This window comes from Ochotona curzoniae, unplaced genomic scaffold, assembly GCF_017591425.1.
Source record: "Ochotona curzoniae isolate NIBS_2020 unplaced genomic scaffold, NIBS_Ocur_1.0 contig_2688, whole genome shotgun sequence".
Lineage (NCBI taxonomy): Eukaryota > Metazoa > Chordata > Mammalia > Lagomorpha > Ochotonidae > Ochotona > Ochotona curzoniae.
In genome coordinates, this window is record NW_024465553.1 from 2877717 (window position 1) to 3017779 (window position 140063).

The window sequence follows — 140063 nt, forward strand, 5'->3', positions numbered from 1 at the left end:
AGTCTGACAGGCAATTTCACGTCCTCTGGGGCCGCCGGGCGGGGAGTGGGGAGCGACTTCCAGGTTGCAGGGGCCTCAGGGCGTCCCCCCTCAGCTCCCCGCCGCAGCCGCCAGAGGAGCGGCGATCTGGCCACACCTACGCCTGGGCGGGCAAGCCCAGGTCCCTATCCCACGTGGAGCGCCCCTGCCTCCTCGGCCCCAGCTGCGCGCAGACCTCGGCGTTAGGGGAGGTGCCGCCTTTGACCTCTGGGAGTGCACGGAGGAAGGGTCAAGAAGGGGGAAGGGGGGAAGATCTCTTCCTCAAAGTGAGGTCGCAGGGACCCCCTTGATTTACTTGCTGTCCAGTTGTCCACTTGGTCTTCCTGCTGTGCCAGTCCGAGGAACTCCAAGCAGGAGGAGGCACTCTGGGAAACTTAACTCCAGGCCTGCTCTCCCCTCACCCGGGACCCCCAAAGAAAGAAAAGTAAAAGTAAAGCAATCTAGCTACTTTTCTGGGATGGGGGCCTTGAGTAGACGACCACCCGTCTTCCTGGAGACCCCAGCCGTTCCCATATTGGCCCCCAGTACCCCCCCCCCCGCCATTCCCCAAGGAGTGTTTGGGTGGGTGGGATCAACCTTCATTCACGTTACTGTGCGCCTCACCCCGCCCCCCTTCTCAGGGGGTCCTGCTCCCGGGAGAGGAGGAGGGGCGCGGGGTTTCCTTACAAAAGAAACGCATCCTGCCCCTCCTCCCCCCCCCCCGCCCCCCCAGTCCACGCCGCCGGTGCTGGGGAGAGGAGCGCACGCCAGAGCGGGCTGCACGTGTGGCCGGCCGGGCCGGGGGTGCGCACGGCGGGCGCGCGCGTGTCTGCTTTCTTGTTCTCTTGCAGGGTACAATGTTAAAAAGCCACCGCTAGTCGCCCCCAGTGCTCCGACTCTCTGGGTCTTTTTGTCTCTAGTGCAGATTAAACGTCACGTCCGCACTTGAACTTGAATTTTATCCCATTGTACAGAGGCAGCCCCAGCCATAGAGAGACCGAGAGCTCCCGGAGAACCCGGACTCCGCCATCTTCACGTTTGCAGTCTATAGCTCCCAGTCCGCGCCCGCATCGACCCAGGCGCACTGGGCGAGCCGCCCTCGGCCCCGCTCCCCCTGGGCCCGCGGCGCCGGGGGAGCGCTGGGCAGCGCTCGCAGGGACTGGGCAGCCCCTCCGGCCGGCGCCCGCCTGCCAGGTGGAACTGGGAGGAGCCGCTCTCGGAGTCCCCCAGAGCCTCGGAAGGGTCAGTCTCCGAGCAAAAAAAGCAGGCGGCCCCGCAGAAAGCCCAGTAACAGCCGGACCGGGCCGGTCCCACATTGCATTGGGTTTTTTGAGGGGGCGGGGTGAGAGGGCTGCGAGACAAGTCCCCAAGTTTTCTTTGCTTTTTTTTTCTTTGCCTTTCCCCCCCCCTTCTTTTATTTATTTTTTTTATTTGTTTGCACCCCCCCTCCCCTCTCCTGGTAGAAGTGCGCTTTCCACCTACCAGGTCCCGAAAGAGTGTCAGCAGCCGGTGCGAAAACCCGGCTTAAGTTCAAGAAGACACTGGAAGTCCACGGAGCCAAGCAGTTTGAAGGAGTGTAAGAGATTTTTTTTTTCCTTCAAAAGAACATATTTTTAAAAGAAACCAGCCAGTACGCGGTCAGCAGCAGCAGTGGCAGCGGCTTTTTTGTTTTTTTCCTTTTCTCAGTTTCTAAATTGGAAGATTTTTTGGTGTTTTTCTTCTGCTCTTTTTCTTTTTGCAAACAAAACAAAAAACAGCAAAGAAAGAAGAGCAAAATAAAGAAGAAGAAGAGGAGGAGGAAGAGAGGGCAGGAGAGGAAGGGGAAAAAAACAGCAACCCGGGCAGAGGAGGAGGCGCGGCGGCAGCGGCGGCGGCGGCGGCGGCTCGGACCCCTCCCCCGGCCCCCATCGGTGCAGCTCTCCGGGCGATGCCAGAATAGATGCCGGGGCAATGTCCCGCCGCAAACAGGGCAACCCGCAGCACTTGTCCCAGAGGGAGCTCATCACGCGTAAGTGTTTGCGGCGTGCGCGCCAGGGGCCGGAGGATGGGGCTCCGGGCGCCTGGGGCTGGGGACACTGAGCCGGGCCAGGCCGTGCCGTGCCGGGCCGCGTGCGGGGGCCGCTGCGGGCTTGGCTGGGGCGGCCTGGAGCGTGGTAGGGGCCGGGGGGCCATAGGAAAGTTTCTTTGCAGCCAGACGCGCCTCCGGCCGGAGGGGCCTGCAGACCCGGCTGCGGGCCGGGGAGGGGGCGCGCGGGCTGGAGGAGGGGTGTGTGTGTGTGTGTGTGTGTGTGCGTGCGCGCGCGCCGAGCCCGGCCGGACGCTCGCTCCTCCGCGCGGCGTGTGTGGCGGCAGCGGCGCTGGTGGCGGGGATTGGAGAGGAGGAGGAGGGGGCTGGGGGAGCCGAGGGGGAGGGGGGAGCCGGGAAGTGGGGAAAAGTTGGCGAGCGCGTGGGTCCGCGCTGACGGCGCGGGCGGAGGAGTGCGGGGTGCGCCGCGGGCCCGGGGATCCGCAGGCGTGGGGTGGCCGCAGGCTCCGGGTTCCCGGTTGCGGCGCTCGGCCTGGAGGGCGCTGGCCCCGCCGGTCGGAGGACTCGGCAGCCGCCTTTCTGTCCCTGGTTCTTGCTATTTGCACAAGAATCCAGCTGCGCGGCAGCTAAGCGCGCTCTCGCGCCCCCTCCTCATCTCCGCCGGTCTCCTGGGATGATCTTGCCTTCTTCCCCACCCCCCCATGTTCCTACTCCGAGAAGAAGGTGGGGGGAACGGGGTTGAAAAAAATGCGCGCTGCAAGGTGTGTGTTGGGGGAAAAAAAGGGTTGTCAGGAGTGGGAAGAGACGGATGCGCTCTTAAAAAAAAAAAAAAGGACCCCCCCCCCTACGCTTCAGCCGGCAGGCTTCTTTGCATCTTCGAGTCGCCGTATCTCTCCTCTTCCCCGGCCGAACGAGCGAGGCAGGGCGCGGCGGGCATCCCTGGGCTCAGGCCGGGTGGATTTCCTGAGAGGCGAAGCGCGCAAAGTCCGGCAGCCGGGCAGCACGCGGCCGCTTCTCCCTGCCAAGTTGGGTCTGTTTAGGAATGGGGAGAGCTAGCGCCGGCCACCCAGGTGCGGGGTTAGCAGGGGAGCCCGCCAGCCCCCGCTGGGCAGCCCCGGGAAGATCGGCTGGCTGCTGCTTCGCCCTGCTGATCCTCCGGGAGCCTTTCTCCGCCGTCCTCTCGCGCGCGGGGCGCCTGAGTCGCCGTGGCTATTTTTTTTTTTTTTTAAATTGCAATAGAAATAAAATATCCTCTGGGTGCCATCCAGGTGGTGTTCCTGCAAAAGCTCCGGGCTCCGCTCTGGGCTGGGGCCGGGCTACCCGCGACAAGCTGGAGACTGCTGCGCGCAGCCCCGGCCGAGGACTGGCTGCCTGGCGGTCGAGGGCCGAATATTTATGTTATATTTTAAAAAATTTAAATAAATAAATAAATATATAATGGGGTTCTCCCCTCCTCCGAAATCCAAGCATTGGGAGCCATCTGTTTGGAGCAATTGCTGTGGCCGTGGTCGCTCCTTTGTTGCACCAGACACATTAGTAAGAATTTGTGAATTTATTATTCCTTATGTTTTGGGGAAGAGGAAGACATAGGAAAATGGGTTTGCTTCCTAGAAGGATGCTGTTTCTCAAGGAGGGGAGAGGGCTTCGCTTTCCTTTTCTTTCCTTTCTTTCTTTTCTTTTTTTTTTTTTAATTGTAACATCACAGACTTGCTGGTTGCATTTGAGAGGAAATTTTTTTGCATCCTGATTTGAGGCTTCTTGGATTCAGAAGGTCCCCAGCTGACAGTCTGATGCCTCGGCCGGCCTGGTACTTACTCCAAACTCCCTCCCCTCTGGCAAGGGGTGGCTGCTAAGAAGACTGTGTGTGTAGATACTGATTTCTGCAGGAGACAGTTTTGCCCCCGGAGCCTCTGTCTATTACAGAGGTGGTTTTTGAGGAGGGGGAAGCGTGGGGGAGCCGGGGAAGGGGAGCCGCCGGCTGCGGCAGAGCAGGGTGCCCTCGTGCAGCACAGGGACAGGCAGGTAGGTTCGCCTCGGTTTGCTTTCCAGTTTCCTGGCACTGCTGGGCCAGCCGGAGGGAGCCCTGGGCAGAAGGCACCCGTGGCAGCTGGGACTGGGGGCGAGGGGTGCCTGGTGTTGCATAGCCCACCTGTATTGGTTCTGTTTCTCTCAGACTCCTTAATCAGGGGAAAGCCATGTCAGGGAGGGAAAAGCAAGGCGTAGAGAAGAGCGGGCATAGGGGGACACACAGGCCAGAGCGCTGGCTTGGGGCAGGGCTGAGGCAGGGAGCTGGGCCCAGGCAGTTTTCAGATGAGGCCATTTGTGAACCAAAGCAAGCAGGTAGGAGACAAAGCAGCCACAAGTCTACAGGGCCGTCCTACGTGTGAAGGAGGCAGAGTGGTGGAGTTAGCATGTCCTGGAGCCCTGGCGGCCCCCAGTCAGGCATCTCTCAGGAGATCTGTGATGGAGCCCACTCAGAGCCCTGGGTGGCTGGCAGCTGGGTGGCGGCGGGCCTTGGGGCTGTCGCTTCAGCTTCTCAGGGATGATGCAACCCAGAGCCAGGCCCGGCACTCAAGGGCAGCCAACAGCACTGGCGACTTTGCCCCTGGAGGATGGGGGCTCCGGGGAGGGCCGCGGTGTTCCTGGGAGGTGCAGGTGGGGGAGAAGGGCTCCCCGAAGGGCTGACCGTATCTGCAGCGACAGTGATGGTGGGGTGACGAAGCGGCAGCAGAGGGAGTGTGGGGACAGCTGCAGACGAAGCTGTGGGGTCTGGTTTGTTTCAGAACGCTTGACCCAGATGGAGATAGCTTTGAAAGTCAGGACAGACACAGCTATTAAAAACAAACAACATGGCACAGGGACAACAGGGGAGTGGGGAGGCAAGGGGCTGGTGGCTGACCAGGCATAGGGTGAAGGCCATGGTCTGCCAGGCAGCCAGGCAGCCAGGCAGCCAGGCAGCCAGGCCTGGGGTGTGGGGAGGGGAGTAAGGCAGAGTGCAAGTCCAGGGTGGAGGGGTGGGTAGCCCGAGGCTTCTGGGAGCAGCTGCACACAGGTGGTGTCCGTGGTCACTCCCTAACCCCCAGCAGAGCAGCCGTCCTTCCGAAGTGAGGGCTGCGTGGTATGAATCCACGACGGTGCAAAACAGCCAGGGGCTCCAGCTCCGGCGCAGAAGTTAGGCGAGTTGTGTGCCTCACGGCTGTCTTGCTCTAGCTGTACCTTCCGAAGGCGGCCGTGCCTGCCTTGATCCCGGCTCGCTCTGGGGAGCGGGGAGCATGGAGCGTGGACAGTGCGTCTCTGAGCGTCCACTGGGCCTTCCACACTGGGCCGGATCAGCTTCCCGAGGTGCTGGGCCCTTTAGTTCCTGTTGGCGGTGGCTGCTGGGGAGGCAGGCTTTGAGTGTGCCATGCGGCACAGAAGGGAACCCCATATCATTAGAAGTGTGATGCAAGCCAGCTGCTCCAATTCCACGGGAGAATACAAATGTGTGCATCCAAGGTGTTAGGCCAGGCGGGTTTTATTCATTTGTAATTCACACCTGAGAGAAAACAGCCATGAGCATAATTTAACAAGCCCTAATATTTTTAAAGGGTACTTCCCCTCCCCCCCAGTACATTATGCCCAGAGGCATCTCTCTTGTTTGGCAGGGGGTGGGGAGGCTGCTGGCTGCCTGAGCCTCGTGGGTCTCCAGTGGTTTCTGTCTGGCCCTCCACATATTTTTGTGTCAGAAGAACCAGTCTTGGAGCGAATGCAGCGGTGTGCAGCATATGCCGTGACCACACAGAGGGAGGTGGGCTTAGATGGTGGGGTACGGTGCTGTGCCACCCTCTGAGCGGGGCTCCCTCCACCGAAGGGAAGGTGCACTGGGCAGTGATTAGGACTCTGTGCCAGGTGAGCCCGGTGGGAGTACGGAAGGAAGCCAGCAGGCCTGGCGATTTGCAGGTTCTGAGGGTGCCCTGCTCCAGCTCCTAGCACCTTATCGGACTCAGCTCCGGGCGCTTTCTCAGCCTGAAGCACGGCTCGCGCCCGCCGCCACTTATCCCCCTTTCATCTCCTATCTTGCTTGCTTTGCCTTCTATGTTGCTTGTGATAAAATACTTTCCAAAATAAACTTTGAGTCGGGTGTCTGGGAGCCTGGGCCGGCGCTCGGCGGCTAGGGGGCGCTCGGTGCCCGTGTCTTGAGGATGGCCGGGCCGGGCTTGCAGCAGCAGCCGCAGCTTGCCTAGGAACGCCTGGGCTGCCAAGTTGCAATGCCGATTTTCCTGCCGAGGTTCGTGCCGGGCGAAACGGGAAGCAACTCTGAGAGATCTCTTTTTCTTCTGTAAGCTTCCCTCGGTAGATGAGACCTTTTCTTTCATCGCCTTTTTTTTTTTTTAAATCACTAAAATTGTTTTCCTGGGTCAGTCTGTGGTCCCCTGACGTGGGGGCTCACTGGGAGAAGGGGTGCACGCTTTGTGTATAAGGCAGCGATGCTGTGTGTGTGCTGTCTTCCCTGACTTGTCCCTGGCTTGTCCTAGACCTGAAAGCAGCTTTGGGGAATTGTGTTAGCTCCAAATGGACAACCTTGGAATCTCAATTCCATTGATTAGGTGTCCTGCCTGTGGTCCTGTTCCCTAAAGACAGAAAACGCCAGAGCAAAGAACCCATGGAGTTGGTTTGGAAGGGGTGCCAGCTTGCCACAGCCAACGCTGATCCGTGCCTTTCACCCCACACGGCGGCGGCTGTCCTCCTGGCTTCGGAGGAGGTTGTTTCTCCCTGTGCGTGGGGTAACTCAGTGTCTAGGGACCTTGGATGGCTGGATCCCTTGTAGCTTCTCTCCCTAGGGTTCGCATCGCAGCCGCCCCGAGCCTTCCCATCTGAGCTCAGGAGCCCTAGCCCGCGATAGAAAAGCTGTTTTTTCTAACCTGAAAGAGAAATAAATTCAGTCAGACAAAAGCCGAACGCCGTCACCAGCCGGGGAAAGAGCCTTTGCTCTCTGTCCTGAGCCCCGCAATTTATCTCATCATCTCTCCAGTTCGCTGAGGGTTTGCACCCAGCTGGCTGTGAGCGTGCAAGCCGCTGTGGCCGGACACCTCGGGCACCTGGGCGGCTTGGGGCTCGGTGGTGGCTTCGAGGCTGTAGCAAATTTTCCTCTTTTTTTTTTTTTTAAATCAGAAATGCCCAGCCCTTGGCCTTGGAACTTGGTGGGGGACTGGCCGCGGGGGGAGTTCTCGCTGGCTATAGAGAGCCATGGATCTAACGCTGCATAAGCACAGAGTGTGGGAACGGGCAGGGTGGGGGCGGCTGCGCCGCCTCTGGGGGCTCTGGCATTGCAGGGCAGCAGAGGGCTACGTTTTGGCCCACAGTCTCCAAGGACCCTGGCCTGCAGGTTGCTGCCGGTCACATCTGGGGTGGCTGTGCAGGGCAGCACGCGGCCCGTTTCCTGGGGCCGGCTGTGCAGCCTTCTCTGAAGGCTCTGCGGTGAACGCACGTTGGTGCCTGCAGAGGGGTGGGCGCGGGCCCAGGAGGATGCTGGGAGTGAATGCTGTGTCTTCCCGCTGCCGAGAGTGGCTTTGTCACTTCTGAGCAGTCGCTTCCTCACTCCCATGAGCCTGTCCTTGCCCGGCTTGCAGGCCCTGGGAGAGCTGTCCCAGTCTCCCCTGCTGTCTGTCCAGGATCCTGCCTCGCAGACTATTGGGGAACACTTGGAGGCAGGGACACCCTGTGTCTGCCACGTGTGTGTGTGTGTGTGTGTGTGTGTGTGTGTGTAGAACATGGCAAAAGTGCCGTGAAGCGTGGCTCGGTGAATCGGGCCTGGTCTCGGGGACTTGGCCTGTCTTCTTGACACAAGGGCACGTTCTTTGTATAGTTGCTGAAATGGAAAGAAATTCATGCCCTGTTACAGCGGAGCGTGAGCTTCGGTGATGACTTAGCTGGCTTGTGCTCTGGTGCCTGAGGTGAGGTCCCAGACAGTTCAAAATGAAGTCACTTCAAAGTAAAAGAAAAAAAAAAGAACTAGAAAAGGGGAGAGATCCTCTGCTTTATGTAGCTTTATATGACCCCCTTCCACTGAAAAGGTAGGTGTGTGATGGCTACTGGAGCGTTCTCTGCTAGAACGGGCACGAACTGACTCAAGCCATGGAGCATCCGTGTGACTGACATGTGCCTGGGACAAGCATGCCTGGCTAGGAGCTTAAAAACCAAGAGGGGCGGGAGGAGGTCCTGCTTCAATTCCCACCTCGGAAACGAGGTGAGTTTGTTGCCTGTCGGTGAGAATCTGAGCTGGAGTCGGCTGGTCTTTCTTGTCTTCCCCTTAGCACCTTGGGAAAAGCCTGGCGCTCGCTCAGAGCTCTCCTCTGGGCCTCCCAGCCGGCTTCCGGGCCACAGCCTTCCCAGCCCGGTGCGGCGTCCACAGGTCGCAGGGAGCTGGTCGTGTTCAGAAGGACTTCTGGGTGACGACAAGGCTTGTCCGCTAAAGCCACTCTTTTATTTCTCACGACATAGGTCACACCATTTTCCGCACTTAGCTTTTCGCGTGTCGCCTTTTGGCCAGGGTCTGCAGGTGCCCCTGGGTGTTCCTTTCTTGATTCATTTGTTCTTTCTCCTGCTCTGAGTTTGGTGAGAGCCTGACACCAGGCTGGAGTTCTGCAGGGGCACATCACCCGAGCAAGTCCTTGCCCACCACAGCCTCCTCCATCTAGGGCTTCCTGGAGCTCAGGCCAGGCTCAAAGTGACTGGGCCTGCCGCCTGGTCAGCTGGGCCCTTGTCCGCTTTTTGGGAAAGACCCGTACCCAGATGTCAGAAATGGCGATGGTTACATTTTGTGATGTGTGCTCTGTGCTGGGCACCGAGCAGACGGGGTCTGGTGGTGCGGCGGCGGCGACATGCAGGCATCTCTGGGGAGGGTTCAGTCTGTGACACCTGGGACAGGCTGGGCTCCTCCCTCCAGGTGGGCAGTGGCGAGAGGGATCCTGGGTGCCATGCTGCCTGCTTGGGGTCCTGCCTGGCTGTGTCCTTCCCCGCCGGCACGTGGCCCATCCCGCCAGGGCCGTGTGGACCTCCTCCCAACACGTGCCGCCTCGGATGCTCGGCGGCTTCATTATCCCCTCCGTTAGGAGAACTTCATAAAACGTCTCTCCCTCCTCTCAGCGTCACGTGGCCGTAGATTATTTTCTTCACCAAGAATTGATTCCTGCTCTCTCCCATCCTCCCCTCCTCTTCCCCCCTCCCCACGGTTGTTATTTTCCCTGGGATCCAATAAATTAAAAATTGATGGCAGCTCGGAAGAGTGCTGGGCTCTGCCGAGTGTGTGTGTGTGTGTGTGTGTGTGTGTGTGTGTGTGTGTGTTGGTGGCTCCCATGTCACCAGCCTCGCCCCTCCCTGAGTGCGGACTGGCAGAGTGGGGAGCGGATGACTGGGGAGCTCGGCCTCGCAGGCAAACTCGTTCGTAGGAAGCAGGTGTCAGGTCTGCAGTCGGATGCGGGGCTGTGGCGGGTGGCTGCAGAGCACTTCTTGTAAACACAGGGGCCGTGACGTTGGTGGCACACGATTTTAAGCATGGCACTCCTTTTCCACATCCTTGCCCTGTCCTCCCACCCCTGTTATCCACCCGAAGCAAGGACTCTTTGCTTTTCCTAAAACATCGTGGCTTAGACATGAGAGAAATGGACTTGAATCGGTGGAGGGTGGAGGGGTGGCTGAGCTCGTGTGCAGCAGAACACGGGTGTACGTGTGTGGCGATGACACTGATGTAGCAGTGCACACGCGTGTGGCCATGCACACGTACGCTGTGTGTGGCACGCACACACCACACTGAGCTCTGGGCACAGCAGGTGGCTGGCTTCTTGACTGCAGGACAGGTGCAAGGGCATTTATTAGAGTAGGACGTGGACAGGGGGAGCTCCTGGGGCCCTGCATGTGGGAGCAGCTCCCCCAGGTCAGGCCACGCGGAGCCTCTGCAACTGCCGGGAACTGCTCGGCCGAGCCGGCACGAAGGGTGTTTCCCCGTTTCCGCCTTCTCCCACTTCCTTCCCAGCCAAGCTGAGACATGGGAAGTTTGTCTAAGGATCAAGGGTTTCCCCTCCAGTTAACAACGATGTCCATATTATTTGTAGAGCCTGATTTCATTGCTTCCAAATGCACTTACCAGCTGAGGGGGCTGAACCTTGTAAATAAAATGTGGTTTTGTTGTAAAAGAAATTCTAGCTCGTGTGTGCACGCACGTGCGTGTGTAAATGTGTGTCTGTTCACACATGCATTTTAGGGTTGAACATTTCAGAACTCGGCCCGGTCCTCTGATATCTGACGTTTGAACATGTTGCCTGCCGCATCCGTTGCTTTTTCCTTGTCACACACTTTAGCAATCGCTTGGCTCTGTTCGGCGTGGAGTGTACCGACATCAGCAGTGTTTAGCGGGGCTGCCTGACTCTTGGTTTGCTTTTCACAGAAGCAAAACCCCCATCCTCACCTTGACTCTGCGAGGCCCGAGTTGGCCAGACTGGACTGCAGGAGGGGCCGGAGAGGCGGGATTTGTCTTGTCTCTGGGTGGCAGCTTGGGCTAGTCTGCCCAGGAGAGCAGGGGCCTGGTGCGCAGGGCTCTGGAGGCCGCGGGAAGGCGGCTGGCCGAACACCTTGCCTGTTCGGGGCTTGGCCCAGGCACTCTATCTGCTTGGATTTCTTGATTGTTGATACAGTTCTAGGAAGGGGCGTGCATGCGTGCGCGCACACACACACACACACACACACACCCTCCACCCAGGTTGGTTGCCGCCTGCCAGCGGAAATGAAACCGCATTCTCTGGGGTGTCTCTGAAGGCCCGTGTGGGCACTTTCAGATCAACGCAGCTGCTGGGGCCCACTCACTCTGACCCCCAAGTTGGCTGGATTTGGTGTCCAGGTTGGCTGTGTTGCATGAGGATGGGGGGGGGTGCCACTGCCATTTCCCTCGGCAGCATGGCATGCAGGAGGTCAAAGCCCCAAAGCCCCGCTCCCAGCCCAGGCAGCAGGAACAGAAAGCCTTCACTGGGAGCTGGGTGAAGAGGCTCTTGCCTGTCGTTCCAGGGGGAGGGACGTTTTTGTTTTGTTTTTGCTTTTGTTTTCATGTCTTACCCTCTGAGACTCAGCTCCCTGCGCTGGGAGGCGGCGGCTTTGAGAGCCCAGCATGCAGCCGTGGTGGAGCTGGGCAGCAGAGGCTGTGGGGTGGGAGCCTGGCTCCCCAGTTTGGCGGGTGACATAGCTGTAGAAATGCGAATCACTGTAGCGTCAAAGCCAGTGGAGACCTTCTCACTTGGTTCCTGGTGCTAGCAGACAGAGGCTGTGGGAAGAAAGAAAAGATTTCACCAAAGGGGGAAAAAAAAAATGTTGGTGTAGCACCTTGGCCAAAGAGGAGTGGGGGCTGCTCGGGGAGAAGTGGCGACTGTGATCTTTGCAAATCTTAGCACTGGGCTGTCTCTCCTTGGGATTAGAAAGCGAATTTGCAAGGATGTGGCGCGAACCCTCAGAGCAGGCAGCAGCTCCTCCCGTGTTCTGGGATTCCCAGCCGGGAGGGCAGATGTGGCTGAGAAAGTTAACGAGAGGCAATAAAAAGTACACCAAAGATCAAACCAGAAAACAAAGCCCCTGTCAGTCCCCGGAGAGGGAGGGGAGACCGGGTCGGGAGCGGGGCTGTGTTGATGTTTGGCTTTTCTGGAAGGCTCTGTGGATGTGACCGTGGCCTTGAGCATGCGGTGCCAGGGCTGGAGCCTCGCCCTAGTCCCCGTGTGAACTGTCGATTTCGTTTTTGTCCCTTTTCTCAGCTCATTTCCTTTGTGCCTCTGTTTTTAATTCTTGGACAAAACAATATTTTGACACCCCCTCCCGTTTATTAGTGGCCCTTCTTTGCAAACGGTGGTGTACAATGCATCCTTATATTTCTAAACAACCGTTCTAACCCTCTCCTCTGTCTTCGGAAACGTATATGTAATTGGTAATTAAAGGTGCGAGCTTTTCAATATCAACAGTATTGCTCAATGCTAGATCATTAAAGGGAAAGGAGGCATGGAATAATTGCCTTTTGCATTCTGACAACCGTCCCCGGGACCTGGGCACCCCCTCGAACCACCGTGGCTGTGCGTCGGCAAGGCTGTGATTATGTTTTAACCAGAGCAAAGCATCTTTTCATAAAATAAATTGGTAAATTAATTACGTAGCATTGTCTTCCAACTCCTTTTTAAGTAAACTCGGGTTTCTTGTTCAAGTGTAATTAATGGTTTCTGAGACCGGCTTTGTGCGGGCTGCCTCTACCTTGTCGGTTCTTTCTTGTTGTTGTTGTTGGAGAAGGGTGTGAGGGTGCCCTGGGCTGCGGGGTGCTCCTCGGAGTTCCCTGAGGGCCCCCTCTGCTCTGTGGGAGCCACAGGCACGCTCTCCCTTCCCGGCCAGAGCCACGCTGCTCCCTGGCCACACAGACACGTTTTGTACTGGGGGTACTCTTGTGGGCCCTGCAGGAGCTCACGCTCAGAAAATCTGGAGCGTGGAGGATGTCACAGCATTTTTTTCCTTAAATTATCTGTTTTTTGGCTCTGGCCCATCCCTAACTCCATGGCCACGGAATATATTTTTTCTCCTTGCCATCCTTCTGGGGCATCCAGTGTCTCTTCCTGTGCCTGATCTGGCTTAGGTTCTGTCCACCCGCTCCCATGGCCTGTGCCCAGGTCTCTGAAGATCCTGCCTTTTGTGCCTTTTGCCTGATGGCTACTACCTTGACTTTGGAAAAATTGTAGCCTCAATGTGTTCAAGCCCCTTGTAGGGAGGAGGGGGTTCCCTGTGTATCCTCGCCCCTTTATTTAGGCTACTTCTGGCTGACGCAAGGGGTTGTTGCCTTGAGAGACATTTATGAGTTTCAAAATATTTTGTGCTCCCTACAATTAAAAAAAAAGAAAGAGGAAGGGGTGGGGAGGAAGAAATAGTTTGACTGCTAAAGAAACAAGAAAGCATAAAGCCCATCACAAGAAGCAGAGCTGCAGTTGGAAAACAAGTGCTTTTTGCCGGAAGTAAAAATTCCACTAGCCCAGGCCAGAAGGGATGAGTGCGAGGAACCGGTGAGAAGTGGGTGTGTGGCCGGGATGGGGGCTTGGCGGCTCAGCTGATACGGTCCTGGGTCTCTGGCTCTGTGTGTTCTGTTTCTGGGTATTCTGGGGCCCCCGGGCTCACTTGTCGCTTTCCCAGTGTGTGAGCCACCAGCCGCTGTGCCGCCCGGCTGAGTTTCCGGTGTGCGGCCACAGGTGGAGGAATGTGGGTAGGGACTGTGTACACGGGGCGGACGTAAGCATGAATGGAAGTGTTTGGCCGGTGTCGGGAGGAGGCTGGTTCAGCCTCCCTGCCCTCCCCAGGCACGTGGGCAGTCTTCAACGAAATGCTGGTGTTTGGGTCCCAGTGTGCTTGGTTGAGGGTGCCCCAGGGTGCCCGGGACAGTTTGAAAGGTGTGTCTGCTGCTGATGGTGGCAGCAGCCAGGATGTGGGCATGTATGCTGTTAGGGTACAGTGAGGAACAATGTGCACAAGGCAAGCCGGAAAGAGGTGAGCCAGCTTCCGGGACCACAGTGGCACGTGCTGAGCCTCAGTTTGTCCATCTTGTCCAGGGTGGGGAGGGGAAGCCGCTGGCAGCCCTGGCAGCCACGGGGGCGGGGTTGGGCCTGGGGGCCGGGTGCTGGCGGCCGCCTAAGTCCATCTCTGTCTTCTCTGCCCCTCCCCTGTCTCCCCGTCTCCAGCAGAGGCCGATCACGCAGAGGTCGCCATCCTCGACGAAGATGAAGGTCTGGAGATAGAGGAGCCCGGCAGCCTGGGGCTGATGCTCGCTGGCCCCGACCCTGACCTGCTCACCTGTGGCCAGTGTCAGATGAACTTCCCCCTGGGGGACATCCTGGTTTTCATAGAGCACAAGAAGAAGCAGTGTGGCGGTAGCCTGGCCGGCTGCTACGACAAGGGCCTGGACAAGGCCAGCCCGCCGCCCTCCTCACGCTCTGAGCTCAGGAAAGTGGCCGAGCCGGTGGAGGTCGGGATTCAGGTGACCCCCGACGAAGATGAGCACCTGCTCTCGCCCACGAAAGGCATCTGTCCCAAGCAGGAGAACATTGCAGGTATGAAACTTACGCTTGCCGGGTCACCCTGCGACCCCTCCCGCAGGGTCCCATGGCCTTACGTGCTTCTGTGTGTGTGTGTAGAGGGTGACTCCTGGGCTGACTGCCTGCCTGCTGGGGCCTACCCTTCCCGAGGACCCACCCTCCAGGCCGCCCTCCCCCCAGGGGACTGGCCTGGGCCTCCTGGATACTTTGCATCTGGGCCAGGAGACTTAGCCTTTGGAACCCTTAACCCAAAGGCGCCCTGGAGCACAGAACAGCAATGGGGGAACAGTGTTTGGTCGGCCCTCTCTTTGCTGGTGGTCTTGGCTGCGTCCCTGGCTTTGGTATCTCTCGGGTCATAATCTGTCCTTCAGTACTTGACTGCCCCAGTTTCCCCAACTGTGAAGTGAAACTGTAAGTGTGTGTGTGTGTGTTGGTATCTGGTAGGCACGGCTGAGTGAGAGCGCTCACCCCTATTCCCTCTCTGGATTCAACTTCCCAGCTGCAAAAGGAGGCCTCAGGGGCTGCTTCTGACCTTGCCTGGTGACCTTGAGGACAGACCTGGGAAGGGGGCTATGGGAACTTGCTGGCCATCTACCTGGGCAGCTGTCCTCACTGGAGAAGCAGGTGTGAGGCTCCTGTGCCCCAGGCCCGGGCTCCCTTCTCCACCCAGGCTTCTCAGCCGCAGCTTTGCCCCGGGTCCTGCCCTCCTGGCACCCAGGCAGTGCTGCAAACCAGAGTGTCAGCTTCTGGGCTCAGGAGGCCTGGGGAGACCAGGCTGGGGGTCCCCTAGTCAGCCTGTGCTGCCCACAGGCAGCCAGAAAGCAGGGTTCTTGTGGCAGGGGAGTCCGGTCCTGCTGCCCAGTGACCTCGGCTGTGTTGTAGGTCTGAGCTTCAGTTTCTCCATCTGTCAGCAGGTCTCGGCGTGAGGGGTCAGCGCTCCTCATGGGTTGCTGCGGGGTGTGCAGTGCACAGGCAGGTGGCTGGCAGGGAGAACGTGTGCATTGGTCCCCATGGAAACTCGGGAGGGCTGTGTACACAAGGCCAGGGCAGGGACCCTCCCACCAGGAGGCAGGCAGGATGATGCAATCTAGGTGTGATTTTTGGGCCTCACTTTGCCCACCTACATAATGGGATCAGTGTGATTCCTACAGGTGTGTGCCAGGAGAGTGTTCTGGTGGGAAATTTGTCCTTCCAAGATGCAGAGGGCGATGAGAGCAATGGCTGAGGGGTAGGGCTGGGCCCTGGGCAGTGAAGGGGCTCGGTCCCCTGTGCCAGGAGGGCCGGTGACACTGCTGGGGGGGTGTTTGGGACTGGGGCACACAGACCTTACAGGGGCTGACCGGAGGAGACCTGAACCCCCTGTATGTCTTGGTGCCGCTTTTTGCGGGTCATTGGAGGAATTTCCAGAGTAGAGGCTACAGGCCCCCGTGGGTAGGTTTGTTTAGGAAAGCGGCTAAATATGATTTCACAAAAGGCAGAGTTAATCTCCCAGGCAGCTCTGTCCTCACTCCATCCCAACCCCCTATCTTTTTATTTGTTTTCTTCTTGCCCAGGATGTAACAGTGCAGCCACTTATTTCATGTGTGACGAAAGGTATTGTCGGCCTTTTCCGTTCGGCTGCAGGACGAGTGGATTTTTTTATACTGGAAGAAATATGTAAAATAATCCCTTAGAAGTCTAAACAGATATGTTTGTTCAAAGCATTTAAAATGTTATTTTAATCAAAGGCACAAAGCAGTCTGCATGCTGTGTCAGCGGAGGGCGACCGCTCTGCTTTACTGTGCGCCGTGGCCATGCCTTTCTAGTCCACGACTCCCCATTCCCCTCCCTACTTTGGCACTAACTTTTCTTCCTTTTTTTCCTTTATTTAATAAAAAGGCAAGATTAAAGAATAAAACTTCAGTGGCTCAAATGTGTAAAGTCATTTAATAGGGTAGGAGCATTAATTATTTTAGCTTAATTGAATTCTGAGGACTGCAGTCGTTGCATTTTGCTAGACAAGCCCTGTTTATTATTTCTCTGTGTAGATTAACAGTAAAGGAAACACAGATAAGTTTCAGTTATTTATTGTAAAATAAATGTGTCAATTCATGTGTAAAGCAAGCTGCTCAAAGATAATTGAGTCTTTATATTTTAAGAGGGAAACTAGCAATCTCCAGGTTTTCTCCATCCTGGCTTCTGGAAAGTCGCTCAGTTGCCGCCCAGGGCTTGGTGGCTTTGCTTGGGCCCTGGCCGTGGCTCCGTAGGATTCTCTAAGTGCTTGCATGGCCCACTGCTGCCACCAGGTCTTGCAGGCCCCAGTCAGTCCCTGGCAAGCAGGTGGATGCTCCTTCCTGGGTCTGTGCCTCTCACTTAGGCCACCCAGGCTTGCCAAGTCCAAGTCTGGGTGACTGAAGGGGCTTCATGTGGCCTGGCACCAGCATGGCTCGCCGTGGTCCTGGTCTTTCCCTGACTATGCAGAGATGGGCAGGTCGGGCCAGGAGGTCTCCCAGGGCAACCTTGGAACACTGCCCCTCGTCGTCCCAGGGCATGGCCGCACAGCGGCTTTTTCTGCACTATGGTCGCTCTGGGGAAGGGACTGGAAGCAGCTGCCCTTGTTCGTTTAAATAATAGAGATTCTGGAGAGTGGAGGAATGAAGTTTCAGAGGACATCGGTTCTTCGGTTTCTTCATTCATTCATTCAGCTCCTGCCTGCCCTTCCCGACCCCAGCTCAAGAGGTTTGGGGTCCCCTGAGATGGCAGGATGTGCTGCATAGGGGCTGCCAGGAGTGCAAGCTGGCGGCAACCTTGCCCTGTGTGCCTCTGCTGTGGGCAGGGAGGTCTCTGCTTATTTGCTGCCCAGAGGTCTGCCTGGATAGGAGGACTCTTCTCTTCCCTTCTTGTCCTGTTCCTCCCTTACCCGTCAGATTTCTTTTATTCATTTGAACTAAATACAAAGAAAGAGACAGTGAGATCTTCTACCTGCTGGTTCACTTCCCAAATGGATGCGATAACCAGGGCCTGGACCAGGCTAAAACCAGGAACCTGGGACTCCATCCGTCCAGGAGTCCTAGGTGGATGCAGAAGCCCAAGCATGTGGGCCATCCTCTGCTGCTTTCCCTGGGCACCTTAGCAGGGAGCTGGATAGGAAGTGGAGCAGCCGGGATTCAAACTGGCACTCATGTAGGATGCTGGCATTGCAGGCTTAACGCATAGTGTCACAGTTCCAGCACCGAGTTCTTTATATTTCTGAAACAGCTTCCCGTGGCATTATTCCTGCTTTTCTGAAGGGCTGGGGCCCATCTGCTGAGGGGAGTCGGGAGCCCACCTGACCCTGGGAAGGGAGGAGTGGCGACCAGGGCTCTCTGTTCTCTGGGAGGGGAAAGAGACTGAAGGGTGTTTGTGTTTGAAGGCCACGCACAGCCATGTGGGCAAGGCCCCAGCCCACGTGACTGCTCCCTGCCAGCCGTCGGTGTATGGCAAGGCCTTCCCAGCCTCACCTCCTTCTGTGTGTCCACTCTCCAGGGTGTGACGCCCCTGGGGCAGCGTCGCGGTGCCATAGCTGTTCGCTCTTGCCTTGTTGATGTTTTGCTTTCTCTGGTTCTGTGGCAAGGAGCTGGGCTGCATCTCCTGGCCTTGGGCTCCCTTCATCACAGGGGGACAGGCTGTGCTTCCTGTCACCTCCTGCTGTTTGTCACGTGGTGGCTGCGTCTCCTTGCTGAGGAGGGCCGGGAGGCCTGGCCTCCACCCAGCTTGAGCTTTAGCCTCCTGGGCAAATCCTGCCGGCCCTGCAGTCACCTTGCTTTTCTGGGCCTCGGTTTCCTAGCATGCACCTGCTCTTCTGTGTTATGAGATGAAGCAGGCAAAGCTCCCACGTGACACAGGGTCAGGCTTGAGGTAGAGGATTAGGCCAGAAGATTCTAGAAAGCCAGTCTGGTGTGCTTGCTGTTCTCAGTCAAAGCTCGGAGCTCTTACAGGATCCTCTTCCCAGCCGTTCCCTCCGGCTCCTGCCTCTGCCCATTGGGCAGCCGGGGCAGCGAGGTGCTGGGTCCGGCTGGTTCTGTCATGCCTGTTCCCACCCCTTCCATCACCACAGGAAGCCGTGCTGGGAGAAGCTGACAACGGGCTGTCACTCACTGGTTTGCCTCCTCAGCCCCAAAGCCGGAGTGTCAGCTTCCTGCTGTGGCACAGTGACTGGCAGAGGTGCCCATGACCCAGGCTTGGAGTGCAGGTGGGCTGCGTGTGCCTGTGCTCCAGCTGTCTGCCTGGGGGATCCATGAAGAGTCGAGCTGAGCCTGGGGGAGTCCTGCGGACCCTCACCAATCACAGCGTGCTGGGGAGAAGGGCTCTACTGAGCCCTGGTTGTGCATGTGGCTTTGCCCATCCTTGTTTGTGACTTCATTAGTTTTTTAAAGATCATGTTTTTCAGAAACGTATAGTTACAGAGATCTTGAATCCTCTGGTTCACTCCTAGATGGCCACAGCAGCCAGGCTTGGCCGGGAGCCTCTTCCCTGTCTCCCAGGCAGGTAACGGGCTCCAAGCTTTTAGGTCATCCTTTACTGCTTTCCCAGGTGCACTAGCAGAGAGCTGGATCAGAAGATGAGCAAGCAGGATGTGAACTGACGCCCATGTGCGACACTGCACTTACAGGTGGCGGCTTACCCACTACACCACAATGCCAGCCTCTGCTTTGGACTTTTAAAAATAAATAAAATAAATACTGAAAAAGTACATGGGTTGACCAGTGAGAGAAACTAAACAATTTGCTTTTACTGGAACTTGGAGATAAACCCTACTCACAGGTTGTCTGTAAAAACTTGCATTTGAGAGACTTAAGTTGTGATTTTTCCTGCAAATTAAGATGAGTTAAATTCACGTGCTTTGTGGCATGGATGATCTGTCTTGCTGGTATTCGGTTGTGTCTGCTAATCAGTAGCTCTGTGTGTACCAAGTGTGCTGCGGTGCTGTGGTGTTCTGGGCCTGGGCCGGGGCAAGGCTGACCCCAGAGCTCGGGCCTGGCTAGGGGCCAGTGGGGACCAGGGCTGGTACCTGTACCCTTCCCCGTGCCAAGTAGCCGTGCTGAGCTCCTTACTTCATTCTTCAGCCTCGAAGTAGACAATTCTGACCCACTTTGAGTTGGAGCTCTGAGAGGGCAAAGGACCAGCTCTGGTCACACAGCATAGTGGAGTCAGCCCTAGCTTCCTTGGGGCTTGGGGGCCTCTTGGCAGAGGTGTTCTTCACCCTGCCTGGCTGAAGGGGGTTCAGGTGGCTGGCATTGGGGGCACCCCAGACATAACCCTTGTGACCCAGGGCTGGAGACGCCCCGCTTTGATGCCAGTGTGGGGTGTGGGCAGGTGGTGGCAGCAAGCACAGCAGTTGAACCTGAACTCGTGTGGCACCGTCTCCCGTGCCTGTGGTTGTTCTGTTCAGGTCATTGGCTGTCTTCCACAGGACCTGGATTTTGCCAGTGATGGGCTGCATGGCCGTTACCTTCTTGATCTGTGGCTCCTGCAGGCTCCGGGTAGGACTGGCTCGGGCTTCACGTCCAGCAGCGAGCACCCACAGGGAAGGTCATGTTGATTTGGACGCTGCTTTAGAAATGTGTGCGTTGGTCTTGTTCTTTGTGGCCTTTCACAAACTCGGCCTCAGTGTCACGGGACCTGCTGAGTTGAGAACTGCTCCGAGGCATGAGAAGGCCTTGCTGGGGACCACTGGCTGGTTCCCACAGGTCCCGGCCACCTGGATCCTTCTGCCGGGCCCCCCATGCCTGCCTACTCAGTCCTGGGCCCTGGTATTCTGGAGCTGGGCAGCAGGTCAGGTGGCTTTCGACCTGCCCTGTGCCTTCAGGAGGAGCTGGTTGCCCTTCTTCTGCAATCCCAACCCCCTCAGCTGTCCAGTGTCCAGGTGGAGCGGAGTCCTGCCCAGCCGGCCTTCCAGGGAGGCAGGGCAGTGAGCCACTGTGTTGTCACCCTGGAGTGGGGTGTCGGCAGCTGACGCCATGTGGAACCCTGCGAGCTCTGGTCATTGTGTTTAGCATGATCAAGAAGCCACTGATGAGTGGAACGGAGCATTTTTCTTTTTCTCTTGGTGGGGTCAGGGCTTTCTGGCAGTGCTGCGGGCCGGAGCCAGGAGTTGGTGATTATTATGGTCTGGCTTTTTTATTTGACAGTAAATCGTTAGCAGTTGACTTAAGTTTTTTATTAGGCATTTGACAGGTTTTTTTTTTTTTTTTTGGTGTTGTTATTGTTGCTGCTAATTTTCATGCCTGACTAATGAATAACCAGCAGCTCTAGGATCTGTTAGGAGTGGCTCTGTCGCTCACCTGCCTGAGCCACGCAGCTCAGCTGTCACCCCTGGGTGCTGGCCCACCTTTTCTGTCAGAAAACAAACAGATGGTGTGGTTTCGGGTTTGGACTTTTAGCACATCTGTATCAGATCTCGTGTATGTGCTGGCCACTGTTCCAGTGAAGTTCTCTGGGACAGAGGTGGGCGCAGCAGATGCCCCTGCTTTGCAGAGGAGGAAGGTGAAGCTCAGAGCTGTCGGGTTCTTTGCCCAAGTCACTGCAGTAAGCAGGGCTCGGGGTGTCTGTCCACCCTGGTGACGGCACTTGTGCGGCTCGGGGTGTCTGTCCACCCTGGTGACGGCACTTGCATGGTCGTATTTCATCCCTTGCTTTCATCCACCGGCTCCTATCTATGAAACCCACACACCAGATACTGTTTTCATTTGGGGTGGGAAGGTTTCGTAATCTTGCACAGTCACCCCAAGATCTACAGTGGGACTGTACCCCAACTTCTCATGGAGGCACAGGGTCAACCCCCTGGGAACCCAGGCTCTGTGGAATAAGAAGGGCTCTTTTCTTCTTTGTTAGAGTGTACGCACAGAGAGCTCTCATCTGCTGGTTCACTTTCCAAATGCGTGCCAGATCAGGAACTCCAGCCAGGCTCTCACGTGAATGGCAGGGACCCAAGTACTTGGCCTGTCACCCACTGCCTCCCAGGGGGCACAATAATAGGAAGCAGGGGTCAGGGTCAGCTCCAGGAATTGAACAAGGTGCTCCCGCAGGGGACACAGGTGTCTTCAAGGCAAGGCCAGGCACCTGTCAGCGAGGTTGCTGGTGGTGTCCACCCCGAGCAGCTGGTGGACCTGGCGTCTGGAGTAAAGTGAAGGCATGGGGATTGGTCTGCACCTGTCCCCCACACCTGTGGCTTGGGCAGTGACCACCGCTGTCAGCTGTATGACCCCTGCCTGCTTGGGGATGGTGACGGGTAGGTGGCTGTGGCCTGGGATGGACTTGCTGTATTATGTAGGGTAGCCCTCCCACCTCGGCCTGAGCTGGGGTTGACCAAGAGCCACCACTGGTTTCCTGCCGCTGCAGAAGCTGGTCAGTGCACGTGGGGATGGCCAGGGCAGCCCAGAACCTGTAGCTCCTTACGCATTGGATTTAGGAAGTGAGTTTTTGCTGAAGAAGTGGGCAAATTTGTGGCTGACAATGAAGATAGCCCCATTGAAACATACAGGGTCTTTCTGCTCTCAGCTGTGGGAACATTTTAGTTTTAATAAAAATTATTATTAAATGCATTTTTTCTTGTTTATTTGAAAGCCAGAATTGGGAGAGAGAGCAAGGGCTTCCATCTGCTGGTTTACTCTTCAAATGACCACAAGGGCTGGGACTGGACCAGGTCCAAGCCAAGAATTAGGAACTTGTGCCTCTTCCACGTGGGTGCAGGAACCCAAGCACCTGGGCCAGCCTCTGCCACTTTTCCTGGCACACTAGCAGGGAGCAGCTGGATCAGAAGTGGAGTGTCTGAGTCTCAAACCAGTGTCCATTTGGGATGCTGATGTCACAGTGTGGTTTAACCTGATGTGCCATAGCCTGTTGTCCACCCACTGTGAGGTTAACAGAGTTGGGTGGTTGGTGAATGGTGATAGCCTGTTGTCCACCCACTGTGAGGTTAACAGAGTTGGGTGGTTGGTGAATGGTGACTCTTCTATTTATTTATTTTTTTCCACTGAGGAGTTCTCCAAATAGTACGTACCTGAGCCTCACCCAGCCTGGCCCAGTCACCACAGTCTGTGCCCTGTGGGAGCCCAGGGAGCCTGTAGGGGAGCCTGCAGGGGCAGGCAAAGCTTTCTGGGATCCGTTGGCTTTGTTTTCAGGTGGGTTTCCATCTGGAGTGGCCCAGGGAGGAGTCAGTGCTGAGGGCCTGGGAGCATGCGGTGGGGTAGGCTGGCTGGAGGAGCGAGTCAGGCCCCTGCTCACTGGGGAAGCTGCTGCTCCTGCTGCAGGGAGCCTGGGAGCTTGTGGGTGGAAGAAGAGCAGCAGGTGAAAGGTCAGTGACCCTCCCATTGCTAGGGCACAGCCCCCTCAAGGGTGCTGCCCCAGCCCAGGACCACACTGCATTTCTGAAGATGTCTGGGGGTGGAGGTGGAGTGCTTCAAACCTGAGGGAGAAACAGGGCCCGTGCCCACCCAGGGTGACCTTCCAGTGTATGGTCACTGCAGGGGGACCCTGCCAAGATGCTGGCATCTGTCCAAGCCAGTGCAGTGCCTGAAAACATTGAATTCACTCCTAAATTCAGGTGCCAACGGCATGCTTGAAAGTAGTAGGTGCGGCTGAAGCCTTAAAGTCAGGTGGTCCCTTCTGGGCTGGGGTGGGGCTGGGCGACCAGAGGGGCCAAGCTCTCTTCGGGGGTCCAGGGCCTCTCTTCCCCTCTCAGCGCGAGTTCAAAGCCAGCCAATTAAGAAACCCAAACAGTGCGGTCGTCTCCCCGTATCATTGGCTTGTAAAACTTTCCCTGCAAACACGGCGGCTTTATTTGCTGGTGAGAACAAGGATGGCATTGTCCAGACTTGGCCCTTGCCTGGGGAACACGGGCAGATGGAGGGACAAGTGGGAGATTTCCAGAAGCGCACAGGCCACGAGGTAGCACACGGGTGGGAGTGGGGTTGGTGCCGCTCTCGCTCCGGATCGGGCAGTGGCAACCGAGAGCCTTGTGGCGCAGGTTGGAGCTTCCGGCCCCAGAGCGCTCGGGCAGGTCGGTGTCTGGGCAGCGGATGTCCGAATGGCTCCACTTCTGCGACCCGGCCTTCGGGGCCAGTCGCCCCTGCCTTCCCACCACTGCCATGCCAGCCGGCCCTGTCCCCTCCCCACACCCAGCTCCCTCCGCGCAGCTGGCGGGGAGGGGAGGGCTTCCGAGGTTGGGCACCAGTAATACCCCTGAGTTGCCTCCCTCGAGGGTGGCACCCCACCGGCCCCGGCTGAGCCTCCACATGCACCCCGCATGGGCCTGGTCCATTGCCTCCATGCCTGCAGCCTACGCTCGGAGCGTGCGGCTAGACGCCCACCGGCCACTGCTTTTGCCGCTCTCAGGGACCACAGCCCGCCGCCCTCGCTGATTGTGCCTTCCCAGGGCGGGAGGGCAGAGGGGGCGCCCATGCATAATTCGGGGGCTTAATGGGCCAGCTGCCCAGAGGGGCAGCGAGGGGCGGGCGGAGGCGCAGCTGACCCTGCCCGCGTCTGGCCTCGGCCGCAAGGCGCGCTTTTTTCTTCCTCCTCCGCCAGCTCCCCTCCCCCTCTGGGCCGGGGTCCGGGGAGGGTGGGGGTTGGGGGAAGAGGGCGGCCTCTGCGCAACTTTTGCTTTGGGGGCGGGGACGTGGGGGCGTAGGGAGCAGCCCGGGACCAGGCTCCCCACCGAGCTGGAATGCTGCCGGCCCAGAGCAGTCTGCACACTCTGGAGTCTTTCTCTGAGCCCTCCCCCCGCCCCCTGGCGGCCCCCAGCCTGGCAGCAGACCCGTGTGCACGCCCCTGGCCCGGGGCCAGCCCCCTTCCCTGGCAGGCGGCGGAAGATGGATGGAGGCGGAGACCCAGGGTCAAGGGCAGGGAGCCCACCGGGGCCCCTTTGTGCGCCCGGGCCGGGCTGCCCCTCCCCCCCAGCATCCCCTTACCACCCCCTCCTCCGCCCGTCCTGCCGGGCGCCCGGGCCCTTGACCTTGCAGGGCTCAGGAGGTTGCATTTCAGGACCCCTGAAACCCCTGCGGCCCGGGCCTCCTCTCCCAGCCGTCGGGATCCCGGGGACATCCGCCGCCATTGCCGTGGAGGCCCGCCGAGGCGCACAGGCCACCTCGGGGCCAGGACTCAGGTACTGAAACGGAAGCGTCCCTCGAGTTGGTGTGGGAATGAGGCCGACCACCAGAGCTGGCCAGGAAGCGCCATAGAACTGCAGAGAATGCCTGTCCGTCCTAAATACACCCCATCCCGCTGTCACGGAGGGTGGGCACCTCCTTCCGACCCTCTTGGCTTTTGCTTCCTGTAAATCGGCCGGTGTTGCTTAAAGCACCCAACTGCGTGTCTTCCTCGGCAGAGCCAGAACCTCCCAGCTGGGCACTCTAAATCAGTTCGCTGTCCTGGGGACAGAACCATCTCTCTTGTGCCCATGCTTCAGAAGAGCTGTGCAAACTGCAGGTAGCTATGGAGAGTGCTGTACACGTGTGTGGTACAGGCTCTGATGTGCGTCGGAGCACCTTGCACTAAGGTATCAGGCCAACAACGCCTCCATGGGCCTTTGGGTTGTTCTTCAGAAAAGTCTGGGATTGAGCAATCGTTATTGTTTTTTTGAGAAGCCCCAAGGAAAGGTAACAGATTCGGTCCTTGGGAACTCACAGTGCCTGCCAGTCTTGGGCAGGGAGGGCTGCGTATGTGCCCAGACTTGCTGGAGGAGTTCTCAGATGTCCATTTGTAACAGTTCTAACAAGATAGAATCTGCCTGGGAATATCTGTAAATACGGGTAAAGATCTCGATTCGGCGGATTCTGGCATTTGATTAATATTTATGTTGTCGAATTCCTTTGCAGAGACAGAGACGAAACACTAATTATGTGAGTGTGTGTGTGCAGCTCCCCCCGTGGTCTCGCAGTTCATGGACAGGGGTGTGCTTCCTGGAGATCTTTGGAGATTGTGTGTGTGTGTGTGTTACAGCAACTGCTCAGGTTTTGCTTGCAACGCAGGAGCCTGTAGTTGGTGGAATTGCTGGCTGTGACACTGAGGGCCAGGTCGGGTTCTTATCTTTGTTTTAGATCTTGACAACCCATCGGTGAGAGTTAACCCCATAGGTTTGGTTAGGGCCTGTTTGGGGCCGAGTGATGGAAGGTTTTCTGAAATCTTTCTGGAGGGGGACAACAGGAAGGGGACCCCCAGGCTCCTGGCCAGGCGTTGTGTCCTCAGCCCTGAGAAGCGTGAGCAGGACCGAGTCCAGGAGTGCTGCTTGGGGATGCACCTTGCGTGGCTGGGGAGCGGAGGTCCTGCCTGCTGAAGTGCAGGGCCCAGTAGGAGCACCAGGGCCCCTGCATTTTCTTGCTTTGACAGGTCCCCGCTTCCTACAGGACTTTCTGCAAGTCCGGTGTCCAGCATGGCGCCTGAGACCTGGTCAGACGCTCTTAAATGTCTGTTGTTGTTGGAGCGGCCGGGGCCTGATGCTGCTGCACCCGCAGACGTTGGCCTGCCAGGCTGTCGGCCTGGAATGAATTTGCTTTCTGAACAGCTCAGGGTGAGGCAGTTCATCTGTTAGCTTCTTGGTCTGGCAGGCAGGCCTGTCCAGCGGCCGACTTTCCTGGCGTCGTGCAGATCGGAGTCCAGAGTGGTGGGCAGCAGGAAGCAGCGGCTGGTTTCAAGTGGAGGCTAGCATTGCTCCTGGCACTGGGGGGAGAGGGGAGAGGCGAGATGTCTGATTGGCAGGAGGAAGAATGAAGGGCTGTGGGGAGGGGCTAAGGGGGAGGACCTGGGCTTTCCATTGGAAACCCTCCTTTGCTATGCCCATTCATCCTAGAGGCCTCCCCACCTTGGTGTTGAGGACTGCCATGTGACTCAAGGTCGGGGCAGTGTTGTTGCCCTTAATCTGAAGGTACCAGAAAGGGTGTTTTCCTGAAACCGGGCCTGGCCTGGGTGGTTGCCTGCAGCAGGTGTCCCCCAGTGCACGCGCGGTTGGGCCGAGTGCGTCTCCTGCTTGCCCCTTGCTGCCAGCTCTGGAAGCTCACGGAAGCGGGCAGCTGTGCCCCTGGCGCTCACAGCTGGCTGCTGAGGCAGGGCACCCAGGCCCGGGCAGCCTGCCAGGCTCCTTGTTTACTTTGCCGTGGAGGTGTTTTCTTCCAGGAGGCTTGGTTGCTGTTTTCTCGCGAGTGCTGGGTGAGCTGTGTTAGGACCCCAGGCAGGGCTGGTGAAGTGCAGGTGTTGGCTCGATGCCGTGGGTTTGTTCCCCACCGTGGGCAGGGCCAAACCCTTAGGGTGAGGGAGTGTGTGTTCTCCCTGCTCCACGGGGGTCTTGCTGCCTGGCATTGGCACTGCGGTGAGGATGGCAGAGACCCTGGGCCTGGGCTGGAGAAGGCTTGTAGCCAGAAGCCGTCTGGTGCTGCTTAATTGAATGCAGATCTGGGTATATTCCTTGTGGACATGCAAGGATGGGCAGCGAAGGCACTGACATTCACCCCTCTCTCCACCTGAAGGCTTCACTGTCCCTCCAGCCAGCCACCCCCCCAAAAATGGGGAGCACAGGCCCAGATCTCGGGAGCCCGTGAGAATAGCGTTGGTATGAGCAGGGTGCTGCACCGTCTGTTAGTGGCAGCTCGTTAATTAACCGGCAGATCAGCGTTGCCCTCTTCTGACACATGTGCCCACTGCTGGTGTGGTGGCAGATTTTCAGGTCTCTTACAACTTCCAAACCGTTTCAGAGCCTCCTTTCTGGCTGCCCCCCCAGCCCCCCACCTTCTCCTGTCCCCTCCCACCCACCCTTCCCTGGGGCCCGAGTGGGCTTGAAGTTGAGTGGAGGACAGCCATGTTAAACACGGCTAAGTAAATCATGTTTACGCTTGGTGTTCTTGGGAGTGAAAAAAAAATCTGTTGGCTCCTTCCACTTCCTTATTTCTCGGCGTTTGCTTCCTACCTGTTTTTGAGCACATGCCCAGAAGTAGTAGTTTTGTCAAATGAGGGGAGAATGCCAGCCAGCCGAGCTTGCTGCCAAGGAAGCTGCTGGATTTTGCAAAACAGAGTGACGTTTTTTAGTGACATTGATTTTTTTTTTTTTCAGAGAAATTAGGATGTAGAAGCAGGGTTTTAACGTGCGCTTAGGGGAGGTGAAAGTAAAGCTACCCAGGCACTCTCAGGGCACCGGGGCTGTGCAGCGGGCTGGCCAGCGAGACCCAGGCACTCTCAGGGCACCGGGGCTGTGCGGCGGGCTGGCCAGGGAGACCCAGGCACTCTCAGGGCACCGGGGCTGTGCGGCAGGCTGGCCAGCGAGGCAAGAGAAGAAAGGACTCGGCTTTCTTTGCCCCTGGCTGCTCTAAGGGCAGGGGGTGGTGGCTGGTGGAGGCAGACACAGTCCTGGGCTCCCAGAGCGAAGTCAGGTGCCCCAGGCCGTGCTCCTCTGCCACCGAGGTGCTGTGCTGTGAAGGTTTTTCTTTCTGGTTTCCCAGCCTCTGGAGCAGTGCTGGCGCCACTCCTTGGAGCTTGCAGCACAGGCTCCTGCCCGGACTGGGTTTACAGCTGGCAGGGCCTGAGCTGCTGTGCATCCCTTGGTGTTCCTACAAAGAACAGGGCATGGGCGGCGGTGCCAGCCAGGGGCCCCTTCCTGAATGTGCTGCTAGTTTCCCACAAGGTTTGGGGGGGTCTCTGAAAAGTCACCTCCATAATGGAGTGCTTTTGCTGGACAAACTTCTTGCTTAATCACAGGCAAATACAGGCTGCAGATTAGAAAATTAAAAAAAAAATTAACAGTTACAAAACCCAGTGAGTGGCTGATAAACATGGGGTGTTCCTGGAAGGGACCAGAGCCTGTGTGGCCATAGCATCTTTTTGGGGTTTCTCCCGCGACATCTCTCCCTGTCTCAGAGATGGCTGAGCCCCCCCCAAAAAACCCAACAAATCAAAATCAATGTGCTGCAGCCCCCCCGCCCCCAAGATTCTGGTGGGAATATTCTGCACTAGAAATGAGATTTCCACGGAGGCCTGTGCTGCTGGCTCCTTTAATTACATTAAACACTGACAGTGGCGGCAGCTCCGCCGCCCGCCTGTAAGCCGGTTCCTGCGAGCGAGGCCGCTGCAATGGGGAGGAGCCCCGTTCCCGTGTTCATGCGCCGCCGGTCTTTAGGAAATCAAGCCCGCCACGTGTTAATATTTTTTTATTGCTGATTCTGTTGTGCACATAAGCCCCCACGTCACCGCTGGTGTGTTTCGGGACAGAAACGGATTTCACGTCAAAAACTGAGTGGGAAGGTGACGCTCCGGCCGCCTCCTTCAGGTGGGAACGCGTGGTGCCTCCGCCTGCCGTGCCGATAAGAAGGCTCGTAGTGTATATAAATGCCATCTACCTACGGAAAACTCGGTTCAAGGAGCTACTTAGTTGAAAGTAATTACAGGCCTGTTCAATTTTTCAGTCAGTGACATTTGAGACTTGGCATAGACGCGTAACGAGGCCGTGGAATGATTTTGTTCCGACGTGATACGAAGCAGTGCGCCTCCCTGAGTGTCTAGGACGGTCACCAGGAAACGGGAAGGAACCACCAGCACAGGATTCTGGCATCAGCAGACCCGGGCCCAGCTGGATTTTTTTTTTTAATTATTTAGTAGCAGAGCTCAATTGCCTGTGCAGCAAATAAACGCGCGTGGAAACAACAGAGGCATCCTTCTCTGCAGTTTTTTTGTTCCGTCTCACTGCTGGCTCCGTGCTTGCACACCTGTTCCTCTGCTGGCCAGGGGGAAGGTGACGGTCTGGTCTTGCTCACATTTCTGAGACTCACATGTGACATTTTAGGTGGACTTTGTGGCTGCTCTGGGCTTGAGCATCGTGGCCACTTCCACGCTGGGCACACGGCTTTTGGCATGTTGCGTCCATTGGCTGTGCTCTTGTCCTTCCTTCTCGGGAACTGTCGTGGTCTCCCTGTAGGAAGTCCTTCGTGCGACAGCTGGCCTGGGGGTCTGTGGGACTTGGGACACCACAACTTCCTGAAGGCGCCAGGCTGTCAGTGCATTTGAGAGAACACTGGCTTTCACATGCAGGGTCAGGCATGGGGCAAGGAAGCTGCTACGTTTACCCCGACTGTGTAGGGGCAGCTGTATTTCCTGGTTTATGGCTGCACACAACATGTGACTTGCGTGTTGTTAACTGTGCATTCTGATTCTACCACCCAGCTCTGAGGCCACGTATCTGAGGGAGACCCGGCCAAGCTGGTCACTGCAGTGTGGCTCCCCGAGTCCTTGTTTGGGAAAAACTCCGGTTCCTCTTGCTTGGAATCCTCAAGGATAGAGCCAGCTTGATGCTTCTGTCTGCGTGTCACACGGGTTCTGTCCTGTTCTAGCATGGTGGAGCATGCTTTGCACCCAGGATGCCCTGGGAAAGAGAGAGAACAGCAGGGTGCTTGGTGGAGCAGTTGTGTCAGAGGGCAGAAGGATGCCCAGGGTTGAAGGAGGCAGCTCCCCAGCTTCTGAGCAGAGGCCTAGATCAGGGTTTGGGGGTCCCCCGCTCTGGAACCCCGGGGAGAGCCAGGGGATGCACCTGCTGGTGTCTGCTGTTGGGCTCTGGACGCACGCAGGGCTTTCCACATGCCTGTGCGGCTGCTAGGTGTGCGGGTGCATTTAGCTGTGCGTGCAGATAGGATCTCTCATTTCTAATAGAATGTGCGCGCGCACCTTCTGACTAGCCAAGCACGTGGCTTCCCCTGCTGCTATCCGAGGCCCCAGGACAGTGGTCCTTGTGTGCTGAGGTCGCCCCAGGGGAGTTAGGCTCATTTCTCTGTGCATCTTGAGGTTGCTTCCAGTGTTGAGGTTTATCTGCATGCCAGCCTCAGGGCTTCCCCTTGCCCCCTCTTTGCGAGGGAAGCCCAAACAAGAGCCCACTGACCTGGGCCTGTGGGGTGGACAGGGGAGCCTTCACACCAGAGCATCTCAGGGAGCTTGGGGTTGGCAGCCGGTGGCATGCGTGCCCTTGGAGCCCGAGAAGGGATGTTGCCCATGCCTGTTTGTCATGGGGAGGTTCCCTGTGCAAGGAAAGTGGATGTCAGCAGGGCAGTTGTGGGCCTGCCCCTGTGTTTGCCAGGGTACAGAGGGCTGGGGGGTCCGGCATGGCTGCCAGTGTCCAGGGGTACAGGTGGCAGTGGATGCAGGAGGGCAGGGCTCAGCATGTTTAGAGAGACTGGCGGCTTTGCCTCTTCTCGTGGTGGACAGGGAAGGGAGTCCTGGTGTCCATACTGGGCCTAGATGGTGTAGGTGGAGGTCTCCGCAGTGCATGGCGGTGATGGTGCACAGGTAGCTTGAGCCCAGAGGCAAGCAGCTGCCTGTGTTCCGGGGTGGGGCTGGCCCACCTGTCCCCTCCCTGGTCCCCTCCCTGTGCTCTGGAGCCCCGCTGGGTGGTTGATGAGGAGCCCTTCTTTGTAAGACCTTGTTTTGTCTTGGGGTCGCCCCTCTTTCTAAGATCACCCCTGGACAGCCTGGGCCTGGAGCCCTGATGGCTACTGGGGCTGAGACGACACAGTCCATGGGTATGGGGTCTCCTGGCCCCCTGCCTTGCACGTCTGGGTCCCCAGGGCTTAGGCCAGTGCTGCAGGGGTTGTGGATGTCCAGGGTTTTGCAGTAGCATATTGTTTATTTTTCTTAAATGCTTGCATTTCCCTTTTTGCTTTGTTTTATTGTTAGTAGTATGATTTTATTTTGTCATTATGATATGACTGTGATGTCCAGTCTTTGATGGTTAAGCAGGAAAAACGGGAGGGGAATCAGACCTGCCAGTGAAGGAATTCCTTTTTGAGGTTCGCCCCTTGCCCTGGGGAGCTCTGAGCTTGGGCAGCGAGACGGGGAGTGGGCACAGGGGAGAAGGATGCCTGGAGGTGGGGGGGAGGGCCAGGCCTCCTGGGTGAATCCCCAGGCTTGTCTCAGTGAAGGTAGGTGGCTGGCCACTTGGAGATAGGAAGTTGTGGAAGTGAATGTCATCGGTGGCTAGTTAGCTGCATTTTAACCGCAGGCTCGTTTTACCAGTTACTGCCGTTTTGTGTAGGCCTCTGTGTGAACCCCAGGGTGGAGCAGCCAATGGGTGGGGCTTGCCGGATGGGTGGGGGCACCTTTTCTTGGTAGCGCCTGGCTCTGTGCCAGCTTTGGCCCTGACGGTGTCCATCAGCCAAGGTCTTTCCCCTGTCGGCACTGGCTCCTAACTTCCTGGGCTTGAACCCCGGAAGGTCCTGAGCTCTGCAGGTGCCAGGCAGTGGTGGTTACTGCAGGCCTCTGGGACCACATGGACAGGCACAGGTGACCTGGGCAGCGTCCCGCGGTGCCCTGGACACGCAGACGCTGGACTTCCCCTCCATCCTCGCTGTAGCAAACCTGAAAAAGAGCCTGTTTCCTGTTGGGGTGGGAGGAGGTGGGCTCAGACGGGGTGAGGATTTCTGTCTGTGATTCCCCCTCCCCCGTCCATCCACTGCGTTTTTATCATCCTTAAGACAAAGTAGCTGGCAAAATATTGAAGCGATCAGAAAGCAGTGTTTCTATTTGCCGGTGCGTGAGCTGGGTTATCTGCCTATCTTGTTTGTGAAATTTGGGGCTGCCTTTCCCGCACGCTGCGTTCGCCTCTCAAATCTTCCCAGCTCCCATTTCCATATTTCTGCGCGCTTGTTCTTTGTTAATCACTTGGCAAGCGCTTATTTGAATATTAAAAATTTCTTTAATCATCAAAGGCAGGAGCGCAGTCTCATGAATATTCATATTTTCCCCCCTCCTCAGACTGGATTGTAGTTCATTACCCTGCAGTAAAAGCCAAGCAGCCATCAATCGCCCTCATTACAGGCCCTGGCGTTTTGATTGGCTGCCTGCTGCCCAGAGCTGCTGCTTTTTTTTTTTTTTTAATTTTTTTCCCCTTCTCCTATAAGCTGTCTTGTACCTGCCAACAGCAACCCCCCAACATCACCAATGGAAAAAAAAAATCAACAACGCAAGAATACATTTTTACAGTCGAAAAACAACTTTGCAAACTTGTCCAGCAGTCCCTGTGGCTTGCTGCTTGCTGCCTTAGCGGCCACCGACGCCACCTCCCTCCGAGCCTCCCCGTCCCCGCCCCCTCCCCCAACAACCCAGGGAGAAAAAGGGGGGGGAGGGAAGAGAGAGAAAATTAAATAAATAAATAAAGAGGGAGAAACTTGAGCCTCAGAGATGAATATTTGTCAAGAGAGTTGACGTAAGTTTCATTTGCATAATGACTTTGTACTTCTGCATTAATAAAATTTGCATATGAAGCCATGTTAATTACTCCTGATCATGCTTTTTGCATTCATGCATAGTAATTTTCTCCGACTTGTGAGAATTAATGCTTTGGCATGGGAGGAGGGGGCGCGGGGCCTGTCAGGTCTCCTTGCCAGCGTCCCTCGCTCACAGGCGCTGGCTGCCTGTCTGTCCCCATAGCCTTGCTTGCTTCAGGACTCATTTCTCAGCAGCAGTAGGAGTCCTCGGCTGAGGACAGAAGGAACCACCACACGCCCCAGGAGGAAGGAGAGCACAAACACAGCGCTCCTTGTGGGGAGCTCAGGGTCTGTGGTCTCGCTCCCCGAGCCCCCCGTTTGGGAGAAGGCGTCCCTTAGGACTCGCTGTCCTGGGAGGAGGCTCAAGGCCCCCTTGGAGCTGGGCAGGGGGTTCCTGGGTGCGTTTTTGTGTTTGCACGCTGTCGGGGCGGTGGGCGTGTTCGCCGGCTAGTGCGCATGTGTGAGGGGCAGAGCCTGGCGCATCTGCCAGGCGGCTGGAGGGGAGGCGGTTGCAGGCCTCACGGAGGCTTTGCCGGCTTGATCTGCTCCCTGGTTTGGGGACGGCAGGTGCCTCTCAGGGGTGCTGGAGGTGCCCCCAGTCGTGCAGCCAGGAGGCAGATAAGACCCTCGGAGCTTCAGTGTTCAGTGTTTCCCCGTTTCCCCTGAATTAAAGCCCACTTCCCCAAGAGGCAGCCGGGCAGGTTGGGTTTTGTCTCTAAGCCACCTGGATCCCTGGCCATGCCGGGGTGGCCTCTTGCGGTCCCTGGACCTCAAGCCTCAGGGAAGGTGGGTCTGCAGGGGCTGCAGAGGAAAGCATTTGTTCGGAGAAGCTGTGTGAGCTGCTCCTTGGGCTCTGGGCGTGTTGGGTGAGGCCTAGAGGGAGTGTGGGAAGGTCCTGAACGGCTCACAAATGAATGAAGGAGTGAATGCGTGGCAGGGGCCGTTGATTGAAGGCTACATTTAAGGTGAGGGAACTGAGGCCTGCAGCCGTGGCTAAACTTAGGTCCCGGCCGGCTTGGTGGAGGAGGAGGAAGAGGCATGGGGGCCTGGTGTGCTTCCACGCCCAGTCCCCGCCCCCCCCATGCCCTGGGCTTTTTCCCTGGGGCAGGTCTGGGTGCCTCGGAGCTGGGGGCTCTTGGCATTCCGCAGTTCCTGGCTGCACTTTTAAAGATTTATTTTTTTTTTTTTTATTATTTTTGTATTGGAAAGGCTGGCTGCACTTTTAAACGCTGGGCCGGACGTGGAGAGAAAGCTCCCGTTGCAACGTGCAGTCAGCATCTTGCGGCTCCTCCCTGTTGCTCCCCTCTCCATCTGCCGCTTGCTGGCCACCACCACTTTCCTGTTCCTGGCTCTCGCTGCTCATGACACCTGAGACCCGCAGAGGGACACAGCACATGGCTTCCACTGTCACGTCTGCTGGCATTTACAGCAGCTTCCGCAGTGCAGTGTTTCTGGTGCACCTCTTGGCAGGGCTCTGGGTGGAGGCTGGCCCCACCCTGGAGAAGGGGGAGCTTCCGTGGGCAGGCAGGGGGCTGTGCCGGCCCCAGACGGTCTCCACTGTCCTGCTGCCCCCGACCTGCTGCCTGCAGGTGGCTATCCACAGGGTCAGGATCCCTTCAGGGTGTGCCCGGCCCTGGCCCCGACATGCTGTGGGACTGCCCTGGACAGACTGGCCTGAGCCCTGCCTTTGACTCTTGCACAAGGAGCAGGGTGGGGCTGCACAGGTGTTTCCTCCTTGCCCTTCACTCTGTCTTCTGCGCAGCTTGGCTCAGCTTCCTCAGCGCTGGACTGACCACGGCCAGGGCAGGAGTGCTTGTTGGCGTCTCGGCCCTGCAGGCAGGGCTGCAGAACCTGGGAGCCTGGACCCGGGCTGTGCAGGCCCGAGGGTAGTGCTAGGGACTCCAGCGAGGCTGTAACCCCAACGGGAAGCAGAACAGAACCAGAAGTTGAAGACAGCTGGGGTCAGTTGTCAGGGCTCCTCACACCTGCGTGTCCCTGTGGGGAACGGGCTGGGGTTTCCTGGCGCCACAATGGGCCAGATCTGCTGATGGGTACAGGAGATCAGGCCCTCTTCGACAAGTCAAAGAGGCCTTCCAGAGATGTTTGAGGCCATTCGTGGACAGGGTCGAATGCAGTGTGTTCAGTGCCCAGCACAGGTGGCAATCCTGGCCGTAGGTGCCAGCACTCCTCAGAACGGGGAGGGGAGCTGCTGGCATCGCTCCAGACTGCTTGGCCACGCCCTGCCTGGGCCCTGGGCCTGGTTGCGAAGGATCTTCCCGGCTCAGACAGGCCTGAACAACAACTACGTCAGCTTTGGCCTCAGTCCCACGCTGGGGGTCTTCTCCAATGCCATGATGTCTTCCCTGATTTGACGGGAGGGGGCGGGGGGAAATGGCTCGATTCTGAAGCTAGACAGCTGGGGGCTCAGTGGGCCTGGCTGCCAGGGTCTGCTGTTTTCTGCCTTCACAGCTTCAGTTTCCTGGTCTGTACAATGGGTACCTACCCGGGTGGGTGTTAGGAGACTCTTGTGACTGCCTGACAGGCGGGGGGCTCGCAGGGCCCTGTGGCTCTTCTGGGGAGGGGGTGGTGGTCTGTGATGGGGCGGGGGCGTGGAGAGGGCGGCCCCCAGCTGGGGGTGGGGCGGGCTGAGGCCTCCCTGGCAGAGCTGGCTGGGCCCAGCTGCCCGTCATCTTGTTGATGTTTTCTTTCCGTCTCTCTGATGCTTCCCCAATTATTTACCCAGGGAGTTTGGGCTTCTTCACTTGTGGTTTTGGCAAGGGCTTCACACAAATGTTTTGCCCTGGTGGTCTCTCAGCCATTTAAGATAAACGGCCAAATCAAATGCAGGCCTGCCTTGCCCGGGAGCCCAGGCGAGCCCCGGCCCTGGCCCCACGGTGGTGCCGTCAGGTGGGCGGGCCACCCAAGCCAAGGCCAGGACCTTGAGGGGCCCCTGGGCAGTGCTAGGGCTTCATGGGGGGAGCACCGAAGCCTTCTGGAAGCCTCGGCTGCAGAGACACCCCATCCTGTCCCCACCGCTGCTGTTAGCTCGGCAGGGGATCAGCCAGTGGCCAGGCCCTCTCGGAGGTGGACCTGGGACACCCCAATAGTCAAGGCATTGAGCTTCATGGCTCTTGCAGGGAGGGCTGGCTTAATTTTGGGGGACGGATTCTCAAATGGATCCCACCTAATGGGAATCCCTCCCTGGGTGTGGGGCCCCCTGAGAGCCCAACCTGGCAGCTGTGGTCTTAGGCCTCTCTAGCGGTCCCCTGACCCCCAAAGGGCAGGCTGCAGCCCCCTCGCACAGTGTGGCCCCGGCCCTGCCCCTTGTCCCTTGCCCCCTTGTGCAGTCCGCAGCCCGCAGTCCGACTGACCAGCTTTTTCTATTGTTTTTTTCTCCAGGGCCGTGCAGGCCTGCCCAGCTGCCAGCGATGGCCCCCATAGCTGCCTCCTCCCACCCTCACACATCCGTGATTACTTCACCTCTGCGTGCCCTGGGCACTCTCCCGCCCTGCTTCCCCCTGCCGTGCTGCAGCGCGCGCCCCGGCTCGGGCGATGGGCCTCAGGGTGAGGGTCAGACGGAGGCTCCCATTGGATGCCAGTGTCAGTGGTCAGGTAACAGACGCCGCCACCGCGGGGGATGGGAGGGCTCCCGGGGACGGTGGGCAGAGCTGGGGCAAGCTGGGGCCCCCCTCCTGCCCCAGGGCGACTTCTGGGGTGCCAGGGCTGTTGGCAGAACTGCAAACCTGGGCCCCCAGCATCGGGTGGGCCCCCCACCTTTCTCTAGGGTCCTCAGCTTCCGGCTCTAGGCTCCCGCTCTGTGTCCCGAAGGCTTGATTGGATAACGTTTAACACCTGAGGCTTCCATCAGCCTCTGCTGCTGCTGCCCGTTTCCCCCACCCCTGCCAGGCAAGGCTAGAGAGATTCCTGGGGTGTCTGTGTTTCTGTCTGGCCTCTGCACCAGAACCATCCAAAGTGTGGGTTCTCTCCTGGGACCAGGTGTTGCCTGTTAACTTGGAGGAGGTGTGGGGCAGAGGCATTTTGGGCGGGGCAGGTACCTACTGTGTGCCTAGCCCTGGCAGGCCCCAGGCTCGCAACATGGGAGGGGTCAGGGCTGTGCAGTGGCCCGGAAGGGTACCAACTGTGTGCCTAGCCCTGGCAGGCCCCAGGCTCGCGGCATCGGAGGGGACAGGGCCGTGCAGTGGCCCGGAGGGTACCAACTGTGTGCGTAGCCCTGGCAGGCCCCAGGCTCGCGGCATCGGAGGGGACAGGGCCGTGAGCTGGCCTGGAAGGGTACCTACTGTGTGCGTAGCCCTGGCAGGCCCCAAGCTCGCGGCATGGGAGGGGACAGGGCCGTGCAGTGGCCCGGAAGGGTACCTACTGTGTGCCTAGCCCTGGCAGGCCCCAGGCTCGTGGCATGGGAGGGGACAGGGCCGTGCAGTGGCCCGGAGGGTACCTACTGTGTGCCTAGCCCTGGCAGGCCCCAGGCTCGTGGCATGGGAGGGGACAGGGCTGTGCAGTGGCCCGTGAGCTGGCCTGCACTCTTTCCTTTCTCTCCATCCCCACCCTCCCACCCTGGCAGCCTGAAATCTGGGTGTGGCCGGGGGCCCTGGGGACCCGCAGCCTTGTGAGACGTGCTGTGGTCACCTGGGACAGGCTGCTGACCCAGACACACGTGGTGAGTGTCCTGGTTCCCGTGGCAGGGACCTGGAAAGAAGAGGGTGGCTGTGGGTTCGTTGTGTCCCTGCTTTGTCACCAGGCGCGTTATGCAGGCATCCTCTTGACTTGGGAGCTGTGACAAGGAAAACTATTTTTATTGGGCAACTTTATTTTCTTCTTTCCATGAAAGCTGTCTCAGGGGACAGTCCCTACTGGAGCCACAGCTCTGCCAGGAGGTCCTGAGGCAGCCAGGAGCCTGCTATTGGGGTGTGTGGGGGGGGTCAGCCTTCAGTAACCCCTGCTGTGGCCTCTTATGGGCTTGTGCCTTAAATGGCCAAAGCAAAGACCAAAATCACCTGGGAAGGACTCAGAGCTGCCCGTCCTGGCTGCTCTGGGCTTGGTGGCCGAGGCCGGGGTCGGGGAGTGCCTGCCCAGGCTCTCCGGATCGGCACTGCTGTGGGTCAAGTGCATACAGAAAAATGGTCTGCTTCTCTTCTTGGGCTACGCTGGACTCTGGTCTTGCTTTGAAGCAGATGTGTCCCATCGGGGGCTGGACCCCTCCCTACTGTGTACCTGGGGTGGGGTGGGGGCGTCCGTATGTGCAGAGTGGGAGCTGTCACTTGGGAAAGCTGAGGCTCTGGGAGAGAGTGGCTGGGCCCAGGGTGTCGAGCTGGGATGTGTCCTGGGCACCAACCACCCCTCTTCTCATGGAGTCCTGTTGTTCTGTCTGTATCTGGTGGAGGGCAAGCCAGCTTTGCATTTGCAGAAATGCCTTGGCTATGCAAGAACTCGGCCATCCACCATCCTGCCACCCCTGCTGGGCTTCTTCAAAGGACCATGGATGGAGGGGCTGTCATGCGTGGCTTGTCCTCTGCACTTGATGAGCCTGTGTGGGGAGAGGAGTGAGGCAGGTCTCCCCTTCCTGGCTGGACAGGCCAGGGCCTGGGGTCTGCTCTTGCCTCCAGACCTGCATTCTGTTGACCATGCTGTCCTCTTCCTTTGCTGGGGCCCCATCAGCAAGTATGTGCCTGATTCTGCAGTTTTCTGATTGTTTGCAAGAGGTTTGTGTGCCCGCTGTGGTTTCTGGTCCCACACTGGGCTGTCTGCCCGTGATCAGTAGTTGGAGTAGAGTCGTTGGATCTGCAGGAATCGTCAGGAAGCTGCTGTGCACTGGGACCCCTTTTGGATGGGGACACATTGAACTTGTCTCTTCCCCAGGAACACGCCGAGCTCCTCTGCACCTGTCTTAATTGTGTGCCGATGGATGCTCGTGCAGTTATTTGTAGGAGGGGACAGCTGTGCCCATGTGTGTCCGTGGGTATCCTGGGTGCAGCCCTGCCTCCCGGGACCCCATCCCCGGCCTCCTGAAGGTGTCCATGGAGAACGGGCACTTGGTCTCTCAGGGCACCTAGCACTGAGCACTTGCTTGAGACAATTCTATGCAGGTAATTTGGCAGGGTGGCAGTGATGTCCATGTTGGGGTCTTGACCGTTACCTCAGCTGGCTGATGGCCTCGGACAAGCCATGTCCTGTCTGCCTTTTTGTGTTTTGACACAGTTTCAGAGGAATGGGATTGGAAAAAAGCTGGTTTGAGTGCCAGTTTTGAAATCCACGCAGACGAGGGGTCACCAACAGTGAACTGTTAATTCCATTTTCTCATAAGCTTTCTACAGCACCTTCATATGTGTGTGTACTTTTTAAAACATTTTTATTTTTATTGGAAAGTCAGATATACAGAGAGGAGGAGAGACAGAGGAAGATCTTCCGTCCAGTGGTTCACTCCCCAAGCGGCAGCAATGGCTGGAGCTGAGCCAATCCGAAGCCAGCAGCCAGGAGCCTCCTCTGGATTTCCCACACAGGGGCAGGGTCCCAAGGTTTTGGGCTGTCCTCTATTGCTTTCTTAGGCAATGAGCAGGGAGCTGGATAGGAAGTGGGGCTGCTGGGATTAGAACTGGCGCCCATATTGGATTCTGGTGCTCTCAAGGTGAGGACTTTAGTTGCCACGCTATTGCGCTGGGCCATGTGTGTGCATTTGTAACATTTAGAAATGAGGCCCTTGGGACGGGCATCATAGTGTAGTGGGTAAAGCTGTCATCTGTGGTGCCAGCATCCCTATGGGCCTGGTTCATATTCTGGCTGCTCCACTTCTGACTCAGGACTTTGCTAATTTCCTGGGAAAGTGGGGGAGGATGGCTCAAGTCTTTGGGTCCCTGCCACCCGTGCGGGAGATTCAGAGGACGCTCCTGGCTTTGGCCTGGCCCAGCGCCTGCTGCTGTGGCCATCTGGGGGATTGAATTAGTGGATGGAAGATCTCTCTCTCTCTCCTCTCAATTCTTTCAAATAAAATAAATCTTTCAAAAACTAGATGAGGCCCATGCACGTGGATCATTGAGACGGATCAGTGGGGCCTGGCTGGAGTCACAGGGCAGAGGCAGGTGTCTAGGGCCGTGCTGTCTCTAACTCCTTGTCTCTAAGCCTTCTGTAATTAAAAGGCCATCCTTAGAGGTGACAGCCCTCTGCTGGGGGAAGCTCTGTGGCATCAGGGTACATTTCTGCTGTCTCGGCCTCAGTCTACTCATCTGAAGGCTGGGGTGATGATGGGACATGGACTCGAGGGTTGTTCTGAGGGTCCCAGGAGCTGGGCACCGTGCCTGGCTCTGCCTGTGCTCCAATGTGGCTGACTCATGGCACTGCGGGAAGGGCCTCCCCTTAGGCCAGGATTGGTGTCCACCACCCTGTGGGCAGGCTCAGGCTTAGCTGCATTCCTGATTCCAGGCCCTCGCCTCTTGGCTGGCTCTGGTAGTGTGCTGGCATCGGCCGTGGAAGAGGAGCTGAGATGTGTTGTTGCCTATTTCAAAGCTGCAAGTGGTCCTTGGCCCCTGGGATGAGCACAGCCGGGCGTGTTCGGGGTCTCTCGCATGGGTGTGCAGGATTCCAGCTTGGGGAAGTGGAAGTGTTTGGGTTTAATAGAGGGAGTCAGTTGCAGTCATTAGTATATGCTGAAATCACAGGGCAATCTTGTAAAGTTAAATTCAATTTACTTTTCTACCGAAATTGTGCTTGCTGTGTTATTTAGCTAGTCTGGGGTTTCTTGGCATGGGTTAAAGGGACAATAAAGATAAAAGAATACCTGTAAGTAAATAGTAGGGTTGAACAGTGGAGTCGCTCGTTTTCTCCTCCTTCAATTATATCCCAGTGTTCCTTCTGTGCTGGTTTTATAACCTGAGCCGTCCAATGGGATGCGGTAGGTTAGACCACCCTAGCCGAGGAGGCTTGATGCGATTAATACAGTCTGTCTGGAAAGTGGCCTTATTTCTGGAAGTTTTATTTTAATGATATGGTTTGTGCTCTGCACATTTCATACCAGAACAAGCAGCAAGCTGTAGCGTCATTCTGGACAGGGTTTGATTAACACTGCAGGATCCGTGAGCAGCCGACCGAGATGGCCACACTGCCCAGCCCTGGCTCAGTGCTGCCTGGAGCATGGGTGCTGGAGGGGGCTCCCAGAGGGCCTCACTGAGCCTCTGAAGGGGAGGGAGGGTGAGTCCGGGGCTAGAGAAGGACGAACCTGCAAGTTGGCTGGTGGACCCCCTTGGGGCGGGTGGAAGGTTTGCTGGGGGGGTTCCCTTTGGAATGTGGGGGTTGGCTCACGGTGGGCCAGTGGAGTTGTGGAAGATGCAGGCAACCTTCGCCTCGCTAAGGGGCCTGAGGGTTCCAGCGGTGGTGACGGGACAGGCCCTGGGTGGCAGCTGTTTGCCTGTGGGGATCATGCCCCAAAGAGGTTGGGGTCATGGCCTCCCTCTGTGATGGCAGCCAGTGTCCCTCCAGGCCCCTGCCCTGCCAGGGCTGTATGGCCTCCAGGGCGGAGCCAGTGGTGGCCAAATTGGCAGGGCATTGGTAGGTGGTATAAGACTCCCTGTTCATAGTCCCCCTGGTACTGCTGCCACCACCAGAGGCCCAGAGAAGTGGTGTGGGGACGGGGTGGGTACCTACCAGTGCAACTGGCCTGTCCTCAGATTAAAGGGGTCCCGGGCGCGGCCACGGCGGCAGCCTCACCAGATTGCGTCTTCCTCTGCATGCTGGCCCTTCAGACACTCTGGAGGCTAAATCAAAGCCTTCTCTTCAAATCCGTACAAGATGCTGCTGGTTCTCTGCTCCGACAGGAGAGGCCGTTGGAAGTGCAGCTCCTTTCTTTCTTTCTTCCTTTTTTTTTATAGCTGTCTTAAAAAGGAGGTTGGCTGTTTAGCACAGCTGGTGCTCATTACATTATGCACTGGCAATAAAATAGCATGTGTAATTAATTTTTAATGCAGTGCTGGATGCAGGGCCTTTAAGCAGTGAGTGGATGGGAAGCAGCAGCAGTGGCCACCGGCAGCAGAAGCCTCGGACCCAGGTGGCTGCCTTCTCCTGCAGAGGAACTGGGCAAGCGGCCGGGGAAGCCTGGTGCTGTCCCCCCACGTGCAGTCCGGGGGTAGTGTCCTTCATGATCCAGAAAGGCAGCATGACCCGAGGCGTCATTTCACCAGACCACTCCATTCTGTGGATGCGGAAACCAAGGCAGCGCGTGAAGGAAGCAGCTGTCAGATGCAGGCACAGAGCTGGCTGAGACCTGGGTGCCCAGGGTCTGCCCAGCACCTCACACTGCCCTTCTTGAGTCCCCGTGGAAGCCAGACAAGGACACTTGTCACCTAGCAGAAGACACTTAAAAATTAATCTCCCAGGAGCTGGGAAATTGGGTGGAGGTTTGGCTTCAAGGGGCCGCCTGTGTGGCTGTGCTGTGCTCTGCTTACTGGCTGTCCCATCTCCCAGGGGCCCCAGGAGGGGACTCGTGCATGACCTCACCCGTCAGGGGCGCCCATGGTAGTGGGACAACTGCAGGCAGTGTGGCCTGCCTGGTTCTTCTTCCCAAAGTGAGCAATACAGGAGAATGTGAGGCCTTGCTGGCCAGCTGCTGTCTCGGAGCCTGAGGACACCCATCTGTAGCATGGGGCCACCCCAGGTCCCTGCGGAAGCCCTGCCCCACTGACTCACTGTGGCCTCAGGGACCTGCATCCTGAGTCCAGGAGCCCTTCTTACGGAGAGACAAGGGCAGGTACTGTCAGCCATGTCCCTAGGGCCCATGATGGACAGTGCTGTCTTAAGAGCGACTCCTAAGGAGAAGTGCGCCCCCACCTTGACCTGCTTATGAGGATTCTAGGGCTCAGGGCAAATTACCTGCTTAGGGTCACACAACACATGAGACACGTGGAACTGAGATTCCAGCTTGGGTCCCTCTGGTCTGTGTGGTTAGGCCACCTCTGTGGCTTCCTGTTGGCCATGGGCCTCAGTGGTAGAGGGTGGACCAAGCTGGACATCTGCCTGGGGCCTTCTGACTTGGGGTAACCCTAGTGAGACACTGGGGTGTTTGCTTCTTCCCTGTGCACAGACTGAGATCCTGTGGCAGGTATGGGTGTCTTCAGGAGCTCCCCCCGGCTGCACCTGGCGACCCCAGAGGGAAGTGCTGATGTGGAAGAGGGGCCAGACAAGTTCGTTCCTTCAAATCATAATCAAATTGGGGCCTGACTGGGTGGGGATCAAGGATGTAGCTCCTGAATCCCCATGTCAGCCTTTGTCAGGGTGACTCCTGTGCCCACTGGCCACCCAGTAGTGCCGGAGGCAGGGGTAGGGGTGAGCCCCGATAAGGAGCAGTGACACAGCCCAGGATGCGTCCATGTGGCTGAGAGAGGAAACAGAAGATGGGGCTCCTGGAGCTGGGTTGGTGTGTGATCTGGCGCAGCTGGTGTGGGTAGCTCCCCTGCAGGCGTCCCTTGGGAGGGGACCGTCAGATCAGGTTCAGGGGCCTTTCCACCCCTGGATTTGGTCTTCCCCACCCTTTGTCTTGTTGGAGGGTGGCCTCTTTCGTGATGCACAGGCAAGGAGACAGATATCCTGGGGTGATGGGAGCTGGCTGACATTGATCGTCTGGTGGGATTTGGACCCAGGTTTCTGAGTCTGGGCCTGCCCCTCCTGGCTCCTTGGCTCCCTGCTGCTGCACTGCCCCCAGTCTGGCCTGGCCTGCTCCCTGGCAGGTGTGGACGAACACATTGCTGCTGAAGGGGTCACTGGATGTTCAGAGACCAGGCTGCCTGGGGTTCCTGAGTTGGAACGTGCACACTAGATTCACTGTGTTCACCATTTTTAAACGAGCGCTTTGGAGGTGTGCACATGGCTCATGCCAGCCTTCGCATGACAGGAGACTTGTGTGGTCACGTCTTGTGCCTCCCGCCCTGCCCGTGGCCGGGGGGGTGCAGTGACAGGAGAGGAGCTGCCTTAGGACAACAGCGATGATCACGAGAGAATGAACAGTTGCGTAGGAACTATGCATTGCAACCACCTATGGATCCAGAACTTTCTCTCGCTGCTGGTGTCTCTGATTTCTCGGGACTCGTTCAGCGCTGGCTCCTCCTCCCCTCTCCTCACGGCTCCTGTCGCCATCTGACTGCTCCTGTCTCTGTGAGTCTGATGGCTCCAGGGACATTGGCACGTGGGGCTGCTCGTGCGTGGCTCATGAAGCATCATCACGGCAGAATCACAGCATCAGCAGTGTCAGAATTTCCTCCCTTTTCAAGGCTGAGTAGTAGTCCACTGTTTGTGGGGACCACACTTCTTTGCCACTCACCTGCAGCCTGATGGGGTGGGGAGGAAGGCGCGAGTGTGTTCTTATTCTGGGAACACCCCCGGGAGTGGAACGGCTGGGTAGGGTGGTCAGTCTGTGCTGAAAGGTTTATGGAATTGCCAGGCTGCTTTTTGAAGTACATGGATTGTTGTACGTCCCTGGCAGCCATATACCACACTGCTGGTTCGTCCCACTCTCCCCTGATCAGAGAGCTGTGGAAGCTACCCCTTGTGCCCCTGGGGGGCTGGTGGGCCCATGCATGCAAATTCCAGTCTGGGTTTGCAGCCTGAAGCCATAGGGCTGGGGCTCAGGCCCAGTTCTCCTTTGCCTGTGTCCCAGGGTATGGCAGTCAGCTAAGCACTTAGCTGGCTGGCTTAGGAGCTGGGGCGGGGACTCTGCCAGTGGATAGTGTCCTTGCTGTATTCTCAGGGCACTAATTTGAAGGTGACTTACCAAGAAGAGCCCCATATTTGGCCTGAGTGGGTGAGCTCCCCATGTGTCCTAGGAGCCTTGCCAGGTCCTCGCTGTTGGCATGGGGCCACACTGACCCTGCCCCCAGGCTGGACCCCAGGTGAGGGGCTGGGGCTGGGAGGCTGTGGGGAGGGTGCTGCTCTGTTAGTGTCCAGGACCCCAAGTAGCAAATGACCGCAGGTCATTTATTCTGCTTCTTTCTGGAAGTCATGAGTATCTGATAACATTGGCAGGGCTGTGTTCCCCTGGGGACGCTGTTGTCTGGGACCCTCCCTTCGCAGGCGAGTGACCGGGGGCTATGGGTACTGCTTGGCTTGTGGCCATGCCCCCCTGGTCCCAGCCTCTGTGGTTTGTTTCTTTTCTGAAGTTACAGTGGCAAGAACAGCTGTTTGTCACATCTGTAATGACCCTCTTCCAGATGAGGTCATGGTCATTGGCACTGTCAGTGTCCCAGTGGTTTGTTAGTGGACACCATAGTTCACCCCCTCCCCACTGAAGCCTCTGCCTGTCCCTAGCAGGTACCCTGGTTCGGTGTCCCTCTGAGCTTCCCAGGATGCAACAGACTCAGGCGTGTGGTGGTGGGCGTGGGGGGATAGGTGTGGCTCAGCCGTGGCCCACGTGGAACCCAAGCTGGCCTCTGCTGAGGTGGCTGTGTTCCTCCCCGTTCGGGAACGTGGTGGTCGTTGTCCAAGGCTGGCCTGGCTCGGTCACATAGGGCACCGCCCCCTCCTACCCCGCCCCGCCCCCGCCTGGGGAGGCGTGCAGTTGTTAATGGAGGGGGCGTCTTACAACAAGTCTGCAGTGATTATTACGAGAGAAAATGAACAGAGTTGAATAGGAGCTAAAAATAGCTGAGCACATACTTGCCTATAATCTACTTTTTTTTTTTTTAAGAAAACATAATTATTTTCGTAAACTGGCTTTGAGAAGCCAGGGGTATTTTTAGTTTGCATCTCCTAAGACATTGTGCATCTTTTCAGGAAGAGCAGCAGAGAGCGGGCATGTGGTGATGTCACCATGTCAGGTCACGGAGCCCACCAGGGCCCTGCTGGAGCGGGCTGGGGTCAGAAGCTAGGGAGCCCGGTCCTTGGTCCCATTGGAGCCTGGTGGGGAGGCTGTTCAGCAGTGGCTTCTGGGGGCACCTGTGGTCTGGGTGTTCTGGGCACACCTGCAAAGGTAGCTGGTAGTGTGCGGGTCATGGCTGCTCACTCGGCATGGGCTAGGCCAGCCTGCCCAGCCACCCAGGACACTCCAGGTCTGAGAGGCCCCACCAGGAACGACCAAGACGGCTGTCAAGACATTCCTGGCTTTCTCATTGGAGCCAAATGGAGCCTCATGTAATTTTCTCCTGGGTTTTCCCCACTGCCTGTGCCAGTCCTTGGGCCTGGCACAGACCCTGTAATAAAAAGCACTGCTTATGCTGTGTGTGTGTGTGTGCGCGTGTGGGAGTGTACATACCTGTGAATGTTCATGTGTGAGTGTGTGAGCGTGGGTGTGTGCATGTGTGTTTGTGTGCACCTGTCAGTGTTTGTGCGTGGTGTACACATGTGTGTATGGCGTCATCCCCGGAGCTGTCAACGCAGGATGGGTCCTTCCCTGCCCCTAGCCCTGCCTGCGCTGGGTGTGTGTGGTGGGGACACTTCTAATTCCTCCTCAACTGTGCTGTTGGCCAGTCCCAGTCTAGTACCAAGGCCTGCTGAGGTCTCTGCAGGTGGAAAATGCTCCTTACAGCCTTCTGAGGCTGGCTGAACCCCTCGGGGGAGCCCAGAGTCCCCAGCCCTGTGTGTGGTCCCATCCGGGAAGGATCAGGGCTTAATAAAGGGTTAATAAAGCTTGGCCCTGAGCCGGTGACCAGTGTGGAGGTGAGCAGTGACGGGGGAGTGGGGGCGGACATACCTCCCCCTGGTTCAGTGAGGAAGGTGCCCATTTCACGAAGGACGTGACTGCGGCCATCTGGGTTCAGAGCCGTTCCTCAGTGTTCCGTAGTGAAATGCCTTCCCCTGCTAACATGATGTTGCTTTGAGCAGCAGCAGGCTTGCGAAGGGCGCTAGGCAGCGGCAGTCCTGTTGTGCCTCATTGTTGCTAGAACTAGAACTGTTATCAAAGTTGTTGCTGCATCCTGGTGCCAGCATGTGTCCAGGCAGGGTGCTGCGCAGCGGTCAAGGACCACATTTGTCCTCTGTCTCCTGTCTCTGACTCCCTGGCTTTCCTTTCTCCATTTTGGGTTTGTGGATGCTTGAGGTCTCAGATAGTCTTTCTCCTCTAATTGAGATAATGAGCCCAGTATTTCCAGAGCCACCGCGTTGGAAGTCAAGTGCGCGGTGATGGTTTTCATCTGCCGCTCTCTCTCTTCACATACATCTCTTTACCAGGAGATTGGCTGGGAGCAGGCAGCTAATAACCTATGGATTTATGGAGTCGGTGCCAGCCGGCGTCGTCAGCTTCCTCGCCTGGGCTCCGTGTTCTGTCTCTTTAAGTCAAGGCTCTGCCTTACCTTGGTATTTTACAGTGCCTGGTTCCATTTACGCTGGAGCCAGACTTGCTATGTGAGAGCCGTCCGCATGCTGGAATTAGTCTTAAGCTTGCTTCTGTGGCGCTGCCAAATTCCATGTTTGTGTTTTATTTAGAATTCTTTTCACGGCCAGCCGATTCTGTGCCGGCACACATAGGCACCGCTGCACCCCGTGGAGAAAATAAGCAAGCTTGCGTTTTCTTTGGCAGGGGCCGCGGCCACAATAGACTGCGGTCTCTGAGACATTTTTTAAAAGCTATTTTAACCCATAACAGATGCATAAAGTCGGCACAGGCACGCCAGTTTTTCTTAGTTTTAATTAAAAAATAATTACAGTCTAATGGGATGTTAGTGACACGTTTGGATGAATGGTGGGGTGACATGATCTGCGACTTAGAAATTAGTACCCCTCCTCTGGCCAGGCAGGAGTGGGCAGCCGTGGTGGAGGGCAAATTGAGGTATCTGTTCTTAATTGCAGGGTGGGGCTTGTGAGGTGGGGGTGCTTCTGGGCACTGGTGGGGATAGATGGAGACCCTGTTACATGACTGGCAGCCTTCGGGAGGGACATTGTAGGTGCCCAGGTACCAGGCGTCCTGGAGCTGCCTCAGTGTGTGCAACACACCTGTGTGGTGCTGCAGGTGTGGGATGGGGGTGTCTGGATGTTCCAGGCTCAAGCCATCTCTTCTCCTGGGCCCTTAGCATCCCTTCCCACCTGCACAAGCCAGCCCTGAGCTTGAAGAGTCCTAGTGCAGGGACCTGCTGGGAGCCATGTAAATTAGAAGGCTCAGCTGGGAAGGGAGGGAGGCCAGGTAGCGACATCCACACCAAGCCCACACACTAGCCGTGCACCCAGGGCTCAGTTCTGGTATAAAACTGTCTGCTCCCGTGCATGGGGAGTGGAGCCTGGGTTTCTGCTGAGACTCAGGCAGGGAAGGAGTCAGGCTGTGTGTGCTGCCTGTGCCTGGGGCTGAGGCTTGGCAACAGGGTTCTGGAGACTGCCCATTCTTAGTGGTGGATCTGAGGCCCAGGCCACGGGCATCCCCCTTGACCTCAGCCTGCTGATCCTGGGAACTCTGCAGCCAGCCTTCTGGTTGGAGGGACGTTCTGGAGTCTGAGGCTCCCTCACCCACAGGCACTGGCAGCTGTGCCTTCTGGCACCTTCCAGGGTCAGGAGAGGGATGCCTGTGCCAGCTGTGTCCCTGGGCCTAGCCACATTGGGGAGCTCCCGGGGCATCCTTGTGCGTGGTCACCAGCTACTCTTTGGGGAAGAGGTCCGAGTAGTGCCCAGGTCCGAGGACCTGCCCAGTGCTCTGTGCTGAGCTGGGCCGGATGCAGCCCAGTCCATCCTGGTGGGACCTGGATGTGCCACCCCCATCTGGGGTGGGGGGTCTGAGAGACTTTTGTTCCGTTTGGGGCAGAGCACACCCTGGTTGCCAGGGAGCGAGCAGAGCGAGTATTTCTTAGACAATGTTTCCCCGAGCCCAGATTCCTCAGAAGTGGAAATTAAGTTCTTCTATTAAAACCATGAGTCATGCCCGGGCTGGAGGAGTCGTTCTGGCGTTCCTCGAATTTTTGGAAGGGAGACCTTGCATTCGTGCTAATCCTTTCAATTATACCTCCTTGCTGGCTTGCCCCGCTGGGCGCAGGGACTGTGCACAGGCCTGGAGTTGGGGCAGGCAGGGGCTTCCTTGCCCGCCTGCCCCATGCGCTGCGTGCCACGCCGTGGGCTGTGGTGGCCAAGCCTCTCATGGCAGTCCCTGCGGTGACTGGCCTCTGGTTGGAACGTGACTTCTGAGCAGCTGTGGGGTCTGCCGCAGAGCTTGGCTCTGGCCCTTCAGCGAGCCCTGTGTCTGAGTGTCCTGCTCAGCTGACGCTATTTTGTCCCTTGTTGACTAGTGGCATGCTAGATTCTCCCGGAAGCTCCAAGGTAGGGAGCAGAGCAGGGACTGTCCCGGGGCAGAGATGCCTGCTTTGCTGAACAGCACCGGGCAGGGTACGGAGGTTGGGGCTCCTAGTACCTCCGATCAGCTGCCCTCTGCTGTCCACCTGGGCCCCTGTGTGGTGCAGACTCCCTGGACTGGGCCTGTGTCCTCTCTGCTGAGCTCATGACCCGGCGCAGGCCTCTCTGGCATTGCTTTGGCCCCAGGTCAGCCCTGACTGCATCCCAGCCCAGGACTTGGCTTTGGCCTTGACCTGGCTGTGTGTTGCCCTTTGGACTACACCTTGGCTGACCGCATCTGTGGGATGGGCCAGCTGAGAAGCAGTGACACTTGTGCTGATCAGGCTGATGTGACCTACCCCCAGATCCCCTGGACAGGGTCAGGTACAGGTGGCTGGGTGTGCTGCCTCCCAGGCCAGTATGCTTGAGTGCCCCCCACTCTTGTCTAGCACAGCTCAGCCACGGCCATCTTGTCATCCCGTCCACTGCCAGGGGAAGGACTGACCCTTTAATGGCTCCAATTCTGGAGGCCACGGGAACTGGGAGAGGATCCTGGAGGCATCCAGTCAGGCAGACAGTGGCTGTCCTGGGAAATGGGTCTCCCAGGAACTCCTGGAGCAGTGCTTTTCCAGGTCCAGAATGGTGGGGAGCTGGACTCTGCGTGGGGCTCTGGTGTGTCCCCATGCACTGTCCTGCATGTGCCACTGTACCAAGCTACTCCCAGTTTGTGTAGGAGTTGCTGGTGGCAGGGAGTTCAGCTGGGAGCATAAGGGCCGAGAAGGCCTGGGCCAGGTGAATTCTGAGTGTGGGGGTGTGGAGGGACCTGGAAGTGGGCACCATTGTCCTGTACACAAGGGCTTTGTCTTTGATGTCATAGCTGCTGCTGGGTTAGTAAGGGGAACCAGGTTTTTCAGTTTAAGCAAATCATTCACGCCAGTGTTGCTGTGCTGGCGAGAGTGGGAATCCTGCAATCAAGGGAGAACTGGGTTGTCCTAGTAACCCAGACTGGAACACTGGAGCAGAATATGACATTCAGTTCTGAGCTTCCTGGCAACCTTGGTGAAAAGCGAAATGCTGCGGGTTGGTGTGCTTAAGTAAAGGAAGGTTAGTAGTTCAGGACAGGGCGAGTGTTGGATCAGGCTTTGTCTCCTGCACCTGTCAGCTTTGCCAGAGGTGCAGCCTTTATATAAGATAAAGGGCCAGATACACATGGTGGATGCCTTGGGCTCCAGGGGGCTCAGTTGGAACCATTGATTTTGCTACTACAGCACAAGGGATCCCATGGACAAGTGACAGACGGATGTGACCATGTTGAATAAAGCTTTACTTCTAAGGGCAGGTAGCTAGCCACTGAGATAGGAGGCAGGATAAGTGCCTGACTGATGACCTCGAGGTGGTCACACATAGATGCCTTCATCTCATTGGCCCCATTGTGAGCTGACGCAGAATGCAAGGTGGTAGGACTGGCAGGATGGAGCGGTCCCAGGAATTCGTCCTGCTGGGGGCGGGGGCACCTGACCTCAGTCCTTACCTGTCTGTGGCCCCTGTGTTCCTGTAATAGAAAGACACTGGCTCAGAGTGGGGCTGCCTGGGCAGTGGGAGGGACACTGGTGCTTTCTGACTGCTGACAGCTGTGATGGGCACCCCAGTTCTGTAACTCAGCTGCCTTGTTGCTTGCACATGATGTGTTGTCTTTTCCTGATCTCACCCAATTAGGGTGCTGGCAGAGGTGCTGTGGTCATTCCATTCTGAGCTGATGTCCCCCTCTGGAACACAGGGCTCATCCTAGGCACCGGGGGCAGGGCCTGATGCTGGGGAGGGCTGCCAAGCAGGCCCTCCTTCCCTGAGTGGTCACTGTCCCCTGGTGGGGGGCTGTGTGGAATTAGTAGGTGCCCAGGTGGGAGATGCTGCCTTTTGGAGACTCCTTAAGTTTTCCTGAACTCCATAAAGCATGGTCCTGGCTGGCTGGGGCTGGCTGGGTCAGGGGGATCCCAGGATGTTCTGTTGAAGGCCATTGTGGCCATCACTGCCAATTCTAGAATTCTCTCCTAGCTGCCTGGGGGTACCGGTGTTTCTATTTCACTCTAGCCTCTCTCTCTCATCTCTGTGAAGGTGGTGTGTCCTGTGGGGACCCATGACTTGACCCTCCCTTTGAAAGCAACAGAATTGGAGGTACAGCCTCTGGATCCCAGCCCACCTGTCCTACCTGCAGCTACCCTTCAATGAGAGAGATCTCCCATCTGCTGGCTCAGTCTCCAAATGCCAGCCACAGCCAGGGCTGGGATGGCTGAAAACAGAAGTCTGGTGCTCCCTCTGGGTCTCTCCTGTGGGTGACAGGGTCCCAGGTACTTGAGCCTGTTGCCTACAGGATATGCGTCAGCAGGAAGCCACAGTTGGGAGCAGGGTGAGGACTTGAACCTGGGCACTCCAGCATGAGATGTGAGCAGCCCAGCAGCATACCACGCCTATGCCCGACTCTTGGTGTTTAAGGTTTCTGAACCATGGCTGTGAAGTTCATGGCAGCCTGCAAGGACCCTATTGCCTGGGACATTCCTTCCACTGCCTGGAATGGAGCTACTGCTGTGCTAGGTGTTGGAAGAAGAGGGGGAGAAAGTTCTAGACCACTTTTGGGCTTCCACTGCCAGTTTTGGCCTCCATGGCATCTGGCGACCAGTACAGGGTGAGCATGGAGGGGTCACTCTTGGGGTGCTGGCAGGTTGTTGGTGTAGCCACATCTGTGGGGATGGAGTCTTTGAGGGCCCCGCCCCTGTTTACTGTGTGCTGTCTGGGGGAAAGCTCAGGATGCACAGGTGCCGGCTGGCTTAGCTGGGGGAGAGAACAGGTGCTTGGCTAGCCTGAGTAACTCGAGGGAGGGAGAAGCTGTTTGTGGCCTGGGAAGGGCCCACTGTCCAGTCATAGTCCCCCTTTGCCAGCTCTGGGCCAAGCTCTGCCTGGGTGGGGCCGGAAATGTCTCTGCTTTTCTAAAGCTGAGTGAGCCTGAAGGCTGGGACAGCGGCCGTGGCAGCAGGGCCACCAGGGAGATGCCTTGGCAGGTGCAGCGGCCTGGGAGGGCGGTTTTGGGAAGTGGGTGCTGTTACTGGCTTGTGCTGCTGGTCAGTGGGATTGAGCCTGCCCTCTCTGTAAGAGGCCCACTTTCTGTGCCCCCATGGCTCTTTGTCCCTACTGTGAGAAAGATACCCCTGTTCTGAGGTGTCCCACAAGTGGGGTGCCTGACCACGTCCTCCATCTAGACTCTGTGTAGTGGAAGGACAAGGGAGAGTGAGTGAGCTACTTGAGGGTAGGGGTGTCCACCTGCACGTAGCACGTGTTTTAGGGGATCCCCATCCTGGGATGTACCTGTCATAAAGGAGTAGCTTTCTCTTTTCTGCCCTTGTGTTCTGGGACTTGAGCATTTCCTCACGGTGTTTCCAGGGCCCCCCATTTCCCGGCAAGACCCTGAGGCCCAGCCTATGAAGGGCAAGGCAGGTCACAGAGGCCCCACGAGCCAGCACCAGGAGGCCCCCTGCCAAACTCAGACCAGTGCCCTCCAAGTCCACTGTCAAGGGCAGACATAGAGCCCTACAAGCCCAGGCAACAAGAAGGCTGCATGCCAGAAGGGCCCTATGCCTGTTTGTGCACAGTGGGGCTGGGATGGGCAGCCAGCTCAGGGAACTGTGGGCAGTGAGCCGTTGATGGTGGATAAGTGGAAGCCCTGGGTTGTCACACATGCCCCTAACCCTGGTGCCTGCACTGTGAGGCCTGGATCTCCCATCCTGACTAGAGCCCCAGGCCCTAAGAGGGGAAGGGACGCCGTCAGGTGTGCCCACAGGGCTGGAACCACCAGCGCCCAGGCTTGCTGGGTTTGGCCCCAGACCACCTTGCTGACCCCCGTCATGGACTGGCCTGAGTGAGGCCAGGCCGTGCCAGCCAGTGGCCTCTGTTGCCGCCAGGGCTCAAGAAGGGCATGGGCTGTGTTGTGACCAGAGGGGGGAAGGGTGGGGAATGGGCAGAGTCTGCAAGGGGCAGAGCTGCAGTACCCTTTGTGGGATTTGCAAGACTCCAGATGGAAGCTGGTGTGTGAGTGGTTGTCTCGCCTGGTTTTGGACCGGTCTCTGCTCCAGGACACCGCTCATTCCTCACTGCTCCTAGCACCTTTTCTGATAGACACACCAGGCACTTGTCCTGCTGATGGGGTGCTGTCCTTCCTCCTTCTAGGGTGCATCTGTCCAGCTTCTGCCAAGACAGGCTGGTGGCTCTGGGCTCGGCTCTGTCCAGCTCTTGGCAACTTCCTGCTTGGTCCGCAGCAGCAGCTGCATGTCATTCTGGGCACCAGAATTGCAGAGACAAAGAGTGTAGTTCCTAGAGGACCCCTGGGTGAGGATGCCCTAGGCATGGAACTCAGACCTAGACAAGGTACTGGTGCTCTGTAATAAGATGGTGACTGGGAGGGGGCATCACTGAGGGGCCACTGGCACATCAAGGGTGAGCCAGGAGGCTCTTGGGACCGGCCAATAGCCAATGATAGCTCAGCATCAGGGTGCCTGTGACGGGGACGGAGAGAAAGCAGAGGTGGCTGTGGAGTTGATCAAGGTGTACCCAGGACCAGGAGTGGGGACGGGGAGGCCGTTGCCCTAGGTAACACCTGGTGGTACTGATAATGGGGAGACCAGGCACTTCCTGTGGGAAAGTCACTCCAGCTCTCTGTGCCTTGGGATCTCCGTTAGCATGCCAAGAGGAGGAGCTGTCCCAGAGGGGTGAGGGTGATGGAGGCCTGAGCCAGGGCCTGGCTGGGAGCTGCCTCGTTCATGTGGCACTGCCACCATAGTGGTACTTGAAGTGTCCCCTGCATGTTGCCACCTTGCGAGGCTCTGTTGGTTTTCAGCAGTTAGCATCCTGCTTGTTTCTGAGGGTTCTTTGCGATGTGTCTTGGTGTGGTGGCAGGGAAAGACTGTGGCCTGAACAGGTGCCAATAGAAACCTCTCCATGGCTACAGCCGCTGGCCTCGGGGAACTGGGTGCTCTTGGGATGGCGTGAGGGCTGGGGGTGGGGGCGCAGCTGCATGTCCAGTCTCCTGCATGTTTTCTCCCAACCCTGACAGTGTTTGCGGCCTGAATCCAGTAGCGTATGGATGGGATGGAAGAGGAGGAGGAGGCTGGGCTCTGGCTAGTGCAGGGGCTACTGCATCAGGGAACACTGGCCGGGGACTGCCCTGAGCAAGCCGTCGGGTATTGGAGGTGAAGCCACAGGTAGACCAAGCCCTTGGCCAGCTCCCTGGGTGTGACTGGCTGATTCCTGGTTAGATCCATCAGTGGCTCTACCAGCGTTCTGCCCAATGCCAGGCGTGTGCGGCCACTGGAGGGCTGTTGTCTAGGCCCTGGGGTGAGGTACCTTCAGGGGTAACATGACCGTGACCAGAGGAGGTAGACCGTGGGGTGTGAGTCCAGAGACCTTGGTTGTCCTGATCTGGGCTAGATGGATGCCCTGGGTGTAGCTGGACACTTCCCCACTGATTTGGGGGCAGACCCAGGCCTGGGAGGCCATCACAGAAGGCTTTTCCATGTCAGTGTCTGCACAGCAACATGCTTGGCCCTGCTCCGCCCACTGCACTTGTGCCCTGGCACAGCTCCGACTGCGGGTCCCAGCTCTCAGCAGGCACTGGGTGTTGGACTTGGGGGCCTGCTAAGGGCTTCAACCAGGTGTCCCCTCACCCCCTTGCACACTGGGTGGCCTCTGCTCTCCCTGCAGAGCCACCACCCCGGCCTGGCTGCACTGCCAGGGTGATACGTTCTGCCCTCTGAAGCATCCAGGTTTCCCGCACACACTCCTGGGGGTCCTGGCAGGGCCTCCCAGTTCACTGTGCTTCGTATTCATCAGCTTGTTGATGCAAAAATAAAGATGACCTCAGCGACGGTGGGACTCGGTGCTTTGGATGGTGAAGTCAGGGGGAGCTCTTTCACAAGAAATAGCCTCTCCTAGCTTGGGATTCGGGGAAGCAGAGCTGGCAAGGGCTTTCTTTCTGCCCAGGCACTTCGTATTATTAAGACACTCTGTCTTGTAAGGGATGTTGGATAATTAATCCTGCGGCGAAGCAATAGCAACAAGCGTGCGAATATATTTAAATAATGAGGAAGTTCTTTCATGTGGACCCATAAAATAGTCGTCGGCCCGCAGCGCGGAGGAGAGAGGGTCTGTATTTATTGAGATGTGTCTTTTCCCCCCAGACATTGGGGTTTTTCCTTTTGTGCACACGGACTTACACACACGTGTGCTCACATATGCATGCTGGAGCACACAGCAGCTAGCCAGAGCCCCAGCTAACGTCTTTTCCTTTTTGCTGTGGTCTATGCTATGTTTGTTTCAGCTGAGAGCGCTGTTTGCAAGTGCCTGGTCGCTGGCGCAGGTCCACAGCCACCCGGAATATTGACAGCCGTCAGAATCCGCGGCTGCGCAAACTTCGCCTCTAATTGAACTGGGAAAGGTACACCCGGATTCAGGGCTCTGCACGCTGTAATTGCAATAATTTAATTTAGCTATTTAACCTGTAATTCAGTGGTATTTATTAAGGAGCATGGGAGAAAATGAGGCCATTAGGAGCCAGAGATGAATACATTGAAATGAAAATGAACACTTCTAACTGCCAGTTGACCTTCGGTTTGTAGCAGTTTTTATTAGGCTGGTCATGGTAATTACCAGGACGTGAATCAGGGAGGAAAAGTGAATAATTCAGTAATGAACATTTTTATTCATTATCTCACATTTTCAGGAAGCGGACAAGTCTCGCCTGAGTGTCGGCAGTGCTGTTTGTTTTTGTTTGTTTATTTTTTAATTTAGAAAATGTGGACAGTGGCCCTGTGCAGTCCCATTGTGTGGTGTGGGGTTGCTGTCCCAGTGAGTGGGAGGGGTGCCACCATGTGTTCTGGGTGATTGGGTTTACGTGTGGGGAGAGAGTGCTTATAACATGGATGGAGCCAGGAGAGGCGAGCCTGCCAGCCCCTGGGACGTCGGGGGTCTTTCTGATGTCATCGAGTCAGTGGAAAGTTTTTCTGGGGGGATGTGTGGTCTCCAGGCATTTTCCGGATCTGAGGGTAAGTGTGAAGCTGCTGTGTTGGGAGGACTGGGTGTGTCATCAGGAACACGTGGGGAAGCCTGTGAAGTCAGCATAAGCCACTCCATTGCAGGGTCTGTCTGTCACATTGGGGGCCAGAAGCAAGTCGCGTCCTGTCCCTGCCTGGCCCGGGGACGGGGCAGTGAGCAGCCCTGAGCAGTGCATCACCAAGGAAAGCAAGGTCACACGTAGCCCAGCCACAGCTCCGTGGGAGGCAGTGTCTGTGCACCTGTGAAAGGACATGAGGGAAACCCAGCATCACACAGTTGGCTCTTCTTTCTCTTTGTCTGCGTCTGTCAAGTTTTCCACAAGAAATGAGTAGTCCTTTGAGATGGGCAGTGCCAGCGGTCTTGAGAGATGTAGTGACTTTGGCCCACGGGGAAGAGAAGTTTCTAGCTGGGTACCCTGCGCTGGCAGCATCTGCCAAGCTTGTGGCTTCATTAGCTCCTCCCTCCACTTCCCAGAAAACCGTGCAGCCCTCAGATGCAGCAAGGGATGTGAGCTAAACACACGGCATCAGCCTGCCTGGGACGGATGGCTTCCTAGCCCCTGGCATGTGCAGTCCTTGCCTCCTGGCTGGCACACCTCTGCACCCTGTGCTTGCCCCCGACAGGGCTGTCAGGGCTCTGCGTGGCACCTGAACTCTCCTCTGTGCACTGGGGGTGCGTGGTCCCCCAGCAGGGCTACTCCGCCTGGCTGTTGCCTGGAGGGCTCCTGCCCCTGAACCGCTTGCCCTTCAGCCATCCCCGGCGCCTCACTGTGGTCATCTCCGTTCAGACAGAGGCGTGAGGAATCATCAGATTCTACACATGCAGCCAGGAAGAGTGTGTCTGTCTCCGATGTCAGAAGCAGCTTATTAGATGCGCTGAGACTTTTGCCTCCACTTCCTCACTGGAGTGCCCCCACCATCCCCTGGCACCCACAGGAACTGGAGGCTTGCCTCATAAGAAAAAAAATATTCTCTTTCCAATTTCCAGTTTTCCACCTTTACCCATCTTCTTTATGAAGTGCATTATGGAGATGGGAGAGGAAGACGGGAGATGTCGGCCAGGCCAGGGTTCAGGGTAGGCGTGTGTTGGTGTGTTGGGGAGCACTGCTTCGCATAATGACCTCGATCACTGGAGGGAGAAAGGAAGAGGGGCCCCTGCATGCCTGCCCTCTGCCCGTGGTCCTCTTGGCACCTGCTCATGACATCTGAGTCATCGTTAGCAGCTGTGTCCCTCAATCGGGGTGACTGATGCTGAAAGGCTGTCACGTGGAGGCTGAGAGGGAAGCAGACAGGCTCTGGTCCTGGGATACAGATTCTGTAAAAGCAGCACCCTGAGGCCCGAGGGCACGTTCTTGAGCTCACCATCAGGACAGGTGCCTAGGAGGGCATGTTCTTGAGCCCACCATCAGGACAGGTGCCTAGGAGGGCACGTGCTCACGGTCACGGGCTCGGCCTCACTGGGGAGCGGGACACCCCTGCGAGTGAGGGGCTCGGCTGTTACGTCTTCTGCAGCCTGGGGCAGCGCTGTGAATTCTGGTTCATGGCACCTGTCACGTGTTGGCAAAAACCTCAAGGCTCCTGTCCCAGTGTCCCCTTCCCTCAGACTGAAGGTAAATGTCTCTCTCAGGCAGATGACCAGGCTCTGGGGTCCCTGGATTTGGGGAGGCAGCTGCAGACCACCATGGATAGAAAGGAGGAAGAACCGATCCCACCTGGGGGGGCCCTGGCCGGGAGTGTTGGTTGGCAGCCTGCTGGCATCCGGCTTCGGCCACGGTGGTGGTTGTTGAAAGGGCAAAGGCCAGGGTCCTGGAGGATTGACTCCTGCGCCTCCCCGTTCCCTGACCCACCAGAGGTGCAGAGAAGGGCTGAGCACGGCTATCCTGAATCCTGTACAGGAACTTTGGAACCTCTTCCGCCCCTCGGTTGCCTGGTTACGAGCTCATTGTCCCGTGGTTCCCTGCGCAGGGGGCTTGGCGGGGCGCACTGGCCCGGTGGTGTCTGGTGCTGGGAATGCTGCGAGCACATTCGATAGTATCTAATTCCCATTTCTGTTACAACGGACAGCCCCACTGCCCAGCTGCCCTCTCAAAGCCTCGGACCGCTGGGCTATTTTTTTTTTGATGCATGAATGAAGACTGGGAAATGGGCCAGGACTTGGCTCCTGGGCTTCTTCATCATTTATTAGCTTCTCGTTTTAATTGTTTCCCGACTTCTTTCCAGATATTTATCTAGGAAGAATTGTCAGTTCTCGCGGCGCTGCGCAGACGCTACGGGCGGGCGCCGACTGCAGGATTTTCACGGTTCTCTGGGCAGTGGGCAGGAGGGCCATTTTGGTTCTGTCCGGCAGCTGTTGGCTGAGCACCTGTTACCTGGCAGGCGGTGCTGTGGAGGGGTACAGGGGTGACCAGGCCAGGGCATTCCTGGTCAGGGGGGAGAGGGGCAGGTACTGTCTTTTAGAAACTTTCACAGATGTGGTGGTGAATGCTACCTGTACGTGCAGGCCCTGGGGTAGGTGAAGCTGGGTAGCCTCAGGCAGGCTGTTCTACCTCTCTGAGTCTTGCTTCCTTCGGCTCAGTTTGCTGAGGCGCCTCGTAAAGGTTAGGGAAGATGGGCTGGCCGTAGTTCTTGGGGTGCCTGGTTCAAGAATGGTCTCCTGGTCCTGGGGGTGGAGTGTGGGGTGTTGTTGCCTCCTCTGTTCCCATCCCATCTGTGATGCCGGGGAGCCTGAAGTCATAGTGGACCACTCCAGGTGCCTGTGGGGATGGGACTCAGCGTGGGCTCAGGGACACATCTTTCCTAGGGTGCTTTGGGTGACCTTCGGGACTACTGTCACTTGGAACTCAACAGCAGCTGGAAGCCCCACGGTCCTGTCCTGTTGGCTGTTCCCTTGGGTTCCCCTGCACTCCATGTGCCAGGGTGCCTCGGTGGGATGGAGAGCAAGGCCGGGCCACCTGCCTGTCAGGCCACCCTTGATAGCTGTCCTGCACCTCCCAGCCGGGGTGGCCTCAGGCTCCTGTGTGGCATGGTGGGGCGGCTGAGAGGACAGGGGGCTGTGGCGAGGCTGTGGCTTCGTGGGCATTGCTCAGGCTGCCTGTGTGGAGAGGTAGCCCCGGGCCTGGGCATGTTTCCCTCCTGTAGGGCTGGCCACCTGCCCTGTCCCCTTTTTCCCTGTACGCCAGGCAGGGCCAGCTCCCAGAGGCTCCACGTCTCACCCTGGGTCTCCCCAGAGGAGGCCACTTTGGAATAGAAACTGGGCAGCTTGATGCTTTGTCTCAGGCACATAGAGCTGCTCTGGGGGTCTGCGAGTGGCTGGAGGGCAGGAGCTGGGGAGGACACAGCTATGGCTATGCCAGCTGGGCCTTCTCCTGACTCTGCTGCCACTGTGGAGTATTTGCCCAGGTACCAGTCCGGCCAGGTCTGGGGGCGTGTTCTGAGCTGGTACAGCTCAGAGGGCTGCTGGGGGTAGACTGGACTCAGGAGCCTCTGTGCGGAGCTTCTGTCCACTGGGGTCCCTGGGGACCAGCCCCCTGCCATGCCCATGTGCCTGCTGCCCCCACGGGCGAAAGTGTCATGAAGAAGCCCGGCCTGCCCGTTGCACAACTCCCCCTGGACTCCCGTGTCCTTGGGATTCACTGCCATTTGGGATTTCCTTTGGGGCCGTTTGGATCAGCAACAACTGTCAACCCTTCCGACCCACCCCCACCCCGTCTCGCCCCTCCTCAGGTGCCAAAAGTTGACAAGCCAATGGGAAGGCTGGATTGGCCACAGTGGGGGAGAGGGAGGAGAAAGTGGGATGGTGGCTCCCAGATCAGCTAGTTCAGAGCCTGTTGTAGATAGGAAATGTTTAGAGACAGTTCCCTTCTGAAATGTGGCCCGAAGCAGTCAGAACCAAAATGACCTCAGACTTGATGACAGAGTGGTGACATCATCCGTGCTCGGGACTTTTGCCTGCAGTGGAGTTTGAGCGTGTGTGCCCGTCTGTTGTTCCCTCCCCTTGCTATGCTTGCTATCGGAGGTTTGGGTTTAATCGTCTATTTTAGTTCTTTTAGCAGGGGAACATTTTCACAGGGACCCGTGGGGAAGGCAGCGTGGGGCGGGTTCGGCGCTCGGCAGCCCGCGCCTGCCTCAGTCCTGCAGGACGTTGTGCCAAGTGCGCGGTGATTATTCCTCCTGCAAATCATGTCCTCTTTTTACTCGCTTTTAACATTCTGCCCTTGGCATCTGTTCCAGGCATTGTGGACGGACGTAGCCTGTGTTCTGACAATGGGTTAAAGCAAGCCCTTACTGAAAAGCATTCTCTACTTAATTACATTTCCTTCTTCTGGAAGCTATTTTAATTTTTTTTATAATCACATGTTAATTGTGTATTAGTGGGGCCTTTCTGATGAGTTGAAAACATAATGAAACCTTTGTAAACAACACAGAGAGGAAGGAAGAGGAGTGTGTGAAATGGAGATGGTGGTGGGGAGCCAGTTCGGAGAGGCCCAAATCGCAGGGCGGCTGCTGGTCCGCAGGGGGCCGGGCTACCTGCAGGCCCCCGGTGGACAACCTCAGCCTTGGCGTTCCCGGCTGGCCTTGGCGTTCCCGGCTGGCGGACACCTCCTTGTCCTTCCTGTTCTCATCCTGCTTTGATTCATTCCTTGGTTTTTGCACTCACTGGCTCACGTGCCTTCTTGGCTTCCCACAGCTTTGGCCTTCTGTGTGCATGCATGCTCTGGGGCCTTCTACGGACCTCAGCCTGAGCGTCGTCTCTGCTGGTGGGTCGGGAAAGCAGAACAGAGGGTCAGGACTCTAAACCCTCCTCCTGCTCCCCCCAGCCATGAGTTCAGCCACCCCCGGAAAGGCAGGGAGTGAGATGTGTCAGCTCTGTGTGGCTGCCAAGTGTCATGACCCCTTTCCATCCTGCCTCTGGTGGCTCTGCAGTCGCCTGGTACCTGCGCTGGCAGCGGGAACGGGGAAGGAGCCAGCTGAGGCAGGCCTGTGTGGGTGGCAGGGGCGAGGTGGAAGTTGGTTGGCACACCGCTGTCCCCAGAACGTGCCGTTCTGTGTTGTTTTCCGCCTGTTAACGAGAGCCACGTTTCATGATTGAAGGCACAGCCCCGGCTTACGGTCCCTATTGTGGCGAGCAGGGCCCCCCCGAAAGGCCGCCTCTGTTCCCCGTTTAAAGGGCCAGGCTTACAGGGGTTTTGTAGTTCCCAGGCTGTTATTCGGGAAACGTGGCTCGGCGCGTATAATGAAAGTGCTACTGTGTGTGCGAGCCAGGTTCACCGTGCACGCTCCAAGGAAAGGCTGCCAAGACACTGTGAGGAGCAACCGCCAAGCAAAACACACGCGTGCCGTCCAGTGGAGCCAGCTCACTTCTACAAATAGAGGAGAAATTGACTTTCTGATTCGGAGTGTTTCTACAACTAAGAAGAATCACTCCAGTGATTGTTCTAAAAATATTCCGGAGGCCTCGGGATTCTGAGCGCCCCTTAATTGTACTTTTTATGTAATCTCTCTCTGGGTCGTGTTTTTTTTTTTTTTTTAAATAACTTAAGCATGCGTGGTCATCCCTTCCACTCCCCCGACCCAGCCCAGTGTTGCTGCATGGTGAAAAAGAGTGGCAAACGCAGCAGAAATTGTATTTTTATCTCTCCAGCTTCAGGAAGTATATTTGGGTTTTCATCTCCTGCAGCCGTGGTTGCGAAGACTCACAGCCAAATCTAGGCCAGCCCCTGCCATCCCCACTGGAGGGGCCGACCTGGACATCCCTCCCCAGGGTCGTTTCTGTGGTAGCAGGCTGTAGGGGAAAGGGCAGGGGGTTTCCCATGCAGAACCCACTCTTCCTCTGCCAGCTCAGGCACGGAGCTCGCTAGGAGCCCTGAATCCTGGGATCCAGGCAATTCCAGAATTCAAAAGGTTTTCCCAGTGAGGACATGGGCTGGGATTTTTCAATGTGCCTTTATTGCCAAGAGCAGACCCTCCCACCCCCCACAACTTGCCCTGCTTCTCTCTCCTTATTCCCTTTCTTAGTCTATTCTGCCCTGTTGCCAGGCAGAGCCCCAGCCTGGGTTCTGAGCTGGGGGACGAGGGGGCGACTGTCCCAGGCAGAGCCCCAGCCTGGGTGCTGAGCTGGGGGACGAGGGGGCGGCTGTCCCAGGCAGAGCTCCAGCCTGGATTCTGAGCTGGAGAGCCATCCTGTGTACTTGTGGGGTGCTTAGTGGGTTCCTTGACTTCTGCCTCCTCATCCCCTGTGTCAGGAATGCCCCGAGTCCCTGCTGCCCAGGATCCCCGAGCAAGGCCAGCTCAGGTGAGAGGTTCCATCTTGCCTGTCCTTCCCGGTGGGGGACTCGTCATTGGCTCTGTTTAGTTTTAAGAACAATCAGGAATCACTGGTGGACGCAAAGGCCTAGGAAAGCAAGGGAGGCTCCGCATTGCTGAGCGGCTGCGCCACATCCAGCTTTCCAAAGAGGCCAAGGGACAGTCCTGATGGGAACTGTGTGGGTGGCGGGCGGGTGTGCTGGCCCGGTTGTAGGCACACCTGTAGGGGCTGGATTGGCCAGAGTCGGCTTTCCTCCAACGGTGCCCATGCCTAATCAGCTCTTGGCTGTCTTTGCTGGGACCAGGTTACTGGGCAGCTTCCTGGAGAAGGGAGCCTCTGGAGGACTTTGCCAGTGTTCATGGCATCTTCAGCTTTGCTGCCCTCCCTCTTGGCAGGGTTTAGGAAGTGTGCTTCTGAAGATCACATGCTGGGGCCGTTTACAAGAATCAGCCTCGGTGTCTGTAACTGCTGACACAGGGCTGGGACGCCCAGTAGGGTCAGCTGCCAAATGTCTTTGAGAACTCGAGATCCTGGTGGTCGGCAGCATTTTGCACTGTGCTTCCTTGCAACGCCACGTGACTGCGTGAGAGCGATTTCTTGGGCTCGGCCCAAGCCCGTGCTTCTTCCGCTGGCTGCTATCCACCTGCTAGCTGGCCAAGCCAGCCTTGGGTGCTCAGGCACTTGGAATTCCTGGGCCTTCAGCTTCTCCAGGGCTCTGGCCTGTAGTGGTCTCTAGGGAAGCTGGACAGGGTCAAACCGGATCCTGAGTGTGGCTAAGTCATCCTGGCTGGAGTGCCCCAGCCCCCACAGCAACCCCTTTGTCAATGGCCCGACCTCCCCACCCTCCAGGCGGGTGTGTGTGGGAGCGTAATGCTTCTATCCCGCACCCCTGGAGTGGGTGGGCGCATCAGCTGGGGTCACAGGTCACTGTCAGTGCCAAGCTGCCCAGCCTCCACACTGGTGACTGGGGAAGGCCTGTATTGTTAACCTTGCCCCCCACATGCATGTGCATGTGTGCGTGAGTGTGTGCCTGTGTGTGGGACGTTGGTTCTCTCTGGCACAGCTTCTGTGGTGGTGCCTGGCACATTCACGGCCTCAGCAGCCTAGGCGCGCATCCGGGTACCTGGGACCTTGGGCACGGTTGGGCTGTGCCTGCCAAGGGTGACTGCGTCCTGGGCTGCCGGCAGCGGGCTGGAGCAGGCTTGGCACCGTGGCAGAGGCAGAGTGCTGAAGTGCCGCAGGTTTTTCATATGGAAATGTGAAATAATGGGGTGATTAAATAGAGCTGTATATTAAAGTACATCTGACATTAGAATTACCATAATGTGCTGTAGCCTTAGGCTGAGTGCTTTATTTGCCATCTGCGTCGGCCCAAAATCCCCCCGGGAAGCGCTAAAATATTCTGAATAAACTCAGCTCGAGTTCTTATTGAGAGTAAAATACCATTTGTGGCACGTCGTATTGATTCGTCTTAATTGTGGTGCAGAAAAGAACATTCACTGGCTGATGACTTTTGTGCTTGGTGACAAGCTGGCTGGAGTTCGTCTAACACTGCAGTTGGTTAACCTGGGCAGATGGGCGGACGCGGCCAGGCGGGCACCTGGACTCCAGCCGCGGGAGCTGCAGCGCCTCCCACAGCCCCGACACCACAGCTGGGGCTCCCTGCCAACCCCCTGCTCTCCTGGGTGTGGGGCGGGTGGTGAGGGAGGGACGGGGAGAAGGGCACCCCATGTGGGGACACAGGAAATTGGCACTGTGTCCCCTGGGGCGCTCTCTACACCAGCTTCGTCTCTTTCCTGTCTCCTTCCCGACAGCACAGACGCACCAGCCAGTCGTGCCAACAGCACCACTGCCTATGTCTTGGCCCTTGGTTTGAGAGATACCATGCATGCATGCTTACGGAAAGACAACGAGGAGGAGGGAGGGAGAACACACTCCTGCAGCCAGAGGCAGCTGGGTTGGTTACTGGGCAGTGACTGTGGGACCCGGTTATGCCCCCAGAGCCCCTCCCTGGAGCAAAGTGCGTTGCCCACCATGGCGTTGTCAGTAGGAACACACGCTAGGAGTCCTACTGCATCCCTGCCCGCCATGCAAGGTCCAGTTTTCACCCAATAATTGCCTATCATTATACCCAATTTAAATATTCAAACATCCTCCCCCCAACCCTGGGCTAGCATGCGTTTATTACAAATTCAGAACAAGGGAATAACCTTTAACTTCTGAGACAAATGAGACAAATTTACAAGTGCGCCTCTGCTGTTTGCTGTGCTTTATCAATCCCTGCGGACCGGAGCACTTTTGCTGTAACACCGCTCGCAACAATATCCATATATTACTACTTGTTTGTAGTGTGCGGGTAACGAGTCCCCTCTGCATTCACTAACCTATAGAACTCAGCGCCCAGCCTCCCCATAACGTCAGTTATCTCCGTGGAGCTAAACGTACACTCCATTAAAACCAGATTTACTGCCCCCGCTGTACTTCTTGGGGTGGAACATGGAGATTTCTGTGGATTTAAGGGAAGGCAGGATGGCGGCCTGCCTCATGGAGGAAGTTGTGAATTATGGGGGAGGGAGACTTCCTGTGTCAGAGGGAGGTGGGGTGGCTGGCGGGGTGAGGGGGGCACGTGTGCATGGCAGTGGCACACGCACGCACCTGCAGCCGGCTGTCGTTTGTTTTCTGACTCGCCCCTCTTTTGTCGGCTGCGCGATAAGGAGGCTTGGCTCTGTTCCCTGCTTCCACGTGTGCTGCGGGGTTGCTGTCCCCTGAGTTCTAGAATGCTTGCAGGAGGGACTGTGTGGGGTAGTTTGGGGGGAGACTTCGGGAGGGGCAGCCCAGCAGAACCTTCTGGGAAGGTGTGGGCCCTTGCTGGGGAGGGTGACAAGCGGTGGGTTTTGGGGGGACCTGAAGACACATTCTTTGGGGTTGGGGCAATACAGCATTTCCAGCAGTTTTTGGAGCCTTCTCGAGGATATAGGTGCTAAAGACGGCCTTGAGGAGTGTGCTGCAGCTGGCTGGCCGGCCATGTGTGTGAGGGCCGTGTGCTTCCTGCCCCGCACCCTGGTTCCCCACCCTGCACTTGGCGAGTCCGTGTGTGTGTCTGTTGAGCTGCACACCTGTGCTGACCACAGACTTGAGCAGTTACCATCAAGGCTGTTCTGGGAAATCTGGGGTGCGTGGTGCTGGTGTCTGTGGTTCCCACCCACGCCCCTGCCCCAGTCCTGTTCCACTAAGGCAGATTTGCACACCTAGGATATAGCACATGGACTTGCTTGAGTGGATGAGCCACTCTGTGGAGTGACAGAAAAGTGGGCTCCTGGATGTTACCCTGGCCGTGGGTGCCTGTGTTGGGGAGGAGGGCTGGGTGTGGTGGGGAGCACGGCTTTGCCTTTGTGACTGCAGACTTGTTGATGTGAGGTGGAAGCTTTGCTGCCATTGGGAGGCACTCTCTCCTCCAGGTGTGGCTCTCAGAACCTGCCCCTCTTCCTGTTTCCACTGGCAGAATGTCCCCCTGAACCCAGGCTCCCACTTCCATGCCTGTGTGTGTGCGCGCATGCGTGCGTGTTCCTCTCTGCAGGACAAGCTTGCCGTTCCTTCTGAACCTGTGCCAGTGTTTCCAGCTGTGTGGCATGCCCTGCAGCTGTGACCCTGTGGTCTGGCCCTTTCTGGCTACTGCCCTTTACTCAGAGCTTCTGGCCCAGAGCAGCTGCCTGTGCATCTGTGAAGGGAGGAAGTGGTGGGAAAAAGGAGTGAATGAAAATGCTGACAACCCTGGTGCCGTTTCTGGGTAGCCAGGTGCATTTCTCTGTCCTTCCTGGGAACTGTGAGAGGAAGGGTCTGGGAGCAAGAGCTATTGCACTGGGGGGACACGGGGACCCCCGTGGAGCTCCAGCCAGAAGTGGTTACGACTCCCATTTCTTGTGATGGAAGTGTGATGTCCCCACTGTGCCAGGCATCCTGTAATGCAGGTGCACTTCCACTTCAGCCCTGCCTTGCAGGCCTGGCGCTTCTCCATCTGGGCTTGTCTGGCCCTCCGTGTCTATCTTGAAGGCCACTTGCATGCATTGCCTTCTGAGTATCCCCAAGTCACAGGGCAGCTGCTGCTTCGGCTCTGCCTTTGGAGTCCCTGTGTTTACTCCCCAACCTTCACTTCCTGGGGGGCACGGGGGCATCAAGCTCTGCTGGCATTTTCCAGTAGACCAAGCTGTCATGGGCAATGCTGGGGGCTCCCTGTTTGAGGCTGCAGCAAGGGTTGTAAGTTCTTTGCTAAGCCTTGGGTAACTAGGAAGATGAACATGCCTTGCTGCTGACTTCAACTGCAAGAATCCCGTCTGCTAAATGGGTGCTCACGAACCATGGGGGGGCTGAGTGAGATGTGTTAGTAGTGAGCGGCGGCTTGGCCATGGCGGGTGCAGGTGGGACATGGCTTTCTGGTAGAGTCGCAGCCCCTGTGTGTCCCAGCATAGATTAAAACCCACTCTCTAAAGTGGCTATGTGCTTCCCCCCGGGACCCCAGGGCTGTGGTATGTGCAGGCTGTGGGCAGGCTGAGCACATGGAGCCCAGGACAAGGACTGACCCTTAACATGATGGTCGGTAGACTGTGTAGATCTGTACACCTGGCTTGAGAATTCAGAGGAGATTCCACCTGAGCAGGTAGAGAATGAAGCAGGTGCTCCAGGTAGCAGGAGGTGGGGCATGGAGATGTGCCTAGAGACCAGGGACCAAGGAGTGGCCAGGGCATGGCGAGTGCACGGAGTTGGCAATGCTGTCAGCAGTATGTTTAAGGAGGCTGACTTGCTTGTGGCAGGTCATGGCAGAAGTGGCAATGAGGTGCCTTTGGGTCTGTTTGGCCACTTGGGAAAGATAGGCTGTTTGCTGGCAGTGCGGATCCCAGCCCTGCCCTGGAGATGACCCAGAGTGGAAGGCACAGTGCAGAGTCTGGCTCGCCTGGGCAGACACTCTCCTCCTGGTACTGATGGCTGGAAATCACAGAATGCAGGACATGGATGCTCTGTGTGTCATGGGGTCTCTGCCTCTCCCTTGCACCCCAGAGCCTGTGGGTGTGGGATCCCTGTCTGGGCACTGCGCCATGATGGTTCTTCCCTGCAGTGTGGCTCCCTGGGGAGGCAGGTGCGTGTCCACCACACTGATGTGGAAGGAACTTAGCAAGGTCCAGTCCCTTCTCCCAGGGTCCTGGTGCCCAAGTCCATTCCTGCTGGCAGACAGCTGAGAAGACTGGGCATTATTTGCTGGCCGCCGTGCCACCATTGGCTGCTCATGGTTTGGGAAGGATGCTTGTGTTAGTGACCATGCTGGAGACTGGGCACTGTCCTCAGGGATCTTGGTGTCCTGGCCCAGAAGCCGAATCTCACACGGAGAACACCTGCCAAAGGTGAGCCCCTGAGGAGGCTGCTGCCGGGAAGGGTCACGAGGACCATGAGGTGACGCACCAGAGATGCTGGCCCTAATACAGGGTCAAAGCCTCCCTCCCCCATTTAGCTAAGCACTTGAGTTGTCTCTCCCAGCAGCCCCAGTGTAGCCTTAGCACCACAGTACTGTCCATGAAAGCTCTGAGTGGGTTATGCGTGTCTCTCCCCCCAAGCAGCCACAGGACGCCTGGGTTTTCCTGTCTGTGCAGTGAATTGGGGCTGGTGTCCTGCCACAGCTGGTTAAGCTGTCACTTGTCACAGTGGCATCCCAGATCCAAGGGCTGCTCTGAGCCGCACTGCTTTACTTCCCACTCAGCTCCGTGCTGACGCGCCTGGTTCATGTACTTGGGCCCTAGTTTTGACCTGGCCCAGCCATGGCTGCCATTGCAGGCACACACAACCACCCTCTGGACTCCAGGACCGTGAGCCTGCTTGTGTCTCGTTGTTCGTCTGTTGTGATCAGCACAGTGGGCACTGCCAGGGCACAGTCCCTGTGGCCTGGGACAGAAGCGGGCAGCTCTGCAGTCTGCTGCCTCGCTGGTGAAATGACGATGGTGGCGGATGTATTTCCGAGGTAGCTGGGAACTTGCATGTGGGCCTTGTGCAGTCAGCCCAGGGCCTGGCTTGGGGTCAGGGTTTTCTAGGGGTTCCTTGCTGCTGGGAACTGGAGTGCATCGTGGTGATGCTGGGAGGGAGCTGGGGTCCTGTCTGGGTTCAGAGAGCTGGGAAGGGGCATGGCCCCGCCTCCTCTGGCTTTGGGATGATATTTCTGTCTCCTCAGGGCAGCAGGGCTACTCAGAGGCCAAGCCAACTGTGAGGCACTTGCTGGCTGCCCTGCCCACCCCCTCCGCCCCTGCCCCCGTCCCACCCCTGTACGGCCTCTTCCGCAGGTGAAAGTGCCCTGGGGAGAGGGTCCCTCTCCTTCGTGGCCTTCTCATGGAGTAATAACTCAGTTAAGGTGTGTGTTTTATTAAATATCCCTGATACCTTTATTGGTGTTATTAGTGCAGCGGCATAGTGAGACAGCAATCACTTAAATGTGCTTTAAAGGAGAGCTGCCGGCGGCTCTCAGCGCAGCGTCCATTGCAGGAGTCCGGCTGCCTGCCGCTTCCCAAGCAGCACAGTAAAATAGGACCACTTCCTTGCTGGCCTCTGGCTGCTGGGATTTTGCAGTCTGGAATGCAGTGGGCTGGCTGTACCATGCTCCCTCCAGGGTCCTACCATGGCCAGAGTTGGGCTGCTGGGCACCCCACTGACACCCAGGGAGAGCCAGGTCAGCCCGCCGACACCCAGAGAGGATCAGGTTCAAGGGTGGAGGATATGTACCAGCAACACATGTTGTACGGGGTCAGGAATTCCCTCAGTTTTACCAGCCCTCTTTGCAGGCAGGTGTAGAACATGCTCCAAGCGTGTCTTCATCCTCCTGGCAGCCTCGAGGCAGAGCTGGGAACCCAAGGGCTTGCCCAAGTGAGGGGTCTCGGGGAGGCACTGCTCTGGAGAGAGACAGGGAAGGGTCCCAGGAGCTGGTGGAACCAAGGAGGCCCAGTGTGGGTTTTGCCATGACGAGGGAGGGAGGGAGGGACTCTGGCAGAGCCCCAGGCTCTGGGTTCTTCACCCCCTCCACCCCGGGGGATTCAGCACAGAAGAGTCACGCCGGGTTTGACGCTGCTGTGTGAATCGCTTCTAAATCACTTTGGCCATCACCGTCTGGTGGACACAGCAGCGTGGTGGGGAGCGGACCCCGGGTGGGCTTCGGCAGAGCCTGCTCGTTGTATGTGGAGCAGCCTCCAGCTGCAGGCAGGTGCCGCCGAGTGCAGCTACGACTGTGTCATTCAGGGAAGGGAGGATGGCCAGGCCTGCACGCTGAGGCTCCTGTGCCGTTTGAAAATAAGCTGTGTGACCACGAGCCAAGGGTTCAAAACTACCCAGTGAGTACTTGGGTGAACACGATGGTGGTGACGCGGCTCAGTCTTCCCGAGGGACGGCTGGTGGTTGGGGCTCGGAGGCTGTAGCCAGGGAGATGCCGTGGAGATGAACATTTGTTAAACAAGCAGGGGTGGGCAGAGCTGTTTTTGAGGGCCGGGGGATTTTTCAGAAGGCATCAGCTCCTGGGACCTGTGCCCTGGAGAGGGGAGGATGTTAGCCTGGCGGGTGTTGGCCCTGAGTTCCAAGCCCGAGAATGAACGTAGGCCTCTGCCACCTCGCTGTGAATTACGGACAAGTAATGGCCTCCCCGTGCTGTTCCAAGCCAGGCTTGGGGCAGGCTCTTTTTTTCAAACACGAAGTGGGAGCATCCGCGCGCTTCGGAGCGTGTAGCTGCACGTTTCCTGGCAGCTGCCATTTTGAGTTAAAAAAAAAACAACCTGCTATTCAGCTTCGTTCCTGGCCTGCCTGGGGGCGCGTATTTGCCTGAGAGCCGCATTCCTCAGCAGCCACAGAACTTTCTAGAAAACGTGTGGCTACAGATCAAGGGGAGCTCCCCTGAGGGAGGGGCAGAGATGGGGGTGCGAGGGGAGGTGGTCAGACCGGAGCAGCCGGAGGAGCAGTGTGAGGAGGGCAGCCGGCAGACTGATTCTCCTGCGAGGCCCCCTTCCCCAGGGCTTCCTGCAGGAGGCCAGGGCTCCGGCTGGCTCCCTGCCACCTTGGAGGGGATCAGATGCCCCTCAAATGCTCCTGTGTGGAGGACTGGATCACCCAGGCCTCCTGGGGGAGTGAAATGAGCCTGGGGAGAGTGCCTGTCCCTCTTCTGATCAGCAGTCACAGAAGGAAACTAGAGACCAGAGTGACCTCCGGGTGGCTGCGTTCCTGCCCATCCCCTCTGCCCCTGTCCTGGGTTGGGGGAACCCTGGGACACCCCACACCCAATGTCCCTGGGATCCTAGGTCTACAGGAACTGCGGCATCAAAGAGAGAGGTGCACACTGGATTCAGCCACTCTGGGCGCTTGGTTCCCCAAGTCCCTTGGTTTTGAAGGATGTTCGCAGGGGTCAGGAGACGCCCCTAAGGGTGCAGGCTTTGAAATGCCATCAGTGGATGGGAATCAAGGCTGCTCTCTGGGGGGGGGGGGTTTCAGAGACCCCTCCTGCCCTCACCGGCCCTCGCCTTACGGATACAGGGCTCAGGTGGTCCATTTGCATGCTGGCCTCCGTGGAGAGCCTGGTGGTCTTGAGGGTACAGGGAAGCTGGACGAGGCAGAAGGGACTTTTCACACACGTGTCGGTGCTGCCTTGGCCTGGTCTGAGATGCGATGCCTGTCTCTCTCTGCTTCCTGGCCAGTGACTGGTGATGGGAGACGGCCTGTCCACACCTGTCCGTCTGTCAAGCATCAGGAGTGGTTCAGATGGGAAGAGCAGGCACCTTCACCCGGGTCTGGAGATGGCAACTGCGGGTGGGGTTCTGGCTGAGATGTCCGGCCTCCACCTTGTGACGGCCCTGATGACCAACACCAACAGTGACGTTCTGGCCAAGTGCCAACGGCATTCACTGCAATTTACCACCAGTGTCACCAGAGTGGGTGTCTGACAAATCAACAGCCGCCATGGCCAGGCCAGCCTGCTTGTCTGACTGGATGCTTTCTTTCATTTGTTAGTGTTCTAGCCAAGGGTTCAGCCATGCCATGGCCTCTCTGGGGGAGCCTGGGGAGGGGCCTGAGGCAGAACCCTGACCTGTGCTTGGGGCAAGGTATGGGGCAGCTGTCTCCCCACACCACACTCTGCTTTGGGGGCAGACCCTACTGCAGGAAACCCCCAGTACCCCTTCCTGCAGCTGAAGCCGCAGTCGGTGTTTTGATCAGATGTCCTTGAGTCAGACAGGGTCAGATCAAGGACACAGGCATTTGGAAATGGTCAGTCCCAGTGACCAAGGGCCAGGGTGCACCTGACACCTAGGAGGTGGAGGCCAGGGACTACCCCCCATGCCTCAAGGAGTCCACCTGGTCTAGCTGGTTTCCAGTCCAGAGAGCCCTAGTGGCCTTGGTGGCCAAGATTTGCCCAGCCTGCGGCATCCTCCCACACACGGCCTCCCCAGGGGGCCAAAGCGAGGCCACCGTGCCTGGTGTGGTTTCTGTAGCTGCCCCTTGACCCCATGCGCTCGCATCGGCCTCCCCATTCACACGCCCCTCTTGCTTTTCTCTCCGTGTGTCTCCCCAGGTAAAGATGAGCCTTCCAGCTACATTTGCACAACATGCAAGCAGCCCTTCAACAGCGCGTGGTTCCTGCTGCAGCATGCGCAGAACACGCACGGCTTCCGCATCTACCTGGAGCCCGGGCCGGCCAGCAGCTCCCTCACGCCGCGGCTCACCATCCCGCCGCCGCTCGGGCCGGAGGCCGTGGCGCAGTCGCCTCTCATGAATTTCCTGGGCGACAGCAACCCCTTCAACCTGCTGCGCATGACGGGCCCCATCCTGCGGGACCACCCCGGCTTCGGCGAGGGCCGCCTGCCCGGCACGCCACCGCTCTTCAGCCCGCCGCCGCGCCACCACCTGGACGCGCACCGTCTGAGCGCCGAGGAGATGGGGCTCGTCGCCCAGCACCCCAGTGCCTTCGACCGAGTCATGCGCCTGAACCCCATGGGCATCGACTCGCCCGCCATGGACTTCTCGCGACGGCTGCGCGAGCTGGCGGGTAACAACCCCACGCCGCCGCCCGTGTCGCCAGGCCGTGGCAACCCTGTGCATCGGCTCCTGAACCCCTTCCAGCCCAGCCCCAAGTCCCCTTTCCTGAGCACGCCGCCGCTGCCCCCCATGCCGCCCGGGGGCACGCCGCCCCCGCAGCCGCCGGCCAAGAGCAAGTCGTGCGAGTTCTGCGGCAAGACCTTCAAATTTCAGAGCAACCTCATCGTGCACCGGCGCAGCCACACGGGCGAGAAGCCCTACAAGTGCCAACTGTGCGACCACGCGTGCTCGCAGGCGAGCAAGCTCAAGCGCCACATGAAGACGCACATGCACAAGGCCGGCTCGCTGGCCGGGCGCTCGGACGACGGGCTCTCGGCCGCCAGCTCGCCCGAGCCTGGCACCAGCGAGCTGACCGGCGATGGGCTCAAGGCAGCTGACGGCGACTTCCGCCACCACGAGAGCGACCCGTCGCTGGGCCACGAGCCCGAAGAGGAGGACGAGGAGGAGGAGGAGGAAGAGGAGGAGCTGCTGCTGGAGAACGAGAGCCGGCCCGAGTCGAGCTTCAGCATGGACTCGGAGCTGAGCCGCAACCGAGAGAACGGAGGCGGCGGCGGAGGCCTGGGCGCGGGCGCGGGCGTGGGCGCGGGCCTCGGCGTGGGCGGCGGGGCCGGGGTGCCTGGCGCGGGCGTGGGCGGCGCGGCCAAGGTGCTGGCAGATGAGAAGGCGCTGGTGCTGGGCAAGGTCATGGAGAACGTGGGCCTGGGCGCGCTGCCGCCGCAGTACGGCGAGCTGCTGGCCGACAAGCAGAAGCGAGGCGCCTTCCTCAAGCGCGCCGCGGGAGTGGGCGTCGGTGTGGACCCCGGCGACGACGACGACGCGGGCGGCTGCGGAGATGCGGGGACGGGCGGTGCTGTCAACGGGCGCGGCGGTGGCTTCGCACCCGGGGCCGAGCCCTTCCCCGGCCTCTTCCCGCGCAAGCCCGCCCCGCTGCCCAGCCCCGGGCTCAACAGCGCGGCCAAGCGCATCAAGGTGGAGAAGGACCTGGAGCTGCCGCCCGCCGCGCTCATCCCGTCCGAGAACGTGTACTCGCAGTGGCTCGTGGGCTACGCCGCGTCGCGCCACTTCATGAAGGACCCCTTCCTGGGCTTCACGGACGCGCGCCAGTCGCCCTTCGCCACGTCGTCGGAGCACTCGTCCGAGAACGGCAGCCTGCGCTTCTCCACGCCGCCCGGGGACCTGCTGGACGGCGGCCTGTCGGGTCGCAGCGGCACGGCCAGCGGGGGCAGCACGCCGCACCTGGGCGGCCCGGGCCCCGGGAGGCCCAGCTCCAAGGAGGGCCGGCGCAGCGACACGTGCGAGTATTGCGGCAAGGTGTTCAAAAACTGCAGCAACCTCACCGTGCACCGGCGGAGCCACACCGGGGAGCGGCCTTACAAGTGCGAGCTGTGCAACTACGCGTGCGCCCAGAGCAGCAAGCTGACTCGCCACATGAAGACGCATGGGCAGATCGGCAAGGAGGTGTATCGCTGTGACATCTGCCAGATGCCTTTCAGTGTCTACAGCACCCTGGAGAAACACATGAAAAAGTGGCATGGCGAGCACTTGCTGACGAACGACGTCAAGATCGAGCAGGCCGAGCGGAGCTAAGCCGGGGCGCTGTGTGCCCCCCGAACCGCGCGCCCGCCGCCCTGCGTGGCCCTGACTCACCTCCGCGTCCCTGCCATCGCGGTGCCCTGCGCACCTGCTTCCTGCACTGGGGGACCTTCCGGGTGTGCCAGCCCCCCAACCTAACCTGTGTCTGCGAAGTCCTATGGAAACCCGAGGGTTGATTAAGGCAGTAAAAATTGTGGAGCCTTTTAACTGTGCAATAATTTCTGTATTTATTGGGTTTTGTCAATTTTTTTGGCATGTGCAGGTACTTTTTATTCTTTCTGTTTCAATTTCTTTAAAAGATTTTGTTGGGTATCCATCCCTTCTAGTTTCTTTTTAAACAAAATCCCATAGTAGCCTGAGCAATGACTCGCAAGCAATGTAGAGAAGAAGTATATCTTTTAAATTATAATTTGGGGGAGGGGCGCTGCTTTTTTGAGATTTAAGCTAAGCATGTGTAATTTCTTGTGAAGAAGCCAACACTTAAATGACTTTGGAAGTTGTTTACTTTTTTATTCTTTTTTTTTTTTTTGGTCCTGAAATAAAATGTGGCATGCGGTTTTTGCTTTGGTTTTTGTTTTGTTTTTGGGAGGGTGTGTAGAGCGGATAACAATCCCTAAACATTGTAGCACTTTGTTTCAGAATCGGAATGCAGACGTAGCACCGAGGAGCTGCAGAGTCACAGAGGCCTTTGCTGTGTTGGTTTCAGCTGTCACATTCTGTAGGGGGATCTTAGGGGTGGTTAGGGAGTCGTGGTGACCCCCCTTGAGCAGGCATCTCAGAAACTCAGCAGGGCCCCAGGGTCCCCAGGGCCCTGGGAAGTGATGGGAGAGCATCCTTCGGAGGTTGGGCGTGGCCAGCAGCTAGCTGAGCCCTGTAGGATGCTGGGGCAGCCCGATGCCCTCTCTCCTGCGTGTCCCAGGTGAGGCCGAGCCAGGGGTCTCCCTCCTCAGTCAGATGGTGCTGGCCTGCAGTGAGTGTGTCCTGGCCTCCGGGCCTCCCTTCCTCCCTCTCCCACGCCCTGTGTTACTGCAAGTGGTGATGGACGGGTCATTTGTCAGGAAGACACAGGCTCTGCTGGCCAGTTGAGGAAGCTCCTGTGTGCTCTAGGGACAGTGTGTAGGTGTGTGGGGATCTTAGGAAGGGACCCAGCCGGGGGGCCTGCGCTGCCTCCCCAGGTGTCCCGGTCTCCTTAGGCTGGAAGGAAGCGAACATTGGACTGACCAGATTAAACATTTGGGTTCTGTTGACCGCACTTTAAAGCTCTTTCGTTTGCATTTAAATTAAATGGCTTCTAAACAAGAAATTGCAGCATATTCTTCTCTTTGGCCCAGAGTTGGGTTAAACTTAAGGGACAGCTGAGACCGAGTGTCAGTGTTGCTAAGCGTGGCATTCACAATACTGGCACTATAAAGAACCGAATAAAATAATAATTTATTGGACAGTTTTTCTACTGCCATTCAATTTGATGTGAGTGCCTTGAAAACTGATCTTCCTATCAGAGTCTCTTGAGACAAATGCAAAACTTTTTTTTTTTTTGAAATGAAAAGACTTTTTAAAAACAGTAAAGTGAGAAAAAGTACATTCTTTAGACACCAACAAAGCCACATTTACTTTAGATTAAAAAAATATCCTGGTTGGAGAGAGAGGACGTGAAAATGCCATATGAGATCCAATCAAATGAAGAAATAAACCCAGCACAATCTCGGACACCTGTGAGCCGGATCCTCAACCCCTTTGATTGTGGGACGACGCTGCTTAGAGGTGGGGTGACCTGCTGCTGAATTAGAACTCAAGTGACACAAGTTGACACGTTGGTATCATTGAATGAAAACTAAAACCATTCAGGAGCAACGGCTAAGTTTTTCTAAAGTTAAATTTAGTGCACTCTGTCTTAAAAATACGTTTACAGTATTGGATACATACAAGGGTAAAAAAGAATTGTGTGTGTGTGTGTTGGAGCGATCTTTTTTCGTTGTGTTTTGTTTTGTTTTCAAAGTTTGCTTACTAGGTTCTATAAAATGCCTCCGTGGCTGTGTGGACTATTGTTTTCTTTGGTGGCGGGGTTTTAGTATATATTATATATATTAAAATTTCTTGATTACTGTAAAAGTGGACCAGTATTTGTAATAATCGAGAATGCCTGGGCATTTTACAAAACAAGAAAAAAAAAAAAAACCCTCTTCTTGACCTTGAAAATGTTGCAGTAAAATTTCAATGGTGGGTCTATAAATTTGTTCTTGTCACAGTAACTGTAAAGTCAGAGTTTAGTAAATTTTTTTCTGCCTTGGGTGTTGAATTTTTATTTCAAAAAAAAATGTATAGAAACTTGTATTTGGGGATTAAAAGGGGATTGCTACACCATGTAGAAAAAGTATGTAGAAAAAAGTGCTTAATATTGTTATTGCTTTGCAGAAAAAAAATCCCATTTCTGCCCTGTACTTATTTCTCTCTCCCCACCTCCCTCTGGAATGGATATCTCGGTTGGTTCATACGATGTAGGCACTTGCTGTATTTTTACTGGAGCTTGTAATTTTTTAACTGTAAGCTTGTCCTTTTAAAGGGATTTAATGTACCTTTTTGTTAGTGAATTTGGAAATAAAAAGAAAAAAAAAAACAAAAACAAACAGGCTGCCATAATATATTTTTTTAATTTGGCAGGATAAAATATTGCAAAAAAAAAAATTTGTATGTTCAGTCCTATTGTGCAGAACAAGGGTTGTCTGACAGCCCCTGGGAAAGCGAGCCAAGGGAAGGGCATCAGTGCTTCGGCTCACCGGTCATTTCAGGTGTATATATACTTGTCAGCATCGGCTCCAACGGGCTTCGCTCTGAACGCCCGGAACCGTGCGTTAGGGTTCCTTGGAGTGGCCACAGCAGGCCGAAGGGCAATTCTTCGTGGAATGCAAAGATGGTTTTTTGTAAGGATGTCAGTTCCTCCGGCCAGAGTCCTCCCTCGCTCCGAGAGGCCGTGGGCCAGGGGTCAGGTGCAGAGAACAACAGAGCCGGGCGGAGGTCGTGTGAGTTCTTCACCAGCCACATTTCTTAGGCGGTCACCACCACTGCCACCTTCTCTGCTCTTCCGAGAAGGAAGAGCAGTACACTGCTGCTTTGGTCCCTGCCAGCCCGACGGGCGTGGTCCATGCTGGTGTAGCTGACCAGGGTGGGACCCCTGAGACCACAGCAGGTGGGGTGTCCGGAGGAGGACTCAGCCAGGACCATCCCCTCTCCTCTGCTGCTGCTGCCTTTGAAACCCTGCGCGTGCGAAGGCCTGGGATGACTTCGTGCCTTTCCCTGTCTCCCCGCCCCCTGCATCCTCCATGGCTCCTCTCTCTCTTCTTTGTATTTGCATATTTGCATTTAATTTCTTTCTGCTTTCTTTCCTCTCTCTTTCTCAGTTTTTTTTTTTTGTAAAGCCAAGTAGCTTTAAGATAATAAAATGGTGATTTTTGTTTTTGACAAGGGAATCCACTTTTTTTTTTTTAAATACCTGTATCAGGAAGCCATTTTTTTTTTTTTCTAATTTTAGGAAATGTAAGAACCCATTGTTTTCTGATGATGAACTTATAGCCAAGCTTTCTTTGGGGGCGGTCCTTTAGCCGTCGGGAGCTTTTCTGTTGGATGCGCACTTTTCTCCTTGCCGCTTAACCTTTTGCAAAGTGAGAAGAGAGAGGGAGAGGGTGGGAGATGAAGGCAGAATTTCTGTCTCCCACCTGCTCCACTTGAACTCAGGGGTTGCCTGCCCCGGTGCAGGGGAGGCCCCTGAGGCTTTGGCGAGCCTTTGGGGTGGCCTCCCTGTAGTTGGAGCAGCTGGCAGCCGCTCACCAGCTCACTCATATCACCAGAATGCCAGACTAAGCCATCCCAAAGCACAAGTGTGTGGTGTGTGTGCCGCCTGTAGAGGACGGAGTGTAGCTCTTGGTAGGCGTTCAGGAGTCAAGCCCCGACTAAGCACCTGGCCCAGCGTAAGGGGCTGCTGGCACCGCCAACCTCAGGCCGGTTCCACACTGCCACAGCTTTGCCCAGAGTTGCCCCACATTGGAACCTGCCGCTGGCCGTTCAAGGGTCTTTCATGGGGAGAGGAGGAGACTGCGTGACTCAAGCAAAATGTGAAAAGCGAGGAATTAGCCTTTCGTCCTGGTCCCGAGTCAGCGCCAGTCGAAGGTTTGTTGGCCACAGGCAAAGCCGTGATTTGGTGCTTCTTTGTATCTTAGCCCTGCAAAGCCAAGTTCCACTGATCTAAGTTGTTTGCATTTGTACTGGCAAGGCGAAATATTTTTATTACCTTTTCTATTACTTATTGTATGAGCTTTTGTTGTTTACTTGGAGGTTTTGTCTTTTACTACAAGTTTGGAACTATTTATTATTGCTTGGTATTTGTGCTCTGTTTCAAAAACGGGCACTTTTTTTTTATTATGGATAAAATGTTGAGATGACAGAAGGTCATTTCAATATGGCTTAGTATAATATTTATTGTTCCTTTTATTCTCTGTGTAAGATTTTGGGCCTCTTTTCCCCCTTAATGTCACAATGTTGAGTTCAGCATGTGTCTCCCATTTCATTTGTACGCTTGTTCAAAACCAAGTTTGTTCTGGTTTCAAGTTATAAAAAATAAATTGGACATTGAACTTGATATTCAAAGCTGGTCCTTTCCTGTGTCTTGAAGGTGGGGGATGGACAAGGGTGAGCTGAGGGTCTTTCTGCATTTTCCTGCTGACCTTCTCAGGAGCTCGTGTCCCAGAAGCAACGAGCAATGGGACAAGTCCCGGTTCCCTCGTGTGCGGAGTCGTTGATTTGGTTGTACACCATGACCTCCCTGGGTGCTTCAGGCGCTCCACCCCCAGAACTCCAGCCCTGTTCTGAGCCTCAGGAAGGGGTGGGGCTAGTATATGAAAATGACCCAGGCGGATTGTCCTCCACGGTCAAGGTCAAGGCCGGTGGTGTCAGAGGAAAAGCACTTACCTGGGAAGTCCAAGATTCTAGTTTGTTGATTGTCTTGGACATATTTTTATTTATTTAAAAGGCAAAGAGTCAGAAGCAGAGGAATTTTTTTTCTCCTTTCACGGACTTCACTCTGAAAGTACCTGAAACAGCCAGGGCTGACCTAGGCAAGAGCCAGGATTCCAGAAACCAGTCCAGCTGTCGCCTGGATGCCAGGGGCCAGCTGCTGGAAGCATCTGCCACATTGCATGTTAGAGGGCTGAGGACCTTGGCTTGGGAACTGTCTATATCACGCCTTTTGAGGTTCTTCTCCATGTCTGGGCCTGGCACAGTCAGCACAGTGCACCTGGAAGGCAGGATCCTCTGGCGTTCTGGGCATGGAGGCACCAAACTACTTTGGGTTTCTGCATGTGAGTGGCAGTCAGGGCCCAACCCTGGCATGAAAGGGCAGAGGCTTTCCGTGGTCTATGTCCTGTGGTCCTTGTTCCGAAGGGAACGAGGGGCGTTGGGCTAAGGACTTGAGCAGACTCTCCTCAGGCAGTGGGGATTAGGGCAGAGATTAGGGCAGCCTGAGACTCCACACACCCGCCAAGGAGGAAAATGCAGAGCCAAGCTCCCTAGCTCGTGCTGTGGGTTCTGTCTGCAGATGAGACAAAAATGCCGACAGCCAATTCCCCCATCCCGTCTTCACCCCAACAACCCTCTGTCCACCCCACCCCATTTCAGCATTGGACAGGCAGGGGTGGGGCTTCAGCTCCAGTCCCCAGCCTGGAGGTGGTGGCTATGCAGAAGGCCTGCCCTGCTTTCTGGGGACCAATGAATAAACAGGCCCAGCGAGGAACTCCTCAAGTGTGGGCTCCACATCTCTTGTGCATGGTTGCCTGAGCCTTTGTGACTCTTTCACCCAGTAAGTGGACAGAGGGCAGAACTACAACACTCAGTTGCTTTCTGATTGAGACTCGCAAGCGTGTGCCCAGTTGAGGCAGACTCTTCATCAGATAAACACTTGTACTGAAACACCAGAAACTGCCTAGGATGAGAGTTAACCTGTCATTTACACTGACAGCCTGCCAGAAGGTGGGCTTGCCAAGTGAGACTATTTAGTTTTCATCATTGGGTCATCAATAAGTAGATGTGGGACCACACTTATCGGACATTTGACTTGATCTCCAAAGCTTAAATGTCCATCGATAAGAAGGTCTCACTCCTGGGTCATCAGTAAGTAGGTGTGGGATCTCAGGTTGGTTCCTTCCCTAATCTGGACTTTAGCTTCCTCATTTGTCAAATGCAGAGTTGAAGTGGTCTGGGAGACATCCCTCTGCTTTAGGAGATCTGTGTCTTGAGGACCATGTCAGGTGTGTCTTGGGCGCCAAGGGTTGATGAGAAGTCGATGTTGGAAGTGCTCCTTGTCAAGGTGACTAAAAGTGAGATGAGAAGGGGCTCTCCGAAACAGAAGGTCCTGCATTGCTGGGCTGTGACTTGGAGTCTTTGGCCACACTGCAAGTCACAGAGTGTCCACACTTTCCAAGCAGTCCCAACCGTGGGACATCTGGGAGTACTGCTGAACACCTCACTCTTGAGCCAAGGACCCAGCAATTGAAACTGGAAGTCACTCCTTCCTGCTCTGGAGATAAAACGAGCTGAACAGAACTTGTAATTCATGTGTTCATGTGATAGAAATATATAACATGTCTCATGTAACTTTCAGGACAGGTATAGTCTTTGCCCCTAATTGTCTGCCCTGAACAATGGTTCAAGCAGCGTGATGGGATTGTGGCTCAGACCATTTAGGGTGCTCTGAAGAAGTCAACAGAGGCTCATCGTGGGAGTAGATGCAATTCCTAAAATTAAGGTTAAAGGGGAAACATTGGGACCTGATACCAAGGGGAGGTTTCAGGTCTAATCTTTCCTTGAGAGTGAAATGAGACTGGAGACCAGGGTCATATGAGCAGTGAGAGATGCTGGTAAAAGGGAGTGACTAAATAGCCAGAAAGAGACCGTATGCTGGAAGTGAGAAAGGTCTCACCAGGAGGGGAGCGACAGATGCGTGTCGTGCAGAGGGTCTGGCATGAGAAAATTCATGGGGGTAGGAAAAGCTAAGGCACACCTGCGGAGAAGCAGAATGCGTGGTTGGCTGAGACCTTGAAAGCGCAACCCTCCCGACACAGGAGTCTTGGCCCTAAACTATAGCAACGTATGCATGCTTCCTTCTTTTTATCCTCCCATTTTTCATTCATTCATTCTTCCATCTATGGAGCCATCCATCCATCTTTTTTTTTTTTAAGATTCATTTATTTTTATTACAAAGTCAGATATACAGATAGGAACAGAGACAGAGAGAAAGATCTTGCATCCAATGATTCGCTCCCCAAGCTGCCACAATGGTCGGAACTGAGCCTATCTGAAACCAGGAGGCTGGAGCCTCTTCTGGGTCTCCCACACAGGTACAGGGTCCCAAGGCTTTGGGCTATCCTCAACTGTTTTCCCAGGCCACAAGCAAGGAGCTGGATGGGAAGTGGAGCTGCTGGGATTAGAACCGGTACCTGTGTGGAATCCTGGTGCATGCAAGGTGAGGACTTTAGCCACTAAAGTGGCTGGGCCCCATCCATTCATCTTTTATTCATCCTTCTACCCCTCTCTCTTTCATCTGTCCATCTATGCAACTGTCGATTCACAAGTGTATTTTCTGTTTATCAAAGGCCTGTACTGTGTTGAACACTGCTGGGAAGTTGCCCACTAGAAAGGCTTTCAGTGACAGGATGGTATATACATCCAACTATTCAGCTATTTCCCCCAACTCTCCTAGGGTTTCTACTGAGTACCCCACCCTCCCAGGCCTGGAACAATTCTCTAGCAGCTAGGGGGGCAGTGAGTGAATCATTCAGTCTCAGTCTGTTGGGTGGGGGCCTTCGATCCAGCAGGAGTCATGTCCAGTGATATACATGAGAAAGCCTGTTCTTACCCCACTGTACCTGCCACGGCCCAGACTGTTCACTATGGCTCATTCCTCACAGATCAGAGGGCACTCCTGGAAGACCATGCACTGCCCTGTCTAGAATCTATAGCCAATGTCTCCTCACGCCTCACTATTCACGGGCCCAAGGCTGTACCTGAACCAGTTCTTTGACCAGCAGAGTGCCATGTGCCAATGGGCTCTGACTGATGCCCAGTGTGGGAAGAGGATGTTGGAGGCAAAACACAAACAGGCTCATATTGTTTGTTTGGTGCCTGGCACTGGCTGGGAACTGGATCCAGCCTCAGTGTGGTCTCACCTTGTGAGGCCAGAGTCTTGGCATGAGTCCCATCTGTGAGTGAACAGGTGCAACATCAGGCAGGGGTCTTCAGATTAGAGAGCAGAATGGCTCAGAATCTTCCCAGCTCATTCCTCCGGGCGCTTGGGACCCTGGCTGGCTCACTGTGGTCACTCTGACTTTAGAGCTTTCTAGAACACCGGTCATCTCAGATCTGCCCAATCAACCAGGGCGAGCCTGCTTTGCCAATGCCTTGTCCCTCCCTTGCTCTGTGCTCCCTCCTCCCCAGCCGCGCTGCCTTCTCTTCCCCTCTCCTTCTCCAGATGTGTCTTTAACATTCCAGGTACTTTTTCATGTTTTTCCCTTAATGAATGCAGAGTGCCTGCGTTATTTATTTATTTTTGTCAGAGGCGCCCAAGCATTTAGCAGTTACCAATGATCAACAGTACATTTCGCAAACAAGTAATAAATTTTAACACCAATTTGTCTACCAATTGTGACCTTTTGATGATGTATTTGATTTTTCCTGAGAAGTTGAACTTCTTTGTCATCTGAGTTTGATTCATATTTTAATTTTTTTAAAAGCAAATGGGCTGGATAACACATTGCAACATTGAGCTCATTGCAAATGCTATTTTAGCTGCAGTCAATATTTGTAATTTATGCTGCTTGAGATACACAGGGAGCCCCAGGCCCACTTTGCTAACCCCTGCAAATCCACACATCTCTGCCCCTGACATTTTATACTCGGTAGTTTTCTTAATGTTATATGGATTTTTTTTAAAGGCAGGATAATTTATGCCAGTGCCTTTTAATGATGCACCTTTAGCCAAAGCTAAGACACATCTTTGCATCTCCTGCTCTCTGCTTTGGGTTGTGGAGGTTGTTCTCCTGTGGAAGAGGTTGTTGCCTCCTGGAATCCCCAAACACATGCGTGGCTCAGAGTCAGTCACCTCAGGTTGAGTGATTGACAGAGGTAGTCACCCTTGTTCGCTGACACACCGTGATGGAGACCCCACCAAAGACACATGACTGAGATCCGAGATAGCAAAGTCACATTCCTGCTCCCAGGAGTGTGTGCAAGATCCCCTGGGAGGTGGGCTCCCCAGGGTGCAGCTCGACTTGTCCATGTGCCCACTGGACCCTGGCTGTTGTGCAATGCCCGAGAAGCCTGGTAGCAACTGACTTCTCTTTGCCTGGAGTTGCAAAGGGTTAGGTTTGTGAACACGCGATTGTGTCTTTAGCCAATTGGGAAAGGCCCTAGTCAGAGTGCAAAGCTGTGGTCAAGAATTCAGCCAGGAGGCCAGTGCTGTGGTGCAACAGGTTAATTCACTTCCCGTGATGTCAGCATCCGATATGGGTACCAATCTGAGTCCTAGTTGCTCCACTTTTTAAAAAAGATTTATTTATTTTTATTGGAAAGTCAGATATACAGAGGGGGAAGAGACAGAGAGGAAGATCTTCCATCCAATGATTCACTCCCCAAGTAGTGAAACGGCTGGAGCTGAGCCAATCCGAAGCTAGGAGCCAGGAGCCTCCTCTGGATTTCTTACACAGGGGCAGGGTCTCAAGGCTTTGGGCCATCCTCAATTGCTTTCCCAGGCAACAAGCAGGGAGCTGGATGGGAAGTAGGGCTGCTGGGATTAGAACTGGCGCCCATATTGGATTCTGGCACTTTCAAGGCGAGGACTTTAGCCATTAGGCCACTGCGCCGGGCCCAAGGTTGCTCCACTTCTTATGCACCTTGGAAAGCAGGGGAACATGATCCACAAACTTGGACCCCTGCATCCAGGTGGGAAACCAGATGGAGTTCCAGTTAATGGAGTTCCATTGTAGCCGCTTAAGAAGTGAACCAGAGATTAGATCTCTCTCTTTCTCTCTTAGTCTGCCTTTCAAATAAGCAACTAAGCCTTTTAGTTTTTAGAGAATTCATCATGGATTTTTGGGCTCAGTGTGATAACTTAGTGGTTAAAGTCCTCACCTTGTACATACTAGGATGCTGTATAGGCTATGGTTCTAATCCTGGCAGCTTTACTTCCCATCCAGCTCCTTGCTTGTGGTCCAGGAAAGCAGTCAAACACGGCCCAAAGCCTTGGGACCTGCACCTGCGTGAAAGAACTGAAAGAGGCTCCAGCCTCCTGGTTTCAGATTGGCACAGTTCTGGCCATTGTGGCAGCTTGGGAGTGAATCAACAGATGCCGGATCTTCCTCTCTGTCTCTCCTCCCCTCTATATATTTGACTTTCCAATGAAAACAAGATAAATCTTTAAAAAAATCATCATGGATTGTAGAAATATTTGGGGTGACCCTCAGAGACAGTCATGTATTTATTCATGCCAGTGGCTTGTTGTAGACACATAAACCAGAGAGAGCAAGAGAGAGAGCGCTGGGAAGAAATACATTTAATAAAATAATAATATGAAGATAGGATGAATGTCTATTTCAATAGAAGAAATAAGATGAAAATATCCAAGAAATGGGTTTATGGGACTTGATCTCTCTCTCTGTGATTTTGCATTTCAAACAAATAAATAAGTCTTTAAAGGAAGGTGTGAAAAGTTGTCGGACCTAGAAAGGCAACAGTTAAAGGGAAATGAACAGCATGAAGTACAAGCTTCTACTACTAAAAAAAAGAAAAGAGCAAACGAAACTGAAAATATAACCAGAGAGAAATAACAAAGAAAGTGCTGGCAACACAAAACAAATAAATAAACAAAAACAAACTGTAAAAACCACAGAGAAAATGAATAAGGCTGGAATAGTGTTCATTTGTTGAAAAGAACAATGAAGTTTGGTCAGATTTTAGTTGTACTGATTAGGAGAAAAGGAGAGGAGACACAGATTGCCGATGTCGAGAATGGAAGAGGGGACATCACGATGCTACGACAGGAAAGTCATGGTGGAAGGACCGTTAGAACAACTTAAAAGATGCACAGAAGTTCCTCAGAATGCACAAACTACCAAATCTCACTCAAGAACAAATAGCCCAAGGAGCCTCTACATCCTTGGAAACAATTACATGTGTAGTTAAAAACTTATTCATACAAATCAAACAAGTGAAAACCCCTCCAGGCCCAGCTGCTTTTGCGGAATTCTATTAAGTATTAAGAAAGCAATAATGTTAATTACCCAACACCTCTTCCTGATAGAAGGGGGGACAATTCCAGGAGAGCAGCACTACCCTGATGCCAAACCAACACGAAGATATTACAGGAAGAGAAGACTATAGGCCAATATCCTTCTTGTACATAAATTTTAATAAGATCCTTGTCACCGAACCCAGTAATATATGAAATGATAATATACCATGGCCAAGTCTATCTTATCCCACAGATTAAGAAAAACCAATTAATGTAATTCACCACGTTAGCTGACTGGAAAGAAAAATGCCATTATCTCAACAGAGGAAGGAAACGTACTTGACGAAATTCAGTACCTGATGACGAGCACATCTCTGAAAACCAGCTGCAGAAAGGAGCACTCCACACCCGCTCACCTGGTCCCTAACGTCAGAGGTGACAGACCGAACGGTTCCCCTCGGACCAGGCAACAAGGCAGGGATGTCTGCCTTTGTCATTCTGCCTGTCATTGCAGCCGAGGGCTTCGGCAGAGTCACAAGGCAAGAAAAAGAGCCACGAAAACATGCGGATCTGAAAGCTCTTTTAAAAATGATCTTCTGCGTAGAAAATCCCAAGACACTATAAAATACCAACTTGGACTGGTAACTCAGCTTAATCCAATTGCAGGTCAATGAAGAAAATTCAGCTATACTTCTACATGATGTCAAAGAATAATTATCACTTGAAGCATTGAAAATCAATAACAACATCCATGCTACATGAAATAAACATAAGGTATATATTTAACAGAATAGGTATTTATATACTGAACACTCTGTTTGCTCAGAGAAACCAACGATCCCATGAGGTGACAATATATACTATGTTCACAGGCTGCTAGACTCAATATTAAATCTGCCTATGCTAAAACATATATTTAAAGTGATTATTTTGAAATCCAGCATGAGTTTCTAAAAGCTATGTAGAAATACTAAGAACCTAGAGTAGCAGATAGAACTTTCAAAGGTTCGAATACCAATACGGTCTGACTTCCAGACTAAACCAAAAGTTACAGTAAGCAGTGCGGCGTTGGTGTGCAGGTGGACGCAGATGTCTGCGAATCGTACTCGAGCCTAGAAACAGAATGACACATGTGCAGCCGGGCACGGTGGCCTAGCAACTAACTCTTTGCAAGTGTCGGGATCCCAAACAGGCACTGGCTCAGACTCCGGCTGCTCTGCCTGAGGCCTGGGAAAGCAGTGGAGGATGGCCCAAAACCTTGGGACCCTGCACCCGTGTGGGAGACCTGGAAGAAGCTCCTGGCTCTCGGCTCCAGGTGTTGTGGCTACTTAGGGAGTGAACCAGCAGATGGAAGATATTTCTGTCTGTCTCTCTCTGTAAATCTGCCTTTTTCTTTTTTAGGAATCACACATGTAAGTTTCCCTTGATTTTTTGCAACAACCCCAAGGCAATTCAATGAAAAATTGGCTATCCACATGCAACAAAGGAAAATTCAACCCTTTTCTTGATTGCCAAAACATTAGCTGTAGAAATCCAAAAAACTAAAAAATGTATCAAAGGCTTAAACACAGGTGTGAAAATTATAAAGCTTCTAAAGAAACTATTTTCATTAGGCAAATATTTATAAAAATAAAGCATAAGATACATGAATTAAAAGAAAAAACCAGATCAGTGGTCTTTTCACTTTGAAACAGTTGCTTTTCAAAGACTATTAAGAAAACGATGAGATAAAAATGGATTAAGACAAAGTGTTCACTAAACATTTAACAAAAAATGGGTATCCAGTGTCTGTATAAAAATTCTTCTGAGCCAACAATAAATGACATGGCAAAATAAAGGCAGAGAATCTGAACAACCACTATGCCAAAGAAGATATGTGACTATCAAATAAGCACAATGGGGCCCAGCGCCGTAGCCTAGTGGCTAAAGTCCTTGCCTTGAACGCACCGGGATTCCATATGGGCTCGGGTTCTAATCCGCGCAGATCCACTTCCCATCCAGCTCCCTGCCTGTGGCCTGGGAAAGCAGTCAAGGACGGCCCAATGCTTTGGGATCCTGCACCCACCTGGGAGACCCAGAAGAGGTTCCTGGTTCCCGGCTTTGGATCGGCGCAGCACCGGCCATTGTGGCAGCTTGGGGAACGAATAATTGGAAGCAAGATCTTCCTCTCTGTCTCTCCTCCTCTCTGTATATCTGACTTTGCAATAAAAACAAATAAATCTTTAAATAAAAAATAAGCACAGCAGGTGCCCAGCGTCATGAGTCACTAGAGAATTAGAAATGAGACAAAGACCTCCACCTGCTAACTTAACTATTAACATCACAAGAACTCTGGAGGGCCCAGGTGTGGTGCATCTGGTCAACCTCCTGTTTGTAAGGCTGACATCTTGTGCTGGAATGCCGGCTTCATTCGCAGCAACTGTGCCTCATGTGGTTCCCATGATGGCCCTGAGCGGACAGCAGATGATGGTTCCTGCCACCTATGTGGGCGACCCAGAAAGACTTCAGCCTGGACCTGTCCTGGTTGTTGTGTCCATTTGGGCACATTAATGTGCTAATAAGTGGAAGACTTCTCTCTGTATCTCCCTCTCTTTATCCATCAATCCGTTTTTTTTTTTTCTAAAAAGGCCCCGAAAGAAGAACCCCTGGGACCCTCAGGACCAGGGTCTGGCACAGCCTTGTGCTGGGCAGCCAGGAGCTCGTCGGGCTGCCTGTCCTCCCTGACCAGCAGGGTGTAGAGCTGGTGGTGTGTGTGTGAGGGGGTGCTGTTCTGGGCTGCTGGCTCTGCAGGCTCCGGCAGTGGCCCTTGCTCCAGTTCTGCTCGGCCACTCCTCCCCCAGGACTGTGGATGGGAAGGCGAGAGCCCCAGACCTCAGGACGAGCTCCAGGGGGCATGGCAAGCTTCATACCACTGACGTACATGCATAGCAGGGCCCAGGAGGGACAGAGGCGGGCTGAAGCAGGGCCAGGGGCTCCTCCAGTCCTGCTGCAGCATGGCAGTCAGGGCAACTGAGGCCCAGAGTGGTGCGGCGGCAGGGGTGGGCGTGGAGGAGGAGAACCTGCTTGGTGCAAGGACTCACTGGATGCTCCATGGGTGGCTTCGGTCACAGCAGACCTGGGAGTAGGCAGCTGCTTGCTGAAGCCAACGTGGTCGGACACACAGGTGGGTCTGGAATGCGCAGTGCTGGGACTGCTCCTGGGGCAGCTGGGAGTGGGGGTGGAGTAGAGGGGCTGAGGCTGGAGGCAGGGGTGCCTGGGGCGACCCTGCTGCCGTCATCTGGTGGGGTAGGGGGAGTTGGAAGTGGGGCTTGAGGTGGAAGAGCCGTGTGGGCTGGGAGGGCAGGAAGAGGAGTGCGTTCATTGCATCAGAGCTCCTTCCCACACACAGTGGGTGCTTCTGGAAGTGGGCTCTTCCGGGCGTGCTGGCGGAGCACAGCTGTTCCTGTGTGTTGTGTCAGGGCCACTTACTCCTCCCTCCTCAGCAGCCTGCAGGCCGAGCAGCACCTCCTGCTCTGCGGCTCTCACAGGTAATTACTCTCCCACCGCGGACGGGGCCTCATCTGGGGAGCCGAAGAGTGGTGCTTCCGGGCCCTGCCTCCAGCTCCAGCTCTCCATCTTGGACGATTAATTTGTCTGACTCTATTGATTTCCTGTCCTGCGGTTCTGAGCAGGGCGCAGTGCGAGACACGGAGCCTGATTCCCTGGCTCCCCTGTCACTCTCCAGTCTCTGGGAAGCGAGGGGCCTGCAGGGGCATGGTGGGGATGCTGCTCTGGGCCCCGGGGCTGCGTTTCCTCCATCCAGTGACTGTGTTGTCCGTGACCAGCCTGGCACTCTGCGGATCCGGCCTACCTGCAAGGCGCTTCCGCATTCTGCTAGCTTGGAGGAGGGGGCTGGGTTTGGAGGTCAGTGTTAAGCACCTTGTGTAGGGTTTGTGGGGTTCCCAGAGACCCCTACAATGGTGCCGGGGAGATAGAAGTGGCAGCAGGACTCCCAGTGGGACCTTCCAGGGTTCCTGAAACCCTTTGTGCCCCGGTGTGCTCATCTGTTAAATGGAGTCACTTGCCCCTGCCCTTATGCCTTACCATGGCCCTGCAGCTGGCCTTCCGCCACTCTCTTTAAACTGGACTGTCAGCAGGGCTCCTCCCCTTTGCTGCCACCGCAGGCACTTTGGGATGTGGCAGCAGCCTTGCCCTGCGACCCTCGAGCTGCCGGTGACGTCTGAGGCTCAGACCTCTGTCTGGCAAAGTCTGAGGTCCCGTTCGTCGGTGTGCCCGTGGTGAATGCTCCTCCCCACACTGAGGCAGCGCAAGAAGCGCTCAGCGCCGCCGTCCAGCCAGCTCCCACCTGCTGCCCGAGCTGCAGTGCGCCTTCTGGTAATGGCGCTGACACTGGCCGCTGTTTTGGGATGGCTTTGAGCCTTTTCTGGGCAACAGGACATTGGAGAACTTGACTAAAGCTCTTTGGGAAAATAGGCACAATTAGAACCACGCACAGGACCCTTGTCCCTTGGGCAAGTCCCCTGCTGGTGAAGGTCCTAGTCCCAAACCTGCGGGCTGCACTTGGCCCCACCAAGGTGCTCTAGATGAGTGAGACCTGGCCCATCTCAGAATGGAGTGATGCACAGTGGGAAACTGGCAAGCAGGGTGCGGAGCACGTGGGGTGACAGCGCATCCTGGGAAAGACAGGACCAGTTGCCTGCTGTAGATCAGAGGGGAAGAGTCCTTAGGGACAGGCCCGAGTGGAAGAGTGTGGTCCAGGACTGCGTCCCCCTTGTCATCAGCCTCCCATGTCCCTGAGCTTTGAACCAGGGTGTAACTGATGTGTGCCTCCTCTGCTGGTTCACTCCTCAACAGCCAGGCTGGGCCAGGCTGCAGCCAGGAGCCCCAAACTCCCCCCAAGCCTCTCACAGTGATGCTTGATCCGTCACCTGCCACCTCCAGGGTGCATGTTAGCAGTAAGCTGGGATGGGGAGCAGGGCTGGGACTAGAACCTGGTAAGGCTGTTTTAAATCGGAGCCTGCTGGGATTCTCCAAGCTTTTACAGTGGAAGGAGCCTTGGACAATGCGGTTCACAGATGGGAAAGGGCCCGTAGAGATCAGGTGGTGGGGAGCAGAGGTCGGTCACAGGCCCAGCTTCCCACTCTGGCCTCAGAGGCAGGATGTGTGCGAGGAGCAAGTTCAGCATTCCGATGGGAACAGGATGCTAACATGTGCTGTGGAGAGAGTCCAGCCGGAATTCTCTGGGGTCCTGGCCCCTCTGAGCGTGCCCTTTGACAAGAGATGGGGTCCAGGCGCGTGTGGACAGCAGTGTTTGACAGCTGTCACCCTGGAGCTTCAGCAAGAATGGCCCCAGAGTGTGTGCAACCGACCAGACCCACACAGTGACCGCACCTGCAGTGACACCTTGTAGGTGCCATGGGAGGCGACGTGGCTCCGTCCAGCGTCTCTCAAGGCCTGTTGACGCTGCTCCAGGCAGCGCCACATCAGCTCCCGGGGCCTTGGCTGCTGGCCTGGGTCCTCCCAGGGATCCCAGGGGTGGGTTCCCAGGCTCTGCTTCTGGAGTTTTCTCTGCAGAAGCAGCTGCAGGGGCTGAGGGCCGTGAGCACTGGACCTGGAGGGCACTTCCCTCTGTGCTCAGGGCAGTGGCTTCCCAGATCTCCTCCAGGCGGCAAGAGGCGTGGAGCTGCTTTCCTTCTGGCAGTTGCATCTGGAAACACATTCCCCATGGCACAGACTGGACCACTCTGGTACTGGCAGAGCAGTGACACGTCCCTCTAGGAGCAGCAGCCCAGGAGGGGCAGAGAGCCTGGGCTGCTTTTTGTTAGCCTGAGTTGGACCCTGTGAGAGCTGGGAGCGTGCACAGCCCAGAGCCCTCCTGAGTGGTTTGACCGGCTCCAGAGGGCGGGGAAGCTGGAGCGCATTTTCAGGTGTGCCCCTGGGGGCAAGGGAGCTGGTGTTGCGCAGACGGCTGGACGCGTCTGGCGCGGGTTGAGGGGTGTCCTTCCCTGATTGAAATCGTGTGGAGTCTTGCCGGCCCCTCCCGGGAAGCGTTGTCCTAGTTTGACTGTGGGTCTCCCTCCCCACCCCACTCCGGGCTTCCTTCCAAGGAGCCTGTTTTGTAACCGTTGACTGCGGGGGAGACAGGCACCTTGGAAACAGGGTGTCCTAAACCTGCCGCAGGGCCCCACGGAGCTGCTCGCTGGAGCGCACAGGGCGGGCGGGAGGCGGTGCTGGTGACGCGGACCAGCTCCCAGGCGATGGCGGAGAGCTGCACCTTGCGGAGGAAGAGCCGGGCTAGGTTGCCAGTACTGCTGCTGGCACAGGTTGCCCTTGACGTCTCCCTGGTGCTGCCTGTGAACACAGTCTTGGAGAGATGCGAACTCATGCACACAGAGCTGTGGTCCTTGTCGTTCACTCCCCAAACCAGGGCCTGCGATGGGGGCAGAGGGAGGAGGGCGGGGAAGGGGGCGCTCCTGGCACCTGCCATCTCTGGACCAGGACTGTTTTTGATTTTTGATAGGGGAGCAGACTCTTGCCCTTCTGGCTTTGCCTTCCTTTTCTGCTCTCAGAAAGAAACTCCCAAACCGGGAGACTTCGGAGGTGGGCTGCTGGGAGCCTGGGGAGCAGAGAGGCCTTGATCCTTTGCTGGGTAAAGGGGGAAATGGAGTTGAGGAGTTGGCAGCAAAGCCAGGGAGGTGTTTCATGGCCTGGATGACCTGGCCACCTGGACCCAGGCCCAGACCTCCTGCTCGCCTCAGCATCCTGTCTCGAGCTGTGGAGCCGGAGCCATCACTCTGCAAGGCACACCCCAAATGTTGGTCTATGTTGGGGTCCCTGCCCTGTGTTGAAGAGGTGGGCAAGTGAGGCCCAGGGAGGGGAATTGGTCCAAGTGACTCCCTGAGGTGGGCACAGGTGGGTCTAGGGTCAGAGGCATCTCCCATCTGCATGCAGTCTTAGAGGAAAGTGGGAGGTAGGCGCGGTTGGCTGAGCATGGGCAGCCTGGATGTTTCGTGAGGGTCCCTCTGGAGGCGGTGCTCCACTTCTCTTTGCCAATGTTGGATAGAAATGGGCCTGGTGCTAGATAGAGAAGTGGAAGGCTTGGCCAGAGAAGCTGGTTCAGGGTTGGGTTTGGAGCCAGGTCTTGCCATCTTGGCAAATCACATTAATTTCCTTGAGCCCTGGTGCCAAGCCAGTGTCATCTCCCTGAAGCCCCGTTTCCTCCCGTGTCCTGCTCACTGCATGGGAAGGACTGAGTCTCCAGTGCCGGTTCTTTGCGGGGACCTGGGGTTGGGGTGCAGGCGGTCCAGTGCTGGCCCTCTGAGGGGAGTTGGGGTTGGGGTGCAGGTGGCCCAGTGCTGGGGGGAGCTGGGGTTGGGGTGCAGGTGGCCCAATGCTGGTCTTCTGTGGGGAGCTGGGGTTGGGGTGCAGGCGGCCCAGTGCTGGCCTTCTGTGGGGAGCTGGGGTTGGGGTGCAGGTGGCCCAATGCTGGTCTTCTGTGGGGAGCTGGGGTTGGGGTGCAGGCGGCCCAGTGCTGGCCTTCTGTGGGGAGCTGGGGTTGGGGTGCAGGTGGCCCAGTGCTGGCCTTCTGTGGGGAGCTGGGGTTGGGGTGCAGGTGGCCTGGCTACGGCTTGCATCTCCTCTCCTGCATGTGGATGTTGCAGCCCACCGGAGCGTCTTACCCTGGCTGGGATTCTCTGGCCTTCTGAAGCCCCTGACTGAGAAGGAGGAGGTGAGGCTGCTGGTTGTTCTCCAAGCTCAGCTCACACCCATCCTCTGCTAAGTCGGGCCCTTATCTAGCACAAAGGTGGGAAGCCAAGGGCCATCGAGGATCCAATGCTCTGTGCATTCTGCTCCCACGGGCAGGTCCTGTAGCCTCTGCTCTTGCTTGCTCCCCAGGATGGGGAGCTCATCATATTTCCTAGGTAGTCAGTGATGCTGTGTTGTTCTGTGCAAATTCTTAAGGATTTTATGCGCACATGACATAAAATCATATGATCTCATCTATATATTTTAATATACATATAAATTATAAATTATGTCCCATAAAATTAAACACAAGGAGTCTTTAATATAAATTGTGTCCCATAAAATTAAACACAAGGTGTCTTTGAACGGCTCATGGAAAAATACATATTATCAAACATTGCAAGTGGATTTCAACTGGTTTTTTGCACAAAAACATTTTTTAAGGAAGAATTTATGGGAGAGGCAGAGTTGTAGAGAGGGGAGTGGCAGGAGGAGTCTTCTGTGCCGACTTGCCGCCCAGGTGCGTGCTGTGGTCAGGGCTTCTGGAGCTGGGAGCCAGGAGCTCTCATATGCCTGTCACAAGAACTCAACCACCTGCATGCTCGTGGCTGTCTTACAGGATCTGCACCAGCAGCAGGACTGGACCCAAGCACTCCATTGTGGGTCGTGGGCCTCCTAACCAGCATCATTGCTGCTGGGCCAAACACCTGCCTCCGTTGAACATTTTGGAGCAGGCATTTAGAGCAGTCCTGTGTCCCATTGCACTGCTTGAGTTTCATGGAGTTTTGGTAAATTCCCAGCTCCTAGGTATGGCCTATCCCAGCCCATGTACTTGTGGCTGTTTAGAGAGTAAACTAGTGGATGTGAAATTTCTGTCCCTCCCTGCCTTTAAGATAAATTTGAAAATGTCAGAAATGTATGTCATGGGCCTAGCCCAGCGGCCCAGTGGCTAAATCCTTGCCTTGCATGTGCCAGGATCCCATATGGGTGCTGGTTTGTATCCCGGCAGCCCCACTTCCCATCCAGCTCTCTGCTTATGACCTGGGAAAGCAGTAGAGGATGGCCCAAGGCCATCTTGGGACCTGGAAAAAGCTCCTGGCTCCTGGCTTCGGATCAGCTCAGGCCTTCTGGCCGTAGCAGCCATCTGGGAAGTGAACCAGCCAATGGAAGATTTCTCTGTCTCTCCTTCTCTCTGTCAATCTGCCTTTTCATTAAAAATAAATTTTAAAAAGTATGCTATGCAACATGTGATGTTAATGTGATACACATATGCTTCATGTGTTTTGTATGTTTGTAGTCTTATGTTCTTCCCCTCCAGCTCTATTGCTTACTAGCTGCGTGTCTCTGGGCAAATCATGGAACCTTTCTGCCTGAATACAGTATCTGACTTGTTGAGTATTCAGAATTTTGAAAATATCAATTAAAATTCCCTAATGATAAAGTTCTTATTAAATATTATATTTATTGCCAACATCGCACTCGCAGTTGCCAATACTAGTTACAGAGTGGAGGATAAAACATGACCCCATCATCACCACGGGAGCCTCACACTGCCTTGCTGCTTCCTAGGCTGCGTGCTAGCAAGGTCTTCCGTAATTTTTAGTTGTGATGTGGCATCTGCTTCCATGTGGGAAAGGACTTGCAGTGTAAGCATCTCTAATCGAAAAGATCTGAGATCCGAAAACACTCCCAAATCTGAAAGCTTTGGGGCACCGATGTGACGGCAGGAGCTCGGCTGATGGGCCACGAGGTGTACACCACCGTTGTGCACAGTGATCTGCAGGCGTGTGTTTCAGGCAGATGCAGATCCCAAATGGCTAGCACGTTTACACAGCTCACAAAGTACATGCATGAATGCCCCCACCCCGCCGCCAGAGGAAAAAGAAATCCCAAATACTCTTGGTCCCAAGCATTTCAGGCAGATGATTCAATCTGTTTCTAGAACTTTCTATAGGCAGATCTTTATGCTTAATGGATTCTGCCATTGCCCTTTCTTGGGGAGAAGGACTAGGAAGGTGGCGGGAGAGGGGGCAACTTTGTAAGTCTGAGCCTGACTTTAATGAAGAGATGGAGACAGGAGGCCAGAGCAGAGCTCAGACAGGGTAGGGCTCTCCGGTGCTTGCATCTGAGCTTCACCTGCTTGCCTTCTTTCCCATCACTGTGACGCTGCTTCTCTGATTGGACTTCTGACACCTGTTGAGCCTCAGTCCCCCAGCACTTCCTCCCCGCCCCTGCCCTGGTCAAGCCTCTTGTGAGATGGATGAGCTCATCCCTGTTCCATACATTAGCCAATGGAGTCCCTTGGAAGGGAATCTGATCGAATGGCTGGGAAGGGAACCAGTCTGGATTGGAGATTGTCACAGAGCAGGGAGACGTGCAGAGACAAAGACAGGAAGATAGAGGCGGAGATAGAGGCAGAGAGAAATCTAAGAGGAGCAGGAGTACAGGTGCTCTCACACAGGGAGAGAAAGCCGTGGGAACACAAGAGAGGGGGCTGAGGAGGAAAGGGAGAGAGGAACCACCTGCCAGTGGGGCAGAGAAGGGGCACAGCAGGGGCCATCCCACGTGAGGTCTTGCATTCCTGCACTTCCTGTGTTGGCTTTGGCCATCCCCCACTCCCTTGAAGGTTCCGCGTGTGTGCTGCTGGTCTCCTGGAGGCCATGTCTGGGGGTGGAGCTGGTAGGGACTGGGAGGCAGCAGGAGGGCCAGGAATCTGGGCCCAGGGTAGGCCCAGAGACCTGCCTCCCCCACAGGCCTCATGGCCTTCCCTTCTCTTTGCCCCCATGACCCAGCCAACACACGTGGGCAGAAAAGCCAAGTCCTGGGCCGCTACTAGCGCAGCTGGAGAGCGCTAGACGGGGAGCCAGCAGGCCAGGCTCTGCCTTCACCTGCCCAGGCCCCCGAGGCCATGGGGATCTGGCCATGCTGGCCTAGAGGACTCAGAAGGCAGCGGAAGGCAGGGCTCTTGGCTGTGGTCACCATCGTGTTAGGTTTTCCTTTTCCTTTCTTGTGCTCTCAGACACGCAGTGCCGTACAACGCACACATTCACGGTCAGGCTCCATACATGCTCATCTAATACACACTGGTGCACCATATACACATGCTTACGCTCATGTGCCATGTGCACGAACTTGTATATCACACATATTCACACACTGGTGCACAATATACTCCCACAACCAACTGTATAATACCTACACACGGTGCACACACTCATACCACAGTTCTGTTACACTGTGTACCGCATACGCACTCTCAAATGTAGCCATCCGTCACACACAGCCGTGTGCACACACCCTGCTATGCACTAATGCGTCACACACGTTCTCTCACACTTGTAGGTTACACACACGGTCTCAAACATAGCCACAGGTGCACCCACACAGCCATGCACACACACACACTGACAAACAGGTGCACACTGAGCCAGACAGCACGTCTCCTGTCCACGGGCCGTCTGAGGTGGGCTTGAAGGCACTCTGTTGATCTTGGAACTGGCTGAGCTTGTGGACCTGGGTGTTCAGAGCTCACGTGCTGGGAAAAAGGGGTGCAAGGCGCCTTGGCCATCCTGCAGCAGGCCAGATGGGAGGGCAGGCAGCAGCGTGGGCGGGTGTGTGCTGCTTGCTGGGTGGCTGAGCTGGGCGGGGCCCTCCGCGGAGTGCTGCAGCACCGGAGGTCTTTGTTGATAGTTTCCACTTTGGGGAACAGTGTTTTAAGGTTGATTTTGAGGGCTCAGGTTTCTCTTCCTCTTACCTGTTGATTGTGCTTCCAGGACAGTGTGCCAGGGAGACTCTCTCGTCTCGCCAAGGAGACAGTCTCCATCCTAATTGGACTGTGTGACCCACAGTGCCCGCATGGATTGGTGTCCCCCTCTACTCTGACCGCCCACTCTCCTCATGGCTGACAGCAGGCTACCGATTCTTACACCACCAGCTGTGACAGCCCAGGCGAGGGACTTGGTTTGTTGTGTCTGAGTTTCCCCAATGCACGGGGGGTACCCTTAGAGCCAAGTGGAAGTGATGGTGAGAGCTATGTGAGATGACCACGTGAGGGGAACGAGGCCATCAACAGCTGCCAGGAGCCCAGGTCTGAGCTAAGCCATGTCCACACACTTCCCTGTCAGGTGCTACAAAGCACACGGGACAGTTATGCCCATGTGGATTACTGATTGCATGGGTTGAGCGACTTACGTAGACCCATCCATGAATTAGTACAGAGCAGGGTCTTGGGTTCCAAGAAAGGGTGATGTACCTCAGCCCTGAAGGGTCCCAGCTGGTGGCATGTGCTAAGTGTATGCTCTGGCCTGGTTAGGCTAGTGATCAGCTGGTGATTCCGGGTGGTGGTGGTGGTGGCAAGGGGGCCACCCATTCCTTGCAGCTGGCATGCACTGAGTGGTTCCACACCGATATGAAACTAGTGGTCGTGAGCACCATTCCCACGGCCCAGCGTAGTGGTGGGGCCAGCAGAATTACTTTTTTGAGTGGGATGAGTTTAAGAGGACCAAAAATACAGACTAGGAAAACCCCAAGGCCGCACAATTAGTAATGGGACCAAACATGCTATTTTCCCCTCATTTTTCAGCTTGCTGTTGTCATGAAGGGTTTCCTCTCATTTCAGAAGCAAGAGCTTTGGGGAGGCAGGCTTGTTCAGATCTGAAAGTTTCGGCCCGGGGTTGGTGGTAGGAAGAGCAGGGGGCCCAGGGACTCTGGGGTTCCAGGTCTGGTTATACCTCTGGCGGAAACTGGCTGGTCTGGCTGAATCCACAACTTGCCCAGTTTACTTTGAGGCACTCAGCCCCTCTTCATCATGACCTGGAGGGTTTGGGGAGGAATCTGAGCTGTTCACAGGTGGCTCAATGGTGGTCTGAGGGGGCTGGCTTTGCTTGGTGGGTGTGCTTGTCCCTCCTGCCTGCATTCTGGCCCACCCTTGGGTAATATGGGTGGCCCTCCATGGTAGCTCCAGGGGCTGTGAATTGCACCTTCATCCTGCTAGCTGTGGGCTTGGCAGCCCTTCCTGGATTGTCTATGGTCTGTTCACTTTTCCTCTGCCTTGGGGAAGCTGATGGCTTGTGTACCTGCCAGGCAGTTCTAAGTGGGTCTAGGGGAGTGCAGCCCACAGAGTGAGAAAGCCATGGCCAAGAAGGCAGGCTGCTTGCACAGGCCTAGGATTCTGAAACTCAGGCTGCGCATGAGCTGTGTTCTCTGTGCTGCCTAGTGGGATTTCAGAATTTAATGTACACAAGTAGAAGGAGGGACACCAGACTGGGCATCAGGGATCCTGGACACGTCTTGCTGCTTTCCTTGACTGTGCAACTATGGACAAATTGCCACCCCTCTCTGAAACAGGGTTGCCTCAGCTGTAACCTGGAGGTGTTAAAATCAAATGGGAGAAGGTGGATGGATGTGAGTGCTACACAGACCACTTACTGCCGGCCCACTGTAAACACGGCCCTCTGCTGAATGGCGGTGATTCAGAGCAAACCAATTGGTTACCGACCAACTAGCTTACCAATTAAAAGGCTCACTAGACAATCAATTCAGCAATCAATCAACCAACATATCAACCAACAAACCAACTGGCTAACAAGTCTACCAACTAATAAACTGGCAAGCCAAAAGAGCAGCCCAGAGTAGGCCAGGTTACAATACCCACCGGCATACATGTGGGTCAGGTCTGGAGGTGGGCAGATCCACTGGCAGATCTGAGAACTACAATGGGGCGCAGGAGAGGTCAGATTGGGTTGCAACAACAACACATCAGGGCCGGTACTGGGGGATAGCTGGGCCTGGCTGGGCTGCAACACCCACCTGCTGGAGCTGGAACTGGGAGCTAGCTGGGCTGAGCCAGGCTGTAGCATCAACTGGCAGATGCTATGGTGGGGTGAGCTGTGACAGTCAGGGGCAGGTGGGTGCTGAGTTCATGATCTGGCAGGGTTTGGATTTCCTGGACTGGGTCCTTGCCACACCTGCGTGGTGCGTGCTGGGTCTGTGAACCCGGGGTTGGGGGATGGGGGATCTGGCAGGGTCTGAGTTGCTTACCCTGGGTCCTTGGCCTCCCTGTGTTGTGGGTGCCAGGTCTGTGAGCCTTGGGAGCAGGGGGGTCTGGCAGAGCCCGAGTTGTCTGGCTCGGGTCCTTGGCACACCTATGTAAATTGGTCCTCCTTAGTGGAAAAGACTAAGTAGTAGACAGATGGCTCAGATCTACCTATAGGGATATGGCAGCCCATTGAGCCCTGCATCTCAGAGGAATCATTCCAGAGGAAGGAGGACAGGACAAATTGGACAACTCCCCCAGCCAAACAATGACAGCAAATATCTGGGCAAATGGAAACTCTGATGTTGACTGTGTCAACCTCAAGCATTGAAGGGTTCCCTCATCCTCATCCCTCATCCTGGCGAGATGTACATTTCAGAACTATCGAAACCAGCTGGGCAGAACCCTTGGCGTGTGCGCCACATTGGGACCCTGGCTTGATATTGGGTGACTATCCCTATCCCTGGGTACTGGAGCGTGGGAAGGCTGGATACAGTTTCTCCCCTTATCCGTGCACCCCAAGCCCCCAAACAAGAAGGAGAAATAGCAAATGTGGAAGCGATGATCACACCTGCTTTTCTCTAAGCCTTGATCCATCCCACTCTGATCAACTATGTTGACATAATCTAAAATTAAAAATTACTTAATTAATTAAACAATAAATTGGTAAGCCAATCAATTAACCATCCATTCAACCAACCAACGAACCAACTAGTCAATATACTGATCAACCTATATGTCAACTATGAACCAGTTTCTTGACTAATCAACAGAACAACCAACCAACTAAACTACCAACTAACCAGCATATCAACTAACCTACCAACAATACTACCAACTAACGAACTAACCAATCAACCAACCAACCCATGTGTCTGCTGACTGAGTGGCCTGTAGGGTGGTGAGGCCTTTGAGATCGTCTGAGATGCTTTAGGCAAGAAACCCATGAGGCAGTTTTCATTTGTGGCCATTTCACAGATGGAACAATCAAGTGCAGGAAGTGTGCTGACTGGTCCAAGGCCTGGCCCCTGTGCTTTCTGGGTTCCTAAGAACCGGTGTGGCCTGCAAGTGAAGTGTGTGCTTTCTCTACATTTCCATCCCACCTCACCTTCCTAGGGACTTGTTGTTCCTTAACGTTAGCTGGGTACATGAGTACTGTATGGGTTTAAACGCAGGCTCTGGTAAATTCGATTTCTACTGAAAATTACCCATTTTTAGCATTTAAAATGATAGCAAGCCATGTGGCCGTCGCTGTCTTGGGCAGAGAGTATCTTGGATGAATTTGCATTTTTAATTCTTGGCATTTTTAGTTTGCTTTAGTTTTACTGAACAGCATTTCCTTTTCCTTCTTTAAAAGAAAATAAGAGAAAGAAGGTAGCAGACCACCGGACAGGAGAGCCCAACGATGGTGGCAACGCATGCTCCATGTTGCCCATCGCAGTGAAGCCTACGATGGCTGCCCAGAGAGAGCCTGCCTGCCATTCCCCAGCCCACTTCCTCCTGCACTCACTTAGTGGGGCCCAATATGGGGGAACCTGGGTTCTGTTAGGTGGGTGCAGGGGGAGGCCGCGCCTTGGGGCTTGGGTTCCCTGACAGCCTCGTCGCTTTCTCATCCCCTACGCCTGAGCTAACCCAGTGCTCTCACTGGCTGCTTGGCCAAAGGGTGTCAGAGTGTGATAGGACTCTAAAGAGTCCAGGTGGGGAAACAGACCAAGAGGAGGAAGAGGTGAATGGGTCACTCCTCTGACAGCAGCTTCTTGAGCACTGCCACATGTGCAGCAGCCAAGCAGGGAAGCCTGGCTGTGTCCCAGGGGCTGAGACTGCAGGATTAGGGCTGTGTGTGTGTGTGTGGCAAACACTAGGGCAGAAGGTGGACTTCCACCACCCCTGGCATCGACGTCCCAGGTGGTAGGCAGGTACCATGTGAGACATTCTGCACATGGAGAATGTGCTGAGGCATAGTTTGGGTTCAGATCCCGGCCCTGGAGAGGAGAGCAGCAGAGGCAAGGAGCAACTAAGCAACTAAGCCAGGAGGATGGTCCCAGACAGCCCCCCACCCACACCTGTGTGCCACGAATAGGTTCAGATAGAGGGCAGGAATCCAGGCCTGGAAAGTAGTTCCCTGCTTGGGTGCCACTGTGGCTGGCCATGGGAAAGCTCCTGTGTCCAGGTGCCACCACGTGGGATTGTAGTGCAGACTCAAGGCATGGCAGCCATGGCATGAAGTGTGGGGCATGCCATGCCTTCCCTGAGAGCCCTCTTTCCTCTCCCAGAGCCATTGTCCCTACAATGAAGCTGAGGAGCTGTGCACTCCGCTTTCCCCAAGAAAGGAAGCCACATTTGTTAAGATGAACAAAATGAACAGAAACAACTACAAAGAAAGCAACAAAAGCCCCCAAACCAAACAATGAGTGCACAAACTGTGTGGGATACTGCTTTCTTCCACAGTAAGGTGCAATGGGCCCAGCCGCTTGGTGAATGTGGTGAACATGGCCCAGTCCTGTTTTCCAAATACCTGCTTCCTTGTTGCAAACATTGGGAACCCCAGACATGCGGTGCTGTCTGCTCCCCATGGTTCCAAATGGGCTGCAGGAGTCCTGTGGGTAGCTTCGGGGTGGATGCTCCCCTTGCCTGTCTGGCACCCTGGGGTACCAACCTGGGAGGCAGGGCTGTGCTAACAGCACTGGCATGGAGCAAGGGAGGGCACCTAGCGGGGAGCCTCAAGGCTTCTCGTGGTGGTTGTGGGTGGGCTGGAGGCTTGGGCCCTGTTCTTCTGCAAAGAAATGCTTCTTCAGAAAGAGATAGACAGGGCTGGGCCAGCAGAGTGCTGCTCCTGTCACAGAAGGCCAAAGCTATCCCTGGTGCTCTGCTTGTCTGCATGTAGCTGCCCTATGCTCTTGGCCAAGTGGGTCCTCTCTTCACTCTGCCCAGGTGACTTCACTGTGCTTGGTCAAGGGCACCGCCTGGCACTTGGCTGCTGTCCAATAAATGTGGGTTACCTTTCACTTGGAAGCATGGGCCCTTCAGTGGCAGAAGTGGGCATGATGATCTTTCAGACTTGGTGGCTCAGGTCCCGCCTGTTGCCTCTGTGGTATATCACAGGACTCCATAAATTCTGCTTTCCTTCCCTGGAAGATGGAGACCCTATCATCTCCGCCGGTGGGATCCAAGGCGCTCACCTCCCTCAGTGCGTATCTGGGCTCTGGATTCTCTCTGCACAGGACCTGATTCAGTCCTACTCGGGAGCTCACCTTCAGTTCTCCTCCCCAACCTTGCCTTCTTCCTCTCCTCTTGGCTCCTGCAGGCTGTCTGTTCCACACGGCAGCAAGGCTGACTGTCCATAATAGTTGGAAGTTTTGCCAGCAGGAAATCAGGTCCAATGTGGCCAACAGAAGCACTGAGGGCTTTGGTGGAAGAAGAGTACCAGGTGTTGGTATGCTGGGAGTTGGGAAGCTTCTGAGATGCATGAAAGTTTGGAGACCAGAGCTGGGAGTGCACCCAAGCACAGGAGACTTGGGAAGCAGGGAGGGCAGACAAAGCACAGTCTTGCACCTGCTGATGAGACTCTTAGCACCACCTTCTAGCTGCTGCAGGTACAGCAGAATCACATCTCTGCTCACATACGGTGGTTCAAGATTCAAATCCTGCAAGGTAGGAGCTGGTTGGTTTAGGTTGTAAGGCTCACCATCTGCTTTACCAGGGGCCGGAGGGATTAGAGGTTGATCCTTACAGCTTGCCTTGTGGGAGGCTCGCTCTGGACTCATGATCAGAGAAAACCTGTGAAGAGGGTGCTAATCCCTGCCAAATAATCCAGACTGGCCCCCAGGGAGGGGGCACAGCAGGAAAGTGTCCTGACCTCAATGTGATTCTTCCTCCTTCCCATCGCTGGTCCCCCACATGGGAGGACCTCTCAGTGTCGGTTGGGTCTGAACGACATGATGTCTAGATCTCCCCAAGTCAGATGATGCTTCTGTTTGGACACCTGAGGGCCTGTCGTTTCATTGTCTGGTCTGGTAAGAGGGGTTGGAGGTGAGGTGGAAAACCTGGAACTGATCCATATCTGAGTACAGGTCACACTCATTTCTCGTCTTTGAATCCCAAATAGAGTCGCTGGAGATGAGTCATAACCCATCCTTCCCAGATGAAATGCAAATTCCCAAGACTCAAGTGGGGTCACTCACTCATGGTTTCATTTAGGGCCCGTTGATCTAGCCATCAGAGCTACTAGACCAAGTCAAAGGCTTAGTTGGGAGGAAAGGGGGTTGTGACTGCTAGAACTGAAGGGAAGCAAATGGGTCAGATTTGACAAGGACTTGGGTTGAGTACTTCTGTTGGGATTCAAATAGCAGAGACCAATGGTGTCTTCTAGGGAGAGGCAGATCCAGGATTTCCACACACTTAGGTCCTTGTGGCAGAGACTGAAATTCTGGGGTGAGAAGGTGACTTTGTAGGGCAATCACCTGGCGGGCTGGAGCAGACCTGTCCCTAGAAGGGTCTCACCCTTGGTTTAATGCTCTGTTGTTGCTACAGTGATGTTCTAGAAGTCTTCATGGGGGACTCCTACACAAGATGTAGCCAATCCTGCTTTGGTCATGTGAGGGCAAGATACTTTGATGGAAAGTCCTACGGAGGAGGCTGGAGAGAGAAGGACTTAGAATACAGAAATCAGATAGAAGAGAATCTGGCCTGTCTGTTCCTCAGCCACCAACCACACCAAATGAACACACTGTGTAGTTCACAGTATATATTATGGAAAAATTGTCAAGAACTGAGGAAAGAAGTAGCAGCAGGGATCAAGAATGAAGGGGGAAAAAAACAACAAAAAAACAAAATCAGCATCATGTGACAACACAGCAGAGCAAGATGCCTTCAGATGAGGATGGGGTTGACACAGGTTGTTGCAACTGAGGCCAAGGATAAATTAAGAATAGGTGTTGGTCAATGTGTAAGGGCTCAACCAGACTCCACAGAGAAAAGGGCAGAAGCATTGGAAGGCTAAAATGTAAGTATTGAATTAATACTAAACCTATAAAGTCTTCCAGGCTCTGGTACACAGCCATAGATATACAAACCATAAAATGCATGGGAATATGAAAGAAAGCTTGAGAGAATTTAAAGACAGAATTAGGTGTGTCAGCCTATGACTAGTTAAATGGAAAACACATGGCCGATGTTAATGTGGAAATAATACCACTTAGGAGGCAAACGAAGCAACGTGAACTGTGGAATGAGCGTCGCCATAAGTACCCCAAAGATGGAAGTGATTGAAGTAGAAAATCTAAAATAGAATTTAAGAAACAGGCGGACAGAAAATGGAGCTCCTACGTATATTGAAACCGAGACTGGAGCCAAGTGCAGAGATTCAATGTATAACCAGGATTGTTCCAGAACAGAAGGACTCATAACCCCCACATTTAGAAACTTTGTAGTAAAAACTACAGAATGTGAAGAATAAAGCAGGGATGTTGAAGGCTACCAGTGAATAAAACACAAAGTACCTTCAGCAGATCGGAGATCAGATTGTCAGCCAAATTCTCCAGAGCAACAACATATGCCAGGAAGAAGTGGAATCAAGTCTTTGAAGTTAAGAGAAAATTATTGTGAATATATAATCATAACAGACAGACTAAGGATGAGGATGATACACAGATATTTTCAGATTAACCAGAATGTGGAATTGTTGCTATATGTGAATTCTCCCTAATGCAATTATTAGATGAAACATCTAAATCCAGAAAGAATTTCCAGAAGGAGTGAGTGGGATACAAAAGGAACAATATTAAAATTGAAGAGTGAATTTTAGAATGACAGAATATGTAACTTCTTAATCAGCAGTGGGTAATGAAAGAGAATATAAAAATCTTGATCAATTCAACAAGTTACAAAAGGAAGAAACACAAAAGAATGATGATACAATCAAATCCACATATATATCATCAACTACAATAAATGTAAATAGGCTAAATTTGGAATTAAAATAAACTGGCTTCAGATTACATGAAAATCTATGATTAATACAATAGATATATTAAAAATATACAAAGGACATTTGAAAATGAAGATTAAAAGAGAAGAATATAATAGGCATTTGTGAGCCAAATGGAAGCTAGTGTAACATTCTTAAATAATAGGAAAGCCAGAATTTAATATGAATAAAATCAAAATAATATTTTAAAAGTAATATTTAAAAATGGAGCATTTAAAAATTATTTCATATTGATAAGAGTACCCCGGATTAATAAGCAGAGTAACCTACTGAGAGGACATACAACCACCAATTTGCATGTATCTGCACATCCTCAGAATATAAGAAACAATACGTGTCACAAAGGGTGCAGCACATGCAATTTACAGCAGAGATGGAAGACTTTACCAACCAGCTCCCCAAATGTGTTGATCATAAATAAAGACATATAAGAATCTTGATTTGGGAGAAAATTTATGAAGACTCCTCTTTGGGGATTGTTTATTATTTTCAAGCATGCATTGGTTATTTACAGAAAACTATAATGTGTTCAACCACTAAGGAAGTCGCACAACATATTCCAAATAACAGCCTTTACACAAACCACATCTTCTGATGGAGCTGAAACAAAATGAAACAATAACAGTAAAAAGACTCATGCATTTACAAATGCATTTAGACATTTCTCATGCATTTAGAAATATCACATATAAAATAAAGCTTCTGAATGACTCATGGGTTAAATGGAAGCTCATAAAAGAAATTAAAATATGTAGAACTGAATTTCAATGAAATCACTGAACAGAAGAACTTGGGAGATGCAGATAAGTTGGTATTTAAATGAAAATTAACAGCATCATGTGTATTTATTAGGAAACAAGACGTTTCTAAAAGTAAATGAGTTAAGTGTACATTTTGAGAAGCTTCAAAAGAATAGGAGGACCAGATGTGGAAGGAGCAGTTTCAGTTGGATTCACCATCTGATTAAGCTAATCCGTCCTATAGGAATACCAGATGTGGAAGGAGCAGTTTCAATTGGATTCATCATCTGGTTAAATTCATCCAAACCCACTGTGACCTCCTCATTCATCAGTTTAGCATTGATTAAAGCCATAGAATTGAATATGACTGTGATAAGAATTATCACCTCTGTTTCATTTAATGCTCCACAGCTACAATTCTCCCAGGGGTTTGATATTTATCTTTTTTCTTTAGAAATAATTTCAGACTTACAGAAAAGTTGCACAATAGTAGCAAGAATTGTCTTTGAACAAGAGTATGTTGCTGATGTTATTTCCTATCATTGACACGTCCTTTAGGAGGTATTCCCTTTAAGAAAGAAAAATAACACCACGTGTTCTTGTATAGATATAAGACATTTTACGGACTCTGGAATCATCATGGGGCTGTGATTACCGTCCACCCCTGGACAGACTCTCTTTGTTTCATGCACATCCCATACGGCAAAAGCATCCAGGACTAGGTGCTGTGTTTGGCTGTCATGTGTCTTTAGTGTCCTTAGCCCTGGAACCGGTTGTCTGCATTTCCCTTTCAGTACTTTCTCATGGACATTCTAGAAGTACATCAAGTAGTTTGTAAAATGTCTCATGTGTTTGGCAAGTTCCTTCTCAGGTACTCTGTTCAGGGTGAGCCTCTGTCACCAACACCACGGTGAAGAGGACGTTTTCCCTTTTGTGTTGCGTGTCACCGTTCTCATGCTGCTGTGGTCAAAGATGTAGATTGATGGCGTCCTGCTCCTGCTATTGGCTGGGTGCCCATCATCGAGAGGAGAACCAATCGTATTATTGGCAAGAACTCTCATCCCAGCTTACAGGTGGTCACCTTCTACGATTGTTCTCGCATGGTCTTCCCTTGGCAAGCCCGGAGAGAGAAGAGAGCCCTGGTGTGTCCCCCTTCCTGTGAGGACATTGCCTCCTGGATTAGGGTCCGGTCCTTATGACCCCACCTACTCTTGTTATTGACTCCCAGATTGAATCTCTAGTCACACTGGGGTTGGAGCTTTCAGACATGAATTTGAGGAGGATACAGATTACATTTCACAGAATACCAGGTGCCATGTAGTTTTAATTTGTCCCATTTCTGGAATTTTATTGCAGGTTGCTCCTCTGTAAAGTTATTCATTCTTTTGGAATGAATCAATGCTTGGAGGGAAGATATCTGGAAATTATTTAAATATTCTATTGCTTATAAATATTTATTATACATTTTTATCAATTATTGATGTTTCTTGGATGAATTATTACTGCAATGACTGCCAAGTGGTGACTTTATAATTCTTTTGCTCCTAGTACATTTATTAGTTGGTCTGCTCTTTATCCATATTTACTTCTTATTTAGAATCTATATTTTTTAAATTATTCAAAGTGTGGAATGGAGAGGAGAGCAGCAAGGAGTGATCTATTCTGTCCTCTGGTTCACTGCTTGAATGCATACAATAGGACTGGGCCAGAATGAAACAAGGGGCCTGGGCCCCATCTGGTTTCTCCATTTGGGGGCTTGAGTTGTGACTGTAGTGTCCAAGGCTGTGCATTAGCTTGAAGCTGGCACTGGAAGCAGAGTCAGGTCTTGAACCCAGGCGCTCCAACATGGGATGCAGGCATTCCAACCAGTGTCTTAATCACTGTGCCAAATACCTGTCCCAATGGACTCTATTTCATTCAGTGGTTATAACCCATGATAGCAGCATTGGTTCTCAAGGTGTCTCTGATTTGGCCTTTTGCAGGAGGAATCGTCCTAAATAACTAGTACACTAGATGAGCAGAGCACTGTTTTCCCAGACTGTCATCACTAGAAGGAGAGAAGCAAATGACATCAGCCTATAACCATTCCAGCTTTCTTCCTGGAAGGGTTTCATGACTTGCACAGGGAAGGGGCACTGCTGAGGGTGCAGCAGATGTGGTGAGCCAAGGCAGCACTAGTCGAGGCTCAAGGGGGACTGAAATGGTTAGAATTTTGAGCCAGAAGGAAGGCAACTGCACTGAGTAACCCAGAAATCCTTGGCCAGGGAACATTCCATGAGTGCTTCAGTATGGTTTATACTTGCATGGGGGACACTCCACGACACTGGGCACAGAAACCATGGGGATAAACAATTACACGGAACCTTGACATCCCAACCAACCAGAGTGGAAGGAGCTTGTTCAGTCCTGGGAGCATTCAGAGGAGATTCCAGGAAGGCCAGGCCTTATGAGGAAGCTGCCTGAGCGAGAGGATGAAATCAACACTGTAGGAATGCTCTCCAGCAACCCTTGGAAGGCTGAGGCCAACCTTCAAGAATGTCAACTTCCAGGCAGAAGCTCCAGCCACTTTGCCGTGTCACTCTCACGACGCCCAGGAACTGGTGAAACATTGCTAACCAGGCGAAAAACAAAACAAAATAAAACAAAACAAAAAACAAAGAACAAACCAGGAAAATTCTGTCTCAGAGCTCAATCAACAGAGACAGATTCAGAACTGCCAGAGGGACTGGAATTACCAGGCTATTGTCAAAGATTTAAAGGGAAATGCTGTGAAGAAGAAAGAGAAAGTGTTAAAAAGAAGACAAATGGCTACTCTTGAACTGAAAATACAATCTATGAATAAAAAAAGTACCGGATTTGCTTAACAGGATGTGTGAACTTGAAGACATTGTGTCATAAACTTTACAAACTGAAGAACAGAAAGCAAAGGATTCCAAAACATGGGTGCGGGACACGTGGCGTAACAGAACCAGTCAGTGACATGTGTAACTGGAGTCCCAGACAGAGAGGAGGAAGATAATGGAGAAAAGAAACCAAATACGGAAATAGCCCAAGTTTCCCCAAATTTGGCTAAAAATCTGAAGCCATGCATTTATGAATCTCGACGAACTCAAGAAAGACTGATGAAAGAAAACAGCACCTAGGGACATTATAGTTAAATTAAATCAAGGCTTGTAACGATTTCTCAAAGCCAGTGACAAAGAGAAAATTCCTAAAAGCTTTCAGAGGAAAAGACATATTTTATGCAGGACAACGGGGATTCATAACGCCTTCCGACTTCTCTTTGAAACAATGCAAGCCAGTGATACCGCAGTGACATCTTGAAAGTGTTGAAAAGAGAAAAATAAGACACTGTGGGCCACCTAGCATTTTATATCCAGCAAGAAACCCCTCCAAAATGAAGGTGAAATGAAGACATTTTCAGATAGACAAAAGCTGAGGAAATTTGTCACCAGTGGACCTGTAATAATGACAATAAATGTCAAGCCAAGCTTTTCAGGCGAAAGGAAAAGTCGCCTCGTGTGGAAAGAGGGCAGTCAGAAATGGCAAGAGCACAGATGTATGCCAGGCTGTCTCTTCCTGCGTGGAGCTTTTAGAAAAAGACAACTGTTTAAGTGAAAATAACCATCTATTGAGGAGGCCATCGCACGTGTAGAAATGAAATTAGGGGAACAGAAGCCTGCAGGGTCCAGGGAGGGCATCGGATGGGTGCTGTGGCAAGGGTCCCCTGCGAGGTGTGAAGTTACACGGAGCTCTACGAAGATAGTTGATGACAGAAAAAAGGCATAACTGTGACTTGTGGGTAAAAGCCAGTGACAAATTCTTGGGGTGAGCCTGAATGCCACAGGCTTGAGGCTCAGCAACCTGAGAGGCCCAGGGATAAGAGTCAAATATGTTTCTTAGCATACCATGGTATTATTTTATACAAATCAATTTACAGATGAAATTCCAATATTTCTGTTGATAGTTTTGGGGAGAAATTCATAAAACGATCAGAGGATTTATATGGAAATATAGATATCCTAGTATAGCTAAAGCCAGAATAATTTTTAAAAGTCAGTTTGGAGGACTTGTATAACCTAATTTCAATAATTCTTATATAGCTTATAATATCCAAGAGATATTATGAGAATACACATAAAGGGTGAAGAATTATAACCAATCATATCTGACTGTGCATTTTAACAAGGAGGCAAAGTTGATTTCATACGAGAGTGGGAATCTTTTCAACAAAGCGATTCTGGAACCACTGAACATCTGCGGGGGAAACGCAAGTCCAATGCCACTTACTCACACAAGTGCACTCCAGATAGACCCTATACCTTACGTGAAGACTTGAGTTGAAAAACTCTTGAATAAGGCAAAGGAGGAGGCAGTTCTAACTTTGAAGTTGACAATGGATGACACACACCAACAATACCAAGCATAAAAGAGAATGTGATGAGATGACTACAAGTACCACCAGGTGGGCTTCAGATACGGTGGTTGAGTTCATCCCCTATCAGAATGCCTGGGTTCCGTGCCATCTTCATCCCCAATTCCAGCTTCCCGCTGATGCACGTTTCAGGAGGCAGCAGGTATTTGAGTCCTTGAGAGCCATGTGGGAGACCTGGGTTGAGTTGTAGGATCTTGGTTTCTGGCAGGCCAAGTGCTGGCAGCTGTGCTGTGGGCATTTGGGATTCAACCTTTCTCTGTCTGTTGCTTGTATCTGTCTTTCCGCCTTTTGGATAAAACGAATAAATAAACAAAATTCAGAGACATTAAGAAAAAGAATATTATGATTGGAAGGAAATAATTTCAATATGCTGTGTCTGGTAAGCAGCTTGTATTCAGGAAGATTCTTAGAGGTCAATAATAGAACAGACAACCCGATAAAAATTGGCAAAATGTGGGCATGTTCTCTATCAAAAATCTGCAAAAATGGGCAATAAGATCATGAAAAGCTGCTCAATATTGTTGAGTCTTGACAAATAGTCTTTGTATCAGTCCACCCCGGGTGGGATGGACTCCCATGGTCCCCAGATTTATGTCCCTGCATGGGCATGCACTGTCCCCTCCACCCCCACCAATCCCGGTGAGCATCTGATGGCTGCTCTGAGGTCATCTACCCGTTCTTCACCGGTTGGGGCAATGGTGCCCCAGTGATTGCCCCACCAAGACTATGCCATGCAGTGGGTGCTTGATAGGCAGCAGATGCTCAACTCATACGTCCGTTCACCCGCTGTGCCCAGCTCCTGGCAGCCTCCTGCAACCCTTGGCATTGCTGGCTTAGCTGCAGCCTCAGACCTCATTTCAAACACCTTCTCCCTGGGAGGCTTTCTCTGAATCACCCTCCCTACAACCAACCGGCTTGCTTCAAGTTTCCTCCACTTCTGCAGAGCAGTGGGCGTGTCCTCAACATTGGTGACCATCTCCACCTATCTCCTGGCTTTCCATTTCTGCCTGCAGTCCCCTACCTTACAAGAAAGCAAACCCTTGTGAGTTCTGCCTGTCTGTCTCATTCACCTCTGTATTCCGAATACCAGGCACCGTGGCGGGCACTGGGCAACCGCCTAGTGATTAAGTGGACAGGTAAGTGAGTTTTCAGGACCGTGTCCTTCAGCCATGGCGACACTGGGCTGTCACCACATGTTCCTGACTTGTGTGGAAGAATAGACACACAAACATGGCACTAGCCCTATCCCTCAAGGAGATGGCTATTGATGATTGGAAAACAAGTGCAGGCTGATCAGCCTGGGAGGGTGGAAGAGGGGGAAGCCAGTTGAACTTGTTTCTACAAATGTTTTGTGTATTTCCTTCCTTTTTTCCTTTTTTCTTTCTTTCTTTCTTTCTTTCTTTTTTCTTTTTTTTTTTTTTTTTGCAGTGGAGAGAAGAATGCAGAGGAGCCCACAAAAGACCACAGGCCCGTTGTCTCTGGAGTTCTCACCCAAGACTGTGGCCACTGCCATTCTCTTACGCCACGTTGGATAATAAGCCCCTTCCCGGGCATCCTGACGCTCTTATACATTTTAATGTGACCTTAGACGGTGCTTTTCAGAAATCACAGGCCCATCTGACTACACTTGAGCTTGAATTGAGCTAATGGTATTCACCTCATCTTTAGATGCAAAATTGGAAGATAAAAAGACCTTGATGTGAAAAGAAGGGGAGGGGGTAGGGGGCAGGGTGGAAGGGTTGTGGAGGGGCAGTGGGAAGGCGATTAGAGACATCGCTTAAAAATCTTGTGTTAGCGAAATGTCTCCTCTTTCTAAAATCTGCACCCCTCCCTGAACTCTAGATATGCCCTTATGCCTTTATTTTTTAATGATAGAATCTTTTTATTCCAAGACCAGGGAGATTTGAATGCTCCTGCATATGTGGCCGGGAGAGACTCTGACCTTTGGTAACCCCACCTCCCTTTCTTTTAAGTCAGTTGGAACCGGTCTTGCAATAGTCCAGTCCTGTAAGATGAAAATGGACAGAGAGGGAGGGGAGAGAGAGACTTGGATGGAGTTTATCGTGTGGCCCTTGTAGCACGCTGGAGCCTGAGAGCCATGCTGCCTTGCCGCTTTCCTTGTGGGCGGGCAGAGAGAGGTCTCATAGAAGGGGGAACCTTGTTTCCTCTCTGCTGCTTGTTGGCAAAAAGTTGGTTCTCATGCATTGAGTCAAAAGCATGGAGGGCCCTGTGGAGGCAGGAGGAGAGGAGAAAGGCATGGGGCGTGGTCAGATCGGCCTCCCAAGAGGGGATCAGGGCAGGAGCCCCTGGGGATCCCCCCAGACAGACTCCCTGCCCGTTCTGACCTGCCTGCTGTCTGTCAAAGGCCCAGGAATGATCGCCACCAGGGCCCAGTGCCTCCGGGACGAGGGGCCGCCTGGCAATCCATCAGGGCACAGCACACCTGGTCTGCCCTAAGGAGACAGAAGAAAGGGAGGGGTGGGCGGGAGGGGACAGAGGGCGTGGAGAGCGGGACCCCGGGGGTGACTTGTGAGAACAGAGCAGGATTGCTCAGACAGGACCTGGGACCTGCAGGCAGCCCCCTCTGAAGAGGTGTACATAATTTATCATCGCAGAACAGGGTGACAGATTGGGATGGTCTGGCCTTTTGACTCGACAGCTTCTGTCTGCATTTATAGAATTGGAGCTTAGGCCTTGGGGCCCCCGTGTTCCGTCTTCCATGCTGGCTGTGCTGACTCAGGCGTAGGTGGTGCTGGGACTGTGTTTATTTGTTTCATGCAGGGGCTAGGAAGATGTCGCTTGCTGTCATTGGTCGATGGCAAGCACGGAGCTGCTGTAGGGACATGCTTCTTTCTCAGAATGACAGCTATCCTTGGGTCTTCACGTGGTTTGTAGTGCATGGGAAGAGAAGGTGGCAGGCCAGGGTCACCGTGTCGCTTGGCATCCTTGTAGTGTCATAAGTCCTCTTAGCATGGGGATTTATGGGAGTTGCAAATATACCCGGCTCGAAGCCCTGTGGCTTCATCGGCTGGTACAGGAGGGAGCTTCAACAAGTTCATGGAGACCCTGAAGATGAGTTTACTCAGCTGCTTGAAATCCACACATGGTTTTGTATAACACACGTTTCTTTTGACCCCTTTGGAGTCCACTGGTCAAAAAGACAGAGGTGTAACCCTGCTTGTCCCTTCGCTCGCAAGCAAATTCCAGGCAGAAGGTGCCATTGCCTAAAGCACCTGGGTGTTCACTATGTCTGTGGAACAGTGGGCAAATGAGCAAGCGGTAGGTGAATAAGGAGCAAGGGGCTAGCATCCTGGTCCTGAAAATGAAAGGGGGGAAGTCTTGAGGAGGTGGAGGGGCTGGTCTTGCCTGGTAGCTCATCCTCACTGACCTCTCCTGCTAGGGAGGGAATAGAGTCTTGAAGGTCGAGCAGCAACAGAGCTCATGTGTGGCAGGGCCAAGTTCAAAGTCAGGTGTGTCTGCCTGCAAGTTGCGTGCTTGCTCCTCTGCTCGAGGATGTTTCCCTGTCGCTTTCTGAGTCCTTGTCCTCCGGGCTTGGCCCCGGTGGAAAGATGGGCTGGCTCGGTGCCTAAGCAGCACACCTGGAGAGCACGCGGTCTGGCTGGGGGCTGGGGGATATTCCCTGCAGCAGAGAGGTCCCGCCCCTGCCCTGCAGGGCCTGGGAAGCTCGTTTGCATTGCGTGCCTAGAGCCAGGAGGGAGCTGGCACCAATCCCCCAGCCTTGTTCTGACCAGTCCTCAAAAATGCAGTCTGGGAGGAGTGGAGGCTAGGGAGGGGCACTTGGTCAAGGTCTGTGCTGGAGCCACCCTGCCCACCAGGGGCCTTCCAGTCACTGCTGGCATCTGTCTGACCTGGAGGGTCCACCTTGCTGAGGCTGTGGTGGGATGGGGTGCAGGCTGTGGCACCTGTGGCGGCTGACTTCTCTTACCCCAAACCTCCTCAATCTGAAAAAGACTTAGACGGGAGACACCATCCATCATCCGGCACCGTGGTTATTTCCACGTTGGGTTTGTGTTGGCTTTCTCTGGGGAGGACTTGAACGGGCAGGGGCACAGATTGGGCTGCACTGGAGGACAATGCTTTATTCCTCTCTGTCTCTGAGGGTGAGGGTGCTGGCCAGCCTGGGCTGCAGGGTCTCCCCAGGAGTGGGGTATCTGTGGGAAAGAATGGTGAGGTTTGGGGGACCCATGGGATGGGCATGTGGTGGCTGTTTTGCTTGTAGCACTAAAGCTTGGTAAAGAAGAGGTGGGGTGTGGGAGGAGTAGAAGAAAAGATGGAGAAAGAGCAGGGACTATAGTGAGTTCAGCCACCAGGACCTTTACAAGTCCCTTTGTCGACCCTGATGCCACCGGCACTGCCGTCCACTGACAGTGAAAGGACTGCGTGAGGCCACCCAGCGAGTGCAATGCACAGCTGAGGGTGGCTGCTGTCCACCCAGGATGGCTTGCGGGGACCCTCACACAATTACATCTGGGCGGCACTGGGCGTGGTGCCTAGATGCTCCCCCAAAAGCCGCCATGAGAAGGATGCTGGGACTTGATGCCTTGTGTGTGTGGGTGAGTGCCAGGGCAGGGTGCCTACGCTCTCTGAGAATGTCACACTTCTTCCCACACAGGCCCCGGGGGGGGAGGCAAGGGGCAACGAAGCTCTCAGTGCTTTGCAGTAAATATTTGGAGCAGAAATTGTCTGTGAAGATAAAACTTGGGGAAGGCAGCAAAGCCTAACCTGACCACATGGCCTGGGCTGGGGAATGTGGGCGGAGCCACAGGGCTGGGGTGGGCCGGGGAGGAGTGTGGAGTTGAGGGGTATGTATGCTGCCCAGAGAATTGGGCAGGGGGCCAGATCTGAGAACTCCGAGGGACAGAAATAACGGCGTGGGGATGTGGGCTCTGAGCACCGGCTGGACTCGGGCAGTAACCCTTTGCTCCTGGGAGCTGAGGTCCTGCCAGCGGATGTGGCTGTCGGTTTGTCCCTTTGTGGAAGTGGCTTCACTGACCTGCTGAAGCCCCAGGACCCCAGGGCCCAGAGCTTGGAGATTGGCTCTGTCCCAGCCCACACCAGGTGGTAGGAGGCTGGCCTCTGACATGCAGATCAGCCCACCACCTTCTCAGAGCCAGAACATTATTCTCTTGCCATGGAGGACGACTTTCCCTCTCACCCAGTCATGAGACGTGGCAAAATATGGCAAAATATGCAGGACACAATTTGCCGTTTTGCCCTTCCCCAGGCTTCCAGGTCACACCCTTCCACCCCACCATCTCAGCCTCTGCACCCGGGATCTGGCTGTTGTCTTCTGTAGAATCCCTGCCCTGCTCCTCATCACCCCTTCTCTCCACCCTCCACCTCACTCCTCAAAAGGGCCCCACAAGGAAGCTAGATCATTCTGAGCTTTGAAACCTAATTAGGCAAAGGAGAAAACACGGCACAGCAGAGCTGCAGAGCCAGGGCCCCTGGGCAGTGTGCTGGTACTTTCCTCCTGAGGGTGGGGCTGCTCTGGGACATGGAAGGCCGGGCTTGCCGGCTCTCCTTGGTCTGTTTCTGTCCAGTGTTCAGTTGGATTGGAGGCCTGAGCAGCCCACGGCCCCTGCCGCTGAGGCCTGGGAGGGTAGGGGCGGTGCTGGAGGGCAGGGGGAAGTTGGCTGGCTGCTCTGGTGGCTTTGATCCTAGGCTATCATTTGGCCAAGAATAAGGAAGGTGAGAAGGAGAAGCGAAGATTGAACATGCCAGTCTTTGGCTGTGGCTTCAGCCGAGCACCTGGGACACCAGAGGTAGAGCTGCCTTGGGTTTGCAGCCCTGGAACTGTCACCCTAGTGTCCGCAATTCAGCCCCCTGCCCCTAATCTGGTGGCAAGAGAACATCGTGGGCCAAGAGTGATAACCCAATGGCTACATCCTCACCTTGACCTTGCTAGGATCCCATATGGGCAGCGGATGGAAGAGCTTTCTTTCTGCTTCTCCTTCTTCTGTAAATCTGCCGTTCCCATAAAATAAATAAATCTCAAACAACAACAACAAAGATACCGTGATCGTCCCAAGTGCCTTGTGTTGGTCTTCCCAACATCCACCTGCAAACCCCTATCCATCCTTCAGGTCCAGGCTCATAGCGCCTCTGCACCATAAGGACAACCCTGAGCACCTTTGTTTGTGTTCTTTTAGGTCTCTGTTGCCACATTCACAACCTCAGAGTTAATGCTGCTCTGCTGGACTGCGTCATCTGTGATGCCACCGGGTGCCCGGTCGGGTGCAAGACCCTGGTCACACTCTGCTGTTTGGGGTGGGGGTCTCTGTTGCTGATGTGGGTAGGGGAGGGGCTAGGAATGTGTGTTACTGCACAGGGGCCCCGCCCACTGCCTGCAGACTTCTGCTTCCTCCTGCGTTCGCACTGGAAGCCCCAACTCTGCACCTGCCGCCCATCCTTCCAGTGAGCTTGGGGAGAAGTCCCAGGTCACGGCTGGTCTCTGGGAGAACACGAAGCTCTGCTGAGGTCTCCATCCTGGGCCGTGTGCCGGGGTCACCTGATCAGGGCAGTCAGCCAGCTTGGGGGACAGCTTTGGCCCTATTCTCATCCCAGGTTTAGGACCTGGCTGGCCCCAGCCTTCTGGTTCTGTTTGAAAAAAAAATTTTTTTATTTGCTTAAAACATGTGACACACTCTTGTAATTTTAATCGATTTAACTTAAATTTTAAACGGCTGATACACAACCTCTAATCACTTTGAGACTGAAGTACTTCTCACCAAATGTGAAGTGCTGTGGGTTGGAAATGACTCTGTGTAGGGCAGTCAGGGGGTGGGCTGGAGGCAGCAGGGAGAGAAGGGAGACGATGTGGAAAGGCAGAGAGCGCCTGGGAACGAAGGTGGAAAGCGCGTTCCCGGGACTGAGGGCGTGGTGCCTGCACTGTGGACACAGCGCACATGGACATGACACTCACCGAGCTTCCTAAAAATCCCATGGTTCTGATCAGGCTTCCGATGTGGGCTTGGTGCTGGATCGCTGCCACCCTCAGTGTCAGCTTGTGCTGAGGTCACCTGCAGTGGCCACAGAGCATCAGGGGCAGCCTGGCAGCTGGGTGATGAGTCGTAAGTTTGAGCTGGGCTTCAGGGACTGGAGCCTGGGGGCGGAGGGTAAGGAATGGCTCCTGCCCAAGGGACCCAGGCAGAATACGTGTGGGGGAGATGGGGTGCAGAGACACCTGGCTACAGCTGGCATGGCTGCACATTGCTGGGAAACGTGAGGATCCCTCCAGGATGGCTAGATACAGAGGAACAAGGACGCTCCAAGTTCTGGGGCCAGGACTGGGCAACTGGTTTGGAAAGGCTGCCCACAGCTATGCCTGCTCCATCTTTCTTGTTTTTCTGTTTGAACAGAAATGCTGAAAGAGTGCAAAAAACCAGCCTTAAATCTTGTAGGCCTGGACTCCGATTGAATTGCAAGTGGGGCAGCCTGGATTTGACATGGTGCCCAGATCCAGGTGGAGGATCAGCCTGATATGCCACTGTTCTGGATCCTGCCGAACTTCTAAGTAACCAGAGACATGTGTCTTACAGCCTGAAATACTAGATTGACAGAGACAGACAAGGAGGAGGAGGCGGGAACTGTCTGGATTTGACATTTTTGGGGTTACCTCAAAGACTTCTTTGGAATGGTGTCCCTGTGTGGCCTCCAGGAAGGGACCGACCCCAGACCCTTCAGCAGCCACTCCTTCCACCATTTCTTCAGGTTTAATCTGCTCCTTTCCTCCCCTATTTTTAAAAATTAATTAATTTATTTGAAAGGCAGAGTTACAGTGCAGGAAGGATCATAGAATGTAGCTTTATTATTATTCCATTAATTTCTGCTAGGATTTTTTTTGTTTGACTTGGTCTATTTGCTGATTTCCCCAAATTCTCAACTTCCCCAAACTATTCTGGCTGGTTGCATGTGTCTGATTCCCACCCTGATCAGAGCGTGTGCCCTGTGGCTCTCATCTTCCCCATGCGTTGGGCCTGCAGTTGGCTCAGCGTGCCGTCACCTTCCAGTGCACTCTGCAGTTGTAAGGGGAGGTGTTCTGTGAGTGGCAGAAACTTCTCTACCAACTACAAAGAAATATGTTAAAATTTGCCACTGTGGTGATGCCATCGCCTGTTTCTCCTAAGGGTTTGGTTCGTTTTGACTTCATGCATTTGGGGATTGTGTTACTAGGTGCATGCACATTTGGTATTATTTTGATGTTCTAGAAAGTTAGGCTTTGTATTTTACCAGATACCTGCTTTGCAGTAAGCTTATATTCCTCTTTGGAGCCCGCAATGTGTGCTGGTAAGGCAGCTGTTCCGGCTCCTTCTTTAGTGTGGTCTGCAGTGAAATGTCTCTCCACCGTCTTTCTCTGTCCTCACGCTGCACCGTGCGAGACGCGTAGAACTGCTTTTCCTTCTCTCTTACCCGCGTTTGTCTTTTGCTTTTAATGTGAAGCCTAAGACAGTCTCACGCTTCAGTGTGCCTTTTTTTTTCATTTTGTGACTTCGCTTAGATTCTTTGAATCTTTTTGTCATTATTCCTGTCCTCCTGTCCCAGCTTCTCATCTACCTTTTCTTTCAATGGTTCTAGAGAAGCCATTAGTGTAGTTCCTAGATTATGCTCCTAAATTCCTAGAATTTGGGAAAGATTTTATCCATCTGGGTTATACTCTCAATGCCGTACAGTATCATGAGTTAAACCTGAGCTAAAAATGAGTTAAAAATGAAAATATTTATGAATCCATTTAAAAGCAACAAAGTACTAGAAAGGTTGAGGAAATGGCATTATTTACCATCTTGGACTACTTTAATATGTATTCAATAAAACACAGCCGTGTCCTCAGATTGGCTCCAGCAATCTTGTTGTGGCTGGAACCTGGACAGAAAAACTGGCTGGCCACATCCAGATATGTAGTTGGAAAAATCAGGAATATTTCAATATGTTTCTTAGAGTATTGTGGATGTCTTTTTTATCCTATATCAACACTGCAGAAGTGATAGCTTCGTTAAGGTCATTTACAATGTGGAATCTTTCATGCTTACCAATGAACTATTTCTATTTCATTAAAATTCATTGGTTTCCCTTGCAGTTTGAATAGTCTCCACTCATGCATAGTTTTGTATCAATGTTTGTTGGTCATTTGGAAAATATTGCTTCACTGAGTTACCCAGTTCTCCCAAATGTCGACACGTTTGATTATATAATATCAAAAACCACATTTGTGCATGTTGTAGATTCGCTCAAGACAGTCTATAAATGTTGGGGAGCCCTCAACGCATGATGTCCGATACAGTATGGTTGGGAAGCTTAGATCATGTCAGCGGTAACGCACACTGTGGATGGCTGTCATTCAGGGACGTATTTGCTGTGCTCATTTCTGAGCAGGTGGGTGGTGCCAGATATCCAAGCTGGAGTATCCATAGCTGGTCTGTGATTCCTTTGAGTGAAAAAGCTATTGGTTGGGCCAGGTGTGGTAGCCTAGTGGCTAAAGTGCTCACCTCACTCAAGCCAGGATCCCATTTGGACGCTGGTTCTAATCCCGGTGGCCCTGCTTCCCATCCAGCTTCCTGCTTGTGGTCTGGGAAAGCAGTTGAGGATGACCCAAGGCCGTGGGACCCTGCATTCACTTGGGAGACTTCGAGGAGGCTCCTGGCTTTGGATTGGCACAGCTCTGGCCATTGTGGTCGCTTGGGAGTGAATCAACAGATGGAAGATCTTCCTCTCTGTCTCTCCTCCTCCTCTCTGTATATCTGACTTTCCAATACAAAATAAATAAATCTTTAAAAAAAAAGGCTGTTGGATGAAGAAATGGTGTGTTTATTCCACATACTGCACTTCTTTGAGATAAGCATCTTATTTCAGTACGCAGCTAGGGGGCTTTCCAAGAGAAGAATTAAAATATATAGTCCTGGGTCATTCTGGAATAAGAATTCGTCTTTTCTGGCTGTTTCTTTAAAGGTAGCCAAATGAAATTGACTCCTGTGTGTATTTATTTTTTTCCCTGTAAGGGCATGATGGTGCAAAAGCAATGACTGCTAGTACAATTTCTTGCCTCAGTCACAGTTATGCTTAGCTTTTGTACCATCTGTGTCCATGCTGATAGAGTGAAAGGAGGAAAAGGCTGACATAATTTTATTAGGAAAATGGTTTCAGACTTGGGGACTTCCAGAAGTTTGTAAATCAAATATTATTGGCCCAGAGATCATAACTGACATCTTTCATTGATTGAATGATTTTTTTTTTAGTACCTTTCTCACTTTTTGGCCAATGAAAGGGCCTTGAAATACCTTAAGTTCATTTACTCACCTTGTACTTAGATGCTATAATATTTTGCATCATATTTCTCTATATGGTCTATATCCCTCCAATCATTAATTTTAACACTGATACTAGTCTATCTGCAGATTCACCTTCCTGTCACGTTTTATGTCTTTGTGTATTTCCTCTTTCTGAAGACTGTTTCTCAGACTTTCATTTAGTGCAGGTTGTTCCATATGAATTTCCTCAGCTTGCTAACATATTTCTCTCAGAGTGAAACGCCTTGATTTCACCTTTATGTTGGAGGATAGTCCTTTTGAATACAATTTTTAAAATCTTGTGTGATTTCTTTGAAAGGGGGAGGGGTGAGTTCAATTTCCAAATGGTTGCAGCATCAGCAAGAACTCAGGCTGAAGCCAGGAACCGGGAACTCGGTCCAGGTCTCCTAGATGTGAGGCTGAAACTCGGTTACTTGGGTCGTCGTTATCCGTTGGCTGGGGTATGCATTAGCAGGAAGCTGGGACCAGGGGTGGAGCTGGGACTGCAGCCACTCCAACATGGGATGTGAGGCTGAAACGTGGTGTCTTAGTCTGGCTCATGTATCTCTTGCATCTCTTCTCTTGTTTTCTGCTTCTGTGTGTCTCCATGTTTCATCCTTCATCGTAGACATTTTCTTTAGATGTATCTTTTGCTTCACTAATTGTTTCTTCAGCGCTTCTTACTTGCTTTTGAATACATCCACCAGTCTTAATTTCAGCTAATCTTCTCAGTCCTAGAACGGAACCTTCTGATTCATGCCAAGAACCTGGATTCTCTGATGTAATTCCCTTTTATATCCTGGGATGTTGAAAGTCCTGCGAGAAATTCTCATTTAGTGTCTCTTCCTTTCAAGTCATATTTTTTTTCACTTCTTTCTTTCATTCTATTTGTATCTTCTCTCTACTACTTTGAAATGTCATCCTGTGCGTCTTACTCTTTGCTGGGAGTTGGGCCCTTTGTTGGCTCCCCTAGGTCTGGAGGCAATGGGACATGCTGCTTGGTTGTGTTCTGAGCAGAGACAGGAAATCTGTTTTGCACTGTGACATTGCCTCAGCCTAGAAGGCACCAACCTGGCTTGGATCCCCCAGGGAGCTGGCAGTTGGGTTTAAGTAGGGCTTAATCTTTGATAGCATTTACTTTTTTATACTTGCCTGTGAAGCAAAGACACACACACACACGTATGCATGCACACACATCCATTCACTGGTTCACTCTCTACAGGGCTGCACCAGCTGGGGCTGGCTCAGGTCAATTCCAGGAGCTGGAAACTCAGCCTGAGTCTCCTGTGAAGGTGGTAGAAACCCAAGAACTTGAGCTGTCACCCATCACCTCTTGAAATGCACATGAACAGGAAGTAGGAATGAGAAGTGAGGCAGAGACTGGAACTCAGTGTCCCACGATGCAATGCAGGTGTTCCAAGTGTTGTCCTAAGCCTTTCTGCCCCCGTAGGGCATTTTATGGATGGGGGTATGTGACAGTGGGAAGGAAGATGATGGGTGAGTCTGGGAGAGTGAGGGTGGTATTTTCTTATCCAACAGGCATCCATCGATGGAACACTGATTTCACACTGAGAGGCAGAGAGGGGCTTGCAATCATTTCTGTCTGGATTCTGCAGCCCACACGCATGCCACCGGCGCCATGCCCACTGCCCAGGGTCATCAGAAACAGGGGAGATGCTGTCTGCAGTGTGGCCAATACTGAGCCCGGCATTTAAGAGCTCAGGGCATGGTAAATTCTTTCTTTCTCGGAGTGAAAAGAAATCTTAAAAGAAAATGCAAATCTGTTGCCTTGGAGAAGTTTGAGAAGAAACCAGAAAGTGTGTGGGAAGAAATTTGCTCAGTTCGGTGGCCATATTGGTTTTGCTGGGTTCTGAATCCCCTCATCGCCTGGCTGGTGTTGCGGGGTGCTTCTGATCCCCAACTCTGGGACTTCTTTCCTCCCTGCCCCCATGTGACCGGGACTTCTCAAAGGAAGACAGGCTGCTGAGGCATCTTCTGTGGTGAACTTTGCTCCGTTCACCCAGCCTTATCTTTTATTTATTGTGATTATGCATATCCTGAAGGATTGCAAGCCTGACAGCTTGAATGCCATGTTGGAGGCTGTGCTTTCTGTAATTCTTGAGGTTTGAGATTGATTTGGGAGACAGAGAAAGGCTGAGGAGGCTCCTGGTGAGGAAAACACGGTGTCTGTGTGAGCAGTCATTGCACTGTGTTCATCTCACTGCAGAGGCAAGCCTGCCTGGAGAGAAAGGAGCCTACATGGGCTGCACCTGCTCCCTCGGTCAGGCAGGTGTAGCGTCGGGATGTGGCTCTTCCCCGGGACAAGTCCCTTCCTGGTTCCATGCCTAAATGCCTGGTTTCAAAGGTGACGTCCTGGCTGTCTGCTGTGCTGGGTGAAGCCCCCATCCCTGGTGCTGTGAAGTGACGATGCTCTCGGATGGCTGTGCCCTCTCTTGATTCTGGGCTCTGCTGCGTGGTTTTTGAGCATGAGCTCTCCTGAGAGTCAGCTGGGGGCTGGAGCCACCTGCGACCTCCTCCCCACTGTTGCTGCTGGCTATTGGCTGGGACACCAATGTAACCTCACATGCTGGGGCCTCTGCGGGCATAGTGGTTGCCTTCCGTGGCTTCCAGGCCTGGCAAGGCATGCAATGTCACTCTCACCTTAGGGCCTGCCTATGCTGTAGGGGAGGAGACACAGACTCATGCTCACGCTGGGGTACGGTAAGGCTCTTGGAGGGACCATGGCCCTTTCTGAGTGACTGTCAGTAGAGTCTGGGTCACGGTGAGAATCAGCAGTGTGGCCTGGGTACAGGAGTGTGGCTTTGGGAGGCCTCTGATGCTGAGCGTCCCTCTGGCCGGCAGTGGGCTGGGCTGCTCAGGTCTACCGGGCCCTGCTTCTCATGGCCTCCTGAGGAAGGGGAGGGCCGGATGCTTTCCCTCTTCAGTTTCCTGGTAGGATTGGCTGGTGCTTGCTGATGTGCAGTGTTGGGTGGTGACTGCCACTATGAAACTCACCTGTTAGGCTATTATGATGCCAATGCAAGGCTATAGAGTTGGCAGGCTGAAATTTGGCTACAGGCTTGAAATGAGTTATTTCACTCCTTGGAATATCATTTAAAAGGAAACTTGAAAAACAAAACAAAGACAGGGAACTTTCATTGGCTGGTTCACTTCTTAAATTTCTGAAACAGCTGGGTTCTGGCCACTCAAGCCAGGAGCCAGGAACTTCATCCAGGTCTCTCATGTGGGCGACAGGGGACCCAAGTGCCTGGGTCATTATCTGTTAGCTCCCGGCTGCATTCGCAGGCAGCTGGGTCAGAGACAGAGCTCGCTCCCAGACACTCTATACAGGATGCAGGTGTCTCCAGAGGCAGCCTACCTGCTGCACACAGTGCCCACCCAAAGAAAGGACTTCTTGTGCACATTGGAAGAGGCACACATCTGCCCAAGGTCACTGTCTTGTATGCGGAGAAGGCAGCTTCTGTACGGCCCTAGCACAGCCCGGTCTGGATTCCAGGCTGGAGACTGGCACGGGGGTGCGGAGGCATTATGGCTGCATAGACTCCGTGAAGATGCTGTTTTGATCTTAGACTTGTAGGATCAGGGCTGCTTGTCTGGTGGAAAGGCCAGAGGTGTGTTGGCCCTGCCTGTGCTGTGTGTGTGTGCGCGCGTGTGTGTGTGTGCTTGGAGGAGCAGTGAGTGTTGGGAGGGTGCTTGGGAAGTCTGCACGGGAAACTAGTGGCGTCACAGGACGTTCCTTGCCACTTTGAGGCCACCCCTGCAGGCAACAATGGATGAGAGGGCAGCTTTGCATCTTAGAGAGATCTCCCTGGCTGGCTGCTGGCTGCAGGGCAGAGCTGGGCTGTGGGAAGGCAGATGGGATAGAAAGAGAGGAATCCCACAGCGTCGGGGCGTAGTCCACAGTTGTATGTGGCCTTCCTGCATACACTGTTCCCGGGGCAGGTGTCACTTTACTGTGTTCCTGCCTAGCGTCCAGGGTGCCCTGGAATCACATGACCTCTGGTCAGATGGTGCATCTTGCATAGCCCACTAATTGCATGTTGGCTCGTTGCATACTGTGGTTGTCTAGTGAATTGGGGCCCAGTGCTGGCTGTGCTGCCTCAGTGGATGGCTGGAAATTTCATAAGCCTTTGTTCCTCGGCCCATTTCCTGTCTGAGAAGATAGCCACTGTGTGGGGTAAAGCATAAGATACAGAATATCGTGGGAGCTTGTGCAATGTGGTGGCAGGGATGTTTGTGGTTGGGAGGGGAACATGCAAAATATTAAGTGCAGGAAAGAAAGAGCATGTTGCTGATCCAGCCTGGATGTGTATGTGCTTCGCTGGATGGTTGGAGGGCCACATTCTGTGCTTGCTTGCCTACTGTGGACCCAGCCAACTCGGGTGTGTGGAGATGAGGGTTCCTGTCCTGGGGCAGGGGAGGCCTCCAGGGCCTGCCTTTGCTTATTGGGACCTTAAGACCCCATGGATCTGAGGCTGGTGTCTCAGGCTGGGCAGGGCTTATGCTAGACTGGCAATGACACATATGCCAAGGTTAAGGTTGCGGGAGGCAGGGCTTCCCACGTGACCCTGGCGTGTTGCTGAGCAGCAACAAGTGCTATGGGGGAGGAGTTGATTCCTGAACTGCAGCACTTGCCAGTTTCAATAGTATAAATACTTCTACAATGCCCGATCTCAAGTTGGCAGAATGGGTCACTGAGTGTGAGCTGGGAGGCTGCAGGCACAGCTCCTGGTTATGTGGAGTATTCACAGCACACTCAACGATTGTCCAAGGATCATAGATCCTACGCGGGTCTGCCCAAAGCCAACTGGAGGCAACAGTGGAAACTGCTGAGTGGGGTGAGGTTTCGTCTTGTCTTCCCACGGCAGAGTTTTGATGCCATTCATTTGATGAGGAGGCTGAGCACCCAGACAGGTTCACTGGCACTTACGAGTTCCTCGGGCTGTGAGTGGCTACACCAGACCTGGAGCCACGAGGGCAAGGGGGATGGGGGACAGTCCACCACTGTGGGCAGTCTCCATGGGCATCTCTGGCAGACCTGCAAGGCTGCCGGGAGTGGGCAGAATGAGAAGGTGATGGCCAAAGCAGCTGATGTTCAGGTGCTCCAAGGGAGCAGGTGCTGTGGGGCATAGATGCTCCTTCCTGCCAGCCAAGTGTGCCCTGACACAGGTGAGGGGCGATGGGGGACCTGGGGTCCAGCCAGCGGAGGCAGAGTCCAAGCCTTGGGAGGCAGAGATGCTGGGGCCTTGTGGCTGCAGACGGCTGCTCACGGCTGCTCTGTGGCTCGGGCCTCGGGCTAGCCCTCTGTGTGAGCAGCGCGGGGGCAGCGGGTGAGGAAGGGAGCACTCAGTGCTCGGCCCAGCTCGTCAGCTGCCGCAAGAGCTCGATAGCAGGAGTGTCTTCTCTTCCCTCGTGGTGCCCACCTGTGCCCCCTTTACCAACGACTGGGTGATGAAGACTACTTTGTGTCTTGACAGGAATGAAATGCTGGCAGGTGGCTCCCAGGCCGTGCTCTGCCACCCCCAGGAACCGCAGAGCGAGGCTTCTGAAGCTGGAAGGTGGCCCTGCGAGCGTGGGCCGCCCTGGCTTCTTCAGACACCGGCTCCGGGGAGCCAGGACAAAGCCCTATTATGCCGGCACTGGCACTCCTGTCTGAAGTGTGTGAACCTGCCGACCCGCCCGCCCCAGTCCTCAGAGGGCTGGGAGCTCAGGGCCCAGCCATTGTTTCTGCCGCGCCAGGGAGGTCACCGGGGGTGATGCTGCCCTGGGGTGTTCTTCTGTGGGTGCTGAGGATGAACTTGGCCTCATTGAGGCGGGTCCAGCTGTTCTCCAGCCCCACTCTTTCCCGAGCCTGGGTGGGGGCCTGGGCAGCATCGGGGTGGGGAGCAAGGGCCAGGCTCTCTTTAAACAGGGAGTGGGCGTTTAATGGCAGTGCAGGGGTGGTCACATGTACTCATCCAGGCGGTAAATATTTGCTGGGAGCCCACGATGGGCCAGGCGCCGAGACTGCGGCTTGAGAGATAAAATCTCCACTCCCGCGAAAGCTTCTCTGAGCCGCCACACCTGCCGGGCCAGGGTCTGTGTGCTCTGGCTTAGGACTTGGGTGTGTTGGGCAGCAGCTGTAGCAGCAGGCTGGGAGATCCTGGGTCCCCCACACTGGTGAAGGGCCTTGCTAGGCATCGGAAGCCCCAAGACACTAGGGGCTGAAGTGGCTCAACTCTGTCCTCTGTGGGGAACCCCAGGTATCCATTGACAGAGGTACAAGCGAGAGACCGAGAGAGCCAGGGTGAGCTCTCTCAGAGACAAGATGCAAAGGGGACCATGAGTTACTGAGATGAATGTCATGGTAGAGCACTGAGGCGGGGACAAGACCCTGAGTGCCCAGTGCCCTAAGAGGCCTCAGTGGGGGACTTCTTGGAGGAGGTGGCTCTGAGAGTACAGTGAGGACAGGAGGGCCAATCCACACACACATGCTTATAAGCAGGACCAGTAACAGCCTTGGGATGAGAAGCCAGATTTACTGATTCCAAAACTTCATATTCGTTTCGCTTTCTCTGTATGAGCATTTTCCCCACCCATGGATTCATAGCCAGGAACCCACAAAGCGATGGTGAGGGTTTCTGTGGCCTTAGCTTTTCTTAGATTTTTGGGCATGGAGCTGAGGCCTCCAGCTTCTTCCTGCCGCCCTGTTGGCTCTGAGCCCTGGCTCTGGCCCTGGTCCAAAACCCCACTTGGCCTTCTTTCCTGGTGACTCCTGCCTTCTCTGTGGGATCCAGGTGTTGTGTCTGCTGCCCAGGCAAGCCAGGCTGTGCCCTATCTGGACCCCATGGTTGCTGGGGAGGCCAGGAAGGCACCAGGCAGAGCATGTCTCCTGCACCGTGGTGGGGGTAGAGCAGGTGAGGACCAGGTGAGGGTAGACCAGGTAACTCCAGGGCTTATGGGTAGGGGTGGAAATTGCACAGGGAATTTAGGGTTTTGATCTTGGTGGTGGGGAGGTGTGTTGGTTTGACACTTGCAGCTGGGGCTGCCCCTGGGGGTTTGTGTGAAAGGTAAGTACATACTTTCTGGGTCCCCCAAGTCCCTGACCCCCTGTTCTCTGGAATGAGGGCTGGGATCCGGGTCGCTTGAAAGCAACTTCCGAGAGAGACTCCATCTGGCTCCTGCACATGGCCCGGGGTGCATTTCTTGTGTGTGAGTAATGGCTTTTCACAATCCACCTTTTATATTCCACTCTGTAACGCACCCTGGACAGCCAGGGCTCTCTTAAAGGAGACAGCCCTGTTGATTTCCCACTCTGCTTCTGGGGCCTGGGGCCCATGGGTGCAGACAGAGCTGGGACCCTGTCCTCCTGAGAGTGAACCTGGGACTGTGTTCCCCTATATCATCCAGCCCAGAAAGCCAAGGGGGCTGAAGAGCTCAGACCCCAAAGACTGCAAAGCAAACCCCGGAGAACACACACAGCAGGTGATAGACAGGTGGCCGCTGGCCGCTGCGAGCCTTGCTCAGGCCGGACGAGGCCTGGGAGAGGAGCTGTCCCTGGGTCCTGCCATCCTTGGGTATTTGTTCGAGTGTTCTCTGCTGATGGAGCAAGTCCCGGGAAGCCAGGCGGGAGGACAGCGTGCAACAGCAGCGCGTCCTGCAGGGGTATGTTGCCTCTGGCTGTCATTCATCTCAGAAGTGGCAGGACAGACTTCTCTCAGGGCCACAGGCAGCCAAGGCGCAGAGGGAAGCCACGGCCGGCGCCGCGTGATGACATCACACGTCAACCCCTGCTCCTCTCTGCTCCCACCCACAGCAAGATGCAAGACCGAGTTCTCAGCAGACCTCTCCTTTTCCCTCTGTTCCTCTGAGGTGGGTCTCAACGGTCACTGTCAACCTCCCATTTTTTCCTCCCTTTTGATAATATCTGTAGCAGGGAGTCAGGGATGGTAGCAGGGTGCGGCTGCTGTGTACTTGGGGGTGGGTGTCCCCAAGACTGGTGCGCAGGGGATCAACGGTTGCCTGGGACTCGGTTATACCATTTTTTTTCCCAGCCTCTTGCACTTTGGGTAAGTGACAGTTCTGCAAATTACGGCTAAAGAACTTAATGTCTAATTAAACCCCGAAGATGTACAGGCATCTGAGACGAGTGACGAGTGACTGATGCTCAGGGAGGTGCCGCTCCCCGACGGAGGCCGGCTGACAGGGACGGCGGGCCTGTGCGGGCGCTGACGTCTTGTTGTGATCCGTGTTGTCATTTTTTCATTACTGATTAAAATTAAAAATCCGCTTGGCAAATCCATTGTAAAAATCCCCTTCATGAGCATCGACGGGTACAAATTATTTTGTCAATCGCCTAGCAATCAAAACGGGGCTGGAGACGGATTGCAGCCCACACTGCTCTTCTGTCTTCCTCTGGCTCACGCCAGTGACTTTTCACAACAGAGTTTTAAAAAGCGTAGGTAGCAGGCTTGGCAGCACTTTTTTTTTTTTTTTTTTTAAATTTAAAGATTCATCTCTCTTTTTTTTAATGAAATGTTCTGTTTGTGTGTGCCCATCCCCCTGGGCGAGCAGGGGGAGGGTTCGTGGTGGGAGTCAGCAGGCACTCTGTAATTGTCTAATGCTGTGTAATGACAGGTGCATAATGGTAATAAAAGCCTTTATTAGGATAAAAATCTGTTTTGAGAATGGAAGCATAAATTGTCTAAAACGGCGAGGCAGCAGAAAGACTCTCACTCACGGGCAAACCAAGTGGAAAATATTTACAGCAACTCCATTGAGACGGTTTCTGACTTGGTACCCACGCGGTGCTCAAGGGAGGTGCGAGGCAAGGGAAGCGGGAGGTGCGGGTGGCATGGAGCTGGCAGACTGGACGCCAGGCTGTGCTGTGTGGCTGCGGGACGGCCAGCTCCGCGCTCTGGGCCTCATTTCCCAGCACCCTCTCTGCCACGCCCGCTGTCCATGAATTCAGACCCCAGGTTTCCCCGGGAGCCGCGAGAGCCACCTCCTACCTCGGAGCGGGCCATGCGAAGGAGGCTGGAGCTGGAGCAGGGAGCTGGGTCCTCGAGGGCCCTGGGCGCGTCCCGCGTCCCGCGACCCGGGCGGCATTCTTTGGTCCTTCAGTCTCTGTCGTTGCATGTAATGGAGAGTTTGTGAATTCCCACCTGAGGAGCAGACACTGAGTCTGTAGAACAGAGAGCGAAAAACTTACGTCCAGACACTCAAAGAACTGTCCAAAGGCTTCTGGGAAAGAGAAAGACTCCGCGTGTGCATGCATGCATGTGGCCCAGGCTCCAGGCCGCCCAGAGCTTCGACAGGCAACCCAGCTCCTGGGTACTTGATGGCCCTTCGTGGCGTTGAGCGGCAAGAGTCGCTCTCATCCACATCTGGGTCCCCAGAGCTGTCGACTGCTCAGGCTCCTTGCTCCCGGAATAACCATAAAGGCACACCTGCCTGAGGAATCGTGGGGGACCCAGGAGGTGAGCCCTCCCAGACCAGCATGGTGTTGGGTACCAAAAACCTGGAAGCAGCCTCCAGTGCTGCCCCGACCAGCGTCCGTGCCTTGAGTAGGTGGGTCTGTGACCTGGAAGGGACAGTGGGAAGGCAGCACTGCCCACGGCTCTCCCACACACCACGGTGCCTGAGCGTCTTCCAGAATGCCGCAACTTTTAATGAAAAACTGCTTCATTCTGTTTTGGAGAGTTATTTAAATTTTCCTTTCTTGGGTATGAAAGCGGAAAGTTTCCCATTCTTCTAGAAAAGACAAAAACAGAACCCGTGTAGAAGGGACCGAGGTTGTTGAGGGTCGTGGGCCATGGAAAGCGGCGTGTCTTCTGTCTTCTTGCGGATTTGCCTGAGTGAACCACAGCGTGGAACAGCCTTTGAAACCACTGCGATCAGGAGGTCCCGAATTCCAAAGCCGCGTCCTTCTTACACGAAGCTGCAATGGCTCTACTTTCACTGAGTTGCCTCTAGAGCCTCCCGCTGAACACTGGGAGCCAGGGAAATGCAAATAAGCCCCCACTCCCTCTCCATTCTGCACAGGGGCAGGGCTGTGGGAGGCAGAGCCAACAATGTTTGAATGGTTGAAAAAAAATAATCCCTTTAACGATTGGGCAATTTTCTTTTTGGATAATGGTTCATTCTATTTTATAGGATGATTTCCCCAAACCTATATTTTGAGGATATTTTGCTAATGTGCCAACCCACAGCTGGAAAGACGGGCATGGCTTTTTCCGCACCCCTGAGCTGTGAGCTTGTGCTCTTGGGCTGGTGAGAGCTGGGCAGGCCGGGCTCCTGGGAAGCCAGGCTGTCTCCTCTTGGTTTCATAGTGAAGCAGATGTGGGCGGCACATTGGGGGAGTGTTATCTGCCATTCCAATGTCCATCTGCATGCCCACCGACTCGCCGTCTGTGCCCATCCATGTCGTGCTGAGCTTAACTGAGCTGTTTTCCCCCGCTGTCACTCACTGTATGGAGGCACTGGGAGTTCTCTGAGGTACCCAGGTCCAGCTTCGGGGGTCACCTGCCGGGAGAAAAGGGCTGAGCAAGGAGACTTGGGGTACTTTCTAATTCCGTCCTGTGTGCAGAAATTGATCAGTAATGAATGATGACCACTGGGGTACGATGTAAGCCAGGATCAGCCAGCAGTGCTGGTCCATGGGCCTCCCTCACCCCCCAGCCGGGATCAGAGCCAGACATTGCTAATCGATCATGGCAGTCTTCCCACCCACGCTGTGGGCAGCCATCCCCAGCTCACGGAGGTTGGCGCAAGGAAGCAGAGGTAGGTGTGGGCTGGAGGCCGGCCGTGGGGAGGGTCAGTGCTGCCTTAGGGTGCTGAGCACAGGCAGGCCTCTGTAGCAGGAACTGATGGAGGTCTTTCTTTGCAGTCCTGTCTGGCTCTGTCTGACACAGGTGCTGGAGTGGTTTATCTTACTGGGAATGTTTTGCAGTCACTCATGCTGATGGAAGACCCACTGTGTGCTGGGTGTTGTGTTGACTAAAGGTCTGTGTGAAATCTAAGACATGACCATTAGCGGGGAGACAGACCCCTGCATCGCCCCACCATGCTCAGAGTGCTGGGGCATGAAAGACAAGTGACAGAGGTTTGGGACGAGGAGAGGAAAAGGCCGATCTGGGGACAACCTGGAGACTTCCCGGAAGGGTGATCCTATCATATAAGCCTCGAGGGAGGACAAGAAAGGGCACAAGCAGGAAAGCACCAAAGATTTGATTTAAGGGCAAGTTCCCATGGCCTCCACTGCTTCAACTGCTGAATAGGGCCGTGAAAGCCCTGGCCACATGGGGACAGACCAATAGCCGCTAATCCCCACACTCCTTATGTTCTTGTGCAGGCCACTTGGGGAACCCTCAGTGAGCACCTGTTATGTGCCAGGACCTGCTCAAATGCTGAGACCAAAGAGACGGGTGGGAGGCAGCAGCCACAGCCCAGTGGCAGCTGCCGATCTGGTGGGACAGGCTCACATGCAAGCAAGTGGAGGAGAAATTGCAGTGGTCTGGTGAAACTGATGCTGGGTGAGGGTCCCGGACAGGTGCAATGCTTTGTGCACCTTGTTGTGGGCCAGGGAGCTCATTAGTGCTCGTTAAGCTGAGCAGTAACAGGAAATGGGCTTTCCCTAAAAACACCTGGACTCATGGGACTCAGCGGCATCCTATTGTTTGGCTAAAGCACTTGAGGGGAAAGAGTATAAAAGGACTAACAAAGGGAGACATGGGAGAGTTCTACCATCACTGGTCTCCTGTAGGTATTTCTTCCCCAGACCCTCTCCCTGCCTGCATCACTGGCTTTGTTGGTGGGAGCACAGCTGAGGACACACACTGCCTCCAGAGGTATTGTCTGCCGCCTCCTGCCCCGGTTTGTTGATGTCTGGTGTGGGTAGGGCTCCATGTGCTCAGGACAAGATGGGAGAGAGCCCATGGCACGGCCAGAGTTTCACAGGGTGCCTGGCTGTGATGGACACCCCCTCCCTTCTGGCTGCTGGGCAGGCCCCCAGCCACACTCCACTCAATTTTCCAGCAGGAGTCAGGGGCCCGTTCACAGGCATGGGAACTGAGCATGGCCAAGGTCACACAGCCGTGTGTGCAGTGAGTCCAACAACCTGCCCCAGCCCACCACACTGGGGCTCATTCCTTCAGCCTGTGTCTCATCTGTTTCTGAACTTTGACCTAGCAGTTAGGGGTATGGGTCTTGAGCCAGGCTGACGGGGCTGTCCAGACGCCCCCACTTCTTAGCTGTGGGATGCAGGCTTTGTCCTGGACCTCAGGGTCTTCATTTATAGGTTGGGGAGGTAAGGGGGTGAGCTGAGGAGGGAGGGACAGGAATCTGCTCTTGAAGGAGGGGGAGAAGCAGAGCAAGTGCTGGAGCAGGACTGGCAGGGTCTCTCTGGCTGTTTTGTCACTCGCCCCTGGAGCCGACATGACCAGTCCTAAGCCCACAGTGTCCTGCAGTGCCTTCTCTGCCCCCTCAATGTGGGTGATGATGCAGACTCGTGTGGGTGATGTTCCCACTGCCTGACAGTCGGTGGGACCCAAAACATCCACTGTCATACACTTTCATGTGTCTTCCTTGATGGGGTGGGGTGCAGGGTGTGTCGGGCTGAGGGTCCTCCCTCCCCACCCCTGGGTCTCAGAGGGTCCACCTTGCTCAGGAAACGGAAGCACCTGGGGACTGCCCAGGAGCAGGAGGCCTGCTGCTCAGGCCACCCTTGTGGCTGTCAAGACTTAGAGTGACCAAGGTCAAGGTTGGGGGCTGGCCCTTTGCTGTTTTCTGCAGCCTTCAGAGACACTGCGGCATCCACACACCCAGCACCTGGCTTTATCCTGTTTAGAAACATGTGGCTCTGCCTTGTGTCTGGGTGCCTTGGCGGTGTTAAACGGGCATAAGGAAGAGTCCCTCCCACAGCAGCCTGCTAACTGCTGTGTGTTAGCTACTGCTAACCACCTGCTGTACCCAGGCCTGGCTCATGGGAAGGATTCGGACAAAGGTGTGGATGGTATGACCTGCCAGCTGGGCTTGGAGTTCACGGCAGGAGCCTGGCCTGTGTTAGCGCACCTGTGGCAGTCCTCCCACCCTGGAGGACTAAGCCAACCAGGGCTCTGGGAGCAGAGGGGCGTGGCCAGACAAGGGAAGCCCAGGGACTTTGCTTGATTTGCTGCTGTGTTCCCTTTCCCAACTGAGCTCTGGGAACTGCTGGGGTGGACAGCTGTGGAAGCTCGCTCAGGCATGGAAGGCCCAGGGGCTGCAGGGTATGTGACCTCGTGGAAGCCCAGCTGGGTAAGCTGGGGCCACACATCATCCTCACTTCCTGGTCACCCTAGAGTGGCTGCTCTCCTTCTCTGATGTCCCTGGGATAGAGTGCAGCAGGCACCTACACCGTCCCATGGACAGGTGGATGGGTAGACAGGAGGCATGGGCCTGTCCCCGCTGGAGGGTTCATTCAGTCTCGTTTGGGGCCCTTGCCCAAATCGGTTGGCTCCGTCAGCTGCATCCCAGAGCCCAGGACAAAACCTGGTACCCGCAACCATTTCATCAGGTCATTGGAGCTGATTTCCGACCAGGCAATATACTTTTTGAGAACCTGCACATTTCTCTTTGCCCCTGTGATGCCTACACATGCCCTTGGCCTAGAGTAACAGGTATCCAATCATGTGTGCTGAGACAAGTGGGAAGATACATGGGTTGTGTGAGGAATTATGGGGCTTTGGCTATTTGGACTCACGGGCAGCTGCAGACCTCTGCCTCAGTGGATTAGGTCACAGAGTGGACTGTTAGCTTACAAGATATGCTTGACCCACGCTCACCGGGGCTCTGCTATGTACCAAGCTTAGGTTGGTAGCGTCGTCCAGCCAACCCACAAACAGCAGTGCTCTGAGCTTGCCGTCCTGTGATTGGGGCAATTTGGTCCATGTACGCCGTGTGGCACTGCCCATCTGATGGATGGGGCCAGGCCGTCATGACCATGGTTGGAGAGGGCAGGGGTGGCAGACTCCCTTGGGAAAGCCAAGACTGGACTGGGTGCTGGTGAAAAGCAGAGCAGGTGACAAGGTGGGGTAGGGTGCTCTGACAGAGGACAGGTGTGTACAGGTGGCCTGTTGCCCACCTGGCCGCAACCAAAGGCTAGGACAGAGGGCAGGCCCTCCCAGGCCTCTGCCAACCAGCTTTTCACCCCCCGGAGTCTGCTTTCCAACTCCCCCCTGCCCGCCCCGTGCCCAAGAGCAGTGAGAGTGCCAGTTGAGGCCAGTCAAGCTCTTCGTCTACTGAAACAAGGGGAGAGCCAGGTAGGAGAAAGTAGCTACTCAGGGATTCTGGAATTTGTTCAGGTTGTTTTCTGGAGTGCTCCAGTTCAGGCCATATCCTTCATATCACTCAGACTCCGATTCCAGAAACTTCTATCTCGGGATGACTCCCCTGATGATCTTGCTGAGCCCTGAAAACTCTGCTAGTTTTCTGACTTGTACCATTTGAACCCTAGCAAGAATGTGACTTCTACCAGCGCAGGGGCTGGCTCTTCTGCTCACCTAGTGAGGGACTGTGCCCAGCACACAGTAGGTGCCTCACAACTAGGCTTTTTTTCTGGTTGAAACAGGCAAATGAAACGCCTTGCAAAGCGGACATTCCTGGGTCTTTTATAGAGAGGAGGGGAGTAAGGATTGGGACCCAAGATCCCAGGGGTTCCCAAAACCCAGAAGAGGTTTAGGATTCCCGGGTTGGATCAAAGGTCTGGGCTCATCCTCTTGTGAGTACATCTTGGGGGCAGAGGTCAGCATGCCAGCATTTGTTGGGACAGGCTCTCTCTTCTGTGGGAGAGTGAAACCTCTGCTTTAAGCCAGGGAAGTGCACTCCAGTCCCCAAAGTCCATCGGGCTCCCGTGGAAATGCCCACACAGCAGGCGGTGGAATGCAGGGGCCTCTTCCTAATCAACTCTGTTTTGGAGCCTCTTGAGCCATAAAAAGACCAGTGTGAAACCACAGAACTTCTTCGTTTCTTGCACTCTTAAAACTGAAGAGGAGAAAGGCAGGGGGTGTTTGGGGGGGATGGATGATTGAAACCACATTTTGCAAACGCCAGCTTCTCTCCCTGGCTGGGATAGCGGCTGCCAAGTTGCAACTCGCTGCACAGTTTTATGGGCCGAGTTATTAACCTTTTCAAACAGCTGCTGGCCATGCAGTTGTGGACGGGGCCCGGATCCTGGGGTTAGAGGAGACATTGCCGAAATTTCCACTGTGGCTCTGGGAAGCTTGATCCGTCCAGGGATGGCACCCTGGTACTGAAGACGATTTCCTGGCTCTTACTTGTCTTGGGAAGTTTGGAGTTGCTGCTGTAGTCCACCATCAGGCCCTCAGCTCACCCTGAGTCGGGTCCAGGGTGCTGATGCTCACGGAATCCGGGGACAATGTGGAATCAGGCAAAGGGCTCGTGTTCGGGCTCTGGCTTCAGGGACCAGTGCTCATTCCCTGAGGCTCTGCACGAACAGCTAGGCTGGCCCACCCTCAGTTTTCTGATCTGTATAATAGGGCTTTGAAACCTGCCTGGTACGTAGGCCAGGTTTGACATGATGCATAGGAGAGGACGCACTGGGTGAGACTATGGGCTAGGAGGGCGGTGTGGGCCAAGTTCAAATCCTGGCCCTGCACCCCTGCGCCCCATGTGATCTCAGCAGTCTGTTTTTCAGCCCAGCGCAGAGGTTCAATGACATAAAGCGTGGGAAGGTGTGGTCAGGAGTTCTCAGGAGAAGCATCGCCGTCTGTCTCATTTCTGACGAGCAGGGTGGCGGGTGATACCTGACAGCCTAAGCAGATCATGGACATGGCGAATGTACTTAGGCCCTTTGGCTCACGGGGAAGTTATCCGAGTTGTTAATCATGATGAAGTTGTGTGTGTGTGTGTGTGTGTGTGTGTGTGTGTGTGTGTGTGTGTGTTTTACTGAAACTTAGGGAAATTAGGGGAAAAAATAGAAAATCCTTTGTTTAGTGGAGAGCATGTTTCAAAGAGAGGCGTCGGCCCAGACTCTTTTGAGCCTTTTGTTGTGTGTGGAGGAGACGATTATTCTGCAGGCTCTGGGGCACTTAAACTCTGTCCAGAAATTCCTTTGGTAAATAATAATAATAGAAAATATCCTTTGGATATAATAGAGGGTATTTAGCAAATGCCTTTCTTTGGGGGATCTCAAAGGCTTTCACATAATTTTAGGGCTTTAGTGATTTTCTTAAAAGGGTTTGCCTTTCTCTCCTGTATCAGCTGGAGACAAGCTCACGGAACTGGGGCTGGAGGGGGCCCAGGGGCCTGCGTCCAGCCTGTCTGCTTTGCCTGCCACCCAGGGAGGAGGGGCTGCTGCTAGCTGCGAGGTCCCTGGGATACAGGACTCCCGGGAGCCAGTGCGGCTCTCACTGGCTATGTGAGACCCACATTCTCAGAAAAGGGGGCATCTAACTCCAGGCTGGCATCTGACGTGCTCCTTAACTTCACCCACACATGTTCACCTGGGAGGAGCACAGGTGGACATCAAGGGTGTGGTTTTCTCCCTGGGGTCCCTGCTTCAGCGTGTGCGTGCTCTAGCAGGCAGGTGGGTAGATGGGTGGGGGAGCAGGCAGGCAGGCAGGGAGGTAGGGGGGCGGGTAGGGAACCCACTGTGTGCCATGTTCCTCTGTCCCAGACCATGGACAAACAGATCCATGCATGACAGTGTTGTCTCCTCCCCACTTCCACTCAGGAAATGCCCATGTCATCATCTTGTTTGTGATTCATTCTCCACTGAAATTCATTCATTCTTTCATTCAGTGAGCATCTTGGGCGTTTCCCCAGTTTTGTGCTGGCTCCCACTGCATGGGACTCTGTTCTGCTCACACTTCGCCAGCCCAAGGAAGCCTCCAGGTCACACGGGAGCCTAGGGAACAGGCAGCCCTACGTGGTGCAGCAGAGAGGTTTGGCAATGTGTGGAGCCTCTGCTTCCCCCTCTGCAGCCCCCAGCCCTTTCTGTCTGTGGCTGCTGAGGGCTGAGTGGCCTGTGTCTGGAGGCAGTGCTGAATTCTGCCTCCTCACAGGTGAGAGCCCACAGCACTCATGCTCACCTCCAGTGCGTTGGGAAGAGACTAGGTGCAGAGAGAGGGAGGGAGGGAGAGGCTTTTGCCTTCTGGGTCACGGCTGTTACAGCTGTTATGGTCCCAGTTTGCGGGTCAGATCTGCCCTTGCAGCATGAAGGAGCAGTGTGCAAGGGCTGTGTGCATCTGGCGGGAAGATCCGATGCTTTAGAGTTCTGTAACTATAGACCCACGTTCACAGAACGTTCTGCTGTTCCAGTTGGCTTTGCTGGGGAGTTTTCCTTCTTGTCTCTGTGTCTGTCTTTCACTGCTGCTGGTGCTCCTTTCCCGGTGGCTGTGGCCACACGCCTTGCGTGGTGGGCGCATAGGGGCGTCTCTGTGTATGATTGCCCACCTCCACCTCCCCCCTGGGCAGCTCTCGGGCGAGTGCCAGGGAACCTCTTGCAGGTTTTATTCCTGCATTGAGTTCCAGAGGACAGAAATTCAACTCCCTGAAGCTGAGCAGAAGGAACTTGCGGCCACCTGCCTATGTGGGCACCACGGAGACTTCACCCCCCCATGTGTCCTGAACTTATTTCTTGCCCTCCTGGGCTGGCCCTCTTCCAGTCACTGTCAGGCCAGCCAGAATGGGGCTCCTGAGTGCTGTTGTGGGCCTGCTCAGGCCTTCCCACAGCTGCGGTCTCACCAGGGCCCCACGAAGCAGTGACAAGGACTTGCTCCACCTCTGGTGGTGCTGAAAGCACAGCTGTCAGGGGGATCAGCATCCCTTGCACCTGCCACCTAGCACACGGCCCAACAGCTGCTTCTGCTTCTCCCACTGCACACTGGACTCGGAAGGCCAGTACCGCTGTATAACACGGAGCAAGCTGCTTGGCCATGGGAGCCAGTGTGTGATGCCTGCTGGGGAAGGTTGGGTGGCACATATGCTGTGCACACCCCCTAGGGCTCTTTGGTCAGCAGCTGTGACTGTCACCTTCAGGCTGGGCCACAGATGTGTTTTCTCCTTGTGTTCTGGTCCCTCTGACTGGGGGCCGATACTGGGGGGGGGGGGGTTGTTGTTGGAGTGCTGTGCAGCCCTAGGGAGACTCAGGTGATGGGCAGAACCTGGCTCCCATCCTTTGCTAGAGCCAGGCTAGCACCTGTTGGCCCCCTGCCCCAGCTGTCTTTCCCCACTGTGGACTGGGCTGTGAGGCAGCATAAGAGGTGCTGAATTAAACCTCTGGGAATCTGAGAGTGTCAACTCCAGTGGTCAGCACACCCTAATAAGGGCAGGGAGGGGAGTCCTGGGGTGGAAAGCTGGCGCGGGTGAATGGGGAGGACCCATTAGTGCATTAAACAGGATTTTATTATTATTTGGATGCAAGTGACAAATATCTCTCTCCAAGTGGCTTAAGGAGACAGTGAGATTGATGAAGGCCCAGGAGGAGTCTGGCCTCAGGTGCTCAGACAATGCCACACTTTTCTCTTCTTTCTCCCTCCTCCTGCCCCTCTTCCACGACTCCTGCTTTCCTCTGAAACAGGGCTTGGAACTTTTTCTGCCATCTGGATATTTGTAATCTCATTCATGGGCCATGCACAATCATCAGATTCAGTAGGAGCCTGCTCTAAGTGTATTGCATCTCCAGGCCCATCTGCCAGGAATGGCTTCTTGGTCCTGCGGCTCAGAGTTCCCTACCCCAGTAAGAACTGCATGCTGCACAGGATCTGATGGTTGGAGGGGGAGGAGGCGCAAGACGGAGGGGAGTGCGATTAGCTAGAGGACAGCAGTGGCAGCTCCGGCTGGGGAGAAAGGGAAGATCTTTCTCCATTAGAAAAAGGCCTGGGATGCACTGTGCTTGACATGTTTGACCTGCCTCTTGGGGCTGGCGGAGTCAGTTCGCGCGGTCCAGCTCTTCTGCATCTGCATGTGCTCTGTCCTGACCTGGGAGGAGACGTTACAGGGCCTGACCGCGAGGGCCATGTGCCACAGCCTGCTGTCCCCCGGGTAGGGGTGTGTGTGTATCTGGGGCCTGGAGAGACAGCATTACTTCTTTCCCAGGAGGCTTCCCATTCTGAACCTGCTGTTGTGTCCTGCAGAGAGCGTGCCTGCGAGGTGTCCAGCCTGGACTGCCATCTTTGCTGCCCTGAAGAGCGTGTATCCCTGGGACAGGACTGCACGGAGCCACGCTCCATCTCTGCTTGGGCAGGGTTGGCTCTGGGCCATGTCAGACTCCGGTTCCCTGGGTTCAAGGTAATGGCCAGGGTGCTTGTGCAGCTCCCAGTTCCTTTCCAGTTTTTAAATGACCGTGAAAATGCACATAGTACCCGTGCTGGTACTGAGAGTGTCTGCGGTGGCAGCCCGGTGCCTTTGCGGCCGTGTTCCTGTGCCATCAATGCCACCATCCAGACTCTTCTCAACCTTCTTCCATGAAACTGTCCCTATGAAAGCCACTCCCGAGTCTCCCCTGCTCTCAGCCCCTGTTTTCTGTCAGTAAGAACTGGGTGATTTCGGTGCCTGGTGGAAGTGGAGTCCCATGTTGGGCCTCTGTGGCAGCATTCTGCCTTTAGCGCATGGTTCACCCACATGGCCACTCTTTTCTTTCCTTTCCTTTTCTTTTCCTTTTCCTTTTCCTTTCCTTTTCCTTTCCTTTTCCTTTCCTTTTCCTTTCCTTTCCTTTCCTTTCCTTTCCTTTCCTTTCCTTTCCTTTCCTTTCCTTTCCTTTCCTTTCCTTTCCTTTCCTTTCCTTTCCTTTCCTTTCCTTTCCTTTCCTTTCTTCCTTTCCTTTCCTTTCCTTTCCTTTCCTTTCCTTTCCTTTCCTTTC

At 54.5% G+C, this 140063-nt stretch overlaps 1 protein-coding gene and 1 long non-coding RNA gene across 6 annotated transcripts; both read left to right on the forward strand.

Moving 5' to 3' along the window:
• Positions 1 to 1847: 1847 nt before the first annotated feature.
• On the forward strand, positions 1848 to 78321 carry BCL11B (BAF chromatin remodeling complex subunit BCL11B). Of its 5 annotated transcripts, none has more exons than XM_040975077.1 (4): positions 1848 to 2026; positions 13765 to 14133; positions 35766 to 35978; positions 71575 to 78321. In XM_040975077.1, the coding sequence occupies exons 1-4, from the start codon at positions 1969 to 1971 to the stop codon at positions 73683 to 73685; spliced, it is 2751 nt and encodes a 916-aa protein (XP_040831011.1). In that variant the 5' UTR covers positions 1848 to 1968; the 3' UTR covers positions 73686 to 78321. The 5 variants fall into 5 exon arrangements, with proteins under 5 accessions (XP_040831011.1, XP_040831012.1, XP_040831013.1 ...); XM_040975078.1 differs by having other exon boundaries at positions 13768 to 14133; XM_040975079.1 differs by lacking the exon at positions 35766 to 35978.
• On the forward strand, positions 36654 to 38276 carry LOC121152866. The gene is made up of 2 exons (XR_005883320.1): positions 36654 to 37600; positions 37657 to 38276. It is a non-coding gene; the product is annotated as an uncharacterized LOC121152866 (long non-coding RNA).
• Positions 78322 to 140063: the final 61742 nt, after the last annotated feature.

Coding starts and splice junctions, on each gene's coding strand:
- BCL11B (XM_040975077.1), top strand. CDS start 1,969: ATGTCCCGCCGCAAACAGGGCAACCCGCAGCACTTGTCCCAGAGGGAG. Junction 14,134..35,765: donor CAAGCAGGAGAACATTGCAG/GTATGAAACTTA, acceptor TTTTTTCTCCAG/GGCCGTGCAGGCCTGCCCAG. Junction 35,979..71,574: donor ATGCCAGTGTCAGTGGTCAG/GTAACAGACGCC, acceptor GTGTCTCCCCAG/GTAAAGATGAGCCTTCCAGC.